General features: G+C 36.5%; 7 protein-coding genes and 1 long non-coding RNA gene across 20 annotated transcripts in view; 4 read left to right on the top strand and 4 right to left on the bottom strand.

Moving 5' to 3' along the window:
- Positions 1-1,329: 1,329 nt before the first annotated feature.
- atms (RNA polymerase II-associated factor 1-like protein antimeros) lies at positions 1,330-3,575 on the top strand. The gene is made up of 3 exons (XM_017631156.1): positions 1,330-1,533; positions 1,633-2,599; positions 2,658-3,575. Exons 1-3 carry the CDS (start codon positions 1,466-1,468, stop codon positions 3,417-3,419), a joined length of 1,797 nt encoding a protein of 598 aa, XP_017486645.1. The 5' UTR covers positions 1,330-1,465; the 3' UTR covers positions 3,420-3,575.
- On the bottom strand, positions 3,490-16,460 carry Ccdc39 (Coiled-coil domain containing protein 39). Its single transcript, XM_017631211.1, has 10 exons — positions 15,778-16,460; positions 15,556-15,703; positions 14,912-15,483; positions 14,502-14,831; positions 5,366-5,467; positions 5,038-5,265; positions 4,400-4,970; positions 4,165-4,330; positions 3,738-4,090; positions 3,490-3,670 (listed from the first exon to the last, which is right to left on the bottom strand). The coding sequence occupies exons 1-10, from the start codon at positions 16,021-16,023 to the stop codon at positions 3,576-3,578; spliced, it is 2,811 nt and encodes a 936-aa protein (XP_017486700.1). The 5' UTR covers positions 16,024-16,460; the 3' UTR covers positions 3,490-3,575.
- BBS5 (Bardet-Biedl syndrome 5 protein) lies at positions 7,557-27,384 on the top strand. Of its 5 annotated transcripts, none has more exons than XM_017631174.1 (8): positions 7,557-7,934; positions 7,992-8,276; positions 22,838-22,879; positions 22,971-23,118; positions 23,182-23,330; positions 23,419-23,608; positions 23,701-23,938; positions 26,861-27,384. In XM_017631174.1, the coding sequence occupies exons 2-8, from the start codon at positions 8,222-8,224 to the stop codon at positions 27,308-27,310; spliced, it is 1,272 nt and encodes a 423-aa protein (XP_017486663.1). In that variant the 5' UTR covers positions 7,557-7,934; positions 7,992-8,221; the 3' UTR covers positions 27,311-27,384. The 5 variants fall into 5 exon arrangements, with proteins under 5 accessions (XP_017486663.1, XP_017486671.1, XP_017486679.1 ...); XM_017631182.1 differs by having other exon boundaries at positions 8,103-8,276; XM_017631190.1 differs by having other exon boundaries at positions 7,557-7,923; positions 8,103-8,276.
- LOC108375128 (zinc finger protein 91) lies at positions 18,446-29,699 on the bottom strand. Its single transcript, XM_017631222.1, has 3 exons — positions 27,417-29,699; positions 19,226-19,423; positions 18,446-19,147 (listed from the first exon to the last, which is right to left on the bottom strand). The coding sequence occupies exons 1-3, from the start codon at positions 28,693-28,695 to the stop codon at positions 18,498-18,500; spliced, it is 2,127 nt and encodes a 708-aa protein (XP_017486711.1). The 5' UTR covers positions 28,696-29,699; the 3' UTR covers positions 18,446-18,497.
- Positions 29,700-34,447: 4,748 nt separating this feature from the next.
- ctrip (E3 ubiquitin-protein ligase ctrip) lies at positions 34,448-99,713 on the bottom strand. Of its 8 annotated transcripts, none has more exons than XM_017631121.1 (13): positions 98,846-99,712; positions 72,552-73,571; positions 68,246-69,862; positions 58,351-59,664; positions 54,007-54,090; positions 50,408-53,485; positions 49,437-50,341; positions 48,137-49,306; positions 47,288-48,064; positions 46,582-46,770; positions 46,313-46,514; positions 46,106-46,209; positions 34,448-34,565 (listed from the first exon to the last, which is right to left on the bottom strand). In XM_017631121.1, the coding sequence occupies exons 2-13, from the start codon at positions 73,249-73,251 to the stop codon at positions 34,449-34,451; spliced, it is 10,257 nt and encodes a 3,418-aa protein (XP_017486610.1). In that variant the 5' UTR covers positions 73,252-73,571; positions 98,846-99,712; the 3' UTR covers position 34,448. The 8 variants fall into 8 exon arrangements, with proteins under 8 accessions (XP_017486610.1, XP_017486620.1, XP_017486613.1 ...); XM_017631131.1 differs by lacking the exons at positions 34,448-34,565; positions 46,106-46,209 and adding exons at positions 34,579-34,656; positions 34,758-34,851 and having other exon boundaries at positions 46,407-46,514; positions 98,846-99,713; XM_017631124.1 differs by lacking the exons at positions 34,448-34,565; positions 46,106-46,209 and adding exons at positions 34,579-34,656; positions 34,758-34,832 and having other exon boundaries at positions 46,388-46,514; positions 98,846-99,713.
- Positions 99,714-115,225: 15,512 nt separating this feature from the next.
- Positions 115,226-127,499, bottom strand: Hus1-like (Hus1-like checkpoint clamp component). 2 transcript variants are annotated; one of them, XM_017631241.1, is made up of 2 exons: positions 127,341-127,499; positions 115,226-117,286 (listed from the first exon to the last, which is right to left on the bottom strand). In XM_017631241.1, the coding sequence occupies exon 2, from the start codon at positions 117,219-117,221 to the stop codon at positions 116,367-116,369; it is 855 nt and encodes a 284-aa protein (XP_017486730.1). In that variant the 5' UTR covers positions 117,222-117,286; positions 127,341-127,499; the 3' UTR covers positions 115,226-116,366. The 2 variants fall into 2 exon arrangements, 1 of the variants encoding a protein (XP_017486730.1); XR_001849129.1 differs by lacking the exon at positions 115,226-117,286 and adding an exon at positions 127,019-127,263 and having other exon boundaries at positions 127,341-127,494.
- Positions 122,078-124,243, top strand: LOC108375140 (uncharacterized). Its single transcript, XM_017631232.1, has 2 exons — positions 122,078-123,870; positions 123,921-124,243. Coding segments are annotated over exons 1-2 (1,263 nt in total). The 5' UTR covers positions 122,078-122,609; the 3' UTR covers positions 123,923-124,243.
- The window catches only part of LOC108375156 (uncharacterized), a 7,908-nt gene continuing 3,118 nt past the window's right edge, over positions 125,520-130,309 (top strand). The window contains exons 1-2 of the long non-coding RNA XR_001849131.1: positions 125,520-125,634; positions 126,033-126,038. This is a non-coding gene — a long non-coding RNA (uncharacterized LOC108375156). The remainder of the gene's footprint in view (positions 125,635-126,032; positions 126,039-130,309) is intronic.

Raw genomic sequence — 130,309 nt, forward strand, 5'->3', positions numbered from 1 at the left:
CAAGAATGATAGAATACAAGATTGCGCCGTCCTGGGCGTTGACATTTGTGTACCACAAGTAAACAAAGAATATAGCGAAAAGAAGAACGAGTTGAAACTGCCAAAGCGGTTCACTTTACTGCGAAAAACGTGTTTTAATTTTGCTAAATGCGAAAATATTGCATTTTTCTCCTAATCTATTAGAGAACAGTGAACATTTTAGGGCACTCCATTGCTTTGCAATTGAGCCTGCTTCAGCAAACGTTTTAGTGACTTTATTGCTTTGCAATTAAGGCTCCTGCAGAAAACTGCAGCAGCATCTCTGCGGGATTGATTAGTTAACTTGCTAATGGAGGTTGCGTGGAGCAGAAACAAAATCATTGTGAGGAAATGCTGTTAATATAATAATAGAGAAACAATTCGGGAGCGGATTGCCGCGATTCGTCCCAGCGCTACACTTGCATCTACGCTTCTTGCATCTTGGCGGCTGTCGCACTTTAACACACAGCACTTCATTGTATTAGTTTTTACGCAGTCTTCAACTCAAAAATCGCTCACAAATTGCAAATTAACACAATTTAAACTGATTTTTCACTTATAATTCAAATTTCTTTTTTGCTGATTTGTAAACAAAGGTTTATTTACAAGTTACCACAACTGTCAAAATCGGCAAAACCAAAGTAGCGGTACCACTGACGGCGCCACCTTTGTTCGCTGCACCGTGGGGAAAACCGTGCTTCACCTTTTTTGCGATGTTCTTACGATTTTTCGATCCACAACAATGCCTTCCAACTGTCAATCGAATGTGGAATGTAATTCGAGTGAAATGTCACTTTTGACATCTTTTCGCTGTGCATTCGCTTAAGCTGAAATTAGTCGAGAACGCAGAACGTATACTTAAACGCAGTCTGTATACGCAGAATTTTGTCGATTACTGGAGCCCTCAGTGTTGCTTACTACACTGTTGCCACTCATCAATGCATTTTCATAAACTTACCCTTTCAACTACAATTTTTCGTGCTATAATAGATTTTAGCTAAATATAAACTACTTAGTTTTCAACAAAAACCTTATTCAATAGTAAATTTCAAATATTTTAAACATATTTTGAATAGGAACTTATATCTTTTTTACCATCTGTAAAACTGACGAAGTGGCAACCATCTAAAGAAGGAGAAATCAGCTAACACGGAAAAATCTAAATTCCGCAGATTTCTGCGCTACGGGCTATAACTACAAAAAAATTCTGCGGTGTTGAGTTTTCATTTACATGGCGCTTTGGTAAGAAAGATCGTGTCAGCTGACTCGGGTTTACGTACCGGTAGGTTTACGTTCTTGACTAATTTCAGCTTTATTGTTTTCATTTCTGGGTGTTTCGTGGTTTTTGTGAATTTTATAAAAAATTTAAATACATTAATTGTTCTTTGCAATAAAGTAAAATCTGCAAACCCTTGAGCATAGGTGCCGCAAACAAAATAAGTAAAAAATGCCGCCAACTATCATTAGTACGACGGTAAATGCCGACAAGCGGCCGCTTCGCCCGGCTGAACGCAAGTGAGTACCTACATACATACATAAATGTGCAAAAATCCTGTACAAATTTTACATATTTCGTATTCATTTTCATAAATTAATAAAACCTAATTTCGTTAGATCCGAATTAATTTGCCGCGTCAAATACGGCAATAGTTTGCCCGACATCCCTTTTGACTTGAAATTTCTGCAGTATCCGTTTGACAGTAATCGCTTTGTGCAATATAATCCCACTTCCCTGGAGCGCAACTATAAATATGAAGTGCTCACTGAACATGACTTAGGTGTTACAATTGACTTAATTAATCGCGATCTTTATCAAGCCGATCCATATGCTCAACTTGACCCAGCCGACGAAAGACTACTGGAGGAAGATGTGCACACGCCACATGATTCGATGCGTTCTCGCCAGCATTCGCGTAGTGTTTCGTGGTTGCGTAAATCAGAATATATTTCGACTGAACAGACGCGCTTCCAACCGCAAAATCTTGAAAATATAGAAGCTAAGGTTGGTTACAATGTTAAGAAGTCTCTACGTGAGGAGACCTTGTACCTAGATCGTGATGCACAAGTTAAGGCTATCGAGAAAACATTCAACGATTCTAAGCAAGAAATCACCAAGCACTACTCCAAACCGAATGTGGTACCCGTCGAAGTACTGTCTGTGTATCCAGATTTCAAGAATTGGAAGTATCCATGTGCCCAGGTTATTTTCGACAGCGATCCGGCACCTGCTGGCAAGAATGTACCAGCACAATTAGAGGAGATGTCACAAGCCATGATTCGTGGTGTGATGGACGAAAGTGGCGAGCAATTCGTTGCCTATTTCCTACCCACAGAGGAGACTTTAGACAAGCGACGTAATGATTTTACCGAAAATATACTGTACAAGGATGATGAAGATTACGAGTACAAAATTGCACGTGAATATAACTGGAATGTTAAAAGTAAAGCGTCTAAGGGTTACGAAGAAAATTACTTCTTCGTTGTACGTCAAGATGGTGTATTCTACAATGAGCTGGAGACACGTGTGCGTCTCAATAAGCGCCGTGTGAAAGCAGGACAACAGCCAAGCAACACCAAATTAGTAAGATTTTTTATTAGAATAATAATATAAAGTGCTAAATATGCTTGCTTCATTCAAGGTGGTAAAACATCGTCCACTTGACTCCAATGAGCATCGCATGCAACGTTACCGTGAGCGCCAACTGGAACCACCCGGCGACGAGGAAGAGGAAGAAATGGAAGAAGAAGAGGAAGAGGAGGAACAAATTACTACGCAAGCAACAAACGATAATGAGACCAATAAAGACACTCAGGGCGGTGAAGGAGAGGAATCGGAAATTGATAATGCCGAAGCTGCACAGAAGGCCAAGGATCGCCAGTCACGCTCACGTTCTAAATCGCATGCGAAATCTCGTTCTGTTTCAGGGTCACGATCCGGTTCTGGCTCACGTTCAGGTTCAGGTTCTCGCGCTTCCCATTCGCGTTCCCGTTCGCGATCCAAATCAGGCAGTCGCAGTCGTAGTGGCTCTCGTTCGACAGCTCACTCACATTCTCGATCACGTTCTGCATCTAAATCACCATCACGATCTCGTTCTGCCACTCCAGCTGGTTCCCATAAATCCGCTTCACATTCTCGATCGGCTTCACGCTCACAATCGCGTTCTGCAAGCCGTTCACGCTCGCCCTCTGGCTCTCGTTCCCGTTCCGCCTCGCAATCACATTCACCATCAAAAACCCCAGCACGTTCGCGTTCACGCTCCCACTCTGGCACACGTTCACGCTCTCGCAGCGCATCTGGATCACGCTCCGGTTCAGCATCACGTACTCCATCACGTTCAGGCAGTGCTACCCCGAGTGGTTCCGGCAGCGGCTCCGGTAGTGAATCAGAAGCCGAGCAATAAATACTACATAAAAATTGAAATAAAGAAAGTTACGGCATATGCTCTAAATTTTACGATTTTCGAATGGAGTATACTATTTGAGTAATTGTAATTTATGGAAAGGTTTATTTGGAAAAAAATAAAGCCGCCAATACAAATAGATTAGAGGTAGCAACATTAAGATTGTGTAAAATCAATAGAAACAACAGATGGTTGTATAGCTGCGCTGATGCTATCCGACGTCGTGGAACGTGTAGTGGAAATGGGTATTTCTGTGAAAAAATGCGAATTTAATTAATTTATTTATTTTAGGGTTTGGAAATATTTAAAATAGCAAACCTCTGGAGGAGGACGTTTCCGACAAATCACTGCGCCAAGAAGCAAAGCTGCGCGTTTTCTGAAGTAAATGTGGCATCTTCAAACCCTTTTCCAACATAATGCGTATCACTTTTGGACCAATATCATCATCGTTCTCTGCCATATCAGCCAGTTGATTAAGCGCGCTTGAGTTGCGGTATTCCAGCTCTCGTAAATCTAATTCTCGTTCATAGCCTGCGATAAATTCTTTACCCAAATTACGTTCTTTTACAGCTTTCAAAGAATTCTTGACTTCGCGCTCAGCGCGTTGAAGTTTGGTTTTCTGATCACTAAGTTCCTTTTGCAATTTCTCTAGCATTTCAAAATTTTCCAGGCTGTAGAGAAAAAATAAAAAATAAATGTTTTTTGAGTTCAAATAATTATGATTCAAATAATTTATTGCACCTACTTTCGGACGGTTAAAACCTCTAATTGACGTTGTAGATCTTCACATAGTGCAAGATTTTTATCATTATCCTTTTCTATTTGTCGATGCTTGCTACGCAGCGCCTTAAGTTGGGTCAAGGCTTGACAATAGTTGGATTGCAATTGCTTTACTTCTTCCAAAACTTGATCTGTTATGGTATAAGATATAAAGGCAGCAAATTGTTAATGGCTCTAAAACTTCTCTAAGTAAAATTCACCTTCATCAACTTTCTTATTCAGTTTACTTCGATAGGAGTCATTCGAATTATTCAGCAGCATCAAAGTATTTTCCATTGCTTTAATATCCTCTTCGGCCTTGATGACCTTCGCATTCAAGTTGTTACCCTCATCCAAAAGCATTTGCTTCTCTTGCGCTGCTTCCACCTTCAGTTGGGTAGCTGTAACCAAAGTGCCATCCTCATTCATGCCCATAAGCTTGGAAGTCAATTCGAAGCGGGCACGCAGCACATCAATATGTTTCGTACGTTCGCCGATATCGGCCAGCAATGTGCTTCTTTCATCATTCAAATGTTTACGTTTCAGATTCAACAAATCAATTTGGCTTTTGATCTCCACTAAACGATCCTTCATTGTGCGATTCAATTGTAATCGGTGTTTGCCCAAATTATAGGTGTTAGTTTCGCATGCCACCATCTCGTTTTCGAACTCTTTGATGCGCATCTTCAAGAGACTTAACTCGACAATCTTCTGCTGATTCTTGTTCTTCTCGATACTGAGACGCTTAACGCCACCCTCGCAATACATTTGTGCCTCTTTTATATCAAAAAGCTGCATAAAAAGTAGAAATAGGAGTGAATTTTAAAAGTATTCAACGCTAATAGTTCATTATTTTCACCATATTTTGCAAATTTTTGTTATCGGCATTGTAAACATCAGTTAAATTGCGCATATTGTAGTCTAGCTTCTTGTTCTGTGCCTCGGTTGTTTGCAAACGTCGCTGCAAAGCACTGTTTTGAGCCTCTAGTTTAGTCAAATATTGCTGTGCTTCCGCCTCCTGTATCGGATCATAATCTCCACCTTGTATTTGTATGATTTTCCTTTCAAATTGTAGGCATTTGAACGCCTTAAGAAATCATTGGAAATTCAATGAGTAGAAAAAGATTAGTTAAAATTGCAAAGCCTAGAACGGTATTTACTTTAAAAAATTTTGCTAAAATACGTACCGCCTCGTAGTGTACCTCCGTCATGCGCCTTAGCTCCTTTTCCTCTTTCTTCGTATTTTTGATGACGGTTGCAGCGCTTGCCGATAAACCGCTGTTGGAGACCTACAAGTAATACATATAGGTATATAGTTGATATGAATGATAAATTGTATTGACATTTAACTAGGGTTTTAATTAAAGGATATTTAAGTTAAATATTTTCCAACTTCGGCTACAGGGAATCCCTCGTAGTCCGGTTTTTGTGAAATCTAGAAAAATGACATTTCTGAATCCGATTAGCTATGCATAATATATACACTCAAACTGTAATTGATACATTCGTAGATATTTGGATGCAATGGTTTAACCGCTCGACCATGGCAGCCGCCAATTAGAAAGTATCCAAGCATATTTCATGCGTGCGAAGATAAACTCGCGGAAGTAAATACTATTGCAATAAGAAACCCATAGTTCTAAGATATACCTAGGTTATGTCGCCGCCGTGCAGGAAAAATTTAGAATGTTCGTTGATTTCAGGGCAATAAGCAATTGAAAAAGTACTTGTTGAAGAAGTGGTGGCGCCATCTGGCTAGGGCGGGTCAGTAAAAGAGATAGTGTCCAATATTATCCACCTCTTCCTGTTGTAGTTGTTGTTGTAACGGCCCTACTAAGCCTCGCATAGGTAACTTATCCATCAATCGTTGTCCTCAAGCTCAACTAACGGTTGGTCCAATAAATTAGCTGTTTCGACGGATTTGGATCAGAGGGAGAGGGGTTTTACCTGAGTGGGATTGATCGGACATGTGAAGAGGGGGTTGGTGTCATGTGGGGAGTATCCACATTTCGGAAACTCATTATGGATATCGGGATCAAGTCTGGACAAGTAGCTGTTGAGGCGGTTACAATATTGCGGCAAAAATCTTTAGTTGGATATCCCAACCTCTTTCCATACGTAATATTAATCTAAGAGAGGAGCGGTCAAGTTGAGTGAGAGCTAAGGATCGGTTTACATCAGTTTTTGGTCAAATTTACCTCGTAGTATGACATGTGGATTCCACATCCCACATGGTATTTATCTCCCCAAGGAGTTCAGCCTTTAATCTGTGTATGCAGTAGGTTAGAGGTATGTCCCGAGCAGAGTTGATATTTCCGTCCCTCTCCTTGCAAGCTAGTCGGCTAAGCATTTGCCAGGAATGTCACATGCCACAGTCAAGGAGCATAACTGTTAGACGTCAATGGTTAGATTCCTGAGTAGAGGGGAGAGAACCCCCCTTGGGGAGTGCGTCTTGTTACATGTTTAATTTTGGAACGATCCTCAGTTCTGAAATAATAAGTCTCTTTCCGAGCAGGAGGCCAACGAAATCCATCAGTCCCCGGGGCACCCCCACCCTATGAAAGGGAATTAATAACAGCTTTAGGATAGACATAATTGAAGGCTCGCTCGATATTTAGAGAAACTTCCAGCCTGTATTTCTTTATAGTCAGTACTTTTTCAATCTTCTATACGATTTCATTAAGCGGGGTCTGCGCGGATTGTCTCTAGGATTTTCAAAATAAAACGAAGTGAGGCTTATAGGCCTGAAATATTTCGATTTCACATGAACGGCCCTTCTTCTTTGTCCACTTGTATGGTATGTATGTGAGTTAGGGTTAGACAGGCTGTAAAAATCTGATAAAGCAGAGGGCACAGATGCTTTTAGGTCCGCGGGAAAGATTCCATCAACTCCCAGAGATTTGTAGGGTTGGAGAGACATTGAATCAAATTACGACTTTATCATAAATTACGATGTTCGTAACGGTATTGCCTGGGTAGGACTTGTTCCTTGGAACGCGCGAATTATCGGAGGTATCGTCAAAGCACGCCGGGAAGTGAGTGCTCATAAGAACCTCCAGCATTCTGTTACATGATGTCTCCTGTCACCGTTAGGCTTCTGGATGGAATTCATACTCGCAACCTGTTGTCTTCACAGTTTTTTTCTATGTTGTTGCAAAAGTTTTACCAAGATTCGTCCTTCTGTTCTTCCTCAATGCAGAAATCTCAGAATTTGCGTTCGGGTCTGATTATGCATACTTCGCATAACTTCGCACAACCATTTGTACCAATGCAATAAAAATGTAACTTAAGAAAATGTGAAGCAAAATCTAAACTCAACAGATCGCTAAGTTTTTAAAAGTTCTGCTAATTTCTGGGTAATGGAATACATACAAATTAGATACAAAGTACATACGAAATTACAGTTTGAAGTTTATGCGAAGTTGTGCGAAGTTATGCAAAGTTCGCATAATCAGACCATTACTTAAGCTCATAGAGAAACTTTATTTCCTCTTTACTTTACTTCCTGAGATAGCAAATAGATTGGCCAGCCTGATTTGACCCTTTGCTGACACTAGACAAAAAAAAATAATTCAAACAATATAAGAGAGAGAAGAGGTGGTACCCTATAGGACTACGCCGGGGAAATATATTTACTGTGTACTGAAGAGATTTCAACTTATACTTCACCAGCCAAAGAAGAAACTGAAACTAGCAGAGAAGCGGTCACCGTAACTTAGTGCTTGAGCATGCATCCTAAAACTCGGTAGGGCACAGGTTCGATTCTTATTCCAACATTCAAGTATTTTTCTATTAACGTTCACCTCTCGGCAGTCAATGGCAAACCAACGAAATTATTTTCATAAATGAACACATTAAACTTTTCTTTGTTAGAAAGTGACGTAAAAGTAAATGTTCCTCCCTTTATTTGTCCACCACCACCAGCAAATGTGGGAGAACCATTTTCACAAAGTATCCCGCGTTATGATAAAGGACTCGAAGCGTTACGATCCCCATCAGTGGATGCCGGCTAACTAATTTATTTCTTGCCGTGCGGAAGGAGGATGGTAGGAACTTCAATCACATCCAGCTTATGCATGACGTGGACAGCATCAGAGGGTATGTAGAAAAAATTGATATCTGAGAGAACTATTTGGGAGAATGTCAGTGCAGTATTAATCGATAGTAGCTTCAAATAATATTCAAAGCTCTTGTCAGATTTTATTCCTAACGGCCTCTTTTCTCTACGTGGACGCCCTGGCTGCAAAGCTCGGCACATTGGCCTCTTACCTAGTAAAAAAATTTCTAATTACCAGTTTCTGGTTAACACCGACTACAGGTGAAACATCGTTATGGACGTGATCGACACAGACATTGAGAAACTGGCGGCCCTTAGACAATTTTTTAATACGTAAGAAATTGAATGTTGAATCCATTCAGGTCTATTTCAGAACAATTTGAGATTAGTTCAGGACTAATTTGGACCTAGTTCGGGTTTATTTTTGGCCTAGTTCGGCGCTATTTCGGACTGGTTTAGGTATATTTTAGGACCACTTCAAGATAGTTCGACAATTTCGGGCCTAGCTCTGGACTAGTTGAACAACCTTTATGAAATAATGATAATAATAATAATAATAGATTGGCGCTTACACATATGTTAGTGTTTGGCCGAGCTTCTCCTCCAATTTGTGGTGTGCGCCTTGATGCTGTCACACAAAGAGGAGGGAGCTACAGTTTTACGCCGACTCCAAACGGCGATTGTATTTTAATGAGAAGCTGTTTTTCATGACAGAAATACACTCGCAAGTTTACCACTGCCTGCCGAAAGCCGACCGCCGTTAAGAAAAACCTTTTTTTAATTTTTTTGCGATGTTGCTTTGACCAGGGCTTGAACCCATGCGGTGCGTAGTGGAGGCGTTTACTGCTTACCACTACACCACAGCGGGCCCCAAATACCTTTATGAAATAGTTCGAGATAATTTTGTGACTGGTAAAGGACTGTTTCAAGGCTTGAACAAGTTCACGATAAGTTCACGACTTTTTAAAAACCATTCAGGACAGTTTTGGGACTAGTTTGGAATCCTTTCATGGTAGTTCCAAACTAGGCACGAAATTATCCTCAAATAGTCCTGAACTATTCTCGAAGTGGTTATGAACAAGTAATTTTTAAGCAAAAAAAAAACCAACTTCAATTCTCATATTAAAAAAAAATATATATATCGAGGCCTAACGGCCAAAAAGGCGTAAGCGACATAAAGTAAATTTTTCAGTAGGCGTTTTTTTCTTATTAACACTGCAATAACTGTAGATACTAACGTGAAGGTTAATGAACAAGTTAAGTTTGATGTTAGGTATATAATACTGGTGGTTTTATTTGCCCATCTTTAATGAAACAGGTGATTTTGTCGCTTTCGCCCTTTTTGTCGTCACAAAAAAAAAGACTGGAGCATGCAATTGCGGCGGTTAAGCCAAAAGATATATTTAAAAAAAAATATTTTTTGCATTAACAAAAACCATTTTGATGGCATTACCTCATTTCTTTTATTGTGGTTATTAAGAAAACCACTCTTCAACACAAATACATACGTTAATGATTAAAATAGTTCGCTATAAAAACTAAATAACTTCGGTGTCGTCATCTTCATCAGTTTCTTGTAATGAATCTTTAATAAATGACTTATGTTTTAGGTTAAGGTACTCGCTATGGAATTTTTGTGGAATTATATTTTTATCGCAAAGCGTTTTCAAATCTGCATACTTGATAGATGAAATATTTTGTAAACTACTGTATATAGTTGAAGGTCCTTTATTTAGTAACAAGGAGTTGCGTTTTGTATATTCAATTTTTTTGGAATGTTCAAAGTATCCGCACCTCAGCGCAACATTAGGATTGTTCTTTACTAATTCCACAGATCGCAATGTTTTGAAGAACAATTTTGATGAAGGCTCAAAGACTGCTAGTGAAAACGCTTTCCAGTTCTTAAAATTTGAATGATTCATTCATACAGTTATGACCAGCTGGATTAGTCCTCGCGTTGACAGTGTACCATTCGCTCGGAGCCCAAATATTCCTATTGCGAATAAACGACTCGATTGTGCTATGTACGGAATCAACTGGCATTATTGTATGGCCTGGTAATAAATATGTAATTTTTATCTTTTGAATACTAGTTGAATTTTCTAAGAAAAATGAAAGTGTTGCAAGCATAGCTCTATTCCGGTTTTGACCTGCACCACTGTCGCAGTATAAACTGATGGATGTATGGGTTTTTCTTTGGTCCACTATTTTTAAGTACTGGAAAACTACGGTACAAATCTCGTTCTTTGAAAGATTTGTCGAAACATCCGGAGGGATAACTGATCTGTTTGCTTATTAATGCTTTTTAAGTGTTCGCTATAGCATTTGTATAATATTGATACGTTGCGAAATTGCTCTGGAAGGTACAGTTTGTTGCTTTTATTTCGACAGTAATGGGATAGAACTGCTGGTAGTTGTTCAATAAACGAATTTGCGAGAGCTATCTTATGCTTAGGAGTCCTATTATGACAAGAAACCACTTTTTTTTGTTATGTTTAGTGTTTTAAGCAAAAACTGTTGGCATACTTTAGTACTTGTGTTATTGTAATTTATAACGTAATCATAACTGAAGCGCCTGTTGCTATTTTCTACTCTTTTTTTCTTTTAACGTTGCCCCTTTTCATACAAGATAACAGCCATGCCTTTTGACGATTCTTATTGCCCATCCCCCAAAAGTGTTCATTTAATTGTAACCGCCGGTTCTCAGCGAAATTATCGGCGCAAGCATTTCCTCACTTTGTATTAGCACACGGATTGGGTCTTACGGCAGTACTACGTTGTTTCTTCCGTAGAAGTCTTTTGGGTAGTGGTTTCGGCGTCTTCCAATCTCGTCTTCCTACACAAGTTTCCTCTTCAACTAACTCTTCAGAAGAATCGGTGTCGCTGTATGGGACTAGTGCGCCTTTAGTTAAGTTCTGCAAAAGCCAAGTATTTTAACACCATATATGTACATTAGACTGCATCACTCCCCATACAAAAAAAATCGGTACTATTTTTCCATTGGCATTATAAAATCTATTATATGTTAAGAAGTCCACCAAAATATTTCGAAAAAATATTAAGATTTAAGTGAGCTGTACCAATTTCAAAATACCTCCAAAAATGGAGTTTTTATGAATAAAAATAGTTTCTTGAATTTTTTTTTTAATTCCCCTCAAATGACAAAACGGTTTAAGCTTAAAAAATTTGCATAAAAATATTTAAAAAAAATTTAAAAAAAAATTTTAACGGAATCGTAATGATGGGATTTTTGATGCTGTTTTTTTTAACTTTTTTCAAAGATTGGTATAAGAAAAACTTGAATAACTGAGCCTAAACTGCTCTGATTTAGACTTAAGAAGTGTCGGTGCAAAGGTATTTTCTCACCCTTTTCATTTCTTTGCTAATAAACTCATTCAAAGGATGAAAGAGAAAGGTAGGATGAACGAACGTCATTCAAAGTTGAATTAAGATGTGTTGGTATTTGAAAAAAAAAAAATTGCGTCACGAATGATATTTTTTTGGACAGAAATAAAAACAGTGTGAAAATACCTTTCTACCGAGATCCCATGAGTCTAAATCAGAATAGTTTTGGCCCAGTTATTCAAGTTTTTCGTAAATCAATCTTTGAAAAAAGTAAAAAAACAGCATTAAAAATCTCATTCTTACGATTCCGTTGAAAATTTTTTAAATTATTTTTATGCAGATTTTTTAAGCTTAATCTGTTTTGTCATCTGAGCAGACTTTTTTCAAAAAGTTCTTTACGAAACTATTTTTATTCATAAAACACTCCATTTTTGGAGGTGTTTTCAAATCGGTCCAGCTGACTTAAATCTTAATATTTTTCGCAAATATTTTGGTGAACGTCTTAAAATATAATAAATTTTGTAATCCCGCCGGAAAAACCGCAACTTTTTTTGGTGATGCAGTCTAATGTACATGTATTACATTTTTATCCTTTTAATTAAAAATCTTAATCTACCGCAAATTAGTTTACCTTTGTTTTTGAAAAGTCCACATTTTGAAGAAAAATAGAGACGCTACAAAACTTTCACACAAAAATTTAACGTTTTCCTCTCTACAATGACAAATTTTTCACGGAGAAAAAGGCTTAACCGACACTTTGGGTGCACAAAAAAATGTAAACAGAGTACAATTGAGCGCTTAAGCCAAACTTGCTTTCGCTATAACTTTGTAACGGTAATTCGTAAGTAATCGATTTCTGTCAAAAGCATAAAATCGAACATACTGTCGCTTACGCGTTTTTGGCGGTTAGGGCTCGATATATATAAATATATATATTTCATGATCCAATGACCGGATCTAAACCAGATTAGTATGAGACGACCTCTGAGACACTACCTTTCCGATGCAGAAAGAATTATCGAAATAGGTTGGCGTGGTCCAAAGTTATGCGGTAACATACACAAAAAAATAAAATAAAATATTCCGACGAACTGATAACCTCCTCCTTTTGTGGAAGTCAGTTAAAAAGACGTGCACTGGTCCCGACAGCATGAATAAAATAAATGAGATTTATGTTTAATATCTTGCCTAACCTATTTACATACGTATGTATGTATCTGAATCGTCTAATCTTCTGCCAAACCGTACACAGATGTTTACACATTAGATCTCGTAGGTACATACCTCATACTCACTAGAGGTATACGCCGCCGAGCCACGCCGCCGATTTTTGTCATTCCTCACTCGCCGCCGCCGAGTTACAAAAATATCGGCGCGGCGGCGGCGGCGTTCGGCGCCTAAGGAATTTTGTACAAAATTTTCATGATGTATGTACATTGAAATACATCGTTTGAAGGAACTAAATACATACTACTCGTTTAAAAACACAATTTTACGAAATGAAAATTACTTTTTTAAATGAGTTTTTTTTTGCATAATTTGGGCCACTGGACAAGAATATGATCTCCTTTATTTTTCCAAAAAGAGCGTAACTCAGAAAAAACATAAGTAACATATTTTTCGATCGAATGCGTTTATTTATTACAGTTAAATTAGGGTCGAATACTGGTAATCTAACGATTTTGTTCCGCAATAGACAACTCTTTCCAATACTACAACAACAATAGTGTTATAACACATCAAAAACTTTAACGCCAATATCTCAGAAAGAAGTTTTAACCGAAGCAGCTTCTGTTCATCTAACTCATTCCATCTAACTCCTCAATTATTAGAGATAAAACAAAGACAAGTTGATTTTCCTGAGTATTTTTTTTTATTTTAAACAGACTTTAAATAAAGAGCAAACACTTTTTTTGCTAATTTTTACATTCGTAAGTTATTTTATTCTGGGGTCCCACATACGAATACAAGTACTAGGTGGCTGTGTGAAAATTACGTTAGCATTCCCAGGAAGGTTTTGCTCCCTCGCATCGCAACGTTTTCTACAAAGGGTTAAAGTTCCCCCTTTTTGGTAAAAATTAGTATTATTTTTCATTACATTCGGTTCTCCTTAGAAAAATTTGGCGCTTAATATTTAGTGGACATTATAGATCCATTTTTTTAAACAGTGGGTCAAAAAGACCCGTTCTGGTTCGAGTTGATGGGTTAAACTTTTGGAAAAAAGTAGACCAACCTTGTTTTCAATATGTAATCTGCAAAAAATCGTAAGAACTCCGTAACTTAACATAACGGTTGATAAGAATATTGCAAAAATTTATTGATGGCGACATAAATTATCCCAATAACCTCACTTTTAAAATTTTTTATTTCTTTAAATTTAAATAGTACATACGGATCTGTCCTGCAGAAAAAAATTATCAATTGATAAAAAATAACCCAGTTGTAGCTAGCTTTTTTGCGGGAAAATATATAACTTGTAGTTATCTACAAAAAGCTAGCTTGAAACTAGTTGACAAGTAATGCAGGAGTATTGAAGGAGATTGTTTTCTTTAAACGCGTTTTGACAAACGCGTTGAGGACAAGTAAAAGGAAGATCGGAATGAATTTCCTGCAGGGTGTAGACCTCAGACCGTCTTCTGTTCGTCCATCGTAATTTAAACTTAAAACTAGTTCAATGAATAAATTAAATAGAATTAAAATCTGAATTGGCTTGGTGAATGCCTAACGCTGACGAAATTACATGATAAGATTAGTAGCCTCATGGCTCTTTGGAATCTACGTCATGGGCAGTAGCGCCGGCGTTTCCAGACGCGCCGGCGTCGCCGCCGCCGCCAATTCTATTTGAAGTTGACCACACCGCCGCCGCAAGGCCTGTCGGCGTAAACCTCTAATACTCACACGTTTTTTTAATTTTAACTCACCTCCAATCTTTTGCTTTCATCCTTTAACTCTTGTAAATCCTGCTGACTCCGATAGATTAGGCCATTTAGTTGGATTTTTTCTCTATTTATCTCATTTTGCGACTTCTCTGCTGCATCGTTCATCTCTTCTAGCATTTGTAGACGCTGCTCGGCGCTAATGTGCCTATTTGTCATGTCGTTTAGACGACTTTCTAGTTTCAGCAACAACACTTTCAGATCTTCTAATGCTTTGGTGCGTTTATCTTTCTCCTTAGACATTTTACGATTCTCCATACGTTGTTGTTGCACTTTATTTGAAAGATTCTGTAGATCCTTTTGCAGCAGTTCCACCTCAAAATAGAAAAAATATATGCTTGTTAATTGAATTGGTTTTGCAAGCCCATTCCAGCTGTACGTATGTATGTATGTACCTCATTTTCCTTCAAAATCGTCATATCGATCAATTTTTGTATCTGCTCTTTAATTTCCGAAGTTTCTTCGTTCAGCACCGATATGGTGTGCTCCACTTCACGATTATCTTTTATAATATTATCCAAATTTGCATCATAACGTTTTTTTTCCTTCAGCACACACTCCGCCTCCCGCCTCAGATTGCTCAATTCCACTTCGTTGTGTCGTACGTCGCGTTCACGCTGCAACATCTGCTGTACGGCGAGCTTCCATGTTTCTACCATTTGGCGACGTTCCATATGCGCCGTGCGATATAATACTGCTGTACATTCAATATTCTGCTCCAGTGATTTCTGTTCATCATACAATTTCACCAGCTCTTTGCGAAGTTTCTCACATTCGTTATGCAACAGCTGCCGACGTGCATCCTTCTGTCGCGCCAACACTTGATCTTCCTTGAAGTATTTCTCAATCAATTGATAACCCTTGTTGGTGTCCTCCATTGCGTCACGCCATTCGAGCAACACCGTTTTGGCCCATTTTACGCGTGAAGTCAAATCATCTATGGCATTTTTTCGTCTACACAGTTCCTCTGAAAGCAAATGAATGGGAGAATTAAAGTGAGTAAGTGTGGAAGTAAGCATAAGTATGCTAGTGGTCTTACTCTCTGTGGTGTTCACATATTCGTTGTAACTCTCAGTCTCCTTATCGATGCGCCTTATGTCGACTTTCAATTTGGACTGCACACGCTCGGCTACTTTAAAGAGATGTGCCTCGGTGTGAACCTCCGATTGATGCGCTTGCAAAAGTTTCTACAAACAAATTATATAAAAACAAATGTACTTCTATTGTTTAATTATGCTGATACGGAGTCTCCGCCGCTTACCAAATTCTGATTTACACACATTTCAGCATTTTTTGAATGCTGCAGTAATTTCTCTAAACGATCCTCTGTTTGTATATTGGATTCCAACAATTGTAGCTTCTCCTCCACCATTTGCTCCATCTCGGCTAGTATACATAAATTTTCCTTATTGGCCATGGGTATTTCCGAGTTGGGATCCCAACCCATGGCCCGCATCGCTTTTTGAATAATATCATCTTGTATTCGAGACTCCTCCTCCGTCGTCATTATTCCTAGTGCACCGTTAAACTTATGACAACTGTATTTATTTCACGTTTACAATAACAATAATAGTTTGGATATTATTTTTATTTAGTCACAAATATAAAGAAAAATAGAGAAAGTTTTATAATTTGGCTGGAATAGTCGACTATCAAATGTTGCATGATGTTTAAAGTGGAAATCCAGTACTGAATTCGGTAAATGATTTATTTCATTGCGTTTCTACGTTTTATCAATAACAGTTTACGTTATAGCAACATGTTTATTACTACAAATATGTGGATAAGTCTGTAAAACAACCCCAATTTTGCTACTCCAACTTATCAACAGGCAAACAGTTTATTATGAAATACATTCAGGAGCTGCATTCTATTTACTTGCGGGACTTTTTCGAAAACCTATCCTTCTACATAATAATAATAATAAATTGGCGCTTACACATATGTTAGTGTTTGGCAGAGCTTCTCCTCCGACTTGTGGCGTGCGCCTTGATGTTGTCACACAAAGCGGAAGGACCTACAGTTTTACCCCGACTCCGAACGGCGATTGTATTTTTATGAGAAGCTGTTTTTCATGGCAGAAATTCACTCGGAGGTTTGCCATTGCCTGCCGAGGGACGACCGCTGTTAAGAAAAATCATTTTTCTATATTTTTTGCGATGTTGCTTTAACCAGGGCTTGAACGCAGGCGCTGCGGAGTGAAAGCGCACACTGCTTGCCACTACACCACAGCGGCCGACTATCCTTCTACATACTCAAAAAAATATTTATATCCTTCTTGGTGAATACACACACTGTGCTATGGAGTAAGCTCCACCTTCCACCATACTCAACTCAGTTCTTTAAAGAAATCTGAGTGCAATAATCCAGCCGAATATTTACTTCCTTGATTTCTGATAGTCTCACTAGTTTCCGTACTCGCCAAAGAGAATCCAGTGCGCTAAATATCTCCATGTGCGTCCACCTGCTTTAATAGCCAATTTAACCTTTCCTTCCAACGATGAATGCAGAAAATCAGTTGATAAATGCTTTCTCAGATCCTTTACAAATTTTTTCTAGAGGCTCTAGGTGGCAATTAAGGCAATCAACCTATCTACTGAAGACGTATGGAAATCGAGCATATTTATATGCATTGAAGATAACCACGTGTATGGTTAAAGAAATACTAGAAGTGATTTTGGGTAGATCCGAAAAAATCTCCATCAACCAGAGAGTTTCTAGGTAGGGATATATCAACGAGATCAAGCCAAAGATAACAAAATTTTAAAGGTTTAAGGGATTTGGGTAAGAACACGTAAAGGCGGCATTGAATTAGGGGGACACTACTGAATCGATAACAGCCGCACGAGGTTGCCCCCAGCCGGGGTGTACTCTCTCCCCTTTTATGTACTATGGTTGTAGAAGAACTTTTTCATACTGAACAGCCAAGAGTACGCGAATGATCTGGTAAACTGAGTAACCGAGCTGCATGAAGAAACCATCAGCAACCGGGTGCAACAAGCCTAGGTATAACTCAAAAATCGTGGGAAGATAACAGACTAACTAATAATCCTACGATAACTACTATTGTACCGTTCAATCGAAGGAAAATTNCGAGCTGCATGAAGAAACCATCAGCAACCGGGTGCAACAAGCCTAGGTATCACTCAAAAATCGTGGGAAGATAACAGACTAACTAATAATCCTACGATAACTACTATTGTACCGTTCAATCGAAGGAAAATTATGTGTGTTTTGAACTGAGAAGTAAAGTTCCTTCTGCAAAAATTTAACCACTCTTTAAAGATTTTTTATTGCTGCACCCATTGCACTTTCTGGGGTTTTTGGCGGTCCTATAAAATGTAGTGGCTATGAAAAAATGGTTAAATAAACAATTGGGTATTATTACTGGGAATCTCCTAAAGAGAAACAGAGTCTTCCGATCGAAAAATATTGATTTTTAGGAATTCTATACCATTTCTACGAAAAGTTGTTTTTTTTTTCCATACGAAATACATGGAAAACTTTGAGCGCTTTCAGCGACCTCTAAATACTTTTTGATTTTAAAATAACATTAACATAAGGTTATACTTTTTTCGTTATAGTACGATGCTGGGGTGTAAGAGCATAAAAATTCAGACTTTAGTTTTCACATGCATTTTTAGACCACCCTAACGTACATCCATATGCCTAACCTTGTTCTGTGTAGTGAACTACTCGTACCTAAACAGAGATTAAAACAGTTTGCAAAAACCTTCAGGCTTAAGAAAACCGGCGATCAAGAACCTCATTCGGATAGCTGAAGGTACTTAAGGCAGTATAGAGTTTTGAATGAGAAGCATTTTTTCAGTGTATCAATTTTAACATTTCTTGGTTTCATTTTATATTTGTCTAGTTTATATTATTTAAAATATGTAAATTAAACTAGCTATAGATTTATACAAAATTTACAATCGATTTCGTAACTTTTTAGTTTTTAGTATAAATATGTATTTCTTGATCTTACATCATATTGCTTCCAACATCGTCCAGAAGAAATCGTGGAAATATGTTATCTACGCTATCACTACATACTACACCACCCATACTTGACTCCAGCTGTGGTGAATACAACCTCATGTTTTGCAATTTCTGTGTTGGTGAATTGCAATCATCACTGCAGGGGGCCAACGGCGGCGGTGCTACCGCAGAACGCATACTAGAAGGTGACAAGTGTTTACCTTGATTTCCAATACCCATTTTATTACAAGACTCCACGACTATATCATCGATAGCTTTGGTGAGTAGCGCCTCATCGACGTTGCCATTGCAATCGCTAACAGCGGTAATGGCTGCAATCTCGGCGCTGGCTGGCGAATTCTGTGCATCACCCGTATGTACTCTAGTATTTTCCAAAAATTCTTTGATGAAGCTTTCCGATATATCATCAGTGGTGTGATCATGTGCTTGCTTATTCAAACTCTGTCCTGTTTCACCTTCTAACGGTACAGCATCAACCTCGTCTGACAGACATGTCGGAGGTTGGCACTTGTGTGTTCGCTGGGAGACCTTATAGCGAAAGCTCTTCTGACACACATCACATTTGTAGGGCATAATGCCAGTATGTATGCGTGTATGAACCAAGAAGGAGACACGTTGTCGAAAACATTTTCCTGGAGAAGATGAAAGTTTTGGGGAAAATTAGGTTGTGTCTTACAAATTTATAATGCAATATTTACTTAAAAACATACCACACACTTCGCACTTAAACGGCTTTTCTCCACTATGTATTCGTTCGTGATTGTGTAGAGTCGAAAGCTCCTTGAAAGCTCGTCCACAAGTTGAACAGACATGTGGCTTTTCATTACTGTGATATAGCAGGTGTTTGTGATAAGATTGCTGAAAGGTGAAAGTGCGCGCACAAATCTCACAAGTGTAGGGCATCTCACCTGAAAGTATGTACAGAGAAATTCGTATTAATGTTGAATGCATAAAAGTGTTTTTTGTGCTGCCTACAGCGTCGTTCATATACTGGTAAGATGAGCATTGGCCAACGTTTTCTTTGATGGGAAACATTTAATGCCTTAGTTGATTATATTTTAGACTTAACATTACTGTGGAACCACAAATAGCCAAGCTTTGTGCTTTTCAGTTTAGGTAATAGGCTAATTATGACCCAACTCGTTGCATTGCCCACTGAAATAGATTATTGTGCTCCAGGTTACTCTGCCAAAATGAAATTTACTACTCGTCCTCCCGATAGGAATGAGTCCAAATCAGACGTATATAGTGCAGGGAGTTCCAAAATGGAAGCGTGGGTTAGAGGTAACGCAACTTTTTTTCGCATACATAAATAAAATTGTGTATCTAAGACCAAGCTAATGACTATTTATTGGGTCACATAACTATAAAAGTGCTATACGTTTCCCGGATACATCTACATTTTCACAGACAATCAGGTAGAGAGCATCGCGGGTGTATGTGTAAAAGCCAGCTAGGTGCTTTTTTTTTACCACAGCTACAATAATTTTACTTTTAACAATCATACTCCCAGGGCTCACCTACCCCTGACCTAAATCCTACTCAATGGCATCAAAATATATCTAGTGATAGGGGCAGCTGGAATGATAAAAATATCAAGAAATACTCGGTTCGCGAGTGAGTACAGAGACCAAAGCGCCTTAGCGGCAAACAACAGGATATTTCTTCTCAGAGTTCCGGGTCGCAAAGACCTTGAACTTACCAAAGAGGCAGACATGCTTTCCAGGACATCATAGGTGCCGAGCTCTTCTTTGCAATAGGACCACACGCCTTCCGAGAAGAGTTTTGGAGATTAGAAAGAACAAGTAGAAACCCACTCTGAAATCAGGAAAAGATATGGCAAGCTTTTTGACTTCCCAAAGAACAAATTCAAAACTAAGTTAAACATGTTATTGCTGATTAAGAAGTCATTTGAATAAAACTCCATATCTGGCTTAACGATTTATGCCGATCCTCGACCACTACATTTGGCCAAAAAAATATCGAAGTTGTCTTGCAAAAACAAGAAAACGACAAATCTTATATCACAAGTTTTATTGTAGTCCTTGCTGGGCACTTAATATCTACCAAGTCAGAAAACTAGTTGGGTGTCGCCAACACTCGTATATGGTATTTATGTGAAAGCATATTTTAAATTTTTATATGCATTTGCTTGTCTTTCGGTACAATTTTTTCTCAAATTAGGTCATCCTTAGGCGAAACCTTGGATTTTCTCCCTTTCTTAAATTTCTCGTGATAAACAGACAATCTCTTACTTGAATGTGTTTATGATGTCGTTAAAAAATCTGCAGTATTCTCAGACGTTATGAACGCAGCTCTAGGTGTCGCAGTGAGGGCCAGGAAGCTATTCTTGTACTATTCACAAAAAGTTATAAATCAAACCTAAGTTCAGTCACTCTTGCACAGACTGTGCTCAACTGACTACTCCGACGAGGTCAAATATCTTGGTATCAGCCTTGATATGTGGTAGAGTTGTAACTGTCACATAAAACAAACTTTTAGTAAAGCCACTCGAGACATGTAAAAAACTTATACCTCTGTAGTTTGGTGCGCAAAATCTTTCCAAAGAACTGTGGTTTACAGTTTAAATGAACTACAAAGGTGGAAAGCCAACCTCTCGGTCACAGTATCCATTTATAACAACGATCATCAGACAGATTTTTAGGAAAAATCCCGGCGGCTATTAAGATGCGTTTTTTCTGATTCTATTCTAAAAGAAATTTCCTAAATTAATGGTTTTTAGTGAATAGGCAAGTCAAGCTTGAAAGAAAAAAACAGATGTGGGTATCTATGGTCCGGCCCTAAACTTGCTATTGCAATGGTTCATAATTTTTCAAGCCGAGGTGCTAGCAATCTCGTGACATCGAAACCAGTGAGCCTAACGGCTATGAACTTTATAAAAAAATCATAATTTAACCCCTAAAAATTTATTTCTATATTTCCGAACAAATTTAACCATTTTTCCGGATCATATTATAAACGTTATTTTCAAATTTAATCTTTTAGATCATAAATGATTTGAATTTATCATAAAAACGCAGTCTCCAATATATGTAACGGTTAAATACACTGAGTTACAGCAAAAATGTTCAATGGATGCCACTATCCAATTTCTATATAGAATTGCTCGCTGATTCCGAAAATCTAGTTGATTTTTTATTCTAATTATAAGTTTTCGAGATATTTTCAATTTACCGTTATTCAGCTTAAAACAAAAATTGGTTCAATTTAATCACGCATAACTTACGAACCAATTTAACAATCTTAATATGAAATAAGGCTAATAAAATTTTCCATAAACCACATATACATCACTTTCCGATAGGACTTATAGTTTTTGACAGATCAATTAATCATTCCAGTTTTTTTTATTTTTTAATGGAAAAATTAAAAAAATCAAAGTTAAACTGAAGAAAAATTGAAAAAATAACAGGTTCTGTGCCAAATTTTTGCATCTGTGCTTAAGCCTGTTCTGTTGCAAAAAAAATCAAGTTACTACTGAAGAAAATCGATGGATAAATAAAGAAATAATAGTGGTCAAATGAAAATACGCAAAGATTTTTTGTATGAAAAACAAGCAGGAAATAAAGTTGCTCATACGCCACGTACACCTGAAAAACGCGTGGTTCAAAATACAAATATTCCGACGAATTGATAACCTTCTACTTCGGTTAAACAAGTAATTTTTAAGCAAAGAACAAAACGACTTCAATTGTCATATACAAATTTAAGATTATTATTAATTTCTTTATGATATAATGATCGGATTTAAACGAAATTAGTATGGCACCACCTGTGAGGTAATACCTTTACTTTAAAAAAAAAGAAAACAAGAAAAAAGAATTATAGAAATCGGTTAACGTTGTCCAAAGTTATGCGGTTACAGACATAAAAAAAATATTCTGACGAATTGATAGCCTTTCTTTTTTGTGAAGTCGGTTAAAAAATAACAATTTTTCAATGATTTAAAAACTCTTGACATTTAACAGTTATGTCCAGCGTTAGCCAAGCAAAACTAATGTGGTTTGATTTGTCGACAGCCAATCTCTTAGGTACAAGGAAATCATCTAATAGGACAATTTTAGCATTCATTAGAGAAGCTTAAATTATCTTTGGCTTTAACGGTAATGAGAAGGAGTCGATGTTGATTAATAGATTTCGTATTGTTTTGGTCGTATCGACTTGGTATGCCTCTTTTGTGCTTAGCAAATTTACCTTTCATTGAATATAAACGGGTAGATATATAACAAGTACCTTAATCCATTTGGAGACGACCAATTTTTTATTTCTCTTGCCTCCTATATCAAAATATGGGATTTCAGAAAAAGTGGACTTAGCAACTTTTCACTCTAAACTAGCCACATGTAAGTTTGTTTTTGTACTTCAACAAAACAGAGCAACAATTAGTTTCTACCGACACTGTTGAACAACAAATCTGTTATACTGGTATCCTAGTAACGGCACTCCAAAAAGCTCGAAATAAAACCAAAACATACACAAGTAGAAGAGTAACGGAAATTATATTTTTTATTTACACCATGGACGTTTTAACAGAAAACTTACTTTGGGAAGACAAAGAAATTAAATTCGACACACCAAATATGTAAGTGCATACTGATTGCATGTTTAAATAACTGACTAATTGATATATCTCGTAACACTTTAGACAAAACCATCTGCGTAATGGTGAAAATGTTTTGGATACCATTTACCACATCGAGGATACGAAAGGCAATCCTGGAGATACTGGACGACTCTTAGCAACCAACTTGCGTATTATTTGGTATTCCCTATCGCATAAAAAATATAATTTGTGTAAGAGGAAAATAGAGTACTTAGCAAAAGTAGATATTTCTCTAATATAATCCTTAAACACTTTTAATTGATTTTTCTCATATTTAAGCTATCGGCTATGCTCGCTTTGTCAACACCAACACACGCTCAGTGGTCCCCAAAGTGGGTGGCCCTACCCAAGCGCTCTACATACTGGCAACCGGCAGTAATACGCGTTTTGAATTTCTCTTCACTGATGTCTCTGGCGATACGGCACGCAGGAATACGCCAATTTTCCAAAGCGTTTTCGAAATATATCAGTATGTACATACATATATACATTCATATGTACTACATATTTAACTCAATTTGAAATGGTACGCTTTCTTTATTTGGTGCATTTTCGCTTCAGATTATATCAACGCACATACCTGTACAGAGACCTGAAATTACGTGGCGCCATTGTACTATCGGGACAACTGATAATTATGCCAGACGAATTGGTCTATAATAATGTTAACGGTGTTTGGAATTTGTCTAGCGATCAAGGCAATTTGGGTTCATTTGTGGTGACCAATATACGTTTGGTGTGGTTTGCCGATGCCAATGATACTTTCAATATTAGTTTACCCTATCTACAAATTGCAAACGTAAGTATCCATTAGTATTAATAGGTGCAATCCCGTATTCCTCGGACTCGGACTAGTCAAAAAATAAAAATTCGCTCAGAGCGAAAGAGTAACATTGAAAAGTATGGGATCGCTTTCTAGTAAAAAATGGTAACTGCTGTCAACTTCAACATAACCTCCAAATTTTGGTTGTAAATTTTTGCTTATTTTGAATGTAAACACACTCAGCTCACACATGTAAATAACCAAAAATACTTTCCAATTCATTAGAATCCACTTAAACAAGTAATTAAATACTTTTCAACATGAATTAGCAGAGTGCACTTTTCTTTTGTTTACAATTTGGTTGCCAAAAACACTACAGCTGATCGTTTGACACATTTACCAGAATTTACCAGCAAAAAATTCTCGGACTAAAACTGGTAACTTCTGACAGAGAGAGAATCGTATTTACTCTCTTTTTTGTCCTCTCAATAGTCAGAGAACCGAGTACGGGATCGATTTCCAGTAAAATCTGACTGATTCTGACTATGTCTGACTAGTCCGGACTCGTACGGCATCGCAACTAATATGTATGTACGTAAATATGTATAATAGCGGTACCTTTCTTCTTTCTTTCTTTCTTCGCCTAACGGCTTCTTATGTCAAATGGCTACTGTTGATTGGTTGGGGCGACCAATAAAAAATCGTTAGTATTAAAAAATGGTTAAATAAGCAATTGGGTATTACTATTGAACGTCTCCTGAAGAGAACGTGAGTTGTCCGATCGAAAAGTATTGATTTTCAAGAATTCTATATATACAATTTCTATGAAAAGTGGATTTTCCATATAAAATGTGTATATGGAAAAGTTTCAGCACTTTGAGCGACCTCTAAAAATTTTTTGATTTCAAAATAAAAAAAAAATCGGTATACTTTTTACGATATAGAACAATCCTAGGGTGTGGGAACATTAAAATTCGGACTTTACACTTTTTGGACCGCCCTAATGTACATATGTATGTCGATGGCCCGCTATGGTGTAGTGGTAAGCAGTGCGCGCTTCCACTCCGCAACGCCTGGGTTCAAGCCCTGGTCAAAGCAACATCACAAAAAATATAGGAAAAGGGTTTTTCTTAACAGCGGTCGTCCCTCGGCAGGAATGGCAAACCTCCGAGTGTATTTCTGCCATGAAAAACAGCTTCTCATAAAAATACAATCGCCGTTCGGAGTCGGCGTAAAACTGTAGGTCCCTCCGCTTTGTGTGACAACATCAAGGCGCACGTCACAAATTGGAGGAGAAGCTCGGCCAAACACTAACATATGTGTAAGCACCAATCTATTATTATTATTATTATTATTATTATTATTATGTCGTTGGCCCGAACTACTTTATCTCATCTGGTCGTTGGAATTTCTGAGAAATCGCCTATTGACGTTTTGTTTGGCCCACCGCAATTTTTCTTATAACTATTTATTCAAAATTCTTGGTAGCCTCTCTGATAAGTCGCGACTATCTATTTCTATATTAAAATTTCGTAAATTCGATAACCGTAAATTCATAACTTTTGTAATAGGGTAGTGAAGTTATAAGTTTTAGATCGATTTTTGATGTGTAAACATCTTAGCTCTCAGTGTGGCAAAAATTTGGGTTAACCCAGCATAAAATGTTTATCTGCTTTATGTGTAACCCATCAGAAAATCTGTAATTATTCTTGTGTGGAAATGAACATTTCTCTAATTCAGGGCTAGCGACGACTAGGTTAGGACCATGTCGGGACTAGTTCGAGATGATTTTTATACGCTTTCGGTACAGTTTCGGGACTAATTCCCAACTATTTGAGGACCATTTTAAGCCTAGATGTGGACCATTTCGAGACTGGTTAAGGACTATTTCGAGACTAGTTCAGGACAATTTTGGGTCTACATAGGTTAGGATTATTTTGTGTCCATTTTGGGGCTAGTTTGGGACCATTTTAGGAGAGATACTGAAGCACTTCGGGATCGGGTTAAGACTTTTTCGAGATTCTTTTGGCACAAGTTCCCGACTTTCTCGACCAAAACCTTGGGTCTGTTTAGGACTATTTCAGGAGCATTTCGGGACTAATTCGGAATAATTTTTAGACCGTTTCAGGACTATTTCGGGTAAGGGATCATGATAAAACCGTTTTAAGACTTGACCGAAACCCTTTCGGGACCAGTTCACGACTTTTTCAGAACAACTTCAATACTAATTCGTTCCTAATTCTTCATTGAATAGAGAGCAGTAATTCTCGTGTATTCTTCACTATCCCCAACATGTTACATTTTCTAATCCAGCAGATTATTTTAAATTCTCAGTTTATAAGACAATCTGTCACTTTATGAAGTAAAACATTTATGGGAGCATTAGAGTGCAACTTAGAACAGATGGCAAAAGAAGTTGGTTTAGTGACAAACTGGGACAAGACAAAGACTTGCCGTTGTAGTAGTTGTCCAGGCCTATGCAGATCATGTGGCCTAGCTCATTACGGGGCATTCTCTGACAGTTGTTTGCCGGAAATCGCAACGAACACTGAATATGATTGACATTTTGTGTAGTGAGCATGGGCTGTTTGCTAACCCAACCAAGACTAGCGTTGTGCTCTTCACTAGAACCAACCTTAGGATGGTTCAACTCCCACCACAATTTAAGTCAAGTATCTAGGAGTAATTCTGGATTTCAAACTTCCATGGAAGCCACATGTTGAGCATAAGACCTCAAAAGCTTTGTCGCAAAGAAAGTAGTTGGTGACTACATTTCCTCAACGCGATTCGCTTTTTCTTTCTAACTTGTTGCCTGATGACATCATCAAGAGCATCCCTCACATTCTATATATTTCCCTTCCCGATAGCTGTTTTTATGTTTTCCAATTTAGCTCCTCACGTTATTCTCCTATTTACATATGTATGCACATACACATGTTTATCTTCTTCTATTTACAGATACGCATTCGTGAGTCGAAGTATGGGCCCGCGCTAGTTATACAAACAGCCGAAACTGGAGGTGGCTATGTGCTCGGCTTTCGCATAGACCCGGTTGAACGGCTGAATGAAATCTACAAGGAACTCATATCACTGCATGCCATTTATTCGGAGAATCCCAACTTTGGCGTACGTTATGACTCAGCGGATGCACAAAAACGATTAGCTAGCATGAAAGAGGCCGAGGAATTCAAGCCCGATGAGTTTCTGGAGATCGATGAACGTCAAGAGCGCGAGGTCAACACTAAACTTAATACCTATTTGGCAGAAGGTACTGCAGTAACCGGCACTGAGGCACCAACACGGGAACCGGTCTATTGCAAAGAGTTGGGATTCGCAATGGAGCGTATACGTGACGGCTACAAGTTACAGGATTTATGGGATGTATTGCCGCGGGTAGAAGGAGAGTAAGAATACATAAGTAAATGTTTTGAGGATACACGTAGTATTTCTAAAAAAATAAAATATGTACTGAAAGCTTTGAAGCAGCATAACTTTTTTACCATTTTTTGCTCACCCGTATGCAGACGCTTATGCTTTTTCAAGAAGTATTTTGTGGTGAAGGTTTTCGCGCATTCATTACACTTCCACATTTTGGAGCTTTCCGCTGCAGTTTTACCCTGGGGCTCCGCAGTTGCGCCGCCACCAGCAATCGCCGTGGTCACCGCGTCTATGCCGGCCGCGGCTGCCGGGTTTGTATTAATGACTAACAGCACATTTGAATTTAGCGGCGCGCCCTCTACAGCATGCACAAATTCACCGTTACTATTCAAATTCAACAAACTGCCCATTGCATTAGCCGCTACCGATGGCGCGGGTAACAAAGTCAGTGCACCGAACGTAAAGCCATTGGACACTTGCGGCGCGACCTGTGGCGAGTTTGCGGTCAATGTTATTTGATGTTGTGGTTGCAATGACTGCTGTGCGGTTAGTACTGGTGGTTGCGGCAATATTTGCTCGTCGCTAATATCCGTTTTCAATGACGTGGACTGCGGCACATTGAGTGGACCAACTTTGCTGGCAGTTGTCCCAACCTTGGACTCCTTGTGTCGTATGCGATCGCATATGCTTAGTTTGGGACTGTTGCCTGAGTAGGGCAAGCACATTAGGTGTACGACTTTCAAATGCACGCGTAGAGAACCCTTCATTTTGAAGGTCTTCGAACAAAGATGACATTTAAAATCGGGTTCGGTGGAAGTGACGGCATTGGCTGAGTGATCGTTGCTGGTGTGGCTCACATTCTGATGAACAAGACGAAAGTGCATGTTGCGCAGCTCCTCATCACGAAAGGTAAACTCACAAATATCACACGTGGAGAGGGTGGCCGCCGATTCCTTTTCAGATTTATCATTTGTGCCATCAACCGCTTGCTGACTAAACACAGTACTGACATTTACATTTTCCACTCTTTGTGAGGCAACTTCGACAACTTGTCGCGATTTTTTAGTTTTCTTTTCCTTATTAGAACGCTTCATTGGTGCAGATGATGAGCTGGTTGCATCTTGCGTTTCTAATTTCATCTCTGACTTCACCGCTGCCTTTTTCGTCATTTCAGTTTCCACTGGTCTTCTGGTATCTGTCGCCACTGCTGCCGCCTCTGTTGCTGCACTCATCATTACGCTTGTATGGCTAAATAGATGAATGGTCAACTTGTCCAAACCCAAAAAGAGTTCATGGCAAATGGGACAGGCCAGTGGCCCATTGGCCGCTTTAATTAAGCTGATACGCAACGCGTCGATATTCGGAAAATTTGTCTGCGCACAAAGTGGACACTTCAATGCGGCCAGTGAACACATTTTCGGAAATTTCAAAAACGAGTAGGATGACCTCACTATTGGGCAAAAAAAAACACAAATTAGACAAGATTCAGTGCGAACTGACAGCTCCAAAGTAGCACACCAAACGTATTGTACGCGTGCCACATACTACTAATTTTTTCCCAAACTTGGTAACTGTTTTATAAATTCCAATAAAATCATAAAACTATTTCGTAAATTCTGTAATTACATATTTAACACAAACGACAACGAAAACGACTCGCTCGAGAACACGTCTTTCGTACTCGCACAAGAATTTCTTTTTAAGCTAGCGACCCAACGAAATAGACGCATATTTCAGTTTTCTAAAAATAAATTAAATTTCTGTATTAAAAATGAATGAAAAACAAATTTTTTCTCTCTTTCGGCCTACAAAACGTTCATTTGGCCATTCGCTCGTCCGCCGATCCCACAGCCAGCAGCTGTTGCTGCGGTTGGTTTCGTTGCCGCCGATAGTCCTCATCCAATATTATTTGAACACAGGCACATGTACATACATACATAGAATGACTGCATTTTCCGAACTACGTACATACATATGTATGTACATTATTCGTTGGTTCCAAATACTAGACGTCTATATTGTTTTAGAAACGATTTTTGTTGTATTCAGTTTTGACCTCATTCTTGGTATTTAGCCATCATTTCTTTTCGCCTAAATTTTGTAAACAATTTACTTAATACTCTTTCGATTGTACGAAAATGCATGTAAAGGGAATTTTCGAAATGTTTTTTTAAAGAGCAATAGCCAATCTGTACTTGGCAGTGCGGTGGCTGAATTTGGTGACTGTGTTATGTTGACGGTGATGTTAGAATATTCTTTATACACAAACTGGCTAATACCCGGCGTACTTCGCTACGCCTCGTGAGCAATTTTGCATCAACGTTAAGGAGAACCCGTATTGAAACTCAAGTGGGAAAACCTCTTCAGGAGAAGAATGTTGCCTTTATTAGTATCCATAATTCATCCGGCCATTGTTACCCTAAGTCCTTAAAGATTTTAATAATAAAAGGCTTAAAATATACATACATATGTGTGTATGAATATATTTTATACTTTTTTCATATAAGGAATGTACAGCATAAATTAAATATGTAACAGTATGCTTATAAAATAGAGTTATTTGAATTTTAGTTGTTGTACACTTCAGTAAAAACCATGATAAAAACATAGCAAGGTATAACCGTTCTCTCAATTTGTCGGCCATGATTGCCAACATTTTAAAATCATATAAAAGTGAAAATAAAAAATTGAAATTGTTCGAAATTGTTGTTGCTTGAGATTGAAAATGAAAATGTGTGTGTGAGTTTGTGAGTAAATTTAAAAATTAAATTGTTTGGAAACGTCAAGAATCTTAAAAGTGACTCTCAGCGGTTCTACCTTACTATATTTTTATCATGGTAAAAACAACGTTTCGCGTTTCATTTCCATTTCCTTGAATAAGAAAAGTTTGATTTTCTGATGAACCGATACGTGAAAGTGCCACATATAAGTTGGGTTCCCCAACTTTTCTGGGTTAAAACCTGTAAAACAGTCAAAAGGCAAAAGGCAAAAGAAGCCAGAGAACCGAGTACGGGAACCCTTTCTGGTAAATTCCCGTAAATTCTTGCAACTTCTTGTGAGTTAGGGAACGCAACCATAGTTAGCCATGCGTAAACACTTCGTTACGAAGATCAATGCCGACAACGTTGAATGTTTGCCCTTGGGACTTATTGATGGTAATGGAAAAGCATGTCTCTACTGGAAACTGGGCTCGAATCGTCACATACGATATCGTACTACTCGTCACGTAAAAACACATTTTTCGGATTATGAACGGATGTTACGATTCGAGCCCTGGGCACGTTTAAACGTAAATGGAAAATCCGTTGGGATCATTGGTTTCCTTGGAATCATCGTTATTTCTCCCGTTGTCGGACCGGTCGAAATTTTTGCCTTATAAGATTGGGAAAAAAGTATAATTTGAAGACGCGTACCATTACACAACTCAGGTGGCTTAAGATTGCGTAAAAGAATTATGGGTGTCTCAGCTTCTAGTTTTAGCTCATGTAGAGGCATATCTGCGGGGTTTAGGGAGTTACACAGTTTACACAGAAAGTGTTTAAAATTTGCTCTATTTTTTTTAGTTAACGCATATTAAGAAAGGTTCCTCTCCTAAGGTATGCAAATTTACACCGTGTTAATAAAATTAAACAATGCCTGTTTACTTTTACATACCAAATTTATCGCGTAAAGCAAAATTACACGTAAAATGTACTTAATTTTTATTTTTCCTACTACTTTTTTTTACTACTTTTTGCGTTAAAAACGTTAGCAATTTTATACATTTCATGTGTATATTTTGAACGTCTCAAGTTCAAAAATCCAAATGAACATCATATGCGTATACTTACACAGATTTTGGTTGAAAATAAACACTTTACAGTAGTAGTTTTACATACAGTTTTTAGAGTGTATAAACAAATTATGAAACGAACACTGAAGCAGCACTGACGATAAAAAACGGCACTGTGCCGGACGTGTCTGAACAACTCTATTTGGGACTAAGGCAACGATATTATATTTTTCACTGGCACTGATAGGTACGGCACTGATGTGTGTAGATAAACTTTTATTTTAAAATTCACCTATATAATTGATTTGAGGTCGATAAATAAACGCAGATATGATTACGATTGCAGATTGTCGCGGCAGATCGCGTTGAAAGCATCGTTTCTATTCGCACCGCCGCCACTATTCTCCGATTGCGGGCCATTGCTCTCGCAGCTGTCGTTTGTCTTGACAAATTTGTTTTAGTTTTAGGCATTTTTAAATACTTCGCACTATTATGTTACTTAAAAGATTTTTTTATATATTTAGTAACAGAATTTCACTTTATTTAAGCCAAAAAACTCTGCCTTTAACGCACTTGCTAATTTATCAACTTCGCGAAAAGATGTACTGAATTCCCATAAAGCCCAACAAATAGACATACATACATAAGTATGTGCGTCATTTAGGGGATTCCCTTAAACTCGATATCATTTTGCTAGGTATATCTTTGGCGCAAAAGCGATGATCTTTCGATTTTTATTTCTCTATATGTTAGCAATACACACGCGGTCGCGAACGTACTAATAATGGAAGTCGCTTTTGACTGCAAATTGAAAAATGTAAGAAACTGCGAAATGGAACAGAATATTCTAAAGCGATTAAATTCACAGGTCCACAAAAAAATCGATGAAAAGTTCCTTTGACCAAACCTAGTCTGTTATATGTTTTTAGGGACGCTGAACACGAATCTGAAGTCCGTTTTGCTTCATCACGTCTGGATTTTTTTCTAACATCAAAAACCATCTCGGACTTTACGTGACAGAGAAAATCCGAGGTGTTTTTTGAGGTTAGGAAAAAATCCAGACGTGATGGAGCAAAACGGACTTCAGGTTCGTGTTCAGGTCAAAGGAACCTTTCATCGATATTTTTTAAGGACCTCCTATTACCTAATTTTATGTTTTTTATTTATAAGCTTAAGTACCAGTCGCGAACGTATGATTTTGCCAGCATTTTTTATACCTTTCAAAAAAATGGTTCGATGTTTGTAAGCAAGAAGAAGTAGGAAGATATAGAGCGCCACATAAATGTTTGCCGAAATTATCAGCACTTTTATAACGTATTAATCATTTGTCGCAACCGTCAGAATCGGACTACCATAATTTATAGCTCCCATACGAAGGATTGTTAATTTTAGTTCTCGGTTCTGGTTGACCATTCTGTGGAAATGCTCATATACAATTTTAAAAGAACATTTTCGATACTTATCCGCCCTTGTGCACCACAAATTTTTTTTTCACTTTTACAGAGTTTTATCTTTTATTTGATACCCCTATTGTAATCTTAGATTGTACTAAATTTTTAAAATTATTTATGAAATAATTAGTCTGTTCGACAAGCTGATAATTATTGATAATTATCACAAATTATCAAGTTTTAGCGTTTGCGTACGAAAAAAATTGCAAAATAGGTGAAATCAAAAGCGCAAAGTGACAATTAGGGATGTTCCGGGTATCCGGTAGATATCCGGAATCCAGCTTATCTGGTCGTTTTTCTGTTGTCCGACTATGCGGCCAGATTTCGGGATTTCGAGTATAGAGAGTTCAATTTAAAAATGTAGTTTAGATTTTTCCTTTGTTTTCATAATCAAATTTAATACTATTTACCTAAGTAATTAGTAATTAGAGTTAAAAATTTATATATTTTTCATTATTTCAAGAAGCATTACCGCATTACCGGTCAACAGCCTATTTCCATTTTCAATATAAATGCTTCCCGATGCACTAAACACCCTTTCTGAGTTCACTGGGGAAGGCGGTTCGCAGAGATGCTTCAATGCCAGTGTGAACAAATTTGGGAATACTTTCCGACTATTCTTCCGCCAAATTGAAGGATCTGGGTATAAGAGGTAGCTGTAAATCTTTCTCCATTTCCCTATTGTTAACCAGCTAACCAGAGTCGAAATATCTTTTGGCGACCACGATCCGCGAGCTATTTAAGCTGACAGTTCACACTGCAAAGCCATTAGACCCGACGGAATTTGCATGCCTATGCCAAAAAATTTGGGCCCCGTGGGAGTGGACTATTTAACCTAGCTCCTCAAACTGTCTATGGTCACTCTCATCGTTCCAGACATCTGAAAAATGGGGAGAGTGTTCCCACTGCTAAAGGAGAGTCCTATCGCCCGATAACTCTCCTTTCCCTGGTAGCGAAGACACTAGCGGTCCTTCTACTCTCGCAGTACACAAACCACTTGACCCCAGTGAAGCATCAGCATGGGTTACTGCACAGCACAACAACAGTACTTAACGATATAAACACCCAGATAACTCGTGGCTTTAACCGAAAGCGACCATGGGAGAGAACTATTCTAGTGGCGTTGGACCTATCCAAGGGGCTCGACACCGTCAGCTACTCCGCGCTACTAGAAGATATAGAGGCCTCCTCTCTCCCCCAGGGGCTCAAACGGTGGTCGGCGAATTATCTGAGTGGTCGACCCTCGTCCTTAATGTTTAGAGACAAATCAAGCAAGCCTGTAATAATCTGGCCATAAGTAAGTATCTAAAAAAAAAAATAGAATATAGCAATATTATGAAATTAAGGGCAGCAGTCTACGGGATATGCGATTGGATCTCTACCCGGCACATCCCTAGCGACAATTTATTTTTACCAGCAGCGGTTTGCCAGCAAGGAAAACACCTGGCCAAAGTCATCTGTTCTCAATTCATGGAAAAATCTAATTTATTTTATTGATTTTTACGTTTAAAATAACTTATAAGAACTCCAAATACTTGTCAAGAATGGAAATACTAATTTTCTAACGTTTGCTTTTAATTTAAATTCTTCTTATTTATGCTTCAGTAATGTAAACAACATTTCGATCGGCTGTACCTAAAACTTGGAATTTTTGGCTAATTTTGCGTTCATGTACATTTTTAGATAATTTCCATTTGAGCATGAATCGTTCGTAACTCTCTTGCAAGTTGCTGCTGGATACACTGGTTTACAGCAAAATTGTTCTATGGATGCTACTATCCAATTCCCATAGAGGATTGCTCGCTGATTCCGAAAATCGACAATTTTTTTTTTTCTATAGATAACTTTTCGAGATATTTGCAATTTACCGTGAATTCAGCTTAAAAAATAGTGGTTCACTTAATCACGTAGATCTTACGAACTAATTGAATAATTATTATTATTATTATAATCGTTGCTCATCGCGAGTATACGATGATAGTATATCGTATAAATGTTGTATAGCTTGGGAATCTTGTGTAAAACCGTGATCGGTACGGCAACAATCTTGCAGCATTTTAATCTCCCAATAGCCCCAGAACCGCAAAACACATTCTCCTACTCTTCAGGATAGAACATACGCAGACGTTGCGTCGGAAACACTGAGTCAAAACCTGGCAGAAGGAGTATGAAAGAAATGATTTATGAGTTAAGGATGTAAAAAAACACAACACTGTTATATTAAATCTAAATTGCTTTGGGGCAGCGCACGTACCTTCACGCAATGCCTCAAATTGTTTCTGGACGCCTTCGATGAGGAACCAATATGTCACCAATGAGATATATTGATGTAAATTGTGTATTGTTACCACCTCGACACAGTTCAACGTTAGCATAGCCGGGTAAAACAAAGTCTAAGCCCAAGTCGGCTATGGGACATTGGAAATGGTAAAGGCAGTCCAATTGCAAAAAAGAGCTGCCAAGTGGTGCTGAAGTCGAGTTATTACTAAAAATTGACAAGTGTGAAAAGGTGCCGTTAATGTCAGACTAAATCAACCTGTTGCACCATTGAGTATATCGAACTCTCGTGTGTTACGATTGGCCCAATGGATGTGATTTTCAAATATTATTATGCGTTAAAGCTTCATTCGTAAAAACCAGGGTTGCGTTGTGCAGTGGTAAATCTCATATCACCACCTGTCGAAATACCTTACAGCAATTTAATGAAAATTTATTTTTTTAATTGAATTTAATATAGAACCTGACAGAAAAAAATAATTTTTCTCTTAAATTTCTTTCGCGAAACTGGCTTTTAAGTTATTTTATCTCAGTTTATGTATGTATGTATATTGAATTTCTGTTGAACAAGGATACGCTTTCATTTTGAAATTGCCTCCAACTATAAGATAACTATAGATCCGGATCATTGTTGCCACCAGGGACCTTCTCAGGGACATAACCCTTTTGTTCGGTTATTTAAGGCGGCAAACGACCACCAAACCACAGTCTTAGCCGATGAATGTGCCAGTACAAATCGTAAATGGGGATTGTTGGAGAAACTGTTGGACCAAATGTTTAAATTAAAAATCAAATTTTGGGCGGGACGAAGTTCGCCGGGTCTGCTAGTTAGTTAATAATTTCGATGCAAACACTCTTCCTACTCAGATGTACGTGGCGTATGAGTAATACGCTTTTCTGCTCATATTTCATACAAAAACTCCTTGCGCATTTTCATTTGACCAATCTTTACTTTCTTATTTATCCATCGATTTTCTTCATTGCAAGATTTACCGCAAGTTTTCTTTAAAAATATCCAGTTGGCGTTAAAGGTCATGGACTGAATAATGAAAACTACTGCGGTACTTTTGGTCGTGGTGAATGCTTTACCAAATTATTATTGGCTGCGTTTCTATATACATTCCGGATAATCCCATTTCACAGCTAGAACAAACAGAATGCGATTGAAATATACATACGTTAACATATCATCAGGAACGTTCTAAAGAATAAGTAAACAAAAAAGTTTATTCCAAACGTTCAGAATGAATAAATAAATGCAGCCATTATTATTAATAGTACTTGCAAACATTCTGTAAACAGCCAGACCCATCCGGACGGTCAAGCATTCCTCGAACACCCTTCAAGTGTATATGCACAGTTGTGTTTAAGTTGTTGGACAGAGCGTATGAGTAACCCCGTTAAGTTTTGAGTCACAAAATATAAGGGGAATTCGCTCTTCTGTGTATTCGTTTTTTGTTGTGCGGCCGCTGTGGTGTAGTGGTAAGCAGTGCGCGCTTCCACTCCGCAGCGCCTGGGTTCAAGCCCTGGTCAAAGCAACATCGCAAAAAAATTTAGAAATAAGGTATTTTCTTAACAGCGGTCGCCCTCGGCAGGCAATGGCGAACCTCCGAGTGTATTTCTGCCATGAAAAAACAGCTTCTCATGAAAATACAATCGCCGTTCGTAGTTGACGTAAAACTGTAGGTCCCTCCTCTTTGTGTGACAACATCAAGGCGCACGCCACAAATCGGAGGAGAAGCTCGGCCAAACACTAACATATGTGTAAGCGCCAATCTCTTATATTATTATAAGGGACGTGAACCGGATGAAAAATTTGTTTGGTTCGGTTCAGCGGTTCGAACCGTTTTTGCACTTTTGGGCTGGTTTTTTTTGGTTCAACGCGCAAGGTTAAGGGTCAAGTGTCTGTCAAATGAGATGAGTTGCCTTTACATTTGATATTGTCACATGGTAAACAAACATGATGGGTATTACCATGTTTATCAAAAAGAAAAAAGTGGGTACATTTATCTATTGAAAATTGGTTGAAACGAACCTTTCAATCTTTATAGAAAGTGGTTCGGTTTTCGGTTCGGATCAAACATTTGTGGAAAATTTCGGTTCGGTTAATGGTTCAGTTAATTAATAGAACAGAGCGGTTTTCCGGTTCAAAACCGGCTCACGTCCCTGATTATTATTATTATAATTGTAACTGCATGCGCGTGTGATTTGTTGTTGCTAGCGGTACATCAAATACACATGCAACAACAACCACACGCACGACCGGTTACACTTACGCAGGATTCGGCGAATACAAAGAAGCGCGAATTCCACTATAGTACGTATGTATATGTATGTACATATGTAAGAACGTATACATGTATGTAAGTAAGTTTCTAAATTGTTGCATATTTTAGAGCGTCTGGCAAAAGTAACTGCCAGCTAGAAGTGTCTGCAAATAATTAATTTTGCTTTTAAAATATGAATAGTTAATATTTTTAAAATATACATATGTACATACATACATATGTATGTACATTAAACTGCATCACTCCCCATACAAAAAAAACATCGGTACTGTGTTTCCATTGGAAAAGACTTCCGCCAAAATATTTCCGAAAAATATTAAGCCTTACGTGAGCTGGACCGATTTGAAAATACCTCCAAAAATGGAGTTTTTAATGAATAAAAATTGTTTCGTAAAGATTTTTCTGAAAAAACATTCCCTCAAATGACTAAACGGTTTAAGCTTAAAAAATTTGCATAAAAATATTTTTTAAAAATTAAAAAAAAAATTTCAACGGAATCGTACAGCCTCATCATGTATCTCGAAATGAGCGTTCGTTTCGTCTGCCACACTAATCGTTCGTCACTTGGTACTTTGTAATTCGTTTTCGTCTGTGAACACGAAAACAGCTTATCGTTACGTTGCTTTCGTCTAGTTTGCAATTTTTTAACACGAAAAGGAGACGAAAGAGAGACGATAATCGTTAAAAACAAACGAAAGGTTATAAGTGGTCGTCGATATGGATCGTTCAGCCAAAATAAATACAGTGAAAAATTTATAAATTTCAAACAAAATAAATGCGACCATATACGGTCTGGTTGTTTCGGGAGCTTGCCAACCATAAACGTAGAGATTAAGAAAACAAAACCACACATACACACCACTCATCACATACACACACACCTTAAAAATTTAAATAAAAAGTGCGTTGAAATTCTAAACCACGTCTGTTTCAATTAACAATGTCCTTTTCTCCACAGCCTCAGATGAGCCGGTCGCGACGAAAGCGTGGGCGAATAAGCAGATCCGCGCAGTAGAAAATCCGCGCTGCATATTTGAAAACCATAAGACTTTCCTCACGTGCGAGTGACGGTTGAGACACGACTCCTTTTTTCTCACAGCTTGCTTACCGCAAGGGGGTCGGTATGTTTAGGTCCGCGACCTAAATATATTGCACCACCCTAATACGCGTTTTGTCACTTGATGTATTATGTGTGCTACACATATATTAGTTACGGCTAACTTTCCAGCCGCTAACAATAAGCCCCACGGTAACTTAGTTGAGGGGAAACTTAGCGAAAGTTACTGTGCTTTTCGTTTGTTCGCACTTTTTCACTTCTTAGAAGACAGCAAGGAGATCACGTCAGCTATCACACCACGTTAGGTAAGCCAACGTGTGCCAAACTATTCAAACTCATCGATAATTACAAACAAAACGACCTTTAATTTCATTGCACTAAAACCACTGTGTCTTTTATTTATTCTTATTTTTCGTTACATTAACAATACAGTAATACAGTGTTTGGTTCTGACAGAGCCAAGGGTCGGAAGCGATGGGACGGGATAATGGAAGAACGTAAGCTTATACTTGGTAGCAAAAAACCCAGTAACATAACCAAAAATACGATTTGGTTATTTTTCTTCAGACACGGGCTGACCTCAAAAGCCGCACAAAAAGAAGATTGCGAACTATATTCGTAATATAAATATGGCAGGTGGGGTCCCTTTCGGCATTCACGGCTGACGAAGATCGAAAAAACCATCGACTGCATCACTTCTATGTTGAAGGCCGCAGCACCAAGTTGCGCAGCGCTTGGAATTTCAAGGCTTTAGGCATCACAGGCAGCAGCGTCCACCTCTGATAATTTATCAGCGACTGACATGCCAGCACTATTCGTTGTGCGACCAGCAACGATAGATACGCAATTCAAGAGGCTACCCCTATTCGGTATCATCCCAACGTTCGTTGACGCACTACTCGCCACTCCAGAGCTCACTAATAATAAAAATAAAAAGACCAATAATAAAAATAGTAAATAACATTTGACGGTGATGCCCATTTTCTATAAAGTGTACCAAATAAATTAAAAATAATAAAATTCTAAAGGAAATATATAAAAATACCTTAACATTTCATTTAGCAACGCTGTTCCAGACGAATACAACGTAATCGACGTAAAGTCTACACGAAGGCGATCGTTCGACTTACAAAATTTTAAGCGGAGACGAATTCGCCTGCAGATGAATCGTTCGTTCGAGATACATGATGAGGCTGGTAATAATGAGATTTTTGATGTTGTTTTTCAACTTTTTTCAAAGATTGATACAAGAAAAACTTGAATAACTGAACCTAAATTATTCCGATTCTGACTTATGAGGTATCATTGGAAAGGTATTTTCTCACCCTTTTTATTTATTTGCTAATAAACTCATTCAAAGGATGAAAGAGAAAGGTAGGATGAACGAGCTTCAATCCAAGTTGGATTAAGATGTGTGGGTCTTTGGAAAACAAAATTGGGACGTGAATGAACTTTTTTGCGCACAGAAATAAAAAGAATCGGAAATTGCCTTTCTACTGAGAACACATAAGTCTAAATCAGAGTAGTTTGGTCCAGTTATTCAAGTTTTTCTTACAACAATCTTTATATAAATAAAAAAAAAAAAAAAAAAAAAAAATCCTTTTTTTTTTTTCGTTAAATTTTTTTTTTAAAGTTTTTAAAAATATTTTTAAGCAAATTTTTTAAGCTTAAACCCATATATGCAATACTTCTCTATTGGCAGTACGTTGAAAGTACATCCGCCAACATTAGAGTACAGATACATAATGATAGAACGAGAAAACCAACCAGCCAATGTACCCAAAATGACGTTTGAAAACAATAAAAAATCAGGAGCGGTGCAGTAACCGTAAATATTTTACAAAATTAAAAGCAAAGTTTAAAAGCATGAAAAATAAAAATTGTGCGTAAATGTACTGTTTGTAGAAGCAAACAGGTAAAGAGAATGAAATCGTATTGCATGCGTCGGTATGTTGTACTATTTACTTAAGAATGAGCTGTATCAGGGAAAACGGACAGACGCTACATGCCGGGTAAGGCGCTGGAATGGACGGCACGCATCCTTACAGTATATATTTTAAGTGTGGTTATCTCTTGCTGCTTATTCAAATCCGCCGGTTACCACAAAGTTTGCACCAATCACTTTCAGGGAAAAATTGTTGGTTATTTCTTTTTTTTAAATTTATTTAAACCGCTCCTGGAGTGACTTGACAGTTGTTTGTTTGTAATAGTTCACAAATATACATTTATACTAATACAAGCCAACATTTTTTTGATAGGCTGTCTACCTTTGATTGCGGAATAAAAACACATTGTGAAGATACGTTACTATCAATATAGAAGTATTACATATATGCTTAAACCGTTTAGTCGTCTGAGGGGATTTTTTTCAAAAAGTTTTTTCAGAAACTATTTTTATTCATAAAAACTCTATTTTTGGAGGTATGTATTTTCAAACAGCTCACGGAAATCTTAATATTTTTCCGAACTTATTTTGGTGATGCAGTCTAATGTACATTAAAGTGGTCCAAAAATGTATGTAAAAAAATAAGGTCGCATTTTTAATGCCGCCAGCCACTGGGTTGTTCTATGCTGAAAAAAAGTATACCCCTATTTTTTTTTATTTTCATTTTCATTTCATTTATTATAAAATATAACATTAGCACAATAAGATCCCAATGATCTTTTAACTTATATATATAATATAAAAATTGTTTAAAATTAGTGTCTAGCCGCCAAAATGTAAGAAAACATATACAAAATCATACATTTTTCACAATTTTCTAACACTTCGCTACACCATCGAAAGCAAAATTCTGTTCGACAGAAAATTCGATACTCAACGAAAATTTCGACACGCTTGCATAGCTCATAATACGAATTTCACTTTCGATCTTCGATAGCCAGCGAAGATCGAAAATCGAATGCAGCTCATAATAAGGGCCTTAATTTTGTATTGAAAATCGGTTTATTTACGAGGTTGACGCGGTTACGGGGCATTTACGACTTTCATAAATTAAAAAACAACTTTAAAAGAACTTCTCCAAAACGCTTCCGGATTACATCCTACAAAAGCCCTTCTGGAAGGCCTTCCATGGGTAGCGAAAGAAGAAGCCCTTTAATTTGTGCCACTCCATACAAAAAAGAAGGAATGTAGAGTGCAAGGCCTCTTGACTCTCAGGAAGGCCTTTTGGAAGGGCTTTTAACTCCTGAAATTATCTACTGGGCACAGAATTGTAAATTTTTTATATTGGGATATTGCTACAAAATAAAAAAATTGGGACGACAATTTTTTTTGTAGTCACACGATTGGTATAATTTTGACCAATATTTTTCTTGACTAGGAAAACAAAAAATTTGCATTCACACGATACTATTAGTATCATATTTTGGGCAAATGCCCAATCGTGTGACACTGTCTTGAAATTTCACTAAAATTTAAAAGTGAGGAGTGAGAATTACAAAGCATAGGTGGCATAGACGGTGCGTCTGAATCGCGAGTCATTTGTGTACGTGTTGACTCGCCTTCGACTACCCACAGTTGAATCATTCGGAGTCATGCCGGGAGCCATGTTGGTGTAACTAACACATATTTATTTTCACAAACACATCCAAACCGACTCACGAGTCAGACGCACCGTGTAAGTCGCCTGTTGTTTATTCACGACTGTTATAATCCGAAATATGCATTTTTACGCGACGAGTTGCTCGTTGACGACTGTTACGATTCGAGCCCAGTTCTTTGACTGTGGGCTTCAGTAATCTATGTTTTGAAGGTTGATTCCGCGGTAGTTGGCACATATGGCCGGGGTCACCTTTCTTATGGATTGGGCAGAGCACACTCAAATTTCAATCGGCGAGTGTGCGCTCGTCCGACCATATTCTGCATAAGAGTTAATGCATCCACCTTATCAGCTTCTTTCTGCTGCACAGTATAAGATTTGGCCCATCTGGCTGCATTTATGTCTTTATGTAATTCGAAAACTAATCAAGATAGATTATTGAAAACTGTCACGCCGACCTCTCATATGACGGTAATTTTCTAAAATGCAAAAGATGAGATATTTCACTAACTATGTACAAAAGCTAAAATGGCCAAAACTGATATTTAGAAACGCCTACAAACAAGGAGTTACATACATATACATTTACTTAAAAGCTCTTTCTTACCAACTTTTTTCTTAAAAATTAGGGGCGTGTCGTATCGAAAAGTTTCGACTCGACTATTGTAAACCGGAAAAACTGGCAACACTGGTCAATTTTCGTCGTTTACTAATTTATGTACGATAGTAGACAATGCCAATTTGGCCAAGTCGTACAATTTATGGTGTTAAAGATGGCAACTGGCAACTGAGTTGCTATATTGGCAACTGCATTTTTGTGGTTGCCGCAGAAATTTTGATTGAGATAATTTATTTATTTTTTCAACTGTTTTTTCAGCTTATTTACACTCAAGTCTTAGTTGCTGGTTCTTCAAAATTTTATTACCTTCAACATTATAGAACTTAACTTTATTTAACTTAGAAGTTCATATTCATATTCGACTCATTATTAGTCTAATTTACGACTGATTGGCATTGTCGACTATCATAATGAAATAAGTAGTCGACGAAAATCGTCCAAAACTATCCAGTGCTACCAAGTTTTTCTTTTTTAATACACTAGTCGGGTCGAAAAATTAGGCAATGGCATGTAATTTTTCATACGGCTCGACTCTCGAAAAACGACTTGCACTCGACACGACACTCGCAATGATTATCCACTCTAAGTCAAATTTTCTAGTTGTTATTGCTTTCTCGTTATCAAGTATTTCTAAAAAGAAATTTGAGGTTTTTTTTTAATTGATCGAATTTTTAGGCAATGCCACGTACTTTTCGATACAACTCGACTATCGAAAAACGATTTACATTCGAATGAGGTTGAATATCTTTTCCGCTAGTTTTAGCGTTATTTTCTTTCAAAAGGTGAAGTAATTTAAGAACGCTCTGAACATTTGCCCCGGTATTGAAGCCTACCGTAAGTTGCCTAACTTCCTGATACAATTTGCGGCCGTTTTCCCTGTCGCTTAGCATTTGAAGCTCATCGTACCGAAGTACAGAGCTTTTTAAATGGATGGAGCTGAATGCCACTGAATCCAACATGGAAGAAGAAATAAAACGAACATTTTTTTATTATTGAATTCAATATTGATTATATTTGTTATTGAGTTCATTTTATGTATTTTTATTTTCCGTTTAATACATTTCACTTTTTGATTGTTTAAACTAGGGGTTTTTTAATGTTATGCAATAGTTTACGACTAAATTACGAGTTAATATTTTTGAAATATTCCATATATATGTATATGTGTTTTAGGTAATATTAATTAATATTTATATTTATATATGTATATGCGTATATATTGAATGTGTGTATGTATAGTTTACGCATATTTCCATTTTTCAATTAGCGTTGTTTCTTTCACTTATTAAACATTAAACTGACAATTAGAAGAATTGTGTATGTATGGAAATATTCATGTTAATTATTATGTACTTGTAAGTTGTTTTTTTTTTGCTACGATTGGTATATTTTTATATTTCGTAGCTAGATATATATGTACGGGTAAATTGATAATAGCAATGGGTGACCAGCGAAAAAAAAAACGTATTCAAGGACAATTACAAGTGATTGCATTAACTCAAAAAACGATAAGGATAAGGCAAGTTAAAGAACAACAAAGATCATTAAAAATTAAAAAATTTTAGAACACGGACTACTAAAATACAAAACGCCAGCAGTGGAAAATAAGAGAAACGCCAGCGACACGGCTGATGTATCGTAGTGTCTTGTGAAATCAGCCAATGGGTTTTGTGCTTAACTAACGAATCGGCACTAATATTTATGGATTTAACTGTTTTACAATTAATACACTTGAAATATGTGGTCGAGCGTGCGCACGAATTAATCCTGTTATTCACTTAGCCTAAATCTCACTTAAATTGATTGCATGTTCATATTGTATGTATGAATATGTGTATAAGAATGCATAAGTATGCTTTCACTTTTTGCTAAACGGCTATGTTAGGTATTTATATGAAATATCTGTATGTTCCTATGCATATGTACATGTATATGCACACATATGCCCTATTGAAGAGCCACCACACCCTCGTTGCTAATAGTTGCTTAGAAGTATGTATGACTTTATGTTTCTCGCATGTAGTAGCACGGGAAAGTAAACTAAAATTGCTGTTTGTCCACTGCGCACATTTGTCTCTTCACTAGTATCTGCATTTAGAATACGCAACTTTGCCTAAAACTATGCTGTATTTTCTCTCTTCATTCAGCTAGTTAAGATTATATATATTATGTATATGTTATGAATATTTCAAGTATTACTGGCGGGTATTACAAAAACTAAACGTGTTTTTAGCTAATTTGTAAAACTCTTTTTGTGTTTTCCTCTTGCAAATTTATGTAGGTGTAAGTACCTGTAGTATATCAATACATAAGACTGCTAATTATAAGCTATAATACATGTACACTTGTCGTTGGTATAAATACGTGACAGAATAGAAAAAATACATGAAGATTTGCTCAAGAACAAATGTATGTGTGTACGTACATATGTATTAACAAAACGGTTACATAACACTAAATTTAGTTTTGAATCGTATAAATCAATAATAAGCTAAACGAAAATAATAATAAGCACAACTACTTCACACAAACAAATTTAAAGCACTTCGCCATTATAAAAAAAAAAAACATATTTGTATCTAGCTCCGCTTTATCATTACTCCACAAGAATTATGAATTTAATAAGTCCAAGTATCTATAAGATTGATTATCTATCGTTTACGTTTGCTACTCTTTCCATCGCCATTATTTTTTAAACCTTGGCTTGCCTAATTATTTAGCTTCGAAATTTTGTTGCCATTCTTTACGCGTTTACTTCCCTTAATTTTACTTCCTATACTGCATAAAAAATATTATCATCACAATGTTAATATACATTTTTTGTATGTGTATTTGCAACGAATTTACAGTACATACAACGTTTATAAGCAGTCACTGCCTAGTTTTCTAGTTAGCCAGCGCTCGAGTTTCTTCGTAGCTTGATTATATAAATTTTCTATTCAAAATCCTGCGCTCGCATTCAAACGCATCCTCTTCAACGTGTATGAACGCAATAAATTTTTATAATTTGCGTTATTGCGTATTCACGTCTTGAGTATGAATGGAGTATGTATGCTTGTGTAACGTTTGCGCTTGTGCGTTAAAAACACTCTGCTTCGACTCTAATTTTATAGTTCAAATTTTCTTGTCTGACATGTTTTATTCCCATTTTATATTTTATTTATTCTTTTTCCATTAAATTAATTTCATATTTCATATTGAATTCAGTAATTAAGAATATATTTCAAATGTTTGTGTGGGTGTGTATCAATGTATGTAAGGGAGTGTGTGTGTTTATTTGTTTCTGTACATATAACTGGTTTTTGGCTTTTCAAAATGTTTCCTTTGCTTGGTGCATAGTTTTCCAGTTACTTCTAGTTTTATTCATGTTAAACTCAGGTTTAACGATATCACCCGACTATTCAATTTGATTGCTAACTTACATCATTTTACTTGCCAACTTCTTCGTTTCGCAACATTGCGTATTTACGATAAATGGAACGACATGCTACCCTCATTTGCCGCAACTTTCAGTTTCTGTCGCATCACTTCTCGACTCGAATAATCGGGTAATTTTAAATAGTTCACACATGTCATCACCGATGGTAAATAATCATTTGGATTTTGATTACCATCAAGCGTTTTACGCACTATGGTTAGCTGTGGTGTTAGCGATTTGAAGCCGCCGGTTGGCAAACGTGGCGAGCCGGTAACGAATTGCAGGAATAATCGTTGCTCATCGCGAGTATACGATGATAGTATATCGTATAAATGTTGTATAGCTTGGGAATCTTGTGTAAAACCGTGATCGGTACGGCAACAATCTTGCAGCATTTTAATCTCCCAACGCTGATAGTTGCTAGCCCCAGAACCGCAAAACACATTCTCCAACTCTTCGGGATAGAACATACGCAGACGTTGCGTCGGAAACACTGAGTCAAAACCTGGCAGAAGGAGTATGAAAGAAAAGATTTATGAGTTAAGAATGAAAAAAAAAACACAACACCTTTATATTAAATCTAAATTGCTTTGGGGCAGCGCACGTACCTTCACGCAATGCCTCAAATTGTTTCTGGACGCCTTCGATGAGGAACCAATATGTCACCAATGAGATATATTGATGTAAATTGTGTATTGTTACTGGCGTATCACGTCCACCTCGACACAGCTCAATGTTAGCGTAGCCGGGTAAAACAAAGTCTAATCCCAAGTCAGCTATGGGACAGCCATCCAAGTCCAGTGATTCGATCTATATGTGAAAGCAGGAAGTTTATAAGTTTGCAGTTGCTCGTGAAATAAAGCAACTCTTTGCTTACCTTTTCAGTCTTTTCCATTGCATCTAGATTGGAATCAGCTAATATTAGCTCACGTTCATGTACCACATCCTGCAAACGTACCAATGTGATTTGTACTTCGGGCGCAACACGCGCCAAATCGGCCAGACCGACTGAGTGCTCTTCATTTAGTAGCCAACGATAAAATGGTATTGAGAAAGGTAGATCCAGCTGAAAAGATAACAAAATATTAATATATCTAGTCTAAATCGAGAGCAGTACAAAAAATTTGAATAATTTACCAAAAAGGGAATGGAAAAAAAATTAAAAAAAAATTAAAAATAATGAAATAAAGTATCTTTTGTAGGTATGCGAAGCGGCCTCGGACAAAATTATTTGATACGAGTATTAGAGTAATACTTTACACTAGTGAAACTGGACATGTGCACATCATCAGAATATTTTCTGGCAGCCATTAGAAAATACGCTGTGGCTATCAACGCAAGACACTGAAATTTGATTGGGCTTTGAATATGGTCCATCGAAAATGAGGTCAACTTTGGAACCACCATGAAAGCAGTTCCTATGTTAATTAATTTTAATTTTTGTTAATTCTAAAAAATCAAATTTGTGAAAAAAGATCATTGATGGCGACGTCATACAACTTTTTATGTAAGTGTTTGTTGCAAAAAAATTAAGACATATGTACAAGATAAATTAGCGAACTTCAGCCAAACAATTCACTTACCATTCGACTGTCCATCACAGCTTTAGCCATAAATTTTCCGAGGAATTTGAATTTCGCCTTAGATTTTGAAACATGCGGCAACTTTGATGATTTGCCCAGCGGCATAGGAAAGAGTCCATGTGGTGAATTTACATATGTCACAGATGTGTTTGTCGTTATAGTGACCGCAGAGGAGTTACTCTCGCCGATTTCAGGCGGTGTGCTATCGCCGCCATCGGATGGCGAAAGATTATGGTGTTGTTGTTGTAACTGCTGTTGCGTTATATTATGTAGTTGCAATTCGTCACCGCCAATTTGTTGCTCAATTATCATATTCAAGGCATTCTCATTTGACGACGATGTGCCACCAACCTGATCCATCGCCTGTTGATGTTGTTGTTGTTGTTGCTGATGATGTTGATGACTACGTGTAGACATGCCCATGCCACTACCACTGCTATTACTGGCACCGCCATGGTGGCCATCGCCAGTGCGATGAGTTCTGCTACTTGAACGCGTTACGGTGGTTGTACTTGCAGTTGTTGTTGTTGTGTTAGTTGCTTGCACAACTGTTGTGTTCGTTACCGCTGTAACAGTAACGATGTCTTCTTGTTGCGCTGTCGTCACGTCACTCACTTCATCGATCTGTACGCTGGTGCTCGATTTCACTACATCCGCTATAGTGGAGGAGTTCTGCTTATAACTATCACTACCATTCCAGAGGCCCAGGTCACAACGCTGTAACTCAGCTGAGACCAAGGCATAAAACTCCAATGTTGGGCCAAGTCCAGTACCAACCTATTAAGTAAAATTGAGAAATGTTTGAGAACGGGTTATTAAGGCTTAATTGTTTTTTTTTTTATCACTTACCTCGTTCTCGTATTGTATTTCGAGCAATGCTTTCGAATGGCCAACGTCTTGAATAATGTGCTCAGCTTGCTTTAGTATATCCTCGCGTGAAATGGCACGTTTCCGCCTATCCAAGCGTGGTGCCACACGCTCCGACGATTCGGCTGCATTCAGATCAGGAGTCGTATCCAACAGTCGTTGCAAGGCGCGGTCACGGTCAAAGCTTGTTGCATAGAAGAGCAAATGGCGCGTTTCAAAGGGGAAGAGGAACGCACATGCCATACCAATTTGTGGTAGCCACTGCGGTAAATTGCCGGTCATGATTACAAGTGGATCTTGTAGCTGTCGATTGGCCTTGGCTGTGATCTTTGGATGCACAAATTCTGACTGAGGCACAATGTGCTGGCGATGCACGCAGCCATACAACTGCTCCCAATGCCGATTGAGCGCATTTATTATACGTAGCATACATAGCGCATCTAACGAGGCATCCTGCACTGTCACCACATCGGGCGGCAGTGTGTTGGTAAGGAAAGCTTTAAGTGCAGACACCGTACTGGGCGCTATGCCCTCATGCCACAATTCGGTCTTCTTGCGCAACAACTTGGACGATGATTTGTTACCCTTTTTTGAGGACGTGGACGTACCAGAAGATGATGTGCCACATGTGGGTGTATGCAGTCCCGAGCCAGAAGTGCCAGCTGCAGCCGATGAGGATGCACCACCACAGTGTTTGCCAACATTTAGACTTGCAGTAGAACTAGTTGTCGCACTAACACTACTGCTGCTCGCCTCTTCCTCCATGGGGCGGTAATAAATTGTATGCTGTTGCACCCAAACGCTAGCATTACCCAGCGGTGTCTCGGTGTCTGTATCAGTTTCCGACTGATCATTCACCAGAGGTGAAAACTGCTTAACTGCTTGATAGACAGTCATGTTATAGGGCAAGACGTGATCACCGATCATGAATTGTAATTTGTGCTTGAATCCACTTTGTGACATCACAACAGCGGCCACGTTGTCATCCATATCCTCCTCTGAATCATCATCTGAATCGCCGCGTATACCGCCATAGCCACGCACAACCAGGTAGCGCTCGATCGCCTGCACCATGGCGAGAGGGTCGATTTTGACGGTGCCACCTTTCCATTGCCGGAGATTCGTGCAGTCAGGATGGCGTTGTAAGTTACACTGTGAAAATTAAAAAGAAAAATGTTACACTTATTTACAATATGAATGTAAGATCCTTTAGGAGAGACGACAATTGTCCTTTATCGCACATCGATAAACATTTTTGGGAAGCATAGCAATTGAAACTCACCTTCAGTTGATGCGTATTGAAGAATTTAAGCGCACTTGTATTGGAGCGTCCGCCAGGGCCGGAGGGAAAGTCGTGCACCTTCACTGGGAACTGTTCCAGCTGAGTGACGCAACCATTTAGTTTCGCAACGAATGCATTGAATGCTACAGCATCAATGTTCGGCATTTGTCCCACCTTCTTTAATGGCTCCAACGGCAAGCCAGCGAATACGTGCATAAATGCCCGCAAGCGCGCATCTCGTTCCACGATGCCATCTTCGCAAGTCATGAAATTCAGCATTGCCTTGATAAGACCTGAGTGATTCACTTCAAATGGTGAAATATCACTTTCTAGTAAAATAGTTTTCAATTCAAGCAGCGCATCTAAGCAATCTTGGAAGCTACCATTTAGCTTGAAGATAATGGTGGATAACCGTTGCAGCACGTTGGTGCCGCCGCTTGTGGCGCTAGCTGAGCCGCTGTTACCGCCGGCACAACCCTCTGCTTTCGCGTTCTCTTGTTCGGCATAACGTTTTACAAACGCAATGGCTTGTTCTCGCACCCATTGGCGTGCCTTCTCACGATTGCCTGCTGCAATGAGGTTCGCATTGGATATGCTCTTGCTAATGCTATTCGCGGCACTGCCCGCGCTGTGGCTGGCAGAATGTGCTGCACTAACAGCGCTGCCACTGTTGTTGCTGCCGCTGCCGGTGTGGTTTGAACTGGCCGCATCTTTGGTAAATGAACTATGGTGAGATCCTTGGCGTCCCCAACGTGCGGGGTTCAGCGAGGCGAGGAATGAAGTTTTCGTCGAACTACTTCCACTGCTGCTAGTGCCGGCACTGCTGGTAGCCCCGCCGCCGCCGCTGAAGCGTGATTTGCTACTGCTGGCGCTGGGTGTGCTGCGACCGGTGCCGCTGCCAAGACCTATTGTGAAACAAGATACTATTAAGCAATTTCAAAATCCGTATTTGCGTACTCAAGTTTACTTACTTGTAGCACGACTCAGCAAATCGTGCATTGAAGATGTGGAGGAGCCGCCTCCTTCTTCCTGGCGCGACTTTGAGCGACTGCTAGATTGTGATTTCCGTTTCGGTGGGACCTTGCGCTTCAACATATCGGACATCTTGTGTTGCAACGCAGAAGCGGACGAAGATGAAGCTGTGGATGAGCCTGTGCTTGTGGCCGCTACACCACTATTGCCGCTATTGCTCTGATAGTGTGGATCGCACCCGCTTGGTGTCGGCGCGAACACCACTTGTGGCAGATGCTGCTGAGGTGGCGGATGTGCCATTACTGTTGGTGGATTGCTGCTAACGGCCGCACCAGATGATGACGGCATTATTTCGACATGATGTGTGGCTGGTGGTGGTGGAGCATGAGGCTGAAAGTGCGGTGGCGGATGGTGGAAGTGGCCGTGCACGTATTGCCGGGGATCACCGGGCGGTAATGGCGGAGCAGCAGCGCTAGTGGAGTAAACAAAGAAGTTCGGTGCCTGTGCAAGATGTGTGTGCGTGGGTGGTCCAGCAGCCGGCGGAGCAGAGCTGCTGTAATGATAATGCAACTCGGTCGCCGGGCCAGCGCCGCCAATCACAGCAACAGGTGGTGTGATACCTGTGCTGGAGTTAATCGTAAGCGCAAGCGACCCAGTGGATTGCTGACGTGGCTGCACACTACCAGCAGGCAGTTGTGACATTAGCAGAGGACCACTGCTGCTTGGTGGCATTGCCAAGGTGACTTTTTGACCATTGCCAGGAGTCGATGCGTTGGCAGTTAAGGTGCTCATTGCATGTGAAAAGCTTTTCACTGTGTATTGGTGGTGATGGCCTTGGCTCGCACCTGGTTTCGACGAATTGGGAGTAGAGTTGCCCGCTGTTGTTGAGCCGCATGTTGACGCCGTGCTGTCCATGAAAAACGGGTTCACCTGCAGACCGGACGCAGATGGAGGTGCACTCTGGGAACCCCCACTAGTGCCTGGTAACGGCTTGGGTGAGGGATTGGCACAAATAGGATTGTTGGGATCGGTGAGCTGCGTGATCTGATAAATTACACCCTCGCGTCGGAAGTGTGTGCCGAACACGTCTGGCAGCTTTTGCATCAAAATCTCGGCCATCTGCAGTGCGCCAACCACTATGCGCAAATCGTTGCTGCCCATCATGCCAGCTATGTGACTGGAGACCAACTGATTCTTTAGCACATCTCGCAGAAGTTCGGGTGTGGCATAGTAAACCATACGCAACAGCGCGCGCAAACATTTGTAGCGTACATTAGGGCCAGCAGAGGAGCTATACACTTCGTAAAGTACGTTGAAGAGGTTCTTGATGAACTCCGCAGCTAAACCGCGTTCCTCCTTGAGACAAGCGATGCGTGCATCCACCGATGCGCGTCGACGCTGTTGAGCGCTGCTGGTGCCAGGCGTATTTGGAGCCGTGCTGGGTGTGCTGGACTGTGCTGATGTGCTTGCCGCTGTGTTCGCTACTGTGCTGGTTAACGCTGTAATTGCTGTGGCCACCGCAGAAGCTGACAAATCCTGCCCAGCTGATGAAGCCGCTGCAGTCGGTGGTGGTGGCGGTGGCACATAATTTGGATTAATTTTGCGCTGCACTGGACGCGTTGTGCCAGTGTCTTCGTTAATCTGCTGCATTGAATGAAAGTCGACGGTGTATGTACGACCCAATGTACTCAAACTGAACTCGTCATCCGAATTCAAATGTGCCGCCTCAATCATACGCGAATCAATGGTCGAATAGTTATGCCAAGTGCCACGATCATCACGCCACTGCCATTGCACTTGGTCCTGAGTGTTGAGTGTGGGACGATCCAACAGTGTGTCCACTGTAAAAATACCATCTGTAGGCAGCCGCGGCATTAGTTCGCCAATCAAACAAGTTATCTCGTACAGCTCAGATGGGGAGCGTGTTATGAGCTCGACATGCGACGTGGTCGATGTGTTGGGCTCTGCATTGCCAGTAAGCAAGTAAAGCAGTGTCGATGCAATGTCGTTCTTCAGAAGCGAAATGGCCAGATCAGGGCAGTTGCCACACATCAGGCTCAACATGCGTACGACGGATGTGAACGTGCCGGTGTTCAGTATAGTTGGTGTAACAACCAACAATTGCTGGCAATTTTTAAGCAACTCCTTGCTAGCGATCTCTTGTAACCGCTTAGGATCATGCTGGAAGCTCTCTACCAAACGACAAAACGCCGAGCAAACGCTCTCAACGCACTTCTTGTCTTGCTGCGACAACAAACGAGCCAAAAGCGGTAAACTCTCCGCGACAAAGTGAAATTCCTCCGGGTGCAGATTTAGACAACAGTTCGCCGTAATAGCTAGCGCTGCACGCTGTGCATTGATCGAGAAGAAATCTAGGAAGGTCAGACATGCCGAGACGCCATTGGCTTGCAGTATCGCTTTGTTATGACGACGCGATAATATCTCGAGTGCTGTCAAACTCTGCTCCGCAACATCCATGCATTGAATGGCTTGCAATTTTTCAAGGAATACCGGCACTGCTTCGACAACTGTACCTGAGGAACGCGGGAGTGCCTCCAACATGTAGGCGAGAGCACGACACGCATTGTTCATAATATCGAAATTGTTTTCCATACGCAGCAGCGTAATCAGCGCCGGTACCACCTGCTTGATTGGAAAGCCGGCTAGCGTGTCCTCATTGCCCATCACTAGCATTTGACACATCTCGATAGCGGCCTGCAGCTGTTGACTCTCATCGTGCGATTGCAAGCCTTGCAACAACTGTTGCGCCTTCGACGAACTGCTATTGCCAATGGTGCGATGTAAGATGTGGGTCATGCGTGGTCCCAACGCTCCAAAGAGATGCGGCGGTAGGCCACGCGCCTCCAATAACGCCTGTAGACGCCCCACTTCGCTGTCATCGCTCTCCGAGTCGGCGTGCGAAGTGGCGGCAGTGGTCGCGCCTGTTCCCCCAGTATTTGTGGCCGTCGCGGCAGCAGAAGCGGTGCCCACACCGGCACCCGCACCAGCTCCCGCACTTGCGTTATTTGCTAGATTTGTGTTGGCGGCGCCCAAGGCGGTAGAGACGCTGAGGTTAGCTGCAATACAACGAAGAAAAAATAAATAAAATGATGAAATTGATTGAATATGAGAATAAGATTATACTTCAATATATATATGTAGATATTTTTAGTTGCATACATACATATGTATGCGTAAAGTACAAATGATTTGAAAAAAATATGTATTAAAATTAAAAGAGTAAATACAGAAGTGCTGTCACCGCTTAGCAGGGCAGGCAGGTAAATTGGGTCAGTCGAAGGAAACAGTTAAGTGGGGAAACAGAATAGGGCTTTGTCGTATAAAATAAGGAAAAGGGATAAAAGCAATAAAACAAAAAAACTGCATAGCACACTTTAAGAGTGAAGCCAACTTAAGAAAATAGTTAAAAAATATACATATGTGCATACATATACATATATTTACAAAATAAATATAGATAATGGAAACAAAGGAAGCAAAACATGTTGATGAAGCGGTTGATGAGAGGATTTGCTTATATTCGGTTAGCACTTTTCGTCATTTGTTGCTTTTTCGTTTTCTTTTTCTTTCAAATTACCTGTGGTCGATTGTCCACCTGTATTCGGCGGTCCAGTCGGCGGTTGTTGTGCCATTAAACTATAACTTAACGCATCCGCAGAAGCTGTTGTGTACAAAATATATGCGTGCGTTGTGGTCGTGGTCGTGGTTGTGGTGGTGGTGGTGGTAGTTGGATGTGGTAGTGGGTGGTACGAGTAGTATGCGCCATGAAAGTAGAGAATTTTTCTAGGTTCTTATTAAAATCATTAAAACATGCTTATAAATTTACAACACAGTGCTTAAAATAACTTTAAAAGCACCCATTTCCACACTCTGCCCACGCCCACGCCCACTACTACCGATGGAGGACTAAATACACGAGAAAACCAGACTAAATATTTTTCAATTAACCGCGTTAACTAACTTCTTATTTATTTATAACGACATATTTACAGTTTTTAAAGCCATCAACTACATAAATGTATATACATACATATAAAATATATGTAAATGCATACCCCTATGCAAAAATATATGTATGCTTTCTCATTTTATAAAGGACTACAACTGCATCTCAAAATTTGCAAACGCAACTATCTGCTCCTTAGTGTTGCCTATACATATGTATGTGGGTTTCAAACGCAAAATTACGAGGGATCAGGCGGATACAATTTCATTAATACAAGCGTTACCTAATAAGTACTTAGTGAAACATCTAAACATGTAAAAGTATTTCAAGCTTATTTAAGGAAATTGAAGAGATTGAGATCCACGTTACCGCAAAGACTCACGAATCATAACCAACCAAAGACTTTCACATAAGGAAACATTTTTGGGTAGTTATAGGGTAGGTGGCCACCATAGCTGACTGGTTAGAAGTGCGAACTTCCAAGCGATAGGACCCAGGTTCGATCCTTGATCTGAGCGACATTTATGAAACAGTTTTTTTCTAAAAGCGTTTGCTCTTCGGTAAGCAACGACAAACCTGCCATGAAAAAGCTTTCCATTACTGACTACAGCACGACGCTCACTACAAACTAAAGGAGTTATCGGGCAAGTACTTAAAAAAAATATGAATGAGGGTAAAAATGTATGCCTAGGATTACGAATTTAGAGCGAACTCTTTTTATATTGCATCATAGCAAGAAAAATCTGTTTAGAAACTCAGTCTTTCTAGAATGGAATTATATAAATAAATTTGTACGAGCTTCCAAACAATTTTGTACATTACGATAGATATGGATAANTTTAGAGCGAACTCTTTTTATATTGCATCATAGCAAGAAAAATCTGTTTATAAACTCAGTCTTTCTAGAATGGAATTATATAAATAAATTTGTACGAGCTTCCAAACAACAAGCTTAATCACTTTCACGTAAACAACTGCCATTGTTTTCCTATTTCCCGTCAATTTGGCACAATTTTCAAGTGTACTCTGAAGCAATTATATAACGGATAAATGATATGCCGTGTTGATCGGAAAATTTCGCTGATTAAAATAACAAAATATGCTACTTCAATTTGACAGAAAATAACTTAAATTATTGAGATGAAGATGGAAGAAATACCCTTCGGATAGGAATAAATATCGTTTTGTCAAGAAGGATACCAGCAGCAAGAAATGCACTTTCGTAGAGGAAGAAATGCCATTCTATAGAGATGGGAAATGACCTTTTGTAGAAGAGGAAATGCGTAAGCTTAATCACTTTCACGTAAACAACTGCCATTGTTTTCCTATTTCATAAAAAAAAATCATTGGTTTACTAATCGATCACGCGAAAGTGATAAGTCACAGCGTAGAAGGTACTTCCCACTGCAATTACGTAGAAAATTTCTTTCTTAACAAAAGGATATTTCTTCCATCTTTATACGATGAATGGGAAACAAACCGTCAGCGATATTAGCAGCGATACGCTAATTGGAAATGTAATTATTTAAGGTTAGGTCTCCAGGACTCTTGCAGCGCGACCAAGAATTGTCTAGCTAAGCAGTGCAGGATTTAGCCCACTTGTTGATATGCTTTTTGATGTATGTAATTTTTAAAGAATCCGAATAATGAGCTCGGTGCAACGAACAGGGCGTGTGACCCTTTTTTTTAGCTCGGAGTTTCCTTTTTCACTGCCGTCATAGCCCTCATGACTTCGCACCCAGATTAGGGAGATTTTATTTTGGGTGGGCTAGTTCAATGAGCGCTCACTGGTCCTCTAGAAGAGATTCTGGTGAGAATAAATATATTTCTAGAGCTTTGAGAACAGTTTCACTGTCCGAAATTATGGAGATCCTTGTTATGGCATACTGCCGGTTTACTAAGAGATGGGCGGTCTCAGGTATTGCAACCAAAGGTCGGCTTGAAATATTGTTGCATCTTTAATTAAAGGAAAATATGTGTGGATTCGGGTTCCCACAATACCCACACCGACACCGGGAGGGACCATCAGTTTAAATTTTTTTGTGAATCGTCGAGCATCCACGTTTTTGTTTAAAAAGTATTCCCTGCCAAGTCAGTATTATTTTTCAATCAAAACGGCATATCCGTTATGGAATTTTTTGGACGTCAACTGTCCGATTGACTGGTTTAGTACCTTGAATTAGGGCTTGTAAGATAGAGAAGCTGACATATTTTAGTATACGGGCGAATTTGGAAAGCATTGGGGCATTTTAATTCCATAAAATGATATTGCTAGCATATAGTATGTGTGTACGAAAACGCTTCACGTGGTCCAAAGTTATGCGGTAAAAATTCCGATGAACTTATACCATCCCTCTTTTTTGAAGTCGGTTAAAAATATGCATGGCTATTATGGTTTCTGACGGATGCCATCCGCAAGCATCTAATCCGATTCGCACTGTCATAACAAGCGAGTGAGAAGAATTAGATTCATGCGAATGGCGTCCCTCCCTCCGATGCATTCCTATTCCGGTCCGACAGATTCCATTTGCACAAATGTACTCCTTCACACTCGCTTGTTATGACAATGCGAATCGTATAAGATCCGTGCGGATGGCAACTGTCGGATACCGAGACAAATCTGTTTGTTCTTTTGGGAAATGGGAGATAGGAATCTTGGTTTTGATTTTCTCTGTATTTTCTCTCATAAAATTAAAGATAGCCTTCATTGGGGCATTGCTCTATTTCTATAGAGGAATAGGTTGCAACAGTCGTTCTGTTTCTGCAGCTATTGATACAATAAAAAACGGCGATTTTGTGCATTGGAGATTTAAACTCCTCAGAATATGGAGGAACAACTTGACGGGCTGTGGTAGATAAAGGGAAGACCGCTTTCCTGTGATGGAAAGATCTGGTGGGGAACGTGGTTTCCCTGAGCCGTTTCCAATTTGGGTCAGATCACATTCGACCAAAATGGCTTAGTCTGTTATTTACACCAAGCAAGTAAAAAAGGCTTGAGTTCGTTTTCACGGCAGCCGGGTCTACGTAACCGGAACGACCGAGATTTATATCTGGCCAAGGGCTATCACTTCAGCAGTATTCCCCGAAATTGCGAACGAACTTAATGACTATTTTTGTTAACGCAATGACACGAACATTCGTCAATGCCCAACTTTGTGATTAAACTTTTTTTTCATTTAATGCTCAGTGAAAATATGGCATTTTTTCGCTTAATTCTGAAAATTTATTATTACTTTCAAAAATTATTTTTTTAATATATTTAAGGAAACAGCAGCAAATTGCGTTTAGAAGAACTAAGTAATGGCTGAACCCATTTTATTATGAAATCTTCGAAAAAATTATAAGGCAAAACAAAAACAAATCTTTCATAATTTGTTTTTTGTTTGCCTGTAAAATAATGGGAACGATTTATTCACGTTGAATGCGTGATGACCCCAATTGTGTTTTGAAATTATTTATATCGGGTTTCACTGCTCAAACTTGCACATTTGCCAAAGATCGCTATGATAAAACGAACAAAATTTTTATTTACAAGTAAAAGCCACTGGGGTAGATAGTTTACCGAGGTATGCACTACGGCCTAAGCACCTATTGTACCTAGAAATAGCTTACGAACAAACAGCTGTCTAACACGGAAAAACTTTAACAATCCACCTAAATGCATAGCTATTCCTATCGCGCACCCTCGAGTGTTGTTCCTGCGCCCACAATCATCTTAATACCCACCCACTTCTCCTTTAAATACTTCAATAGCCAACACCTTTCTATTTCCCTCTACCGTTATTTACAGGTTTCAACATTATAGCATAAAAATAAACCAAAAAATAAAGTAGCAACGTCTTGCGCTTGGAAACGATTGACCTACAACTATACTTGCACAGGTACCGGTGGCGAGGTGACAGCGAAAGAAAAAAAACAACGAAAATTAACGAGAAAACCAAAAACATCAACCCCGCATATGCTGCACACACTTACCGCTCGCTTTATTATGCGCATTCATATTTATGTGGCTACTATTCGTTGCGACAGTGGCGACGCTAGCGGTGTTGGCAGCAGCGGTGGTAGTGTTGGCATTAGCGGTGGCGATGGCGGCAGCACTCGCAGACGACGCACCAACGAGGTGACTCGACGATGACGACGATGAAGACATCGCAGCATTCAAATGTGCATTGGCAGCAGTTGCCCGGTAATTATAGAGGAAACCGGGTTGCACGATAGTGGCGCCACGATGATGCGCCTGTTGTTGCGGATGCAATAACGTTGCAGTATTGCTTTGATTTTGATTTTGTGATGTAGCAATGGCAACAACCACGGCACCTCCTGGTGCGGCAGCAACCGAATGATGGAGCATGTGATGATGTTGTTGCTGCGGTTGCGGTTGATGATGGTGCGGCTGATGCTGATGAAGGTGAGCATGCGCGGGCGCGTGGTGCGGGTGTTGGATATGATATTGATGATGGTTCCCCATGGCAGCGGCAGCTGTCATTAGCGTGGCACTGCCGCCGCAGCCAACGTTGCCGCTGCCACTACCACCACTCGTTGCTGCTAATAGCGTTGGCGCCGATACGAGTGCAGCGTTGAGTTGTATTCCTCCCAGAGCGCTGCTACTTCCAATACCACTTCCGCTGGCGCAGCTTCCACTCCCGCTGCCACTGCCGTGTTGCGCTGCCGAGCTGACGCAAGAACCCGTTTTGCTTCGTGAACTGCGCCTGAGCGAATGTGAAGAATGTAACGATGTCGCCGCCGCCGTCGATGTGCCTGCCGTTGAGCTGGAGCCTACCACTTCGGCTGCCGCGACTACTGTGCGACCTTGCCCGTAACTGTGCTGCGCTGCGATTTGTGCGTTCAAGTGTGGCGTAAAAGAGGGTGTAGCAGCCGAAGAACGATCAACAACCAAGCCGGTGCCTAGTCCAATATCAATTGTCGCCGGATGTATTTGATGATGTTGGGCAGAAGCTACTACTGCTGCTGCTGCTGCTGCTGCCGCCGCTGATGCTGTAGGCGGCGGATGTGGAATGCGGTGCAGTGGCTGTGCTTGGGTTTGTATGTGTGTGAGGGGCAACGGTAGCGCTGGCACAGTTGGAGGAGGCTGCTGGTGCAAATGCGGATTCGAGTGATGATAACGTCCACTGAGCTGTATATGCAACGGTGGCTGTTGCGCTATTTGTTGATGCTGCGGCTGCTGCGCGGGCGGCGGCGGTGCTTGCTGCTGCTGCTGCGGGTGCTGCTGATGCTGCTGCTGGTAGATAAGCGGTGCGCCGGTAATGGGTGCTGTGCCAGCAAGGCGTCCTGTTGGTTGATAGTGATTAAGATTTAAATTTAATATGGCTGTGGTTGAGGCGGCGACTGCGGCAGCGGCGGCTGTTGTTGCTGCTACTGCGCTATTGGTCGCGGGGTATGGCGCGTGATAAAAATGCACGGGTTGTTGTTGTTGATGTTGCGCATGCACGTGGGCGTGGGCATGCCCGCGTGCCTGCACTTGCAGTTGTGGTTGAGTTTGCACTTGCGCGTGCGCGTGCTGTTGTTGTTGCGATTGCGCTTGCAATTGTTGCAAGCGCGTTTGTGATTGTTGTTGTTGGTGTTGCTGATGCTGATGATGACGTTGTTGCTGGTGTTGATGCGATTGCGGATGCGCATGCGGAAGCGTATGGAAATGAGGTTGATGTTGGTTTTGTTGTAGATTGTGCTGTTGCGATTGCAGCTGCGCCTGATAGTGCGCCTGCGGATTGTAATGGTAGTGTTGCCCGCCAGCTGTAGCGTGCAAATAATGTGTTTGTTGCAGCGGCTGATGATGGGGCAGCACAACCTGGCCGGCTGCCTGTTGTTGGCCACCACCTGGCTGCGTAAAGTGTGCGGAAACCAACGGGTGGTGTGGCAATGGTTGCTGATGCTGATCTCTCGGTAGCTGTGGCTGTGGCTGAGGCTGCGGCCGTTGTCCAATTGTTGTAGCTGCCGCTACACCCGAAACGGACGCGCCACCTCTAGCGCCACCCGCAATTGTCGCTGTGCCAGTTAAACCGCCGCCAGCAACAAAATCTGTGCTGCCACCACTGTTGCGCGTCTGTCGTGCCCCCAGATTCGGGGCTCTGTTGTAGCCCGTCGTCGTAGCTGTGCTTTTGCAAGCGGACTCTGTAATACCAATCCTTTTGCTGCCGTTCAACCGCTTTTTGCCTGCGCTTCTACCGCTACCGCTACTGCTGCTGTTGCTGTTGCTTCTTGTGCCTCTGCTACGATAATTCCTGCAATTTTTACTGTTGTAGAATTTTATGCGACGTTGTCCTAAGCGCAGACGTCTGTGCTTATTCTTCTTGCTCTTTTGCTGCTTCTTGCTGTTGATGATCCTTCTTTTCACAAGTGCGATTGTTAGGTTGCCTTTTCGCCAGTCCAGGTGTAAGCAAACAGAAGAAAATTCTTGTTGTAGTAGTTGTTGAAGCAATAAATTTTTTATCTGTTCTTGTTTTTTGATTTATTCGTTCATAAATAGTTTTAATTTGATATCCTCAATGAATGGAGAAGCGTGTTTGACGTAACTATTTTATTCTGGTTTTAAGTGAAGCTGCTAATGAGTTAAAAGGAGGAATGAAGGTGTTGTTGATGGCTATGGTGGCTAGTGACTAGTGAATGACTGATTGACTGACTGATTGACAGACTTGTCTGGTGGTTGGCTAGATGATGATAGCTAGCTGTTAGGATTCAATGATGATGAACTCAATCTCGTTGATCTCTTCATAAATTGCTGCTGCTTTGACGACGATGATGTTGTTGTTACTGACGCTCGTTTCGCGTCGCAACCCAGCAGATGCATTAAATCAGTAAATTAATCCGTGTACAACTTCGTACTTTGCAACGCCGCTCTCTCTTCTGTCACTCGCCCTCCAACTTATTAAGCTTCTCAAGCTGCGCGCTGTTTAAATTCGTTCTTCGATTGTAATAAAGGTTTTTATTTGCTACGTAGCTTTATTGTTATTTGATTTATGCTGTTTTTGCATTCACCATTCACTTTAAACCTTGTTGTTGTTGATGCTGTTGTATTTGCTTACAAACTTGGAAAGTGCCAATTATTGCACTTACTAAGAACGCGTATAGGACGATAATGAAAACGCTGGAGACCAAGAGTCTGACGACAATGACGATGTAGGGGACGACGAAGACGACAACGACAACAACAACAACATCATCATCCTCATCCTCATCCACAACAACAATAGTAATTTACGACGCCGAATGATTGAATGTTACGAGTACTTATAGCAATTTATTTTTTCTTAAAAAATATTTTTAGACTAAAATTCCTTTATTTAACTTCAAACTTGTATTTTGAAACAAAAAAAATAGCATTGATAATTTGAATTTTAAATTTATTTAACGTATAAAGAAAAACATAAAACGTAAGCAAATTATAGTTTAAAAAAGACAACACCAAGTAATAATCTCTTCAACTACAACTGCAACAACAGCAACGTGCAAAAATTTACGCTCGCTTTTAATTTTATTCAATAATTATGCATTTTTTTATTTACGAATTTTGTATTTGTTTTATTTATTTTTAGTTTTTTTTCTCTTCATTCCGTGGCGTCTTATCTCGCCACTTCTTCAACAATATAACCCACTGCTTTTCTGCTTTCTTCTTCTGTTTTTATAAGTTTTTCTTTTGCTGCCTTCTACTGTTCGCTACAGCTACAGCTTTGCATGCATTGGCAATTTGAATCACACATTTCATATTTCATACTATGTACATATAATAATTATAGTCCCTTGGCTCTTGAAATTAATTTTGAAACATTTCGTCTTGGCTAATCCAGTGTGTGTATGGTGAGAGGCTTGTGGTGCTATAGTTAAAAATTTAAAAGAAAATACGGCTGCTCTTGCACTTTTTAGAATCCTGTTAAAAAATTGTTCTTTTTTTAATTTGCTTGATTGGTTCGTCGCCATCGTTGTAGTCATCTGCCAGAGCTGCCACCTTCGTTCGCTAATAATTTGGCTCCTTGATTTCAAAACAGCATAGAGCTATAAAATGCAATCTACATTCGCGTGTAACTGCCTTGCAACACAAGCAAAGGCTCAATTAAGAGCGCCTTATACTTACGTACATATTAACAGGTATGAAAATTAAGATTTAAATGATAAAAAAAGAAACATAAAAGGTAACTTTACCAAGCAGTGGGCCCGCCCACACTTATTCTAGACAAAAATGTGGATTAAAAGCCGCCATGATAAGTTATGGACAAAAGCACAGTTTAAAAAAATGTGAGTGAGTAGTACGGATGTATAAGAATTGGTTAGTTAATTAAATTGCAAGTGTGTTAGTACTTATTATAATATAAAATTAACGTTATCACACAATAGACTGTCTGCCATTTTCTGGCATATCATCTATATACAGCCGCTCAGCCCTGTAATAAGGTGACAGCACTGTTTTTTTTTTGTACTCTTTGCATTTTCTTCTCCAGATTCATTAGCTCTATGATTTTCTTTCATACATATATACAAAAATATACAACACAAAATTACACATGATGTGCCTAGTATATCATAAATTCATGTATTTACAGATCGAAGGTGTAAAATATACAAAGAAATTTGAAGTTTTGGTTAAACCACCAGGCAACACATATCCGGGCATCTCAAAATTCAAATATTAAGATTTATACATACTTACATGTAAAATTGTAGTGATATATTGTAAGCTTCGTTTTTAAAACTGCCCATTGATAAAAAATCATATATGAGCCGTTCCATTGGGCCTGGTGGGACATTTTACTCCAGAATGTGATCAATTGTGAGTTATAACTAAGTATGTCGTCGGAACTTATACAACAGCGAAATAGATTTTTAACATAGAACGATAACCGATGTATAAATGGCTTTAACAAAATTACCAAACGATTTATTAGTTTTATTTAACTATCATTTGAATAAATGTGACCGGTGGGACACTGAAAAGAGCTCTATTTTACCCTTGTGCACTCAAAGATAAATTTTAGCCAAAAAACGTATGGCCCTATTATATATGTGGCGACTGGTGTCTAGTTGCTGGTCTAGTAGCCGTAGCTACCAGTATCGTATTTTGTAACAGAAACAGAAAATTACGCAAGTAGACTCAGTAGCCGACCTTCAGAACCCAGTTGCGATACTTAATGCGAATTTTAGTATATGGTTGCCCATCGGCCATCAGTCGCCATATATATGTAATAGGGCCATAATTATGTATGCAGTTTTATAGCCCAGAAAAAATTTGCAAATTAGTATGCCAAGTTATTGAATTTTCCTGAGCTTGGCACAAAGCTTAGAGGTGCTATTTTTACTAGAGGGGCCAGTTACTATAGAAATTCTACCGTTTTTCTTTTCTTTTTTTTTTAGAGCCCTGGCGATGTTTTCAAACGTGGCACGTCCATTAAGTTATAAGACACAAAATTACTAAATCGTGGCTAAAAATTTGTATATCGTTTTTTTTTTTTAAATATTTTATAAGCATTACAGTTTAACGGGGCGATAAATTCTCTATAACCAATGTTTTTTATAAAAACCATTTGGTCGTCAAACAAATGACCTTGGTCTGAAGTATGTGAAATTTAGAACTACAATCTTGTCAAATGAACGAAGTGTACTGGCAGTAGCCAGTAGNTTTGTATATCGTTTTTTTTTTTTTAATATTTTATAAGCATTACAGTTTAACGGGGCGATAAATTCTCTATAACCAATGTTTTTTATAAAAACCATTTGGTCGTCAAACAAATGACCTTGGTCTGAAGTATGTGAAAATTAGAACTACAATCTTGTGAAATGAACGAAGTGTACTGGCAGTAGCATACAATTGTTCATGAGAAAATACAGGTCATACAAAAGGCGGGAATGATTGGAAACTATATACCAGGGATTAATATTCGCAAGCCAATTAAAATGCCAGTTAAATTTTCACAATCTAAAGAGTACCATTCACCACAGCGTNATACAATTGTTCATGAGAAAATACAGGTCATACAAAAGGCGGGAATGATTGGAAACTATATACCAGGGATTAATATTCGCAAGCCAATTAAAATGCCAGTTAAATTTTCACAATCTAAAGAGTACCATTCACCACAGCGTTCTTTGTGTTTACATATCGACCCCTGATTGCGATTTTATGGTAAGCGACAAAAGGTAAATTTTACAGGAGGTTTTTTTAATTCTCACTTAAACAGTGTAAAAATTTATTTGGATATAAATGGACAACAACATTATTGAATGATAGCTTTCTAATGGGACTATTTATTTTTTGCATACCTATTTTTTAAAGATAAAATAGCGTTTATGATATTTTTCCTGAACATGCTGAGAGGAAAGTTATCAAAGAATTGCCGCTTGCGATAGTTTTTATGTTGTATAATCTGGACATTTATACACGAAGGTGTGCGGGTACTTTAAGGATTTGTTGGAAAACTGAATTTTAAGTCAATAAAATATAAACACTGCAAACCGGCAGAATAAGCTCAAAATATTTTCAACATTAACTGTTTGGTGCATCTACTGGATTGTCTACAAGTTTTCTTCGTGGATGCAGCGATAAAGCTTATTCAATTCTCTAACAATCTAAAATGACTACATTGACGCTACTATTTGGTATTTTTTGACATTTTTTTAAAGAATGAGAAAAAAAGATTTAATCCTTAATCGTTTCTGTAACAATTCTCTACCAAGGCGAATTGAGATATGAATTCGCCGCCCTGTTCTCTACTGCTAATGAGTAGTAGAGAATGACATATGTATATTCTCTACCAGTAGAGATATAATCGGTAGAGAAGAGTTACGGAAACGAGCTACTGAATAGGTTCATGGCCAAAATCTTCATATTTAGGAGATTTTTGGTAAGTTTCGAAATCGAAAAAATTGCTAAACGAAAACTTTTAATCCAGAGATTAAAATCAAAAACTGAAATTTTATAAAATAAAGGCTGAAGGGCAAAAGTTATGATAAGTAAAAGGATAAAATCAAAATCTTATAAGCAATTTGAAAGGAGATAAACGGCAAAATTAAATAATCTCGAAAATGTGAATCTATATGGGCGTGTACGCTGGTGTTAAGATGGAAGTTCGAATTCAGTTGCAATTTTTTCTAGACCAATGCCTACAATAGGAATACAAACCCCGTTAGGTGTCTGTTTTTCATCTTTCTGATATGCTTTTAAAGCTTATAATTTATAACCCATTGGCAAAGCAAGAGTTTCAAAAAAGACCCCGCTAGACGAGCTACGCTGCACGTAGTGATTGCAGCTGCAATTGCATAATGGCAGATTGCACTTAATATTGATGAGGGAAAGAAGCTGGGTTTTAAGCAACAAGTTGTAGCAAGTGCCGATGGAACTTTGGTTAAAACTACCGTTCGAACTGCTATTTACAATTTAGTTCTGTACACAGTGTCGCTTACGATAAAATTGTAGGAACTCAAATGTGTAAACAAAGCAAACGATAAAATTCATTTTTGCTTTTTTTTCGTCTTCAAAGTCTCTGATTTTGCAGAACGTTGTAACTACTATTTGTAACCTATTTGCAGCAAAAAAAAAATTTGTCGATAATTTGTCGCTTACGATAAAATCGATATGTTGCGTGTAGGTAATTTAATTTTTTTGCGTACCAGTTTATGTAGAGGCAAACCGCAGACAGATAAATCGTTCAAAAATTCAGTAGGGTAATTGTTGTGCTTCCGAACATCATCAGAATTAATTTCAGCAACACTAAAGTATCATAATTTTTAAGATTTCGCGAGAAATTGGCATATTCCATTGCCAAGTGATTTGAGAAACTCTACAAGCTCAATTTCCTGTGGAGGAATGGGAAAAATTCAGACCGAAATTTAACGCAATTTTCAATTAGGGTGATACGGGAACCATTGGACACTATGTATCTCAGATAATTCTCGATAACTCGAAAAATATTTTAAAACATTGACGAATTTAGATAACTCCATACATTTCAGGAAGTCGATACATTTCAACAATTCGATACGTATGGATTGCTCAATGAACTTTAAAAACTCAATAAATTCGATAACGCTACAAATTTCGATAACTCTACAAATTTGTACATTAAACTTGCAAGGTTTTGCTTATTTTACTGCAAAGCAGGGACATCAGCACAACATGTGGTTGGTCTAGCGTAGAATGAGGAAAAGACAAAATCCCTCCTAGCAACAACAACAACTCTTGCCTACAGGTTGGTACCTTTTTTGGGCTCGATAGGCAATTGAAAAGCAGATCATTTTCTCTACGAAGAAAAATTACGCTCTACAAGTCTCGCAGAAACTTGGACGAAACCGAACAAAGATGAGAAGGCATGGCGATTTCGAAAGAACTATTCTAAGCAAGACCTACGGCCCTGTTCGCGTGGACGATGTGCACTGAAGCAAATGGAATGTCGAACTGTACGAGCAGTTTAACGACATGGACGTGCATAGTTATACGAGGCTCCGGTGAAAAGATCCTACGAGTCGGCACACATGCGTGGTCAAAAAATGACGCCCAGAAACACAATGGACGAACCAAGTGCGGAACAACTTGCCTGCACTCGGAATGCACAACTGCCGAAACTTCGTAAAGGTGAGAGTCAATTGGCGAAGTTTTTAATCTCAACCCAAAGCCGAAAAACGATTATAGTATCAAATAAGATGATGGCCGAATAAAAAAGTTTACGAATTTGTAAAACTGTACGAATCGTGTGATCCGGCGTTAAAAACAAAGCATAAGTGTAAAAGTGAGTCTGATATTTTTTTCCAGAAGAAATTAATCAGTACTTGTTGCTTATTTTTTATTCAATAACAATAAAAAAATGCTTTGTGAGTTTTCGAGGCGTTTCGAGAGTTTTCAAAATTCTTTCGGGACCGTTCAGGTGTTTTCGGGACTTTTTCCCGTTTCCAGATTTCTTCCAGACTTGGAACATTTCAAGATACTTACTTGTGTTATGCTATTCCAATTTTTTCGGAACTTCTCCGTTCTTTTCTGATCTTTCAACCCCTAGATTAAATTTTAACTTTACTCCTTATGAATGGCATAAAAAAAACTGGTTAATTTGCGCCAAAAAATACCAGTTATTTTCTGCAAAAAAAGACTGGTTATTTTCTAAAAAAAAACATTGATAATTTAATTAAGTTAATTTTCAAATTTCGTGAAACCGAGCTAACAAATTATAAAACTCAATGCATCTGCGGAGTAGTAATTACTGAAGTAAAAATCCTAAACCGTTTAGAACGGATTCCTTTTTTAAGTTTAATAATCTTAACCTCTCAACAAATAAGAACTAAAAAATATATAAATACTTAATACTTTCCGATGCCTATAGCTAATTTGAATGCAGTATTTCTGAAGCACAACTTTGCTCTTAAATTAAAACCTTTGGATATTCACAATTTACCCAACTGCACGCTCTTCAAATCATTTATACATATTGCATGTGGTAACCAAAACTTGCATTTCATCACCGCAACCATAAAAAATAAATAATTGTGTTTGTATATATGTGGTATGTATAAACCAGTTTGCACTTTCTCGTTCTACAAATGTTCGCGGCATAAGTAAATTCAAATAATACAGCTACATTTATATTTAAGGTTAAAAATAAATCAGCAAGTGCCAAGTAGATATACATATGTAATTTTATATAACTGATTGTGCTTTAGCAGCCAATTTAGCAAAATACAGAAACAAGCACAACTTTTGCCAATCTGCATTTATTTAAGCCGTTTATGGTATATAAAATACTTAGCAGATTTTGCTTGCTGCGCATTCTGTTTCGTTTTCTTTGTTTCATTTCGTTTTTTTTTTCTATTTTCATTTCATTTTCATTTATTACACTTTTTATTTCATTTGTCACAATAAAAACTAGAATGAAAGACTCACCTTCAACAGCTTCCTCAGAATCCTCTGTAGCTAGTTCTTCGTCTTCTTCCTCTTCTTCAACGATATCGTCGTCGTCTTCTTCCTCCTCTTCGTCGATATCGTCGTCTTCGTCGTCGACGTCCTCCTCTTCTTCTTCGTCGTCGTCCCCAACGTCACCGTCGCCGCGTATAACGACGTCACCTTCGGCTACAATCGAATCGTCCTCTAAATCAGCCGCCTCGTTATCGTCGCCGTCTTCTTCTTCGTCGCCGTCGTCGTCGTAGATCTCAACGTTATCTTCAGAGTTTTCTTCTTCCTCCTCGCTGGCGTTAATAGCACCAACAGTTATTACACCACCACCGTTTAAAACACTCTCGTCAACTGAATTAGCGTTGGATGCGGTCGATGCGTTGGAGGCGTTATTGGCGGTAGACGAACTGCCGCTTACGTTCGTATTTGTGTTGTTGCTTTCGATAGCAGTATTTGCGTCGTTCGAAAACGATATCAGTTGATGATAATTGCGTAAGCTCTTGCGATATTTGCAATATCTGTCGACTCTGGCTGAAGCACCACTACCAGTGGCTGCTGAAGTGGTGCGACTTCCCGACTGTCCACTACTGCCTGAGCTGCTAACTGCTACGGCTGTGGCAGTTGAAGCTGCGCTATGATTTGAATTTGAATGTGGATTTGCTTTTGTATTTGTTGTTGTTGTTGTCTCAGCTGATGCAGCTGTCGATTTCGCGTTAAATTTAATGCGACCTCCTACGACTGATAGGAAGCGGCGAGTGTTGTGCTGTTGAGACGGTTGAGCCTGGTGCTGTTGTTGTCGCTTATCTCCACTACCACATTCACTTTTACGTGTGCCAGACGACGATGAAGTTGTAGCTATGTTTGCGCCACTCTGAAGATTTTTATTCTGTTTTGAATTTGCCTTGTGTTGCCTACCCTCAGCGGTGGCGGTTGTGTTGAGCTTACGAGTTTGCTTTTCTTGCTGCTGTTGTTGTTGATATTGACGCTGGTTGTTATCGCTGCTATTATCGGCGGCGTTGTCACCTGCGTCGAGAGTTGCTGTTCCTCGTTTGCTGTGCGCTGCAGTACGACTGTGACTGATTTTACGTGTTTTGCGAAAATAATTAAGTAAGTTACTTTTTATGTTGCCGTTGCCGCTGCTGCTGCTGCTGCTGCTACTACCGCTGCTACTACTGGCGCTGAAACTGGTGCGTGGTGCTGCAGCCGACGTTGATTCTACTGCTGCTGCTGACGCTGTCGCTGTCTGGTTGAAGTTAATATTATCAGTTTTGACTTTGTTTAAGCTGCTGCCCCTACGACGTGCGTGTCTTTTGGGTGCCGATGCAAATGGTAATGAATGCCTGTAGCTTTGATTGGATGTAGTGCGACCAAGATTGTGGGCGTCTTCAGTGGTAAGTGTCTTGGAGCGTGTGCGCTGTGCAACACAATCACCCTGATTGGCACCTGTGGATGTGGAAGCTGGTGCTTCTGTTGATCCCGAATCGAGACCTGACGAAGTTGTGAAACTGTTGTAGTGCGCAGTTGTTGTTGTTGGAATAGGTGTTGACGTTGATGAGGTCGCTGATAAGTTAGAATTATAACGGCGCTTCTTAAGTGGCGAACTTGAATCTATTGGATAATTCATAGTCAATGCGTAGTATTTGCGGAAACGAAGCAAAAAATAATAACAAGAACAGTATAAAATATGTATGGTATGATGAAAATTCTAAAATTGTCTAAAGGGTTTGACAACTGTGAAATTCATTCACAATTATTTTAAAATATGAAATGGCGATTCGCTGCTAAGTATGAAGTTATTGAAAATCCGTTAATAATTCGATAATGAATGTATTCTAAATCATTTCTCAACGAAGTTGCAGCTGTAGTTTTATTTGGAGTTGATAGAGATAGAGAATGACATGAAATATCTTTAAGAGGTATAATTGAAGATAGCACAAACAGGAAAACATGAGAACTGAGTGGCATGTGCCATTAAAAATTTTTAAGAAATGCAATCAATATACATACAGTATTGGCCAATACAATAGCACCCCCATTTCAAAGTGATATTGTTTCGCACTCATGTTTATTTATTTATTTTTAGGAATTTTCAAATAAAATTCAGTTAATTCTCTAACAAAACCCGTATAAACCCAAGATTTGAACTTTGTAAAAGACTACCAAAAAAATGCAAAAATGTTCACCTAAATTTAAANACAGTATTGGCCAATACAATAGCACCCCCATTTCAAAGTGATATTGTTTCGCACTCATGTTTATTTATTTATTTTTAGGAATTTTCAAATAAAATTCAGTTAATTCTCTAACAAAACCCGTATAAACCCAAGATTTGAACTTTGTAAAAGACTACCAAAAAAATGCAAAAATGTTCACCTAAATTTAAATTTTTTCTCAGAAGTGCAAGAATTTTTTTAATATACAGTTTTGTAGCCTATTCAATTTTAGTCTAACATTGTGCAAGGTTGAAAGTGGTTAAAAATCACCGTTGATTTTTTAACTTTTTTCGCCGAAAGTGTTGTGGGTTACTTCCATATAAAAATAAATTGTGTTTATTCGTTATATGAAAGCAAATGCGACAAAAAAAATTCTAAGAAATCAACGGTAATTTTTAACCATTGGAAACTTGCACATTATTAGACTAAAATTGAATTTGCTATAAAACTGCGTACCCAAAAAAAATTTTAATACTTCTTAGAAAAAAGTTTGAAATTTAGGTGAACATTTGTTGCATTTTTTTGTAGTCTTTTACAAAGTTTGAAACTTGGGTTTATATGGGTTCTTTAGAGAACGAACTGTATTTTAATTGAAAATTCTTAAAAATTAATAATTAAGCATAAGTGGCAATCAATATCACTTTGAAATGGGGGTGCTATAGATATGGCCAATACTTATGTACAGTAATTAAGTACATTCGTATATTTATACACTGGGGTGTGAAATATTATTATTTTTTTTATTCAACATTTTTTATCNTCTTAAAAATTAATAATTAAGCATAAGTGGCAATCAATATCACTTTGAAATGGGGGTGCNATTTGAACTTTGTAAAAGACTACCAAAAAAATGCAAAAATGTTCACCTAATTTTCAATTTTTTCTCAGAAGTGCAAGAATTTTTTTAATATACAGTTTTGTAGCCTATTCAATTTTAGTCTAACATTGTGCAAGGTTGAAAGTGGTTAAAAATCACCGTTGATTTTTTAACTTTTTTCGCCGAAAGTGTTGTGGGTTACTTCCATATAAAAATAAATTGTGTTTATTCGTTATATGAAAGCAAATGCGACAAAAAAAATTCTAAGAAATCAACGGTAATTTTTAACCATTGGAAACTTGCACATTATTAGACTAAAATTGAATTTGCTATAAAACTGCGTACCCAAAAAAAATTTTAATACTTCTTAGAAAAAAGTTTGAAATTTAGGTGAACATTTGTTGCATTTTTTTGTAGTCTTTTACAAAGTTTGAAACTTGGGTTTATATGGGTTCTTTAGAGAACGAACTGTATTTTAATTGAAAATTCTTAAAAATTAATAATTAACCATAATATATATAANACCATTGGAAACTTGCACATTATTAGACTAAAATTGAATTTGCTATAAAACTGCGTACCCAAAAAAAATTTTAATACTTCTTAGAAAAAAGTTTGAAATTTAGGTGAACATTTGTTGCATTTTTTTGTAGTCTTTTACAAAGTTTGAAACTTGGGTTTATATGGGTTCTTTAGAGAACGAACTGTATTTTAATTGAAAATTCTTAAAAATTAATAATTAAGCATAAGTGGCAATCAATATCACTTTGAAATGGGGGTGCTATAGATATGGCCAATACTTATGTACAGTAATTAAGTACATTCGTATATTTATACACTGGGGTGTGAAATATTATTATTTTTTTTATTCAACATTTTTTATCGAGCTCGAGGCCGTTTTTTAATGAAAAACTTATTGTGGAAAAGCAACAATAATTGAAAAAATGGTAGAAGTGATAGCTATTTCGGAAATCATCAAATTTTCTCATCAGACTACTTTCAGTAGGCTTCGAACCGACGATCCCACTGACTCAGCCAGTTGCCTATGCACTGTGCTAAGTTCGCCTTGTAAATTATCGTTGCTTTTACCCACTTTTTAATTTTTTGTTATGCCAATAAAAAATTACTATATGTTTATATTTCACGGAACAACTAGGGTTTATAACCCTAAACATTCGTCGGCTGCGATTGCCTTCCACTTTTGCACCTCCACAGTAACTTTTTTTGTCCAAACCAATTGTCAAACCTTAGTAGACCACTAGCTTACCGTTATTTTTCCTCTCTTGTGAAGTTAATGTTGTGGTTGTAGTTGAGACAGCAGCTGTAACTGTGGCTGAAGCTGAAGTAGATGCTAATGCTGAAGTTGTTCGCTTTAATTGATGCTGATCGTGGTGGCGTTTTCGATCACTGCGTGCGACTCCAACCTGGACACTGAATGAAGCAGCCTCTGTTGTAGTACCACTATTATTCAAAGCTCCACGGGACGATGCACGTTTGCTCGAGTGACTCCTGCTGATGCTAGTGTTGGGACTACTACCACTGCCAATTGCTGGGGAGCGATTTTTGCTATGTGCACGCTTTTTTCCACTGCTACTCACGATTTCCACAGCCGACGACTTGCTTGACGTTGGTGCTGATGTGTGTGCTGATTTCTGTTGCTGTAGCTGTTGAGGTTTATTAGAGCTACTTTTGCTACCACTGGCGAAACTTCCGTCACTGCCGTTTGTTTGTTGTTGCTGGTTATTATTTTTATTGCTATAAGAATGTAGCTTAATTTGTTTATGCAGCGGAGAATTTTGTGTTTGTTGCTTCTGTTTTAATTGTCTGCTGCGACGCGTTTTAGTTGAAGCCGCTTCTGCGGCTGTTGTGGATGTGGTTGTAGCTGGCGCCGTACTCGCTATTGTGGTGCTGTCGTCGTGCCCCTCCGTCACTGCAGAGAGCGATTGACTGTTAACGGATTCGGCCATAGACGACACTTAACCGCTCTTTCGATCACACTAAACATGCCCTCGCAACACTTGTGTCCTTTCGTGTTATAGCCAATTTAATTCCGTTACACGATATCAAAGTAAAAATAAAACTAAAATAAACTGACGGTTGTGTTTCAGCTTATGGTCGTGGCTAAACGTTTTTGCTTTCCCTTTTCTGAGTGGAATGTTATTCACAACAGGGAAATAGGTTGCTGACCGAAATTGCCGTGAGCTTACGGCACTCTTAAAGCTTCGCTTCCGACTACAGCAATTGTCACTTTCTCTCTGCTCGGTTTTGCTTGGCCGCTTCAAGGAATCTGTAAGTCGTAGAAAATAATTTTATTAATATGGTAAATTCAACTAATTTTGGTTTGAGCTGCATCGATTTTTTATACACAATTAATTTAATGATAAAAATTTCCTTAACACTCAAAATAAAAAATTAAAGCCCTTTATGGCAAATGCTTTTGATTTAAAAAGCAAGCAACACGTAAACGCAAGAAGGTGGTGGTACTTGAACAGCTGATAGGATATTTTTGTCCTACACTAGTATAGCAGAATGTCATCCAAGATGAACTGGTGTAACTTCAAGATGTCAACAAAACGAAATGGCGAAAATTTTCTCCTATTTTCTTTCATTTTGACATCCTGTTGTACCTAAAAGCAATAACAGAATACACGGGACTTTTACTTCAACTAAAAGTTGCGTGAAAAATCGCCTCATGTAAATTTCCCAACACACGGCGTCTTGCTAAGGTAGCTGAATTTACACATTCTTACTTATAAAGTAGGACTTACATATATTAAATTGTCCATCCAAAGCGGCTAAGTCACAACTTTAAGGTATTTCAGTTATCTTTTACTCAGTTGGAAGTCAGTTGACTTTTTTCTGTATTGTAATTTCTTCAAGAAGAGATCACCAGTAAATAATATGCTTAATCAGGAACCATAAATGTAAATAATAGATTTACTGCGGAAAGGCAGGAAAAGTGGCAAAAAATTGTGGAGTTTGCCTCATGAAAATGTTAAGACCGAGAAAAAATATAGCCTAAAGTGTTCCCAAAGACAAAGGCCGTCTGTCAAAAAATATTACGGTCCGATATATTGTGAACTTATTAGCAAGTAGCGATGCAGCCACTTTTGCAGAAGCGAATGATAGTCAAATTGAGCGCAAAGGCATAATAAAAGAAGAAAAAAGCCAATTTGATCAAAATACATGTGCGAGCGTGGCAGCATTTTGCTGTGTCACACGAAAACCGGACCGTTGCATCTTGGGATACATATGTTAGGCCTTTCAGAATGCAAAAAAAAACACATTTAAGTTTCAATTGAAGGTTATTTGGTCCGACAGGACTAAATTAATCGCTTTCAATCAGATGACAGGGCATGGTATTGGATCAAAGACCCAAGTTAAGTCCAAGCGCATGATGTAAGGCAAACTGGGAATGACAGTGGTCGGTCAATAATAGTTTGGGGTGTATTTCAAAAATTTTGTTGGTCCGTTAGTACGCATTATGCGTATTTCAACAAAATTTGCAAGATGTAGTCGAAAAAATTAGATTTTCTGCTGAAAAATCACCCAAAACACACTGCACATGTTCACAAAGACTGGATACAAAAGCAAAAATTTGCTAATTTGAAATGACCTCCACAATCTGCGGACATGAATCTCATCGAGAATTCGCGAAATCAACTAAAAGCACATCTTACTAAGAATCCAAGTCCGACCAATGGAGAACATGAGCTGTGAAAGCAAACTAAGGATATATGAGAGGGTATACCTCCAGAATATTTACAGAGATACGAATTATACATGCCAAATCGCATCCAAGTACTAAAAAAAGCAAAACAGTACCCATTGTGTTAATAGTAACATTGTGTCGTGTAACATTCGCACTAATTTACAGTTTTGTCTGCTGGTTTTATTATTTTTGTTAGATTGACTTCAAATCATTATGAGAGAGGAAGTACAGGTGTACCAATAAGAATAAAACAACAAAAGTATGAATGTCGTTAAAACTTGGAAAGATTACGATGGTTGACATAAAGTGTTACACCATGTTACAGTTTTGCCCGTCAATGTAGATATGTATCTATCTTTATAAGAATTCTAGGGATATCTCGGCTAGAATGCCACCTATCTAGTACGTTTTTAGTCCAAATATTTATTTTCAATTGGCTTACATATGTTCTAAATATGAGCCAAACCTGCAACTAAATGCAGATTTTAGGAATATCCCGACAACATCGCCACCTAGCGATAAAAGTTTTAGTCGGAATATTTCATTTCAATGTGCCGACACATGTGACGTCTCAGCTTTCTTCATTTTTGGCAACAACAAAAAGTTTTAATTTTTTAACGAAAAACCTTCTACACAGAAGTTCCAAAAAATCGCTTTTTACATAATCGAATCGGTTAGGCATCGCGGTCATACGAAAGACATTCCATTTTTATATATAGATATAGATTTAATGATGCTACGTTTTAATACTAAGTGCCATTGTATTCAGTAATTATAAGTACCTTTGTATTCAGTAACTACAACGGAAAACTACTAATGACTAAAGAAAGGTAAATGAAATCATAGTACTTCCTAAGCTCTTTCATGTCGTCTTAGTCAAATGGTTAGAGGTGCCTACCAATAATCGGAAGGAGCAGGCTCGATCTTCAGTCCGACTAACATTCATGTCGCTCCGCAGTAAGCAGTGGCAAATCTGCGAGTATATGGCTAACTTCCTAAATACAGTGTAAAACAGTAGCTCCCTTTTTTAATTACTTGAAAGTTGATAACAAACGTCATTCTCAATTGAAACTGCAACCTTGGAGAACATTTCGATTGTCAAGTTTTTGAGTTCTTTTAGTTTCCACTGAATCTAAAGCCATGGAAGTATTTCTCAAAGATATCCTTTCAGAGTGGTGTGTGGTGAGAATTTTATTTGTAGTACAAATTTTGTACATTTATCGACTGTCGCGGTTCAACTACATACATACATACATACATATCGTCCCGTTTCTTATAACTGTTGTTCAAGCGTCACACTATTTTTAGTAATAATAATAATAGATTGGCGCTTACACATATGTTAGTGTTTGGCCAAGCTTCTCCTCCGATTTGTGGCGTGCGCCTTGATGTTGACAAACAAAGCGGAGGGACCTACAGTTTTACGCCGACTCCGAACGGCGATTGTATTTTTATGAGAAGCTGTTTTTCATGGCAGAAATACACTCGGAGGTTTGCCATTGCCTGCCGAGGGACGACCGCTGTTAAGAAAAAACCTTTTTTTCTATATTTTTGCGATGTTGCTTTGACCAGGGTTTGAACCCAGGCATTGTGGAGTGGAAGCGCGCACTGCTTACCACTACACCACAGCGGCCGACCACTATTTTTAGTGGAACCAGAAATATTAAGTAAAAAATGCGTTTATTGTATCCTAGGAGAAGAAAGAAGGCATTTTTTCTTACACTCTCTAAATTACCTCTATTGCAGATACGAGGTTAAAGCAGAAACGGGACGATATATGCCCCCTTTAGAGTATTTAATCAAACTTGTGGTACATTTGCAATGAATTATTTTTCTAAAAGTATTATTAACTTACACACTGCTAGGCACTTGAATAGGGAGAGCCTTTGTTGATTTTTCTACAAGCTTTTATTTAACTTGCTTTGTATGGATGTAAGTATGTATGTTTCTTTAAGTAAATTCAATTTTTAAGCAACCTCCCGATAAGCTAGAGACTTGAAACTCAAAACTTTGATCTGAACCAGATGGGGCCGGAGTCGAGATATGTGAAAAATCTGTATTTATAGTCCGATTTGGTTCATATTTGGAATGTATATCACCTATATGAGAGGAAATAACTCCACAAAAAATTTAGCCGGTAGCTGGCGCGGGGTCAATATATCTCGAAAATCTCCGCCTAAGGACATATTTAGTTTATATTTATCATATATATAACTCACATTAAAAGGACTAACTGCAAAAAGAAAATTTGCCTGTAGGTGGCGCAGAAGTCCAGATATTCGGAGAGCCCGTATTTATGGTCCGATTCGGTTACTATTTAGAAAGCTTGTTTTAAACGATTAACTTATTTAAATTTGTATAAAGTTTGAAAATCGGATTCACATGTTTTTCGTTAAAGAATATGCTATATTTAATAAGAACTTAATGAATATTAAATAAAAAAGGGGAACTATCAATACTGAGTATAGCCCTGTATGCAGCTCTCAAGAAAACGGTCAAGAAAAAATTGCCATTATTTCGCGTGTGTGTCCAAGGAATTTTGACATTTTTGATACCTCACAGCCTGTTGCCTCACTCTTTCCTCAAGAAATAATGGAACGGGCATATATTTCTGTTGCAAGCCTGGGTTGCCTTGTGCTCTTTTTTCACAAAACCGTAGTAGAAAGCGTAGTAAATTTCTTAAGAACTGCGTACTGCCTTAAGGAAAATTGACTCAAGAAAATTTCTTAGCCATTTCTTGTACGTCATTTTATATGGAGTTTTTGCTTTTCTTGAGAGCTGCATACAGGCCTTTTTAATCAAGTGCATGGGAGTGTACATACATTCAAACATATCGATTAAGAAAGGAATGTATTTAACACCAGGAAATATGCAGCTCCCATTGCCATTATCATTGCAGCTAATACTCGCAGATAAAAACCAATACGCACAAGATGCATACCTACAAACATATGTATGTATATGTATGTACATATGTACACACATATAGTAATTCTAAAGAGAAAACCAAGCCTACAACGCAGTTAAAGATATCGGCGTTTAAAGTGCAAAACCGCGTATCAACAAAATGCAAAACCGCGTATCCACAAAATGCAAAACCGCGTATGTGAAGCTGTAGAAATTATTTTCTAGAGCGTGAAAACACTCATATTTCAAAACGGTTCTCTTTTTTATAAAGCAATCGCATTTCTGGCCAGTATATTTCAGGACGAATGGATAAGGATTGAGCCAAGAGCTTGTGTGAGCAAATCCAATTTTTGGCAGCCAATGTCAGTTACGCGGTTTTGCAGAATGACGATACGCGGTTTTGTACTTTAAACGACGATATGCCACTGGTCCAATAAACTCCGGCGCAGTTTTCAATAAAAAAAATAAATAAAGAAAAAATAAAAATAGGAGCATAAGGAGAACAAACTTGTACTCAAGAAAGCATAAGCGCTCACACAAAGGGAACGCAAGAAATGCAGAGAAAGCAACAGCAGGCTTATAGTAAATGATAGTATAAAAGTGCAAGCAAGTAGAAGGAATGTTGATAAATGATTGTGCCAAGTTGCAAGTGTAGGCAATCATCGAAATTAAAACTACGCACTTCGTAAAAAATCAAACGAGAATGGTTTCCGCTGCTACTAAGTCACAGCTGAGCCGTGACAAAGTTGAATAAAATAGACAAAGGGAAAACAAGGGAAAACGCTAAAGGGTAGGTTGGTGTGAGATTTTAATTTTTTTAGGGATAAGAGGCGTAGCAAACAAAGAATTTTCAAGCAGGAAATATGTAAATAGAAATAAGGTATAGTGATTTTCTTGCATCCCCATGAAATATACAGGTACATACATACATATATGGATGTGTAAATTATAAGTAGATCGAATGAGTGCTCACTCAGAAATAAACACTGCACAGTCAGATGGGGAATGTACGACCTTAATAACATTTATTATATACTTTGGTAGCGTACAGAATTTGAGTGAGACTTAAATAAGTTGAGCGAGTGCCAGAGCGCCTCTGGAGTGAAAGAGTAGTAAATTGGGGGGTACATTGAGTAATTTTTTATCAGCACACCTCGTACTCGGATGCCGTACTCTTCCCGAGTGTCAGCAGCTGCCAGCTGGCTATAAGCGACAACTTTTAGTAGCTGAGAAGTTGCTGCTAGTCAACAAAACAAAAAGAAACGAATCAACAAAAGAAACGAATCAACAAAAGAAAAAAAATCAACGAAAAATAATAGATACCCCGCCACAAACATATTCTGAGCGCTCAGAATATACGAGTCCGAAAGTGAGCCCAAGGTGGGTATGAAATATGAGTTTCAAAAACGAAAAATGTGTGACTTAAATAAATCTTTTACGATTCATATATGATCCAAGTTATGAGCTAGCACTTTATGCCATATGCCTTATGCCGAGTCCGAATGTAGTCATTTATGAGCCCGCAAAAAGAACCCCAAAAAGAGTCGGAAATGATTATATACGAAGCCAAAAATTTTTTTAAAAAGAGTCCAAAATGAGTCGTATATGAGGCCAATAAGAGTCATTCGTAGGAAGGCAAACACTTCCAGATCGGACTCTTAAATAAGCTCATTATGAACGTAAAGGCCCCGAAATACGACACGATCCAGAAAATATAGGTCGCGCCATTCGCGGACCGCTAACCCTATCATCGTCGATTTGACAGCATCCACCCAATCGCTGACGTCATAAAATACTTTTGTTTACATTCACTGTTGCCAACTTAATGCTTTTCGCACCAAATTTAGTGGGTATTCAAAACCCGAACATTTTTGAGTTTGGTGCTTGGTGCGTTTTTGGTGCTTTTGTTTTTAGTTTGAAGACACCAAATTATAAAATCTTAAAAAAATGGAAGCAAAATTTATAGCAATCATAAGCGTGGTAAGCAACTTCACAAAAATTTTAATAAAATCATGGCACAATCATAAGCGACAACAAAATATGTGGCAGCACCTTCAATCAAGCCAGAAAAAATCGACCGTCGTGCAAGAAACATTGATTTTTATTAATTTGAATCGGCATCCTTACAATATAATTATGTATGCATATAAAGTCCATAAAATACACCAATAAATATTTGGTGCTTTTTCAAATTGAAAACTTGGCAATACTGCCTTTTGTTCGATGCTTCCTCTTTTTCTTGTCGAGTTCGTCTTGCTCTCTCATTCTGGTATTTATTGACGTCACGGCCAGTTACTCTCAGCTCGATTGGCGCAATCTTGTATTCTATCATTCTTGGAAATAGGACTCGTTAAACTCATTTATGACTACCAAATGTTTGCTGGGTATACATACGTGCTAAACTCACACAACCCAAAATATACATATGTATATGTGTATGTACATATGTATTTATATAGGCAGGCATGCAGTAAACGAAATCAGCTGTTTCGAGTTTGTTTATATTTTGTTTTTCGATATCTGCTTTGCTTATCGCTTTCGTCGTAAAAGTCAAGACGACAAACGCAGTGAACAAGTTTAGCACTACAACAAATACAACAACCACAAATGCTTGTATTGCTTCGTAAAATGATAAGTATGTGTATATAAGACGCGAGCGGATTTTTTTTTGTATGTATGTATGCTTTGTGTTTGAAAGCTACAAAAAGTGTTCAAATGCACATTCGTACATATGTATGTATGTATATGCATACAATATCGACATTCCTTGTATATACGTTTTTTATATAAGACTTTGCTAAATTTTGAGAGGCTAAATAAACCCTTAAAAATTACGCACATGACGTCATTATAATATTTTTTATAAGAAATAAACAAATACATAAAACGGGCAAGCAATCAAGGTAAGAATAATAACATCTACCACATATGTTTGTGTGTACATGTGCGTTATGTAGAAGTTAAAAGTCAAAAGTTGCAAAGCAACATAAATTCGTGATTTTCATTTTCGGCCACGCAGCGAAAAAACAAGTTTAACGAGTCTTATGTACATACATACGTAACAGCATATTCGCAGCAAGTTCAACCGTAGAGCAAGTATGCCCTTTTGCCCACTAGCCATAACGATTGGCGATTTGGCTTTACCTCTAGGCAAGTTGTCAGACGGGTAGCCAAGGCAAGGTAGGCAGCTCCTCAACAGCCAAGTGCCTCTGAGTAGGGTCGAAAGTCTGTATACATGTATGTATGTACATACATACATATGAAGCGCTCTTATTTTTTTCTGAACAAGGAAAAACGGCATAACAGCAAAAACCACCGAGCACAGCACTGGCACTCTGTGAAGATGAGCTGAGCTGCCAAATGCAATGCAGAGTGCGATACGCTCAGTCATGTATATACATCAAATGTACAAAGTGTGTGCATACATACAGTCATGTGAAAAATAATAGGGACACGACTTTTTGGCCATCGACTATTTTTCTTTAGTTTGTTTAAAGTTTATTTTTTTTATATAAATGCTGCTCATTATCTAACAAAAACAATATAAATCTAAAATTCAAACTTTGTAGAAAAATTTTAAAAATACAACAAAGTTTTATAAAAAGCTTTTTATTAAGAATTTTTAGAAAAATTCGACGCATCGTCGCCTCAGAAAACGGATGACGAATGTGCAAAATCACGTATTTGGGTTTTTGATAGAGATTTACTAAGTTGGAAATGCTCTTTTGATTTCTGCAATCCATTTTTTTAATCGCCCTTAGTTTTTGAGATATTTCGTGCGTATTTTGTCATATGTTACATAATATTAATGATTGGGTATGCCTTTTGTTGTATGTGCTGAAAATGCGTCATATACGACAAATTCCCATACAAACGTACTTTTTTTTAATCATAAAACATTTGTCGTATGTAGCACATACGAATAGTTCTCATACAAATGTAATCTTTTTTAATCATAAAACATTTGTCGTATGTATCGCAAAACTTTGAACTTACGACAATTCGAGAGGACCATCCTCTACTATAACGACACAATTAAAATTGCAAATTAAACTAAGTAACTAATTTTAAAATTTTAAATTTTAGCTTGCACTGAGTCTCCAATGAAATGAAAGAAATAAAAATGTACAAAAGACTGAATTTAAGTATTGGTTTTTTGTTTTTATATAAAGAAAACGTATGTTCGTAACATATTTACAGCATAAGAGATGTACAGATTTTTTTTATTAAATACATGAATATGTTTTCGTTATGTTTTTTCTAATAAGTAATCATTATTTAATAAATATGTCTGGTTTTTTCATCAAATTATACCATCGTCGTTGAAATAGATACTTTAGTATTGTCGTATGTTCTATGGACAAAACAAAGTGGTGAGTAAACGCTACTTACGACAAATGTATACGGAATGAAAAGTCAATTTTCTCATTAACGTTAAGAGACATTAAATGTAAAAATATGGAAAATCAAAACTAATAACACCAACTACGTCTCCTTCAAAAATTACAAAAATCTACCGTACATTTTCGGATTAATTCGACCTTAAACTTCAAAGTCAATTTTCTCAAAACAGTGTTTTGTAACATTCGACATCCGTTTTCTGAGACGACGGTATGCAGTTTTTATAGTTCATTAAGTTCATATTACTGTATATGGGGCGTTCCATACCAAAACGGATTAAAAATTTTTTTTTCTTGAAAAATTTTTCACCTACAAATTTTTTGATGAAAAAATAAATTTTTGAAAATATGCCATCTCAAAAAAAAATGAAAAAATCACAATGGTAGCTCTGAGTATTGCGCAATATTTAAGTATAGTATTGTGGGGTGCACTCTACACTAATTTGAGTTATGATTTTTTTTTACCCCGAAGTTTAGTAAAATGAGGACATTACATATTCAAAAATTGTTTACATTTTTTTTGGAATTTTTTAGAGCACGCAGTCATGTAGCCCATCAAATTTAAGAATAATAAAAGTGCAAGTTTTAAGCTACTGCAAAATTGGAGTGATTTTCAAAATTGTTTATGCTGACTGTTTTTTGCACTTTTTTTTATGGAAGAAAATGCGCAAACCCGTTTTCAAAGAAAATTAAAAAAAAACTAACGTCAGTTCTGCAATCGCTTAAAACTTGCACTTTGTTATACTAAAGTTTAATGGGCTACAAAACTGCATACTCAAAAAAATTCATAACTCAAATTTTTGTAGAGTGCACACCATAATAGATACTATACCTATATACTGCGCAATACTCAGAGCTACCATTGTGAATTTTTTTCATTTTTTTATGGCATATTTTCAAAAACTAATTTTTTCCAAAAAACTTGTATGTGAAAAATCTTTCAAGAAAAAACAATTAAAAAAATATTTCTTTTCATAGAGAATTTTGATGTGTGTATGTGTGATTTTTTTCAATTTTTTCCTAGCCCCGTTCTTAAGATATTTGGAAAACTGTTAGATCGATTTGTTTTTGTGTTTGGCTGTAAAGTTTTTAAAAATGTATTAATCAAGCTCAAATTGTATATTTATTTATTATTTTTGTTTATGCATCAACCCTAAAAATTTTAATCAAATCAAAAACATGAAGTGTGAACCCCGTCCGTTTTGATATACAGGGCTTGTTCGAGTTACAATCACAACCGCAGTGTTGCGCGAATTATTAAAGTATCACGTTCTGTGCTTTTATTACGTGCCTCGAACAGGCCCACAGTATCGGACATACATACAGTTTTGGCCAAAACAATAGCACCCCCATTTCAAGTTGATATTGTTTGCCACTCATGTTTATTTATTTATTTTTGGGAGTTTCCAATTAAAATACAATTCATTCTCTAACAAAACCCATATAAACCAAAGTTTAAAACTACAAAAAATTCAACAAATTTTCACCCAAATTTCAAAATTTTTTCACACTAATTTTTTTTTAGCACTTTTTTGAGTAGCATTTTTTCCCCATTAGATTTTAGTCTAATAATGTGCAAGTTTCAAATTGTTAAAATTACCATTGATTTTTCAGAACTTCCTTGCCGAGAGTTTTCGGCATTTTCCTTCATATAAAAATTAATTTCGTTGATGCGTTACACCTCGGCGAAAAAAATTCTCAAAAATTAACAGTAATTTTTAGCGACTTTTCTAAATGGTTTTAATATAAGTTTGAAATTTTGATGGACATTTTCCGAATTTTAGTCAATTTTTGTGAACTTTTTTGTAGCTTTGAAACATCTATTTATGCAGTTCTGTTATGAATAGAACTACATTTTAAATTAAAATCATTAAAAATAAGTAAATAACTATAAGTTGCAAACAATTCATTTTGATCCATAGTAGATTTTGCATACTGTATATCGACGGCTGCCAGTTCGAAAACGCCCTATCTCAGAAAAGTTTTCAGAATTTGGGTGAAGAACGCCTTAATTCAGCAAATGGTCCAAGAACGCCCTAATTTCACTACCACTATATGTACGGTGACCATTCCCGATTTTTGCGGGACAGTACCGATTTTGAGCAAATTTTCCTGCTGAATATTTTTTAAAAGTCGGGGCGTATAAGTGCTTCGATTTTTTATATTTGTACCGATAATGGCCCGATTTTCAGTGTTTTCTTTATTAATTTAAAAAGAGTCCCCCGGTACTCTGACTCAAAAACAATTTTTCTTATGAACGTTGCAGCACATTCGTTATCGCAAGGAACATGGAATATAAGGGAGCCGTAAACATAGCCAGCATCCTTACTTTCTATCATATTTGGATATGTTTTATTTTGTTTTTTTAGGGTTTTTTTATATTTTTTTTTTTTATGAAACAATTCTAATTCCGGTTAAGTGAAATACTAATTCCCTCAAAAAATGCATGGATATGAAAAATATAAGCTGTAGATACAGTGGCAAATATATAAATAGGGAAGAGACATCTTAACATTATTTAATTGGGGTATTCACCACGATGTCGTAAGTGTCGTATTGTTGTATGCCGTAAACTTTAAACGCCTAAAAAACATTTTAAGGGGGTTCGCAAAGTACCATCAAAGTCATATTACGAACTTTCGTAGTGTTAAAAAATAGCTGGTTGTGGTTTCAAGTTCTCTAAAGATCCGTTGTGAATCCCTCAAATGTTTATTATTTTTTATGAAAGTGTAGCTCGTTATTTAACAAGGACCATACAAGCCAAACGTTTCAAACGTTGTAAAAAAATTAGCCAAGTTCGACAAAGTTTAATCCAAATTTTTAGCATTTTAATTCGATTTCTTAGAAACATTCCGGGTATGCAGTTTTGTAGCCCATTCAATTCAAAGTGGAAATTTTAAGTAGCTTGGACTTACCGTTGATTTTTGGTAAATATTTTTTGTAGAAGGTATTGCTCATTTTCTTCATACAAAAAAATTGTCTAACATACTTTGTATGGAAGAAAATGCGCAAACAAAAAAAATGCCAAATATTAACAGTAAGTCCAAGCTACTTGAAGCTTGCACATTGAATTGAATGGGCATACTCAAAACAAATCTAAAAAATCTTTTTAAATCGTTAAAAGTTTTTATCAGCATTCAAATTTTCAAAAAGTTTTCAAATTTTGATTTACATAGTTTTTTTTAGATAGTAAGCTATATTTTCATAAAAAAAAATAAATAAAAAATTTAAACAAAGTGGCCAAAACTTTCCAAAACGTCTCTTCCCTATTGACATTATCGCACCCGTATATATTTTTCGTTTTTTCATGGGTTAAGCTTAAGAAAAACGAAAAATGCATCGAAAATTACGTTCGAAAAATGCATAGAAAATGACGTTCGAAAAATGGAATAAAAATTTTCTTCTATCAAATATTCTTGAATCAGTTTAAACAAGGCGGATTCATATATTAATTGAGTTTACGCCTCTCAAGAAAAGAAAGAAATGCTCGTATATTTATTTCTTAAAGAAATTTACATTTCTTCAGATTTTTCTCAAGAGCAGTATATGTACCCATTAAATTTTAATCGTATGTATGTATGTATAAGGTGCAAGTTTAAAGTCTAGAAAATCTATTTGAGTTTCAAGTTTTTTTTCCTTGTGGTATTTCGCTGTGCAGATTTTGTTTTGCAAATGACCTTGCGCATTTTATTCAATAAAATATTTACATTTACATGAAAGAAACGCATACTATTAACAAACGAAAAATATTAAAAAGCAACGCAATTTTTATTCTTCAAACTTGCACCTTATAATATTAAAGTTTCATGGGTTATAAATCTGCATATTTAGAAATCGTCGCTGGAATAATGAAGTAGTGTAACATGAAAAGTATAGTTTTGAGAAAAACGAATTGGAAGTTTTTATAAACCATTACAAACCATACAAATACCATTTCGTTTTTCGGGAATAGTGAGCCAAAGAGATATTTAAGAAAACTAAAGATTATTCTAATAGATTAAAGGATTGTCTATCCAATGGTGCAATTATCGAATAATAGTGTATGTGGCATTTACACTGTTTCTTTATTCGAGCGACGAAATATTTTAGAAATCCATATCAAAAACTCAAAAATTATGTTCCACAATTTTAAGGAATTTTCTATTTTTTTTTATTTTTTGATTAGAGTGGTTTTAGCTATTGCATGGATAACAATTTTATCAAAAGTCAACAAAAAAGTTTTAATATGGAAAACATTGTCCATATTAAAAAAAATCACCATTTTGACATTTTTAAAAATCCAAACGGGGAACCCGCGTTGCGACGCTGTATTGCATACACACTTGGATATGTAAAAAATCTCTGATTTTAAAAATAATTTTGGCATCCCACCGGGAATAACTTGCAGCTGCAATGAATATTTATTTCTATTACTTGCATATATGTATGTATGTAAATAGAATTATCAATTTACAATAACGAAATGTATAGATAGCAAGCAACAAATTCTAAACACGCAGCATTTTTATTTTATATCGATAGAAAAATTACCGTATCGTCATGCGACCTCGCTTTTTACGCTCATTACTGCCGTGACGTGTTGTAGTTTTATTTTTTGTTTGTTTAATATTTTTTTATAACTACAAACATACATATAGATACACATATGCATAAGTATAAATGTTTGAGCACAAAATGCTGACTGCCGTCAAAAAGTGGGCAAGAAAATGAGTTCAAGGCCATTAAAATGGAACACGTACGCGATTTCTCAACGGCAAACATGAATAATGAATATACATATAGTGTGTACAGTGCTAGTAGTATATAAGTACTAGATATCACAGTCACATATATGTATGTATGTATATGTACATACCCTGCAGGGAAACCGCGGACTAGTGAATCAAATTTCTAGTTCCGTACTAGATCTTTATCGCCAAAAAGGAACTAGTCCGATAGGAACTAGATCCCCACCAGTCCAAAATCGGCGAAAAGTGGCACTTTTAAACAACCAATTTTTTCAGATTTTTTCACTAGAAATCTATATCTAAAGTGACGAATTTAGAAATGGTTCGGAACTATAGAAAAAGGGATGCAGAACGAACTAGATCTTATTTGTCGAATTTAGAACTAGTTCGGAACTATCGAATAAGGGATGCAGCGGGGGGCTTGTTTACTTTACACAGATATGTGTTCGGCGGCTTTTTCGTTCCAATACGCTTCTATTCTGTGCTTCACAGATGCTTTTTCATAGCTTGGTAATACAAAACTAAAATTTGTGTTAATATTTCAACATCTTGGGACCGCCTGGAATCTAAGAAATAACAGCGAGCACCTCTGCAAACTCAGCTACAGCTAAAGGTATGTAAACGTACATTTCTTACAATCATTCAAACAAATTTAATTTCAAATTGAAAACACATTTCTTCCAAAATAACTTAAAATCGCACACACGGAAGAACCAAAAAGATTGAAAAATCATGATACTTTTTTCTTTCGTTTGTCGATTTTAGAACTGGTTCGGAACTATAGAATTTAGGCCTAGTTCGGAACTATCGTAAAAGGAATGCTGCCTAGGACATCGCCATGTTAAATTCGCCAGTTGCTTGCATGCAAAAGAGATTTATCGCGAACCAGTACTGGGTCTAAATGTACTAGAAGCGCACCAGTTCAGAACTAGAGATTTTCCCCACAGGGTATGTATGTATAATACAGCAGCAAAGAAATAACCGCACACTATTGCCACTATTTCAAATAAATTAACAACAAAAACACACAGAACACATGTGAATATTTGAAAATTTTCTCAACTCAATGTGGCGAATTCAGTTTATTTAACGTTTTACTAATAAACAACAATCAATTGCAAGCAAATATTTTCTATGGTTGCATACTATACAGGCACAATTACGTCAATATCATTGTCGTTTGTACAGAGTTTTATGCAGCAATTAAGCGTCAATAAAAGAAGGAAACGAACCAGGGAGCGAAACTGCAGAAAGGATGCTTCATTACGAAATGAACTAAAAACTTGATACAAATCAATAATCAATTGAAGTGCTATTTGATGAGTGGATATGAATGTACGCGTTTGTATGAACAGGTAAGAGATTCGAAAAAAAAATTAGTTTTAACTTTCATGCTACGTGAAGTGGACCCATTATGATTTTAAATTAACTAACTAGGCGGTAATTTTTTGGGAGCTGAATTAATAACTGGGTCACATTAATTATAATTATAGGTAGAGCGTGCATTTAGGCGCACTGACATGTTACAGGTGGCACTATGGGCGTCTAAAAGCGTAGACAAACGGCAGCGTTAATTCGGACTTTCCTCGGAAATGAACTCCAGTTGATGGGGATTAAGCCCTAGAATTAATTATCCAAATTAATGCGGATATGAAGCATGTTCGATGACAACATCGATCAAAATGGCCAGCTTTTGTCTATTGTGAAAGAAACATAAACGAAGCAACTAGTAAGCACACAAAGCAAGTGAGCTTGGTATCCGCTATTACCGAGTGGTGAGAGCTGATACTGTTTACCACCTATAGTCATGTGAAGAATGATAGGGACACGATATTTGGACCGGTTTTTTTTTACAATTTTTCCTTTATTTGTTTAAAAATACAGCTCATAATCTAACAAAAACCATACGAGTACAAATTTCAACCTTTTCAGAAAAATTTGTGAAATTTAACAAAATTTTATTAAGAATTTAAGCAAAATTGTTAGTATGTATACAGTTATAGAAAAAAGGTTTTTTCTTAACGGCGGTCGTCCCTCGGCAGGCAATGGCAAACTTCCGAGTGTATTTCTGCCATGAAAAACAGCTTCTCATAAAAATACAATCGCCGTTCGGAGTCGGCGTAAAACTGTAGGTCCCTCCGCTTTGTGTGACAACATCAAGGCGCACGCCACAAGTCGGAGGAGAAGCTCGGCCAAACACTATCATATGTGTTAGCGCCAATCTATTATTATTATTATGTATGTACATTAAGGTGGTCCAAAAAAAATAAAGTCGGAGTTTTAATGCCGGCACACCCTAGGACTGATCTATATCGAAAAAAATATACCCCTATCTTTTTATTTTGAAATCAAAAAATATTTAGGGAGTGCTCAAAGCGCTCAAAGTTCTCCATGTATTTTATATGGAGAAAATACAATTTTTCGTAGAAATGGTATAAAACTCTTGAAAATCAATATTTTTCGAGCGGGTTTTCTTCAGGCGACTTCCAGTATTAATATCCAATTGTTTATTTAACCATTTTTTATGATTAAAGATTTTTTATTGGTCCCCCCACTGTAACTTATGGTTACATGTGTATATCTTGGCAACCGCTGCACCGATTTCTTCCAAACTTGGCACAGTTGTTGGCTTTGGTACAGCATACCAAATGGCCGAAAATTTTCAAAATCAGACAATAACCACGCCCACATTCCATATAAGGGTAGTTTAGAGAAATATGAAATCTTCGATAAATCAGTAAATATTAAAGCTAATTTATTCAAAATTGACGCTTGGAACAATTCTTTACCAAGAAATACGTTTATGATAAAATTTTGGAAAACGGGCGTGGCACCGCCCACTTATGATCACATATATGTATCTCGGTAACCGTTCTACCAATTTGTACCAAACTTGGTATGGTTATTGTGCTTGCCACATAAAAGCGAAGCGTTGAAAATTATTGAAATCGGCCTAAAATTACGGCCGCTTTTCATATAACAATAAATTTCAGAAATGCTTGAAATTTCAATATTTCGAAATTTAAGGACGCTAACTTACTCAAAATTGATACACTATGTAGCGGTAGCTTGAGGAAAGGTGCNAGCTCGGCCAAACACTATCATATGTGTTAGCGCCAATCTATTATTATTATTATGTATGTACATTAAGGTGGTCCAAAAAAAATAAAGTCGGAGTTTTAATGCCGGCACACCCTAGGACTGATCTATATCGAAAAAAATATACCCCTATCTTTTTATTTTGAAATCAAAAAATATTTAGGGAGTGCTCAAAGCGCTCAAAGTTCTCCATGTATTTTATATGGAGAAAATACAATTTTTCGTAGAAATGGTATAAAACTCTTGAAAATCAATATTTTTCGAGCGGGTTTTCTTCAGGCGACTTCCAGTATTAATATCCAATTGTTTATTTAACCATTTTTTATGATTAAAGATTTTTTATTGGTCCCCCCACTGTAACTTATGGTTACATGTGTATATCTTGGCAACCGCTGCACCGATTTCTTCCAAACTTGGCACAGTTGTTGGCTTTGGTACAGCATACCAAATGGCCGAAAATTTTCAAAATCAGACAATAACCACGCCCACATTCCATATAAGGGTAGTTTAGAGAAATATGAAATCTTCGATAAATCAGTAAATATTAAAGCTAATTTATTCAAAATTGACGCTTGGAACAATTCTTTACCAAGAAATACGTTTATGATAAAATTTTGGAAAACGGGCGTGGCACCGCCCACTTATGATCACATATATGTATCTCGGTAACCGTTCTACCAATTTGTACCAAACTTGGTATGGTTATTGTGCTTGCCACATAAAAGCGAAGCGTTGAAAATTATTGAAATCGGCCTAAAATTACGGCCGCTTTTCATATAACAATAAATTTCAGAAATGCTTGAAATTTCAATATTTCGAAATTTAAGGACGCTAACTTACTCAAAATTGATACACTATGTAGCGGTAGCTTGAGGAAAGGTGCAAAACATATATTTAATTCTTGCGCCGGGTATTTAATGTTCGGCTCCGCCCGAACTTAGACTTTCTCACTTTTTTTAGTATAATAATGTGCAGGTTTGAAAATTCTGTTCATGCGTTATAGCGAAGATAATTAAATAAATTTATATTTAAATTTGCATAATCGAAATGTTTTAAGTTTCTAGAAACAACTTTTTCTGAGATAACAAAGCCCTATATTTCTTCAAGAAATTACCAATTTTGTGCAATTCTAATGTGAGTTTTTATGTAGTTTTACTTCACAATTAATGCCCCTAACCTCAAAAAGTAACATGAACTTGCACAAGTTTAAAAAATACAAGAACGAGAAAGGAGTAAACATAAAAAACTCATAAACCACTCCTAATGACGTCTGTTCGTTTTAATAATAATATACCAACTTTACTTCAGGCACCATCATATGAGTACTTCATGCTTCCTATACCGTTGCAAACATGCAAACATTTCGATATTCACAAGAGAAACTACCCCCAAAGTAAAGAATAAAAAGCTACCCTAACCTAAAAGTAAGCAAAATGAGTTGCGATGCAAAGCCAAACACAAACAACGCATCGAATGCATGTCACTCGCTTGATAAATGTGAAACCCACTTAACCATAAGTATACAGAATATGTGCATATGTAACTTTTTACAAAAATATGTTTATAAATATACAGTCAGCGTTAAAAATATGCGTGCCCTGACGTTTTGATAATTTTATTTATTTATATTTTCCATACCAAATTTTGTATATTCTTATCTAACAGCAGAATCACAAGAATCAATTTTTTTACTTTCCAACAACTCGGAAAAATTTCAGAAATTTTCATCTAAATTTTAAATTTTTCAATTCGGTTTCTTAGAAATTACGGTTGATTTTTAAATTTTTTCGCTGAGGGTGTTGCATAGCTTATTTTATATAAAAAAGATTGTGTTCATGCGTTATGTGGAAGAAAATGCGCGACACCCTCGGCAAAAAAAAACAAAAATCTACGGTAATTTTTAGCGACTTGAAACATACACTCTAGTAAAATTTAATGGGCCACAAACTGCATGCTCAATCGGAAATGAGATCGAATTGAAAATTTTAAAATTTCTATGAAAATTTTAAAATTTCTATGAAAATTTCTCGTTTTTCTTGCATTTCACCCGAGCTCTGTATGAAATAAAAATAAAAATATTCTTGTAGTTTTTGCTGTTGAATGAGCTACCTATACTTCTATAAAAAATTAGAAAAATTTGGTATGGAAATTATAAATAAATAAAATCATCAAAACTTCAAGTTATGCATATTTTTGTCGCTGACATGTACTATATGTACTATATTTACTTATTAATGTACATATATACTATGTAGATAAACGCACATGTGTAGATATATCGCACATATAAATGTACATACGCATTTGCTTACATACAATAATTAAACAACAATATGGTCTATCACCAAGAAACAATCGAAGTCAGCAAATGAAATATGTAGATAAATAGACAAATAGACAGATAGACAGATATAGCACTGATAGACAGAGGAGCTCTTGGCAGCGTATAACACGACACCACAAAAGAAGTGCAAAATAAAAACAAGAAGGAAAAAATAGAAATATCAGTGAATGCATTGAATTCACGAAAACTATAGACAACGAAGAGGAATGCATGATAATGTGTGAGATAGAAAAAGAATAATTAACATACATGGCATACACATTTGACTATAAATACACCAAAGAATTTAATAAACCTTTATTCTTAATTTATAAAATTTTATGAGAATTGTTCAAGTGCTTGGTGAGTTTACAGATACCTATTTCCGTAGCTATACACATGTACATATGCTTAAAAGTATAATAAACAGTCGGCAGAATAGGTGAGAATATTAAGCTTGAATTTCTCGCATATGTGGAAACTTTGTATTCATCATTTTTTTATTTTTTTTAATGTACATGTGAGTCTTATAAAAATAGTTACATAATTACTTTATAATCTTACAGTGGTGGAAAATACATAGGGACACGCCATTTTAACAAATTTTTCCTAATTTTCGTTTATTTATTTAATATTTATAATTTTTTTATAAAAGTATAGCTCATTAACTAACAAAAACCATATAAATTTATATTTCAAACTTTGTGCAAAAAATATAAAAGTTATGCGAAATTTCGTCCAAATTTTCAAATTTTTAATCAGATTTTATTTTTATTTTTTTGAGTATGCAGTTTTATATCATATATAACCTGTGACTCTTTTGAAGACGGTGTGCAATATTGCAACATTGTCAGAGTGCCAAGAAAGAGCACGTAATATGCCTGTGAAGATGCTGAGAAAAGAAGGTGAAAACTTGACGCCCTGGCACAGGTCAGAACAAATGCTTTCGAGAAAAGAAAATAATGTAAAGATTACCTGGTTTCCTACGCTGATTCCCGAACAGAATTTGCAAAAGAGGGTAACTCTGAACCTTTGTGAGAGCAAAATAGTTTTTGTTTATCAAATAATTTCAAATCCCACAGTGGCTATGGCCGTAGCAACAAAAAAAGGTCCACCAAAACGTTTTGTATATAAAACCAGAAAAGCTACAGCAACAGTTACATAATAATAATAGATTGGCGCTTACACATATGTTAGTGTTTGGCCGAGCTTCTCCTCCGACTTGTGGTGTGCGCCTTGATGTTGTCACACAAAGCGGAGGGACCTACAGTTCTACGCCGACTCCGAACGGCGATTGTATTTTTATGAGAAGCTGTTTTTCATGGCACTCGGAGGTTTGCCATTGCCCGCCGAGGGACGACAGCTGTTAAGAAAAAACCTTTTTCTATATTTTTTTGCGATGTTGCTTTGACCAAGGCTTGAACCCAGGTGCTGATGAGTGAAAGCGCGCACTGCTTACCACTACACCACAGCGGCCGACAGCAACAGTTACATACCATAGATAATCATAGCCCTTTGTTGAGATGAGAGTACAAAAAGTGGTAGTTGGGAATCCGAGTAGTTAAGAAAATGAAGCGCTAAGGCAAACTTATGTACTTTAAGGTTAGCTGGTAGATAAATGAATATGCATATGTATGTACATGGTCGGCCGCTGTGGTGTAGTGGTAAGCAGTGCGCGCTTCCACTCCGCAACGCCTGGGTTCAAGCCCTGGTCAAAGCAACATCGCAAAAAAATATAGAAAAAGGTTTTTTCTTAACAGCCGTCGTCTCTCGGCAGGCAATGGCAAACCACCGAGTGTATTTCTGCCATGAAAAACAGCTTCTCGTAAAAATAAAATCGCCGTTCGGAGTCGGCGTAAAACTGTAGGTCCCTCCGCTTTGTGTGACAACATCAAGGCGCACGCCACAAGTCGGAGGAGAAGCTCGGCCAAACGCTAAAATATGTGTAAGCGCCAATCTATTATTATTATTATGTATGTACATATGTAGGCATGTATTACATACATATGTATATACGAGTACATATGTATGTAAGTGATAAGACGCAAAAAGTTTTGACTCGGCTATAGCACGACAATTAAAGATCTAGAAAGAGTGGTTAAATTAAAGTCAATAATTTAGAGACAAACTATTGTAAGTACAATGTATTAACTTTTTTCATGTTACTCTCTTCGTAAAAGTTTATATACATACATAGTGAACAGTTCCGTGAATTCACATTCCTATGTTTACACATACATACATACACATGGAGATATGTACACTAGGCAACAAATGAAAGTGCACGCCTTATTCTAATATAAAATTCACGATTATTTTAATCAAAAAATTTTTGCATTAATTGTCAAAAAAAAATATATATTTAGTCCTATAACATAAACGATAGAAGTCAAAGTTTCACACTTCACAGTTCAGAAAAAATCAAAAAATGCTCATCAAAATTTTAAGCTTTTTATTCAGAATTTCTAAGATTTCCGAGTATGCAGTTTCGTAGCCCATTCAATCTCATTCTAATGAAACGCAAGTTTCAACTGGCTCCCGTAGATCTTTCAGAATGTTTTCTTGGTGACGGATTTTTGCACGTTTTTCCATATAAGCATGGAGTTCTTTTGAAATACAAATCGGGAAACTGTTGGCAACAAATAAAAAAAAAAAAACGTTAGTTTTTGTAAATTGAACTTTTTACATAAAAAAAAACGCGAAAGCAGTCACCAAAAAAAATTTCAAAAATCTACCCCATTTTTTTGGCTGTTGAATCTTGCACTTCATTAGACTAAAATTTAATTTTCTAGAAATTCTGAAAAAAGTTGATAATATTGATGAAAACTTTTTGCATTTTTGTGAACTTTATATAAAGCGTAAAACTTTTATTAATATAGTTTATATTATAAAATGAACTACATTTCCATAACTCATGTACAAAATTTTTCATGAAAATAATTGTGAATATTATATTAAAAGAAGGTGTACACTTTCATTTTGTCGTGTAGTTTATGTGCGGTAAATACAGAAGTCACTCGCAAAAGAGTTAGTTTATAATCGAAATCTCTCAACTTTATATATATATATATATATATATATTCTCAAAGCTTTTTTCCGAGAGAATATAGCCGAAGATCAATCCAAAAAATATAAATAACCCTTTTGTACTTTTCCATAGATTTTCGCTCCTAATAATAAAATATTTCTTTAGGAGNTTCAAAAATCTACCCCATTTTTTTGGCTGTTGAATCTTGCACTTCATTAGACTAAAATTTAATTTTCTAGAAATTCTGAAAAAAGTTGATAATATTGATGAAAACTTTTTGAATTTTTGTGAACTTTATATAAAGCGTAAAACTTTTATTAATATAGTTTATATTATACAATGAACTACATTTTCAAAATTTTTCATGAAAATAATTGTGAATATTATATTAGAAGAAGGTGTACACTTTCATTTGTCGCTTAGTTTATGTGCGGTAAATACAGAAGTCACTCGCAAAAGAGTTAATTTATAATCTAAATCTCTCAACTTATATATATATATATATATATATATATTCTCAAAGCTTTTTTCCGAGAGAATATAGCCGAAGATCAATCCAAAATATAAATAACTCCTTTGTACTTTTCCATAGATTTTCGCTCCGTCTTAATAAAATATTTCTTTAGGAAATATGAGTATATTAAGTTACGAAAACTGGTTTTTAATGAAGCTTTATTTCTTCAATTCAATTCTAAAAAAAACAAACAGTAATTTTTAGCGATTTAAAACTTGTACTTTATTCTACTAGAATTCAATGGGCTGCAAAACTGCGTATGCAGAGTCTTTCGGGGAAATCTAATTAAAAAATATCGAAATTTTTAAGAAAGTTTGTTGAATTTTTTTAACACCAATTTTTTTGCATAAAGTTTGAAACTTGGATTTGCACGGGTTTTGCTAAAGACCAAATAAAATATGTTAAAACTTGTCAAAATCTAGGGGTTGACTTTCCAATAAGAGCCGGTCGTAATAGGGCCGGTGGGCGAAAGGGGAGTGAGCGTGGTACCTCCAACCCCCCTTTTTGGAGAGGGTATAAACCGCCATTGACAAAAATGCAACCCCAGATCACCTGACCCACTACGGGTCCCAGGGACCCCTTAGAAAAATTACCAAAAATCGCAATTTTAACTTGCACTTTTTCGCTTAGAAAAGGCTGAATATTCTTTTGTACAAGACATTTAATATACCCTTGACAACACATTTAATATATACGGCAACACAGAAAAGAGAACTCTACTTAGTAAAGGTCTTACTCCCAAAGCGCGGCCGCAGGCCACCTACGCAGGAAGGATTAAGTTCAAAAATACTGTGGACGCAATAGAAAATTGTGATTTTAGGCGGAGGCCTATGTGGTCGGAGGTTGCCGCTTTGGCAATGGCGGTTCATGTCCTCTCTAAAAAAAAGGTGTGGGAGGTGCCCCGCCCGCCCATTGATAAAAGAATGATAAAAGCTATTTTTTGTCTTCTTCCATACAGTCCATTCCTCGTCAACAAAACACCGAAAACCGCCTAAGGTAGAAAGTCAGCGAGGAAAAGTTAAAATAATCACAACAGCAACAAATCTATTAACAAAAACAATTATCTAACAAATTCTGAAAGGGAAATGGGCTTAGATCCGTATTAAATCCGATTAGGATCTTAGCTGTCCTCTGGGACATCCAAATGTCCAAATTAGACTGAAAAGGATTTAATACAACACATCAGACACAAATAAACAAAAAAAATCCAAAACATTAGCTATATCTTTAGTCTTAACTTCATTAAGGTAACCACTAACAGCTCAATTTAGCACTATTGTTTATAGTGTATAAACAAACAAACATTTTATTTATAAGAAACTTTAAATCGTATGGAAATTTTTAGAATCTAATTAAAAGGTAAAATACTTTTCATACGCATCCTTTATACTTGCAATCAGAAAAAAGTGCTCGAACTACCATATTCTTATTAAATAATTAATAACGAGAAGATCTATGGGACTTAAAATATAAATATACATATGTACANTTAGTGAAATACTCTAGCGCCCAAAACAAGAAACAAAAACTATTTCAGAGAAAAAACGGCTTTGTGAGAGACAATATTCCCAGGGCTGTGTTCCAGTTGCAAATGTTTTGTCCGATACTGTAACTACCCACAATAATAATCACAAAGCGATATTAAGTTCAAATTCAAGATAAGCAGCATTCCTTTTTCTATCTTATTTCAACTAGTTTGCATTTTGTTTGATTAAAAGAAACTGATGTTATTAATTTTGAATTTCCTAAACAAATTTACAATATTACGTATTTGTTTATTGATGTAGCAAAACAGATTAAGCATGATGGTAGATTCTAGAATTTTCAAAAGGCCTATGTATGCGAGCATGTATGTTTATACATATGTATGTAGTATTTCACAATTACTTGTGCGTTTTTACTTCTTTTAAAAGCAACTGCAAACTCGGGTTTTTTTCAAAATGGAGTTTCTTCTACACAATGGTTTCTCTACCAAATATGTATGTATAGTACATATGTGTTTATGTATACAAAACTTCACGCAAGTGTATTGCTTAGAATTTTACAAAAAACGCATATCCGTTTCCGGTCGCGAAGTGCAATTTCAATAGGAGCACTTTCTTGTTGATACACATTTTTATCATATGCTAATTGCAAAGCATAGCGAAAAAAATAAAATTTTCTACTAAATATAAAATCGATGTTCAAGTAATGGCAGCTGCGCACCACAAAGCAAAGAAAAATTAAAATAAAATAGAAAACGATGTCTGCTGTTCGCTGTTGCTTGTGATGATTGCGATGGCGATGGCGATGTGGTACGACAATACTGACAGAAACAGCAACAGTCAAACCAATGAAAACGAAAATGTAGCTTTGTTGGGGGAGTAGAGAGGCGCAGGCAAGCGAGCGAGCGCCTCAGCACAGCAAAATGTCGTATTTGTATTATATATAACTATAATAGACATATTGTAGCAAAACCAACAATACGTAAGTACATATATACATACATATGTATGTACATATGCAGGAGTATATAATAAAATAATGTACATATGTATGTATGCATGTAATAAAAATACAAATGTACCCACTGAAGGCACATGTATACACACGCAGCACAGACATACAATAATATGTACTTTAAAATTATTTACTTATCTCACCTCACCCCAGCTTAACTTATCTACTCCACCTAACTGCTCCAGCTTGTCTGCCTGCCTACGTTTCTATGCAGTATGCAGAATTGTGTATAAGTTTATTTAAATAGATTTATAATTTAAATTAGTGACTCTCGATGAGATTCTAACTTAGTAAATATTCTTGTTTAATATTATCTTTCTAGCTTATTTAATGCATTTAAATATTTCCTTACATTTTTCACTTAAAAGGTGCTCGTCGAATTCTTCGTCTGCTACTCGTTGTTATGTACTACATGTAAGTACCCGTAGAATTTTTCACAAATACCGAAGAAACTACTGCGGTTACAATTTAATTACGAAACAATATTGGGCTTAATTTATGTATTGTTGCAATGGTTCGTTTATAGCTACAATAAATTATACGTTTTTTTTAATTTTTTAGTTCAATTCTTTTCCAATGTAATATTCACAAGTTGTACGTGTTAACTCAATAGTTTTTATAATTTTGTGCTGATATATTGTATCCATATACTTTATATGCATATTGTTCATTATGGTATTTTACATATGTGCTTTGATATACTTTGTGCATGTATTCACAAATGTATGTACATTCAAATTCATATACATTTGTATGTGCACTGCTTCACCATCGTCTTTTCTTCCCTGCACTGTCGTCGACGTTCCGTGCTGCCTTTGACTTTATCGACAATCATTTTTTTCACTGTTTGCGAGAGTGAAGAGTTTATTGCTTTTGCTATATACGATAGAACGGGTGCATAAACAACAACATGTTTTCTACCTCCACAGTTTATATATAGGTATCTCTCCTCGCCCTTGCTCCGTCAGTTGCTGTTCCACGTCCCAATAACAGAAATGGCCATCACCACACACAGCAAAGAGTAAAATATTTTCTTTAAATTATTATACATATATGTAGACACACATGTATATACAACCGTTGATACTGCACTTATTTTCCAAGTTGTTACCGCACCGAGTTCAAAATATAGACTGAAAGCAAAAATCGTTTTTGCTTGCTACCTCAAAAGCACAGACCGTTCACGTTGAATTGGGCTCACGGGCTTGGACATGCGACTCGAGTCGATTCGAGACGAGACTCTCTCGCTCACATAACTTGTCCACATGCTGCCATTTGGAAAATTGTTAACGCTATATCAAGTAATTTCAAGCAGTTCACTCAACTCTCACAACCACGAGTGCTCAGGAGGCACTCGTCTATGCTCTACTCAGGGCACATGTTCATACGCGAGGTTTTCGCATGTGCTTATACGTATCTATATATTTACATACATTTGTCCACAAAATAATAGCAGTGCGATGTTTTGACCAGTTTTGCTCATTTGTCTTGTTTATTTAAGGTTTATTATTTTGTTTATAAAAGTTTAGCTGGTTACACAACAAACACCATATAAATTCAGATTTGAAACTTTGAAAAAGAATTATACAAATTTCGCAAATTTTCACCCAAATTTCAAATTTTTTAATCAGAATCTTTAGAAAATGTTTTGGTATGCAGTTTTGTAGCCCATTTAATGCTAGAATAATAAAGTGCAAGTTTCAAGCTGCTAAAAAGTTCCATTGATTTTTTGCAACTTTTTTTTGCTTTTTTTTTGTCGAACATACTGTGTTTTGTTCACGCTTACCTGCATATCAGGTTATCTGGTTAAAAATATTTTTTCTGTAGTGTATTTTGTTGCTGTACATATGGTGTTTGTTGTATAGCCGGCTAGACTTCTATAAAAAATAATAAACATTAAATAAACACAAGACAAATATNCATATCAGGTTATCTGGTTAAAAATATTTTTTCTGTAGTGTATTTTGTTGTTGTACATATGGTGTTTGTTGTATAGCCGGCTAGACTTCTATAAAAAATAATAAACATTAAATAAACACAAGACAAATATCCAAACCTGGTCAAAATATCGCACTCCTATTGTTTTGTGGACAACTGTATATAGAAACATAAAAAGTATATTTACATACATATATCTAGTAAGTATGAATATAATTGTGTATCCCACATCTTTGTGCTGGGTGGTTATCGGTGCTAAGTGCCTAACGTGCGGTTGGTTCTGGTTTTGTTAGCCTTTGTTCCCGAGAGAACAGCCTGCATTCACCTTACCCCTGCCGATATGTGAGTTTTATCTGCTGGCAAGTGTGTGCGTGTACGTAAATATACATATGTACATATGTATGTATAGTGATTACTTTAGGAAGAGAGCATCAAAAATCTTTATGCGTTGGCAGAAAAAAGGTGTATTGAAGCGGAGATTTGTTTGACCTGAGTGTAAACAGCCAAACAAATGACAACGTTTCTCCGATAACCAGCAACAACCTTGCAAATCAACATTTCATGGGCACATGTACATTAAAAAAAAAAAAATTAAGAAAACGCGAGCAAACTGATAAAATGGATACACATGGATGCTTTGTTTGCCAAGCAAATATTATAAATAAATATTCACATTTGTTTTCATTTAGCCAAGTAATCAAAGTGATTTATAAGAATGATCTCGCCTGCTTTCAACAAATCAATACCAGCTACTCTTGTTATGTGTTTGTTTGTCTGTCGGCCGTAGGTTCGACAGATTTCAATAATTTACACACTGAACACATTTAGTAGGTACACAGCAGTCAGTGTATGTATGTAGAAGTAACCCTTGTTCCCTTGCAATGTGTCTTCATTCCAGCACTTCTACGCTCCGCCGCATGTGGTCGGCCGATTTCACCCCGGGTACGACCCCGAAACACATTCGAGTCGTTTCTCATTTTCAGAATGGGGTCAACAAACTGCGTTTTAAGTCACTCTTATATTCTCGACCTATAATTTTTGTCATTGTTTGCTGGAATACGGCGCTCAGCGATGGCTGTGTGAAAGTGCGCAGTACTTTTATAGGTAAGAAAAGTAAAAACAGTTGCATGTGCTGATAACCAAAGGAAATTTATTAACATGAATTTTATAAATGTACATATGCACTTACCTAGATTACAGAACAAACGGATATACATAATACATACATACAAATTACGCCGTTTGCACGTTTATTTTCTAGAGGAAAAGACCTATAACGCACTTTAGCGGAAATTATATTCGACCTACATATATGTATTAGTTACCTGTCGGCACAGGAAATATGAGCATTGTACATAAGTATATAGTAGTTATATACATACATACGCACATAAGTATGTATGTATATGAAATTTATACGAACTGCTGGCAATTGGGTTTTGAGAAAATCAAAAGCTAGAAATAGAGAAAACTATGAGTTACCGCTCTAAAAATAAAACTCGATTTGAATCGAATGAAATTAAACGACAGCTGTTTTCTCTCCAATACAATTTAAATTGATAAAACGAATTCGATATCGAATGCCGTAATCTCAAAAAGAAATTTCGATTCGAATTTTATTCGATTACGGATGCCGCAATTCGGGCCCAGCTTAAGCATAGTACTCTGTTCTTATTTAGCGTGAAAAATCTGTCAAAGTCCATATACAATCTCGAGGTGAAAAAGCTCGAAGCATATTGGCAACATGAAGCTACATATACGAGGGGACGACATATTAACATTAGTGGCTGAAAATGGTTTTATTGTTTCTCCATGATATTGAGTACTCTTTTGCATTCGTTTCAGCATTTTCTTACATCAATTGGCACGAGACAACCACAAGCCTCTTTTTGAGGGTTTTTTAAATTGTGTGGGATCCAACGCGAACACACCTTCTTTACCACAAAGTGATCATGCAATATCTTTTTGATGCTCGTCATACTAATGCCCAAGGATGCCTTATTATCACGGTACGTGACATGGCGATCTTCCTCTATCATTTCACGGACAGCATCAATATTTTTTCAGGCACAACTGATTTTGAACGACCGTAACGCAATTTATCAGTGAGAGAACAGCGAGAAAATTCATTGTAGCAGTTTGTTAAGGGTACTAAAGCCCTGCAAAAATCGCGAATACTCCATGCATGCGTGTAAAGAGTACTCCCTAAGGACCAAAGAGTATTCCCAAAATTAACCACAATTCATATAAAAAATATGGTCCAATTAACATTGCGATGTCCTAGGGCAGGACCATATACTCCATCCCTGCATTACATCAGAGTAGCACAAAACTACTCCAACATATTAACAATGGCATTGTTGTTATATTTTTTCGTTTGTACACGCTTTTGTTCTTCACTTCTCAAATGCTTTTTCGAAATTAATAAAAACCAAGACAAAAATTAAAAATTACATGTTGCCTCTGACGGCATTCGAACCCGAACATGCTGGGAGCTAAGAACTAACAGCGAGCATCTCTACACGTTCAGCTACAGCCAGACATGCAAATGTGCTTTCAAATGCTCAACTTCAATCACATTTCGTTAAAACACGAGCAGTGATCGGATAACAAACAATAAGCTGGCGCAGAGACACGAGTTGGTCCGCTACAGCATGACAGAGGAACACTTTTGTAAGTACTCCAATTTACCACAAATAGACTACATGGTCCAACGATTTTTGCAGGGAAGGATTGCGCTTGATCGCCTTATAGTTATTCTTTTCTTGTTAATACCCGTCGAAAATTTTCGCAAATAATCGCATGAAAATCTTCACTGTTTAACTCCATTTTTTTCAGAGATGATATTTATACCTATTTTATAGAGCACTGATGTTGATGATTTTCTTGAAGTACCTTAAATGTTTGATAAGAAAATGTTCATGGTTCCTGAGCTACTTAAATTTGCGTTCAAACATACAGACGGACGAATATAGACAGAAGAACCTGATGAATTCGGTTGTATTTTTCTTCCTCTTATAGCTTAAAATATTTGATTAAAGTAATAATACGATTGCAGTTCTATTAAAGATATAATAAATGTAGAGAATGGTTCCTGTATGTAATAATCAAATTTACATATTAACCAGCGGAGGGCAAAAACAAAATGAAATTTGGGAAATTATATTATTACAGGCTACATATCGCACACCGTCTTCAAAAGAGTCACAACTCAAAATTTGCCATTTTTGAGATTATGCACTAAAAATGTATGCAGAGCTTATTTTACCTTTCAGCAAAAGCTGGAGCAAATTTTTGTTATAATTTGTTAAAAAAAAAACCTAACGTAAAGTCGCTCTTGCCCATATGATTATCATGTGCTAAGAAATAGTTTCTCGCATTTTCTGACAAACGTATTATTTTGAGTTGTGACTCTATAGAAGACGGTGTGCGATATGTAGATACATTTTTGTCAACGCTACAATTTAATTACTGTGGTCACGTGTATTTTTTCGATAAGTTTCTTGTTATCGTGTTCAGCACAGTTATTGAAAAACTGTAAAAAGCAAATGCAGATAATGGATACTACTTCAACAAGCCTCATAAAAAATTAGTAAATGTGTGCATGTAGCATATACAGTACAAGTCAAAGAAACTTACCACTATATACATATGTATGTTGTTAAATTCAAATTTCAAAATATGTTATTAAAAAAATTGTATTATAAACATTAAAACATGGCCTGAAAAATTTTGATTTAAATGTACTAAATATGTACGTACATATTTATGTATGCATAAGTACGCATTTAAAACTTTGTACACAAATTTGAAAACATTTTCACAATTATTCAGGGGCCGTAGTGGTTATGATCTTTATAATAAAAATCATGATTTAACCATTAAAATTGGATTTTAACTTTTCTGATCAAATTTAACCATTATTTTATGATTTTTATTTTTTGGATCAAGAATAATGAACCTACATATGTTCCAAGCTTCTGTAGTTAATATTTTCAACTTGATTCAATTTTTTGGATTCATAATAGTCAAGTACTAAAGTACTTTGGTTTATTTAATAGCATGCAGAGTTGGATATTTTCCATAAAACGAAAATTTTCAGGGTATACCCTAATACTTCAAATACATAGCAAGGGCATTTTTATAATTAAATACAGTTTAAAAGTTAAAAAAATTACTTTATGCAATGAAATGTCCTATTTTCATGCGAATTTATTAAATATTGTATAAGTTAAGTATAATGTGATAACTTTTATCTGAACGGTACTATCTATGCATTGGTGAGTGAAACAACGTTTAACATAGAAGCAACAAATAAAGCAAACTGTCCATGCCCATTACCAAACCAGTTAAATGCGAATGAGTCGAAAATGAAATTAGCAAAAAAATCCTAAATTAAACCAAAACTGCATAACCAAAATGAAAGCTGACGAACAAGGCAATGTTAATAGCAAATGGAGAGCGAAGAAGTAGTAGACCCCCAATCAGTGTTGCCACATCCGCCAAATAAAGTTTAACAATATTTCCAAAAGTTTAACAAATCCCGTTAAAATTAAGTAACTTATTTAACGGGTCTTATTAAAACGAAAATTCTTGGAGCTACTGTTTGTTTCATCCTGAGCTTGGTACTTAAATTGGTTAGAGAAATAAAAAGTAAGCAAGTCAGTAAGTAAGGGCTCTCTAAGGCTAAGTTTTGTCGTCAAAAGTAAGGATGGATAAGCAGCACTGCTGCTTATTCCTTGAAATTGTTTTTGCATTTTCTTGTTTGTTTACATTTTCTGCTGAACAGCTAATTGTTTTAGGTGGGATTGATTTAACAACCTACCAATCAATCTTGGTTGTTTGGTATAAACACAGGGTTGCATATCTCATATTTAAATAGCAAAATTGGCCATTTAAGTGCAGACTAAATGTATGATCTGAAAATGAATAGTGGAAATTAATCAACAATCTCTACTTAAGTAGGACATCTCAAATCGGGCCTAAATTTGAAAGCTATTACATATTCTTTCAGGCTTTCAACACATACATACTCCTATAATATTCATCTGCCCTTTCGCTAGCTTTTTGAATGTGTTGATCTTGTCACGCAAATGAAGGGACCTAAAGTTTTAGGTCGCCTCCAAAAGGCAAATGGTTTTTATGGGAAGCGATTTCATGGCAGAAGTACACTTGGAGGTTTGAAAATGCGACGACTGCAGATCGAGAATTGCGTAGAGCAACATTTGCTGGAACTTTATGTGGGATCTGGATGACAGTCTCCCTAAAATAAATTTGAAAAACTCTTGTGACTATGAATTTTTGAGAAAAATTATCCTTTTTGACTATTTAGACAAAAATATTTAGCAAAACGAAGAAAAGTTTAACATTTTAACACGCAGGAAAAACTTAAGCAATTTTGCTTAAATTTAAGCAAAACGGCAACGCTACCCCTAATACGAAAGACATTTGGAGAGCAGCAACATACTTACATTATGTCGGAGAGTATTACGCAGTGACCCCACTCAATTGCTCAAGTCAATCAAGGAGACGAAGTACCTATATATTTACATATAAACACACATACAGATAAATATGCATGTACTATGTAGTTTGTACCTACATGAGTCAAGTAAAGTTCTCTGAAAATGGCAAGCATTTATGTATCCATATATACCCATATCTACCGAATGTGAATGAGAGCAAACACACAAAAGCACTGGCAAACAAGAAAAGAAACATGGACTTAATATGGCTGAACTCTGGATCCAGATTCTGTAGAGACGACAACAGCCGTAATAAATGAAACATTGATCCAGACTCCCCAAATTAAACTGGATTTACTTTTCGCTTCACTTATATGTATGTATGTACATATGGGCAATTCCACCGTCAGCGTGGGAGATTTGTACATACATCTAATTGACGATTATACGAGTTATTACAAAATACGAAAAAAATTCCAGCTTACTTTTATATGGAAAAAATCTGCGTTATTTATTCTGTCACGGATGGGACAAAAAAAATCTGTTTTCGGAGCAGATATATCGTCACCTGAAATGCAAAAAGACGTATATAACCAACATCGTCGCTGAAATTCAAAAAGTCGAAACTAATAAAAACTTCAAAATTCAGTTTTTGATTGATATGTTTTTTCTTACCAAACACATGAATTATGAATAGCAAATTATTCGACAGTACTTTCAACACAACCTACTTTAAACTCACTCAAAAAATTTACTTAGAAATCGATTTAAAAACGTAAATAAGGTAACAACACTGCATTTAAAGCTTTAATTTTTTTTTTGTTGATTTAAGATTTTTACAAATGCCATATCCACACGTTTGTTAGTTTTATAAAGAAAATAATTTTTGCACTGAGGTTCAGTTTCCCATGGAACCTCCCATATATACATACATACATACATGTGTATAGGAATAGAAGCTTCATTGTTGGCTTTGTGAGGATATTGTTTACAAAATCATAATCCAGTTTAGCTTCTTATTGTTGCTGCAGACAGAATTTGTTGTAAGTACTCCTGTTGCAAAATCAAGCTGTATGGATTCACGAAGCGCCGCGAAATTGTTCAAAATTTGCCAACTTGCGACACAGTTGATTACTCTTGTATGAAAACTTTCTTGCGACAAAATGTCGACACTGCCAATTATTTAAGCTGGCTGTCTGGGTTATCCACAGTCAGGGTTGCCAGAGAAAGTCCCCTAAAAATTTTAATATTTTCCCAAAAAAAAACGTAAAAAGATTTTAAAGCTAAAAAATCTGTTCGATCCCATCTTCATGTAAAAATACCTAAAAAGAAACACAAATGTCGATATTGGCTTTACGGCTGTAAACAATCCTTATTATGTTGGTTGAAAAAATTACCAATTTCGAGTTATATAGCTATTTTTATAACAACTTAAACTTAAAATGAATATTGCCTCGTGTCATTACAAAATTTGTAGTACAGATTACATATGTATACATATATACACTGGTGAAAATATAAATAGGGACGCGAGATTTTGCAAGTTCTGACCGACTTCAAAAAAGGAGGAGTTAATCAATTCGTGTGAATACTTTTTTATGTATATGGGCAAATCTAAAAAACAGGTACACTTAAAAAAAATAATTTTAATTTTTAAATTTGTGAGCACACCTATGATTTATATATCATTTTATTCGTAATCTCTTAATAAATCGATTAATATAAGTGTAATTCATTTTCATCAAGTGCTTCAAGTCAGACGAGGAATAAGCATGAAATAGAAAACAAAAGAATAAGCTGGGTTGAAATTACGCTGTTTAAGTTGTAAACTTTGAGGAAAGATTTTGAAAGTTGAACTCACTTAATTGGGATGTTCTAAATTCAATGGCACGCCTTGTTTTACCAGATTGGCTCCGGTTTTCGAGATAACGGTACTTGAAAATTTGATTAAATTTTTACTATTTTATAAATAACTCCCTCAGTTTTGAAGTTATTTTACTAAAATTTTGCACATAACACTTTTTTAATATTCCCTTAATTATTCCTTAAAATTATCGAAATAGGTTAACATTAACATATAGCTCCAATACAACTGATTACTCAGATATGTGTTTTTGCGCAATAACTCTATCTTCGTATCTGAATAATAAATTGTATGCGTGCTATATGTTAAATTGAACCTATACTAAATTTTAACCTGTTTAATTGAAGGAGTTATAACGCAAAACAACGTCTCTGATCAATCAGTTGTATGGGAGCTATATGTTTTAGTGAACCGATTTCGATGATTTTATGGAATAGTTAAGGTAATATTAAAAAACGGTCATGTGCAAAATTTTAGTAAAATATCTTCAAAACCCAGGGACTTTTTTTATAAAATAGTTAAAATTTAAGCAACGTTTCAAGTCCCGCTATCTCGAAAAGTGGAGCCAATAGGGTAAAACTTAGGACGCCATTGAATTCAGAAGGCTCCAATTAAGTAAGAGCAACTATCAGAACATTTGTCGAAAAAAAGTTGCTTTGATACCATTCTCGAAATATTCTGACTAAAAGAAGGAGCATCATTAAAAGTTGTAAATCAGGGTTTTTACACACTTCTAGAGACAAATTTTTTTAAGCATTTTACAGGTATATGTAATTTTATAAGGACTAGTAGTTATAGAAAGATTTAGATCGTTTCGACGTATTTTCCAAATGTGCCTTTAATTAAAGTGTTTTTGGAATAACAATTACGCTCAAGATCGCAAAATATTTTATCTTTAAAAGTTGGTTTATTCTGAAAGCACAGCTCTTGCTCAGGTATCAAATTATTCGTAATTGTTTGTAGTATACAATACATACTTAAAAAGTTCTTAAACTTAAATGCTTCAAAAACTATACACGATAAACCGAAAATTTTTAAAATTGTGAAATGTGGAATTACAGACTTTGAGTTACTTACCATTTCGTTATTTTTTAATGCACACTTTTCTTACCTACTAGATGTGAAGTGTACACAAAAGTACTAATTGCACATAAAATTTCAAATCAGTATATGGTGTGCTTCAAAAGTTATGACATAATTAATTTTTCACCTCTTCAAAATTACAAAAAAAAATTTACTTGTATTCATTATTTTTTTTATTTAAACACCTATAATTCAAAAGTTATGCAGCAAATTGATCCAAATTTTTTTTGAGGCTTCAAGTATACGTCAATGAATTATATCCAAAAGCAACCAGCTTGATATAGTTTCCAACAGTGAAAATAAAGCTAAATAACACCAAGGTTACCTGTTTTCTAGATTTTCCCATATATGTTACCGCATAACTTGGGACCGCTTGAACCGATTACCTCAAGGGTGGTCCCATACTAATTTGGTTTAGATCCGGTCATTGGATCATGAAGAAATCGATCAATTTTTATATGAGAATTGAAGTCGCTTGTGTTTTTGTTTAAAAATTATACTTGTTCTTTTTTAATGAAAGAATAGCTCGTTATCTATCAAAAACTAAGTAAGTGCAAACTTCAATCTTTGTACAAAAGTTAAGAAAATTCGAAGTTCCATAACAATTTTGAGTTTACTTGAAATTTTCTATTGTTGTCATTTAAACTAGAGGTGACACAAAAGACCGATTGTTTTTTTCCTCCACTCTCTAACTCTGCCCTAGGGTATATGTTTTACTGTGCGAAAGAAGAAGGCAGATAATATTGTAGGGTATTTCAAATTTCATTTAACGTCTTCCTTCATTTGCTGCTTTTAATGATGTAGCAAGGATAATATAAATAAGTTAAAAATTTTAACTTAAACTTTGAAATACACAAAATGTTCGTTTTGAAGATATTTTCGGTGTAAAATTTTGCATTTTAAAAAATCTTTTTTTAAGATTTTTAATAAAAAAACAGCCCGAAAAATCTTAATTTTCCAGACAAATCTTGACTTATGACAACGCTGTCCACAGTAAAAAAATATCCAGTAACTTCCCAGAACCCAATTTCTAAGATTAAGCCAACATTTGCTGTCAATAAGAAAAATATGAAAAAAGTACGCAGACGCTTACCTTGCAAGCAGTTACTAGTTTTAAATCTTATTTTATTAAATTCATACACCTCACACTTAGTTCATACAATCTTGAAGCAGAAATATTTCAAAGTGTATGAACTAAAGGTGGGCAGGGAGTATATGTACAAATATGTACATATGTACATTCCCCATAAATTTTAGTTGAGCGAAAATGAAACAACCTTTATGGGATCGGAATGAGTATAAACACATGTAGTGAGCGCGAAGAACACTCAATATCAAAAAAGTTATATATGTACATTACGGTGGTCCTTAAATGTAGGGAGCAAAATTTTATATCAGATTGGAGACGGTTAAGACGTGTCGCACAGGGGGCAAAGTTCAGATTCCTCTATGGAGACTCAAAAATTAAAATTAATATTTTTTTCATCTAATACCCAAAATCGATGCTAACATTGTTGAAGATATTGGGACCAAAAACTATATGTGATATCTTCGACTATGGTAATATCGACGTTGGGTATTAGATGAAAAAAATAATTAATTAACCGTCTCCAATCGGGACCAAAATTTATATGTGATATTTATGACAGTGGTGTTACCGATTGAAGGGGTGAGACTGAAAAAATCGTTCATTCGATTTTTAGGGACCACCCTTATGTGCATACATATAGTCATATGAAAAATAATTGCGACACGGAATTTTGACCATTTTGAATTTTTTTTTTTTTTGTTGTGAATTTGTCTAACAAAAGCCATATAACCGTTTAAACACAATACCAACGAACCGCGAATTTTCGCACAGTAGTGCGACGACGGCGGCAACTTTCGCCCAAAAATTTCTCTCAGTAAAACACAACTACGGCGACAACGAATTCAGCTGCTTATGACAAGGTACAATTAAAATTTTTACAAACAATAAGATTATTAATTTTTAACAAAAACCAATACAGTATTTTGCAATTTCGATTTAAAAACTTGAGAACATTTAGCATATGGCCACAATGGATCGTATTTTGCCGCTGCCGCCAGCGACGACAATAGAAATAAGTCTATCGTTGCGAACAGCCGTCGGACGAACGTCGTCGTTTGCTTTGGTTGTGTGCGTTCTCATATACATTACATATTACAGCGAACATTCGCAACGAAAAATTCGCCGTTCGTCGGCATTGTGTTTCAGCGGTAAGTCCGAATTTTAAACTTTAAGAAAAATTTTTAGTATGCAGTTTTATGGTCCATTGAATTCTTAGCTTAATAAAGTGAAAGTTCCAAGTGGCTAAGAATTCGCGTTGAGTTGTGAAACTTTTTTTTGCTAACGGTGTCAGCCATTTTCTTCTACACAAAATACAGTGGCGAGAATGTAAATAGCAAGACTTTTTGCAAGTTTTGACTATATTTCTTTATTTAAAAGATTTTTTGTATTTTTTTATTAAAATGTACTTGCTATTTAAAAAAATTCTATCAACTTTAACAAATATTCATCAAAATTTTAATCAGTTTTTTTAGAATTTTTCGGAGCATGCAGTTTTGTAGCCCAATTTTAGTATAATAAAGTGCTAGTTTGGACTAGCTTGAGCTTCCCGTTATTTTTGGCAATTTTTTGATCATGCATTTTCTCCAAACAAAGTATGTTCGACAATGGAGAGAATGAGCAACACCTTCCACAAAAAAAATCCCAAAACTCAAAGTCCTAGCTACTTTAAATTATCACTTTATTATATGTACTAAAATTGAACACGCTACAAAACTGCATACTCAGAATGTTTTTAAGAAATCTAGTTAAACATCTCATAATTTTGATGAAACTTTGTCGAATTTGGTTAACTTTTGTACAAAGCTCATAAAAAAAATAATAAACATTAAAAAAAGGAAAGGGAAATAGCCAAAGGGTGCTTAAATGGCTCTTCCCTATTTATATTTTCGCCATTGCATGTTTTTATCTAAAAATTCTTAGTAAAAAGTTTTTTGTTGCAAAATGTTAAATTTTTCTAATTCTTCTACAAAGTCTGAAATTGGACTTATGTAGTTTTTGTTAGGTCATGAGCTGTATTTTGATAAAAAAATAATAATAATAAACATTAAACAAACAAAAGAAAAACTGTCTTTACTGGTCAATATGTCATGACTGTATATAGTATATCCTATAAGGAATAATAAGGAATATTTCCATGCCTGTGAATGTTCATGCACGCATATGTAAAATGTACCATTAAACCTTATCCCTTTAAAGTACAATAAGTAAAAAAAGAAAGAGTACGCGATTGTGTAGGCCTAAATTAGCACAGCAATAACAACGGCAATGCCAGCTAAATGAGGCTGGGTGAGTGTTGCTGCAGGCTAGCTTTCGTTGGAATTGTAAATTGTCCGTACATACATATGTACATTAGACTGCATCAACTAAAAAAGTTGCGGTTTTTCCGCCGGGATTATAAAATTTATTATATTTGAACACGTCCACCAAAATATTTCGGAACAATATTAAGATTTACGAGAGCTGGACCGATATGAAAATACCTCCGAAATGGAGTTTTTTATTAATAAAAATAATTTCTTAAGGAACATTTTGAGATTAAACTCCCCTCAGGTGTCAAAACAGATTAAGCTTAAAAGAGCTGCATAAAAAATATTTTCAACGGAATCGTAATAATGAGATTTTGGTGCTGTTTTTAACCTTAAAAAATCGATCAAAAAGAGGTGCAACTTTTGACGTACCAAACTCCCCCAAGAAAGGTTCCTTTGGTCATAAAAACGTGACCTACGAAAATTTGATTAAATCGGGTAACGGAAAGAGTGCCTCAAAGGCCCTAAAGTTCATGGAATTTTTCACAAAGCGGTGAATATTTTGCCTGTAAGTCAGTGTGGAATTTAATATCTTTTAATGACACTTGTTGGAGTTTTGTCCCTCGATGTCAAAAATAGCTAAAGTATTTTTAAACCTACCCATCTTTTAAAGCTATTGAGGTCTCTTTAGGAAAAAGCCGTGAGGCCTTTTAAAAAATTCAACATAGCGTCTCAAATATGGTATCTAAACTAAACGTAAATTAGATGTTTACTTTACAAATATTCTGCCACCGGAGAGCCCAATACTAGAAGAGAAAAGTTGCTAGGACTTTGGCTTTTGAATATGCCAAGCATTTTTTTGATAATTATTTACAATAAAAAATTATTTTTTTAAAAGGCCTGTATATAAAAAAATATGGGAAATTTAATTCCCTATAAATTTGTATACACAACGTTTTTTTATGAAAAAATGCAAAATAAGCTTGCAAACCGCAAAAACCCAAAAAAATATAAAATGCAAGATAGTTGAATTTTCAGGTATGGAGCGAGACTGTGGATCCATGATCTACGTGTCAAATAGAAGAAAACTGCATCAAAAGTTCGCTACTACACATTTTTTTTTTCGTACCAATCTGATCGAAATTTACCTGGCTAAAATTTAGCTTCTGAATTCCTAGAAAATTGTAATTTTACGTGAAAAAAAAACCTCAAATAACTTTAAAAGTTGGGGAGGTTTAAAAGTAGGTTAGCCCTATTTGACATTGGAGGGTATATAAAAAAATATCAAGTGCCATTAAAATATATTGGCGCATATTCATAGTCAACTAAATAGTGAACTAAATACACAACTAAGTCGAAACTATCGTAAATTTCAACTAAAGCTATTCATAGTCGCCTTAGTTTCGACTTTTCTGGCTAAGTACTAACTGAATGTTTAGTTTCGGCTGCAGCTGCAATTGAGTCGTAACTAGGAAGAAGTAATAAATTGAGGAAAAAAGACGAAATATGTTAAAATTAAGTTGGCTGAGCGTGATTTTGATAATACTGAATGATCTCCAATTGAAATTTACAAAGAGCGATCCATTTGAATAGGTAGATGAAATTAAATGCGTATTACAATTCGAATAAGGCTACATCACAATTTTATAATTGGAATGATTTACATATATAAATGCTCAAATAATAAGTCAATTTCAAACTTGTTCTTTTAAAGCAAATTATGGCATAAAATTTAGATATGTGTTTGTATGTTTCACAGCATGCTTTCGATAAACATCGACTTCACATCATTGCGGTAGTTCTGGCTATTTCACACAATTAACAAGAAACTTATACCTTATTCTTTTGCATAAACATGCAATAAAAGTAAAAATTACATAAACGGATGATCAAACTTGACATTATTTAATAAAAATGTCATTTCGATACATTTTCACACTCGTTTTGCAATATCGTAAAACTAAGTTAAAACTACTTAGTAGAAGTCTAAAATGCGACTATGAATAGAAGTGAATTTTAACTTAGTACTTAAATTTAAGTTGCAACTTTATTAGTTTCGACTTAGCGGCTGGACTATGAATACGCGCCATTAAGTTTCTTACTGATTTATAGGCCATTTTGACCGCTTTGCGAAAAATTTCATGAAAATTCTGAACTTTAGGACACGTCTTTTCGTTGTCCGATTTAAAAAATTTTTCGCAGGGCAAGTTTTTATGACCAAAGGAACATTTTTAGGTGGAGTATTGCTTTGTATGTTAATAAAAAAATGTTTCCATACAACTAAGGCGTAGGTTAATGTACAGGCATGGAAAGAGAACGAGCACACAATGGGCTAGCATTTTTCAATATTCATCACAATCTGGATGTTAATTTTGACTCAGTATTAAAAAAATTTGTATCTATACCTCGGTTAATTGCATGTGACTCTTCTTTAAGTTTTTCTAAATTATATCCACAATTGAATACAATGCCGGCCGGCGCTGGTATCTGTGAACAAACTTTTTCGTATAACGACGAAGAAATTTTACTGCAACCCGACGGATGGCACTATACAACTGAATAGCAATACCGATATATGAGTATTTCCAAACTGGCGTTACGTGGCACTCGTATGACAAAATGTTAAACAAAATTAAAAAGTATAAATTTTAAAAAGGTTTTTACTAGATTTGCATAGCAATTAAATAGCCCCTTATTCAGTAAAAAAAAATGCAACTGTTGGAAGTAAGGATTTAAAAATATAGATAAACATACGCGCTGGCGTCACGTTACAAAAACCAGAAGCGGATATTGACTTCGATTACAAAATTGCAAAACTCTGCGAATTGGGCAAGACTATTTGTATAGTAGTTTATTTCCAAGTTTTTAAATCTTTTCTGCTTTTCTGACGTGACGTTACCTGGCGTTACGTTACTAAAATTTCCATTGAAAAAATTTGTTAATATTGTTCTTGAAAGAATTTTTTAAGGGAAGAAAACATGCATTTTATGTCGAACGTACTTTTTATTTTAACATCATTGCCACCAGCGGTTCCATTTTTTGCAAATCTATGTATTTTTATTATTATTATCAACTAAACATGCCAACTGTGAAATAAATCAGAGCATAAATACGGGTTTTCAAAATACCTGGATCAAAGCAGTCAAATCGGCCAGTTAGTAAGTAAATTAGATATAGGACTTTAAGGTTTTTTTACCCGGTAGACTTTTCGCTGGATTCGCCCTTACATGCGTATGTATGTCAAAAACAAACAAAAAAAAACAAAAAAGTATGTTGACTTATTAACAATTTTTGTTGGGGTAGTCGAAAACTACTTGCAGAACAAACGGTTCATAGGACATTATGCGAAAATCACAAACAGCGGCGAAATTTTTGGTAACAGTTTAATCGCGGATTAGACATCTTAGTTGTTCAACAAAATTGCTTCCTATAGGTTAATCAATACAAACATATTTTAGAAAGATAATACCACTACTTCTAGGTCAATTTTAGTTTCGTGTGTTGTTTGTTCTAGAAATCACTTCTTTGCATAATTCTAAAAGTTCCATTCAACAAAATATTTAGTTACAGTTAAATGATTCTCATCGATATTCGCTCGCATTCCATTTATTAAATGCATATGTATGTATGTATTTTATATAGTTTAGTTATTCAAACATTTTCACTTATTTATGTAATTTGCTTGGAAAAATCAATTGGCTTTTATGTGCACTGATAAGTTTAACATTAGGTGCATTCTTTTGCAACCGAGCTACAAAAACTACACTCGCTTAAATGACGCAGTACATGCAAAGCAACAACACAAACTCGGCTACTTATCCGAGTTTAGCAAGGTCAGTTAAAAAATACGCGAGCTCAAGGGTAGTGTTGGTAAGTGAAAAAACTGCTCTATTGTGAATTGTTAATGGGATAGTGGAGAGGGAAATTATTGTTTTCGTATATACATGATTTATATTTTAAATAAATATATATATTACGCACATACCTCGCAAAATTACTCATTTCTTTTGTTATTTGTGTCTAACAGGGTTGCTAAGTAGCTAAAAGGAAATTTTACCCGAGTTGAGCGTTATTTTGTCGGTCGTTTACAAAAAAAAATGCAGCTATTATACCAAAATTGCGTCAAGAAAGATCCTTAAATCTAAATATTCGTTAACTTTTTTATTTAACAGCTCAACAAACAATGTTCATACGCAAACTGCTGGCAAAATGGAGTGGATGGCAATGCCTTCTCGTATGTTCACTTCCAAGTGTATGAGGCGATCATCAGCTATGCCACACGACAACTCCGTTGAGGGTACTTGTAGTGCCGAGAAAAATAGTGCAGTCTTCTTACAGTCCACGGAACATGATGCCTCAATTTGATCCTTCTCTTTGTCACTTTCGCTAGCATTCATCGCACGTAACTCTAAATTTTGGTAGCGCGTTGTAATTGTTGCCATATCCGTTTCGGCAACCAAATTCATTTCTCCACTGGTAGTTGCATAAAAAATTATAGTCGGTGATAGATTCTTTATTTTGTCAATTAGACCTCGTATTAACCTATTGGAGGGCACATTTAACACCAATTTGCAGGTCGGTTTTCGAGGCACTGCATAATTTGGCCAATCGCAACGTGGTATTACATCCACAGGTACATGATGCATGGCGCGGCGCGACTTATCCGAGCTCTTAGTGGTCGCATCCACGTCGACCGTCAAGCAAGGGAATTGTAGATTAGTCAACTTCAGTTTACAATAACATGGATTATTTCGCAGCAAAGAGAGTGCGGTGCCTAAATTTAGAGTTGGTACATTTAGCACAATATGTGGGTCCAGTTCATCGTCCACACCTTGCATTGTGTACTCAGAGAAATATAATTTTGGATCGATTTCTACCCAAACCAATGGTGCTGTGCTGCCAGATTCCTCGTTTGCCACAAAATAAACTTTGTCCATTGAAATCTTCATTACGCATGTTTTCGCCAATTTCGATAGCGTTTGTATGATGTATAGAAATTCTCGCATGTACTCAGGATCCTGCATCATAGCACGAAACTTCATGGTGTTTGTTTATTTACTCTCTCAGTTTTATTAATGTTTGTATGTATTATGGTGCTTTCCGTAGCCTTGGTTCACGATGGCGGCCGTACGTGGGTAATTTTGTTGTTCATAAGAATGGAAAAAAGAAAAACAGAATTCAAAGTTGTTTTGATGCCTCGCTTTCTGTACTATTCTACATTTTTTCATCCTACAATTCTTCGGAGCTTCTACTCCGACCTACAGGTTAGTATTTTTATGAGAATCTGTTTTTCATAAATGAATACACTCGGAGGTTTGTTGTTGCCTGCTGTGGGCGACAGCTATTAGAACGAACTTTTTTGTTTTGATTTTTATTTGTTGATTCAGCAATTTTATTGAGCCTAAGGCCGTTTTTATTGAAATATGGTGTGGAAAAACACCAATAATTAACATATTTTTTGATGTTGGTCGGAAGCTGGGCTTGAACTCAGGATCTACGGAATGGCAATGCGCACTGCTAACCACTACACCACCAGGGCCGCCATTTACTTAATATTAAGTTAATTAATTATTAGGAACTTGGGTTTGGTATTCATAAATGGATATGTAGTACACGTAATCATCTATCTATACATAGTATAAAGGAAAGTCGAGATTTTTTGTACGCGGTAATCTCGAAAACTACTTAACGGATTTTGACGAGATTTTCTCTAATCTATATATCTATATATATAATACGCGAAGAGATTTTTTGTGCAGCATAAAAGATCTGTACCTTTCGCCCGATTTTCAAAAATGAGATGTCAAATTAAAGTGCTTAGTCTGTAGATGTGCAGTAAGGTTTTACTTTTTTGAAAAGAGTTGCCACCTGATAAAAAAATTGTATTCAAATAATTTAATAATCAATGCCATAAGATCCACACCGTTCGTTCGATTTTCAAAAGTGAGGTGTCATATTGAAGGAATTGACCTGTTGATGTGCGACAAGGTTTTATTTTTTCTAAAAGGAGATGCCACCTGTTAAAAAATGTAATTCAAATGATTTAATAAGTTAAAACAATTATTACTTTATGGGTATAAATCGAAATAGGTTTAAAAAGGCATTATTTCATAACTTCGCGTACAAGGGCTGCCACCTGTTTAAAAAATCAAATTCAGTATGAATTAAGGGAATTAGGCATTTGAAGTTGTATGAAATATAACGAAATAGTGCTAAGAAATCTTGATATAGTTTAAACATTAGAATTTTTCTGAGGTTCTGAGGAGGGTAGCCAGCTGTGAAAAATATTAAATTCAAATTATTTAATAAGCTAATTAAATTAATAGAAGATATGAATAAATCAAAATGGGTTCGATAAAGATTTACCCTGAACTGTATTTAGGAGACATGCCACGTGGTTAAAATATCAAATTCAATTTGAATCATTAATTTAATGGAATTTTGTCTCACAACGGAAGAGGTTTAGGACAGAAGAGGTTTAAAAAGATATTAGTTTGAAAATACTTTTAAAGAGGGTTGCCACCTGTTTAAAAAGTCCAAGCTATTTAACTTATATACAAGTTAAATTAAATGTTTAAGGGCCGGTTACTCAATGTCTGGTTAACACTAATCTCCGGCTAAACATAGTTATCGACGTTACCGACTTCCTGTTATATAAATGGAGTTGGATACGTCGATAACAATGTTTAACCGGAGATTAGTGTTAACCAGACATTGAGTAACAGGCCCTTAATATGAGAGTTTTAAGAAAAATTTAGTTTGTAAATATATTTTTGTTAGGGTTACCACTTATTCGAAAAGTACTCTCTTTACTATCCTTACTATCTACATATCGTTAGTATAGTAAGAGGGCGTCTCTTACATCGTCGCTGAAATGCAAAAAACCCACAACTAACTTAAGTGTTTATTGCACAAAACGATAAGGGGTCGTATAATTTCATGAAATGCACCATAATCAATCAAAAAGTTAATTTTGGGTTTTTATTTAGTTACAGTTTTTTGTATTTCAGCGACAATGTGAGTTACACTCTTCCCATACTATACTAACGATATATTAAGTGTGGTCTATATAGTGCCCTTTTTGAATCATGTGTTATTTTGATAGTGACAGCTTTTTCCCGCTGGAAATTTTGACAGAAAGTCAATATCATATCTCAGCAGAACGAAATTTTTTTAGCGGTACAGTGTGTTTTGATGGAATATTTATTAAGGTTTTTGATTAGGGTTTCCCCCTGTTTTAAAAGCTAAATTCAATTTTGGCGTCTTAACGCCATGCGGGTTCACTAGTATACTCTGTATCGACACGGTCAGAACTTATACAACAGCGAAAGATATTTTTTAGCATAGAACGATAACTAATGTATAAATTTGTTTTAACAAAAATACCGAACGCTTTCTTATTTTTATGTACCCAAGAAGATAATTTAGGTAGGGCTAAGTGAATCCATTCTAAGAGGCCTACCCAAGAAAGGCTGAGAAAAGTACTTCCTTGCATGCCTTCTAGAAGGGCTTATTCATTTACAATTTACGCGAATGCATAAATTTATATTATTTAGCATTACAAATGAATTCCATTAAACATTTTATTTGCAGTAACTCATATCTGATATAGACCTTAAGAAAATACTTCAAGGATATATGATTTTTATAAATTAAAGAAGCAATTTTAAAAGAACTCCTCCAAAAGGCCTTCTGAAGAATGTCCTATAAAATCCCTTTTGGAAGGCCTTCCATGGGTACTGAAATCAATTGGAGCCGCTCCATACAAAAAAGAAAGGAGATAGGAATGTAGAGTGGAAGGCCTCTTGACTCTCAGGAAGGCCTTTCGGAAGGGCTTTTAACTCCTGAAATTATCTACTGGGTAACTATCAGTTGAATAAATGTGACGGGTGGGACACTGAAAAGAACTAAATTTTACGGTAATTTCTGCATACTTAGCTCAATATTTGTATTTTTTGGATTATGACACTATAGAAGTAAATGAGCGATATGTTGCATGTATATATCACTGAATCACTCCCATACAAACAAATCGATACTGTGTTTCGATAAGAATTAATTTTAAGACTTGCATCAAAATATTTCCGAACTATATTAAGATTTACGTGAGCTGGTCCGATTTGAAAATACCTCCAAAAATTTAGTTTTTGTGGTTTCAAAAATTGTTTATTAAAGAACTTTTTGAAAAAAATCACCTCAGATGACCCAGCTTTTCAAGTTTTTCTTAAACCAATCTCTGAAATTAGTCAAAAAACAGCATCAAAAATCTCATTATTACGATTCCGTTGAAAAAAATTTTTATGTGGATTTTTTAAGCTTAAACTGTTTGATCATCTGAGGGGATTTTTTTCAAAAAGTTCTTTAAGAAACTATTTTTACTCATTAAAAAACTCCATTTCTGGAGGTATTTTCAAATCGGAAAAACCGCAACTTTTTCTTGTGATGCAGTCTAATGTAAATACTTTTTTATGTGCATATTTAATTACATATATACATATTTATGTACCAGCTTAAAGCTTGATGTCATTATTCGCTATATAAACTTTTATAACCTACACTGCCGGAACAAAGTATTGGCACAGGGAATTTTTCACAGTATATGCAACAATTTTTATTCTAATATTTTTCCGCCAATTTTGTATAAAAATATGGTTCATTCAACAACAAAAGACATAAAAATAAAGTTCCTAAACTTTGTGCAAGACTCGCGAAAATTCAGCAAATTTTCATCAAAATTTTCAACTTTTTAATCAGAATTTTTAGACTTTTTTTGAGTATGCAGTTTTGCCCATTAAATTCTAGTAAAAAAAATGCAAGTTCGGAGTTAGTCAAAAATCGCGTTGATTTTTGAGAATTTTTTTTTGTTGAAGATGTTTTGCATTTTTTCCATATAAAGTATTTTCGAAAAAAAAATTTTGTATGGGGGACTGCGTAAAAAAAATCAACGGTAATTCCTAGCTACTTAAAACGTTCACTTTATTATAATAAAAATGATTGGGCGACAAATCTGCATACCTAAAAAAAATTCTAAAAATCTGATTAAAAAGTTGAAAATTCTCATGAAATTTGCTGAAGTCTCGCGAGTTTTGCACAAAGTTTAGGAATTGTATTTTTATGTTTTTTGTTGTAGAATGAACTATATTTTTATACGAAATTAGCGGAAAAATATTAGAATGAAAGTTGTTGCATATATTGTGAAAATTTGCTGTGCCAGTACTTTGTTCCGGTAGTGTATGTATTTGAGAAAATTTAAACTTCCCATGCCTTCTAAATATACATACACATCGTCGATGTTTTTGCAAAACCGCAAATCTCCCAATTGCAAAACCACCTATCTTACGGCACTCAAATTTTATAGGAGCGAAAAAACAACTTATTCTTTGAAGGCATTGCCTTAATAACACTGGACCACAAATTTCAACTTTTTCTCTTTACCAGAAACGCCGTTATGAAATTCTTATGTAAAATCACCCCCTGATTCCGAAAATCAAGGTTATTTTTAATTCTATGGTACCGTTTTTGAGATATTTGCAATTTACCGTTTTTGCAACAAAAAAAAAAATTGGGTCCACTTTATCATATATATCTCAAGAACGAATTAAGCAATTCCAAAACGGTTTGAAGCTTTTAAAAGGTAATAAAATTTTCTATAAACTGTGCATACAACACTTTTTGCTAGGCCCTGTAGATTCAAAGATAACGAACAATCATTACCGATTTTTTCAATTTTTTTTGTAAAAATATAAAAAAAATTGTACTTTGCGGGGAAGGATCTCGAAAACCTTTTATTTTTTTGCAGATTTTTTTTTTCTCCCTAAGCTCTGTTGTATTACAAAAAAAATAAGCTATCATCGAAGAAAATCGATGCAAAACTACGTAAGTTATAAGCGATCAAATAAAAATACCCAGGTTGCGCAACTTCAATGTATGTACCTATACATACATACATATATTAAAGGTATAAAGTGCAAGTGAGATATTATCCGGATAAACGAATAACACCATAACAATGATAACACTTTTTCTTTAAATAAATCAAATAGTACTTTTAATACTCGAATTGTATTATAGTAGGTAGAGTGGTTGCATCGAAAGGAAGAGTGGTTGGGTTCGAAACCTGCTGTAGGCATGTAGTTATAAACATGTATTTCCGTCAGTTATGGGTAAGTATGCAGGTAGATTTTCAAAATTATAAGACACAGAAAATTTCTAAAGCCTACATCTAAAACAGGTAGTATTTTCTTTTCCCGGCTTGTTATAAAAAGGAACCTTTCTGTCTAGGTAAGATTTGATTTTTTCAATTTTATTCTTGTTCCGAGTATAAATATGAGTTAATGCGCTTTGAAACTTCATAACATCTTCAAGGCTCGCCGGAGATAGTTCAGTTCATAAGTCTAATTTCAAAACCGTGATTTATTAAAAAAAATAAAATGAGTAAAAGGACGCGAGAATTTGAGTGTAATAAGGATCCAGATATGTTCTGTTTCATGTGTGGCCAATATACTATCATAAGGCGACGACGAGTGTTCTCAGATCATATCAAAACTTTATACTCCAAGTATTTTGGAATTGAGCCTAAAAATGCTGAAAAACCATGGACACCGAACACTTTGTGTACATCGTGTCGAGTAGAATTGATTCAGTGGGAATCAGGACAACAAACAAAATTTGATACACCAATGATATGGAGAGAACCTACTTGCCATTCAATAGAGTGTTATATTTGTCAAACAAAAGTACTTGGCGTTGGAAGATCAAGAGGAGTAACCTATGCTAGCGTACCTACAGTGACATTACCAGTACTACATTCAACGGCAGTTGCGGATCCAGTTCCATTGTCAACAGTAACATCTGAGTGCGGGGGATCAAGTTGTACTGAATTTCGCATGGAAAACGAAAGAAACGTTCTGTCACAAGCACAACTTAATGATTGGATAAGAGATTTGGAACTATCCAAGGAAAAGGCCGAGATCCACACTTCTCGTATGCAACAATTTAAATTTGTGTCATCCGATGTTAAGGTGACATATAGTAGAACTCGTCACGAACCATTTTCCAAACACTATACCAAGAAAGACAGTATATGCTACTGCAACGACATCCCTGGTTTATTCAAAGAGTTTGGTCAAACATATGATTCAAAAGAGTGGCGATTGTTCATAGACGGCAATAAACTGAGTTTGAAGGCTGTATTATTGCATATTGGTAACAAAAAGCCTTCTATCCCGATTGCACATGCAGTAAATACAAAGGAAACCTACGAGGAAATGCAAAAAATACTCAAATTTATCAAATATGAAGAGCATGATTGGAAAATATGTTCTGATCTCAAAGTCGTTGCAATGCTATGCGGTCTACAAAGTGGCTACACCAAGCACTGCTGCTTCCTCTGCAAGTGGGATAGCCGAGCTCGTAAGGACCACTACGTCAGAAAGGATTGGCCGGAAAGAGTCGAGTTTACCGTTGGTGTGGATAACATCAAATACACCCCTCTTGTCAAGAAAGAGAAAATCATACTTCCACCCTTACACATCAAGCTCGGTCTCATTAAAAACTTTGTTAAGGCTTTGGACAAAGAAGGCGAAGCATTCGACTATTTGAAAACAGTTTTTCCAGATATTTCTCAAGCCAAGATAAAGGAAGGTATTTTTGTTGGACCACAAATAAGAAAGTTGATCAACAATAATCAATTCAAAGGACTACTCTCATCAGTTGAGGCAGCAGCGTGGGAATCCTTTGAAAAGGTCGTTGCTTCTTTTCTCGGTAGACACAAAAGCCCTAACTACGAGCAGATAGTGAACGACCTAATCAATAATTATGCGAAAATGGGCGTAAATATGTCTTTAAAAATTCACTTTCTCCACTCACATTTGAGCTTTTTTCCGGCAAATCTTGGCGACGAAAGTGATGAACATGGCGAAAGGTTTCATCAGCAAATGAAATTAATTGAGAATCGATATCAAGGATTCTGGGACGTCGCAATGATGGGTGATTACTGCTGGTTTCTCATAAGAGAAACCGATCCTAAACTGAATAAGCGTCAAAGTAGAACACATAATTATTTCGACAACATAGTAAAATCAAATTAAGATAAAGATTGTTAGAATATAGTATAAACATAAATAAATTTAAAAAAAAAGTTAAAAATATGGGTAATTTCATTCATAAATTGAACTTTTAACTCAATAGAAACAGAGCATAGCTAGATATTTCACTCTTCTTTATACCATACATACGTTTTGAGGTATACGTTGAAATTGCGCAACCTGGGTATTTTTATTTGATCGCTTATAACTTACGTAGTTTTGCATCGATTTTCTTCGATGATACCTTATTTTTTTTGTAATATAACAGAGCTTAGGGAGAAAAAAAAAATCTGCAAAAAAATAAAAGGTTTTCGAGATCCTTCCCCGCAAAGTACAATTTTTTTTTATATTTTTACAAAAAAAATTGAAAAATGATTGTTCGTTATCTTTGAATCTACAAGGCCTAGCAAAAAGTGTTGTATGCATAGTTTATAGAAAATTTTATTACCTTTTAAAAGCTTGAAACCGTTTTGGAATTGCTTAATTCGTTCTTGAGATATATATGATTAAGTGGACCCAATTTTTTTTTTTTTTGCAAAAACGGTAAATTGCAAATATCTCAAAAACGGTACCATAAAATTAAAAATAACCTTGATTTTCGGAATCAGGGGGTGATTTTACATACGAATTTCATAACGGCGTCTCTGGTAAATTTTGGCCGTCGACCAGTGTAAGCGGTGTTTTCTCTAGCTACTATTTTATAAATCTGTTGTTTTAATAACGATTTATCGATTTTTATGCATAAATCTCGATGCCTGGAGTTCGGGTTACCAAATCTCATTTTTGCCACAACGGCGATTTAGGCGGGATGGGCGGTTTTGCAAAAACATCGACGATATGTACTTACAGTATCGGTCATATCTATAGCACGCCATTTCAAAGTGATATCGTGTGCAACTTATGTTTATTTATTTATTTTTGGGAATTTTCGATTAAAATACAGTTCTTTCTCGTACAAACCGCATATAAACCCAAGTTTAACAATTTGTAGAAAACTTCAAAAAAATGCAACGAATTTTGACCTAAATTTCAAACTTTTTTCTCGGAAGTGTTTGAATTTTTCTGAATACACAGTTTTATAGCCCAATCAATTTTAGTCTGATAATGTGCAAGTTCCAAGTGACTGAAAGTTACCGTTGATTTTTTAGAATTTTTTTCGCCAAAGGTGTTGCGGTTTTCATACATATACAAATAAATTGAGTTTATTCATTACGGCCCGTCTCCACAGGCAAAAGTTTTTGCCTACCAACTGTCATTTTTATTGCCTGATAAAAATTTTATCAGCGGCAATATTTGTGCGTGGGCATTTTTTATCTTGATAAAAGCATTTATAAGATGGCAATTTTTGCCGGATTTCATCAAATAAAAAGTATGCTATTTCACACCCAAGCAAATAATAACACATATTTTAATAGAAAACAGTTCAATTTTTGCTTTTATATTGAAATATCGATAATGTTGTCTCCACGAAGCTATCGCGCAAATGAAAATGTAGCTGTCAAAGTACCAAATTGCTGGCAATATTTATCAAGATAAAAGCTCTGATAATTATTGCTTGCCAAGAGCAATATGCGGTCTCCTGGGCAAAATTTTGCCTGATAACATTAGTAAGATAAAAACTTTTGCCTGTGGAGACAGCAAGTTATATGGAAGCCAATGCGACAAAAAAAATTCTAAAAAATTAACGGTAATTCGTAGCAACATTATCAGACTAAAATTGCAGTGGCTAAAAAACTGTGTACTCAAAAAAATTCTAACACTTCCGAGAAAAAAGTTTGAAAATTGGGCGAAAATTTGTTGCCATTTTTTAAGTTTTCTTCAAATATTTAAACTTGGGTTTATATGGGGTTTGTTAGAGAAAAAACTGCATTTCAATTGAAAATTCTTAAAAATAAATAAATAAGCATAATTGGCACACAATAGAACTTTGAAATGGCGTGCTATAGATATGACCGATACTGTATGTAGATAATTATTAAACGACAACAAATGTAAAACCCAAAGTGAAAATTAAAGTATGTATTTGTTAATTTACCTGCATTACGAAATGAGAATGACTTGCCTAATAAGGGAGCCAATTTCCAAATAGTGCTAGCTAGCAAGCCACAAAAATATATAAAGAATGTACCTGCATACGTACTTAATAAAATATAATCGCAATCACGTCATAAACTTGCTAAATAGTTTGGCTAGCTTTTTTGTTCCTATCGGTTTTTATTGAGAAAATACTGTGCTCTGTCCAAAAACCCAAACGAACGCAAACGAAAATACATGAAACAAAAGTCAAATGCGAACAGACACGAGCTGGCTGAACAATAAATACAACAGGCACATGGACTTGACACACATGGAGCCAAGACACGCCATTTACGCTGGAGGTTTGCGTTGCAGATCGCCATGAACGCATACCATGCAGCAAAATGGGGGCTGTGTAGCCATATGCAACAGAACTCTTCAAGAGTGTGCAGGAGTAGGAGTGAATATGCAGCATTTTAGGATGATATATACATACATATTATATCAACAGTTAGAAACCTTTTCCAAGGTACTACGCAGTATATAAGACAATAATAAAGAGCTTCCGAGTTATTTGAATAAATTTATGCATATATAATATAAACAATTAGCTAATACAATTTCATGCTAATCTTCCCAAAGGGGGTAAATTAGAAGCGATCCCAATTCACATTAGCACCCAATTTTTAAACGAGTGAAGGGGCGAAAAATCGATACCAAATTGAAACGACCTCGAATGATCTGGAATTTCAACAAATTGTAAAAAAGACCTTAAAAAACTTTAATTTCAGTTCGATTTCGCAATTGCTGAATCATTACTTATAATTTATATGTATATATTTTTGGTGAATAATTTCTTTGCTTTGTAGACATTTTGTTTTAATACGAATGACTGTCTACCTAGCTAGCCAACCGTGCTGCAGTCGTCGTTGTTGCTACACTCTTCGTCCATGTCGCACCTAGGTATCAATGATGAAATAATCTATTTTTCAGCAGGTTTGGGAATTCACCTCAACACCATTAAATCGTTTACATTTTATATTTTTCACAATAACTCACCTTTTTTCTTTGCTTATGACGTACTTTTAAGTATTCTTATACAATTTTTGTTTTAATTTTTTGCTGAAAATCGCACGTCCAATGGACAACACCAAAAATTGATTCCGACAATCACTGCCGATTCAGCGTTGCCAAATGCTTTATAGAAAGTCGACTTCAAATAGAAACAGGTTATCGAAATTTCTGGACCAGATAGCGCCGTGCTGATATTGCCATATTGCTGGCGGCTTTCACATGCTTGCAAATTCCTTAGCGCACTGTCACACGGTCAGTATTTATTGACGTGATCCAAGTATCGCGATATTCATTGACGGTGTAGCGTGCACTATTGATGGATCGTGATCCATATCGCAAAATTTTGAAATCTGGATCCCGGATCGCAATACCGTCAATAAATATTGAACGTGTAGCACTTTCAAAACGCGATCCATACATTTCGTCAGCACATCTTTTACTCTTATAGGGCTCTGCCTTCGGTCTCGGGGCTTAAATTCTTTCAAAACAAATAGAACAAATTTTAATTAACATTGGAAATTTTAAAATAATTGTGGAATGCATTATCTGTAAATTATACGTACAAAATAAAAATATTTTCTTGCGTCATTATAAGCGTTCAGCACAAAAATTATGCAAATACTGACGCGATAAATATAGAACATGTAGCATTCATGCGCGGTCCATCAATCCATCAATATGGATCGCGATCCAATTATAGTGATAATTACTGACCGTGTGACGGAGCCCTTATGTGCAAATAGTACCACTAATCAACACTTATTTGCGTGATTTAGTTATTTGCAAATAAAAAATTAGCTCAGCGTTTATACGGCAAAGTTTATCATTTTGCAAATTGTTATTTGCAAATAATTCGTGCGTATAAACGTAGTAATAGTTGCGTTATAGTCTCCAATCATATACTACGTTTATACGTAAGCTATTTGCAAATAAAAATAATTTGCAAATACTTAACTCACTGTTTATTCGATAGAGAAAAGTTTTTTTTTAATATTTCCTGATTATAAAAAGGCACTTGCACTCATTTACATATAGTAGTACTGTAAGTAGAACATATGTATACTTTGCTAAGAAAATGTCATGCAAGATCTATCCAGCCATATATTGTACTTTTATACATGTTACATTAAGATCAATGGCAACTCTGTTTTGAAGGATGTTCAGTCTTGTAATACAACCCTGTAAATACTTCCGGCCATTACAATGGGGTAAAGCCGATAGCCAACACGTAGTGTTAGAAATAAAATCAAAGGTTTTCTAAGTAATCTAAACCCTAGAAGTTATCATCTCAGGTGTGGACTGCGACAAAATTAAAATGCCACGCACCACTAAAAAACAAGTCGAAAACACGCTTCGGGCAGTAGGAATAACATTCCTACCTACTGCCACATTGGCGCAGTTAATGCGTTTGTGTGACGATATTGTGGGGTCATCGCAAAAAGGCACGGTCGCCCAATGTTCCGTGCGTGCAAGTCAGGAAGACGTTTCGAACCTTGGTGAAGGTGTTGCCGCGAATGCCGAAATCACCGATTTAAGTGGAAACAGCGCCGACGATACTGCTACACGCTCAGAAAACCTTGCCGTATGTACGCAGGCTGCCGATTCAAGTGCTGGGCCCTCCGGCGAAAAATCCGAGACCCCTGTACTGAATTCCAATGACGAAACTGGTGCACTAAATTCCGCGACTTCCGTTATAAATATTACGCTCCCTGATGTAAGTGCCAAGAATTCCGTTACAAGTGCCGACAGTTATGCCGCCAATGCAGAGACCGCTACAAACACACCCGAACTGCCGTTGCTGAGGACGATGCCGCTACTTTAGAAAATGAGCTTCAATTGTTGCGAAAACATCGCGAGATTTTAGAATTGCAACGGGATATTCGTGAGCTGGAAGGAGCAGTCAGCCATAAAGAGCAAAAATCCTGTTTTATGGATATCGAGCATGCAGTGCCGAAATTCAACGGTTGATACANAATACGCACTCATCGAGGAATTTGAAATCGCCGTCAGCCGCCACGACATATATCGAGCGCTAGCAGAGCGACGTTGGAATAAGAGGGAAGAAACATTGCATTCGTACATATTGGCGATGCAATCCATCGCGAAGCAAGGAGGCATTGAAGACATAGAAGTATTAAATTTCATTTTCGATGGTATAAGCGGCAGTGTTGCCAACATAAATTTGCTGATGACTGCGCAAACCTTAAGCGAACTCAAGAGGCTCATCAATCGTTATTACGATCGTTAGTTGAAATTGGATTCAACCATTACCCCTCGCCGTTCGGCAGTTGGTACAGTAAAGCCTTAAATGTCGAATACTGCTGTGAAACAAGCTGCCACTATCGACAAGGAGACANTATCTACTATTTGTATGTTTCACACATATTTCACAGCATGCTTTCGATAAACATCGACTTCACATCACTGCGGTTGTTCTGGCTATTTCACACAATTAACAAGAAAATGATACCTTATTCTTTTGCATAATCAGTCGTGCCCAAACCCCCGGAAGATTTTGAAACCCATGCGAGAGCGATCTGTTGCTGCCGTACACGATTGGAAGAGCTGCTGTGATGAAGTAGAATCATTAAGTTTGGTAAGTATTGCCTTTTCACATAAGTCGGTGAGCAGTGCAGATTTCATAAAATTTTTTCCCCTTTTTGACACCGGCAGTCCAATTAATTTAATAAAGCGGTCGTACGTGCCAGAAGCAAAAATAAATCATTACCCACTGAAAGGCAGATACCGGGGTATTGGAGGACGTGATTTAAATATTATCGGTGACGTTATTTGCACCATTGAATTTAAAAATGTTATTAATGAAATTAAAGTCTATGGCGCATATTCATAGTCATATTTCGTACTCAACTAAGTCGAAACTATTCTAAGTCACAACTAAAGCTATTAATAGTCGCCATAGTTTCGACTTTTCTGGCTAAGTACCAACTTAAAAT

The sequence above is a fragment of the Rhagoletis zephyria genome, unplaced genomic scaffold (genome assembly GCF_001687245.7).
Source record: "Rhagoletis zephyria isolate East Lansing unplaced genomic scaffold, Rhagoletis_zephyria_1.1 Rzeph_scaffold_00092, whole genome shotgun sequence".
NCBI lineage: Eukaryota > Metazoa > Arthropoda > Insecta > Diptera > Tephritidae > Rhagoletis > Rhagoletis zephyria.

Bases quoted from the DNA above. Each gene is read 5' to 3' on its own strand.
- Ccdc39 (XM_017631211.1), bottom strand. From the start codon at position 16,023: ATGACGACGGAGGAGGAGTCTCGAATACAAGATGATATTATTCAAAAA. The intron at 5,468-14,501 runs GTGAGTTAAAAT...TATTACTTGTAG, and splicing joins ATGAAAGCAAAAGATTGGAG to GTCTCCAACAGCGGTTTATC. The intron at 4,091-4,164 runs GTAGGTGCAATA...TTTTCTCTACAG, and splicing joins GAGGTTTTAACCGTCCGAAA to CCTGGAAAATTTTGAAATGC.
- BBS5 (XM_017631167.1), top strand. From the start codon at position 8,222: ATGGTAGGAACTTCAATCACATCCAGCTTATGCATGACGTGGACAGCA. The intron at 8,277-22,837 runs GTATGTAGAAAA...ATGGGATTTCAG, and splicing joins GACGTGGACAGCATCAGAGG to AAAAAGTGGACTTAGCAACT. The intron at 23,119-23,181 runs GTAAGTGCATAC...GTAACACTTTAG, and splicing joins AAATTCGACACACCAAATAT to ACAAAACCATCTGCGTAATG.
- LOC108375128 (XM_017631222.1), bottom strand. From the start codon at position 28,695: ATGTGTTCACTGGCCGCATTGAAGTGTCCACTTTGTGCGCAGACAAAT. The intron at 19,424-27,416 runs GTGAGCAAAAAA...ACATACTTTCAG, and splicing joins GCATAAGCGTCTGCATACGG to GTGAGATGCCCTACACTTGT. The intron at 19,148-19,225 runs GTATGTTTTTAA...CATCTTCTCCAG, and splicing joins GTTTAAGTGCGAAGTGTGTG to GAAAATGTTTTCGACAACGT.
- Hus1-like (XM_017631241.1), bottom strand. From the start codon at position 117,221: ATGAAGTTTCGTGCTATGATGCAGGATCCTGAGTACATGCGAGAATTT.
- atms (XM_017631156.1), top strand. From the start codon at position 1,466: ATGCCGCCAACTATCATTAGTACGACGGTAAATGCCGACAAGCGGCCG. The intron at 1,534-1,632 runs GTGAGTACCTAC...TAATTTCGTTAG, and splicing joins CTTCGCCCGGCTGAACGCAA to ATCCGAATTAATTTGCCGCG. The intron at 2,600-2,657 runs GTAAGATTTTTT...GCTTCATTCAAG, and splicing joins AGCCAAGCAACACCAAATTA to GTGGTAAAACATCGTCCACT.
- ctrip (XM_017631099.1), bottom strand. From the start codon at position 73,251: ATGGCCGAATCCGTTAACAGTCAATCGCTCTCTGCAGTGACGGAGGGG. The intron at 53,486-54,006 runs GTAATTTGAAAG...GTTGTATTGCAG, and splicing joins AGGTGGACAATCGACCACAG to CTAACCTCAGCGTCTCTACC. The intron at 50,342-50,407 runs GTAAGTAAACTT...GTTTCACAATAG, and splicing joins TTTGCTGAGTCGTGCTACAA to GTCTTGGCAGCGGCACCGGT.
- LOC108375140 (XM_017631232.1), top strand. From the start codon at position 122,610: ATGAGTAAAAGGACGCGAGAATTTGAGTGTAATAAGGATCCAGATATG.